The 122170-nt window shown below is 39.4% G+C and overlaps 7 protein-coding genes across 10 annotated transcripts; 4 read left to right on the forward strand and 3 right to left on the reverse strand.

Annotated features, from left to right (window-relative positions):
• Positions 1–2728: 2728 nt before the first annotated feature.
• On the reverse strand, positions 2729–8455 carry LOC114471038 (homeobox protein CDX-1-like). The gene is made up of 3 exons (XM_028459561.1): positions 7962–8455; positions 5853–6001; positions 2729–4398 (listed from the first exon to the last, which is right to left on the reverse strand). The coding sequence occupies exons 1-3, from the start codon at positions 8284–8286 to the stop codon at positions 4213–4215; spliced, it is 660 nt and encodes a 219-aa protein (XP_028315362.1). The 5' UTR covers positions 8287–8455; the 3' UTR covers positions 2729–4212.
• Positions 8456–16987: 8532 nt separating this feature from the next.
• Positions 16988–55295, forward strand: pdgfrb (platelet-derived growth factor receptor, beta polypeptide). Its single transcript, XM_028459559.1, has 23 exons — positions 16988–17445; positions 30575–30649; positions 31165–31476; positions 31768–32025; positions 32681–32811; positions 33237–33402; positions 35481–35661; positions 38116–38231; positions 38409–38532; positions 38616–38827; positions 40066–40160; positions 40275–40407; positions 41210–41314; positions 41579–41689; positions 43610–43766; positions 43902–44068; positions 44475–44587; positions 47243–47365; positions 47484–47595; positions 49167–49266; positions 49352–49457; positions 50559–50842; positions 52548–55295. The coding sequence occupies exons 2-23, from the start codon at positions 30601–30603 to the stop codon at positions 52693–52695; spliced, it is 3303 nt and encodes a 1100-aa protein (XP_028315360.1). The 5' UTR covers positions 16988–17445; positions 30575–30600; the 3' UTR covers positions 52696–55295.
• Positions 55296–56344: 1049 nt separating this feature from the next.
• Positions 56345–76316, forward strand: csf1ra (colony stimulating factor 1 receptor, a). Its single transcript, XM_028459261.1, has 22 exons — positions 56345–56428; positions 56832–56901; positions 60289–60576; positions 60727–61014; positions 61088–61224; positions 61299–61464; positions 61549–61750; positions 62099–62214; positions 62349–62460; positions 62598–62797; positions 62894–62985; positions 63055–63181; positions 63297–63401; positions 67932–68042; positions 68133–68295; positions 68391–68473; positions 68575–68678; positions 69708–69830; positions 69905–70016; positions 70118–70217; positions 73298–73409; positions 75364–76316. The coding sequence occupies exons 2-22, from the start codon at positions 56850–56852 to the stop codon at positions 75508–75510; spliced, it is 2940 nt and encodes a 979-aa protein (XP_028315062.1). The 5' UTR covers positions 56345–56428; positions 56832–56849; the 3' UTR covers positions 75511–76316.
• Positions 76317–78319: 2003 nt separating this feature from the next.
• On the reverse strand, positions 78320–104745 carry hmgxb3 (HMG box domain containing 3). 4 transcript variants are annotated; one of them, XM_028460238.1, is made up of 24 exons: positions 104522–104745; positions 102050–102199; positions 101792–101966; positions 100449–100907; positions 100239–100346; positions 99373–99507; positions 98584–98813; positions 98139–98436; positions 96463–96597; positions 95466–95545; positions 95137–95177; positions 94965–95042; positions 94710–94792; positions 94314–94418; positions 94084–94224; positions 92575–92867; positions 92334–92461; positions 90689–90820; positions 90408–90592; positions 90101–90323; positions 88165–88298; positions 87959–88078; positions 79472–79681; positions 78320–78825 (listed from the first exon to the last, which is right to left on the reverse strand). In XM_028460238.1, the coding sequence occupies exons 2-24, from the start codon at positions 102139–102141 to the stop codon at positions 78331–78333; spliced, it is 4080 nt and encodes a 1359-aa protein (XP_028316039.1). In that variant the 5' UTR covers positions 102142–102199; positions 104522–104745; the 3' UTR covers positions 78320–78330. The 4 variants fall into 4 exon arrangements, with proteins under 4 accessions (XP_028316039.1, XP_028316037.1, XP_028316036.1 ...); XM_028460236.1 differs by having other exon boundaries at positions 95137–95216; XM_028460235.1 differs by having other exon boundaries at positions 95137–95216; positions 95466–95548.
• Positions 104746–106074: 1329 nt separating this feature from the next.
• On the forward strand, positions 106075–108007 carry LOC114471212 (SLC35A4 upstream open reading frame protein-like). The gene is made up of 3 exons (XM_028459857.1): positions 106075–106106; positions 106337–106435; positions 107794–108007. The coding sequence occupies exons 1-3, from the start codon at positions 106092–106094 to the stop codon at positions 107986–107988; spliced, it is 309 nt and encodes a 102-aa protein (XP_028315658.1). The 5' UTR covers positions 106075–106091; the 3' UTR covers positions 107989–108007.
• A 355-nt stretch (positions 108008–108362) lies between these two features.
• Positions 108363–109526, forward strand: LOC114471211 (probable UDP-sugar transporter protein SLC35A4). The gene has a single exon (XM_028459856.1). It carries the CDS (start codon positions 108387–108389, stop codon positions 109362–109364), a length of 978 nt encoding a protein of 325 aa, XP_028315657.1. The 5' UTR covers positions 108363–108386; the 3' UTR covers positions 109365–109526.
• A 1133-nt stretch (positions 109527–110659) lies between these two features.
• Positions 110660–121020, reverse strand: LOC114471368 (kinesin-like protein KIF17). Its single transcript, XM_028460123.1, has 16 exons — positions 120970–121020; positions 120732–120887; positions 120596–120646; positions 120403–120531; positions 120242–120316; positions 120076–120158; positions 119885–119992; positions 119346–119474; positions 118019–118158; positions 117743–117942; positions 117595–117660; positions 117381–117504; positions 117183–117305; positions 115692–115811; positions 115367–115534; positions 110660–110791 (listed from the first exon to the last, which is right to left on the reverse strand). Exons 1-15 carry the CDS (start codon positions 120994–120996, stop codon positions 115467–115469), a joined length of 1599 nt encoding a protein of 532 aa, XP_028315924.1. The 5' UTR covers positions 120997–121020; the 3' UTR covers positions 110660–110791; positions 115367–115466.
• Between the last annotated feature and the right edge of the window lie 1150 nt (positions 121021–122170).

Consider the following 122170-nt stretch of genomic DNA (forward strand, 5'->3'; position numbering starts at 1 on the left):
GTCATCCAAATACACAGTTCATTAGCCGCTGAAAAGTGGCTGGAGCATTCTTCAAACCAAAGGTCATAACTGTGTACGAGTAGAGGCCAGAAGGAGTGATAAACGCAGAGATTTATTTTTGCCCGTTGTGACAAAGAGACCTGCCAATACCTTTTAAGAAGATCAAATTTAGACACAAATTTAGCAGATCCAACCTGGTCTATACAATCATCCATATGTGGCAATGGAAATGAACCAGACTTAGTCACAGCGTTGACCTTCCTCATGTCTGTGCAAAACCACCAGGTGTTATCTGGTTTTGGTACGAGCACACAGGGAGAAGCCCAACTGGATGCAGATGGTACTGCAATACAAATTTTCAACATGTAAACAACATGTGTCAATGTCTAGATGTTTACGCTTTTCAGGTCCTATGCCACAAAATTGCTGTTTGATGGGTTGCACGTCCCCCACATTGACATCGTGCTCAATCCAGGGGGCGCGGGATGGAACATCACCAAAAAGCTCAGGGAAGTTTCTGTTCAGCTCTGTTAACTGTAAACGCTGCATCTCTGGCAAATGTGCTAATGCAGACTGAAGAGTATTCAAAGACTCTTTAACCGACCACTGAGTAAACAATCATCTGGTTTAGGAACGCCGTGTGACTCTGAGGTCCCTGTGCATGTGTCTACAGCCAGCACAGGAAACACATCCGCCCGGATGTCCCTCTTCCCAATCTCTATCCAATTGAACACAATGAGCACGTAGCAACGACTTTAGTGTTTGATGGAATCGCTCTAATGCACGTTGGCTTTGTGCATGGTATGCAGTGGACTGGTTGTGTTTCACTCCAAACATTTTTAATACCTGGGCAAATATATGCGAGGTGAAATTACACCCTCTATCGCTCTGTATAACCCTGTGTATACCAAACATTGAAATGAATTGTGACAGCTCCTTAACCACAGCTTTGGAGGATCGAAGCAGATAAGCTGCAGGGTACCGGGTGCTTTGACGCATTACAGTCGGAAGGTATTTACACCCTGATTTTGCACTAGGCAGTGGCCCCACGCTTGCGCAACCAACACTAGCTGCTTTCCCACAACACTACAAAAATAACAATTCGGCACAATCCCAAAGGAGAAAGTGCCCTACAGCCTCACAGCAACCTCTGGAAAAAAATGTGCCCAGTCAGAGCCAGGCTGCATTGAACACATTGAAAATGTTCAATGTGTACGATTATTTCACACAAATTCGATTAATTTCACATAGCTGTCTTTAATTTCATTCTTCTCCTGTTGGCATCGGAGTTTCCCGTTTCTCATGATTTTGTGCGTACGGCAGGGTCAGAGCTGCCGTGGAGGTGAGCGCATTATCTCGCCAGGTTTTTTAATAAATGTAAAAAACTTTGCTTATATGTGGCGTATGCTTTCTTTTTTACGTACGCGGCATTTATAAATGAGGCCCCTGGACTTAAGTGCTTTTTTATTTTTGATTGAAAATGTGTTTTGATTGAAAATGTGTTTTTTGATTGAATAATAAAGACACAAATCTACTTCCATAATGAACACGGAAGACCAAAGCGTCTCAATCTAGTAGAGTTTCACGTTCAACGTGCGACCACAGTGGTGTCAAGCAGCTCAGTGATCAGAAAATCTGCGCACCGGAAATACCGTTTGCGTATTTCTTTTGTCATTTTCATGCCAACATTTTTACTCAGTAACGAATGCAAATTTAAATAACACTTAAAAAAAAAATACTCAAATAAAAGTCCTGATTTGGAAAAAATACATGAGAAATTTACTCAATTACAGTAATGTGAGTAAATGTAATCCATTGCTTTCCACCTCTGACATTCAACTGTCTAAATCTGCACCTCTGACTTGTATAGTAGATCTATGCAGTGACTAGGCTACAACATTCCCAGTAACTAACGTTGCAAGGTTGTACTTTTTGTTTGCCGAACTCACTCACAAAAACACTTATCAGACAGAAGCAAATCTGTTGTCAGCTCGAAGCTTAATTTGATGACCTGGCAGTTAGTGTCTTGGCATGGACATTTCAAACCTTTGATCTTTTGACTGAACTTGAACTTTCATTTCTTTAAATAATCACATTTACCACATTGTCAGACAAATGTCAGTTTGATCGACTGAGGACAATTAGATGGGCTTTCTTCTGCATGTTGGTTACCTAAAGATGCTCTTCTCTTGTCTAACTAACAATAATAATTAAAAAAAAAAAAAAAGTCCAACAAGGCATGTGGTCCTCAGCAAAGTTTACCAGAACATGATCAGGAGGGATGGGAACCTTCTGAATGGGAAATTCAGTTTATTATTTACTATTATAAATTTATTTCTTCTTTTCAGGTTTCATTTTCCTTGTCTTTCTGAGAACTAGTTTATCTTTACATGATATTTATACGATGTTTCCAATACTCTGACTTCTTTATTTTAAATGAAAACAACTGGAAGCCCTTTGTTCTGCTTGGATTGTTTAAATATTCACCTGCTGTGTGGTTAATCGAAGACAGGAGGAGTTTGATTTGTTTGATGGTTGGAGTTCGAAGGTCGACCACTGATCATTTGATTCCTTGAACCATAAAGCTGCTGTTTATTATCCAGATTACCATGCAACAATCACGAGATATCTTTTTTTTTTATCATATGACCAGTCGCCCACAGTTCCTTAGTGTTTAATCACTACAAAAACGCTGTGTCTAGTGTTAGCTAAAGAAAACCCACATACGTGAAACAGATGAAACATTTATTTGTAATTCTTCAAGCTTTAAAACCAAGACCATTACTCAGTTCTTTGTGCACCACTTTCACATTTGTTCCCAATTCACAATTCAGTTGTCACAATCCTAAGTATTATTGTCATTAGACTTTAACCAAACATTATGAATCAGGTGGAGCTGAATAAACTTGTGGCATTAGTTCATACATGTGAATTTAGGTAAATACAGTGTAGGCAGGTACAGTAAGTGCCCTGCAGCCAACAGTCCATGCAACACATACACAAACTATGAACTTATCATTGAAACTACTGTGTTTGGTTAGGATTTTATACACAATGTGAAGGAGAGTGTAATTTACAAACAGCAAAACCAAATATTAATATGATTAAAAGACATTATGAGACAGAATAGGAAAATTATTTAACTCGCACAAAAATGAAAAGTCCTTAAAAGACTGGAGCTCTACATCTATTAACCTTTGCTCTTTAATATATAGTATATATAGCTAAGCTTGGAAACAGAAGGCATGTCCAAGCATGTTTAATTTACTTTTAGTGCATGGGGTTAAAAGCAAGTCCAATGTCTACATTTTGTAAAACAGTGATGGAATATCACATGTTTATTTGTCCTCTGGTGGTTTTTAAAGTGTTATTTTGATGTATTTATTTGTGCAACAAGCCAAAAAAAAGCTTCTATCTCCGACTAATAATTATTTCATTTCTCCATTTTATTAATGCTCACTACCTCTTTTCTCTGAAGTTACCAAACAGGCACAGTTTCTAAGCTATTTTGGTCAAACTCAAAACGGAAATCACACTGTTGCAAATTTTTGTCCTCTGTTGGCCTTTCTCATGACTGTAGCAGCACAATGTGAAAAATCAATATGTCATATACATTATTTCAATAGAATAAAAGTTATGTACGGTATAGACAATTCATTAACACAACATGTCTCCTTAACAACTAAAAAGCCACCACCAATGTGGCCCTGAACTTAACATTGTAAGTTCAAAAAACAAAACCTGGCACTCCAGGATTAAAACACAACTTTACGACATTTATTATATACTTGTGAAGAACAACTAACCAAAAATTTAATGAAATCAAATACTTGGCATCCGCGATGAACACCATAGTGTGAAAATGTGCACCATAAGTGAAGTTTTGGGTCTGAATTTTAACAAGCTAGAACCACCAACTTAGGAAATATTATCCAACATTCAAACACATGTATGTGTGGTTTCCTGTTTCATGAAAACTGTTCCATTGCAGACACATGTTTGAGAAATGTCGTCGGTGTATTTTGAAGCTGATAATGATCTGTTAGTGCAGAAAAAAATAGCGTGTAGTTACATGGTGATGTAAAAAAGGAGAAGTGTGGCTCAAAAACGTCACTTAAATCATCTTCATTATTTTCTGTTGTTCACGTACTAAAACTAAAAACTATTTACACACAAAGACCTGCACAGTTCATCCTCATTGCATGCATTAGCTCAGTACTCCTCAGAGACTGTGTCTGACAAAATGTTGCTGCCTGGGCTGTGGGTGACCTGGGTGTCAGTAGGCCCCCCCCGGGCAGGTGGGGTAGGGGTGGTTGTGGAAGCCTGCTGGGAATGCTGCAGCTTCTTTCTGGTGATCTTCCTCTCTTTGGCACGTCTGTTTTGGAACCAAATTTTCACCTGGAAAAGCACAAACATGAATTGTGTATGAGAAGCCTATTGCTTTAACACTACACATTACAATACAGTATTTTTCATACAATTATTAGCAAAGTATGCAGAAATCAGCAAACACTCTTTAAGCTACTGGAGATAACTAACATGTTTTATAACACAGATAAAGACATAAAAGCCTCATAGATCAATAAATTGAAGGTATTTCTTCTGAAAACGGGAGAATTTACTTAACTGATGCTTGCAAGTTTGTTTTTGACTTCATCACAAACAATGGGTTTGTTGACAAATGGCCATGTGACTTGAAATGCGGAAAAGTTTCGTATATCGCAATGTGGGATTTGGAATCTCGTAGACTCTTTTACGTTGCTATTCTGGTATTTAAAGCTGATATCCGGAGTTTCTGAGAAATCTATGTTCATGTATGATTTTTTTAAAATGCAAAAAAAATACCTTTTCTAGCCTTTTCCTATGGTTTACTGTCAGTGGTCATTCATATACATGAATGTATATGAAGTCCCTCCTTCGTCCTATAGACCCCTATACAAATGGAAATGATCGCGCACTGCGCCCAGCCAATAGACTTTGACTTCCTGTTTTTGAGTCTGTCAATTAAAGTGAATGTGGAACTGTGCACGGAAACAAGGCCACGCGTCACAACATTAAACAGGTAAATATGATTTTTGCTCTCACCTGACCCATAGACCTATATCAATGTGACCCAATGCGACCTTGTTTTGTTCCGCGATGCGCATGCAGAAAAGTAGAGGCGTGGCTTCTGGTAGATTGGCAGACGCAGTGGCAGGAAGTGAGGCTGTTTAGGGCGGGACATCGAGACGTTTCTCAGAAATTCCGGATAGCAGCTTTAAGAAGTGTTTTTATTACATTCTTACTTTGTTTCTTGGCCAGACAAGAAAGATTAGCTTGATGACGTGATATGAAGTCACTCAACGGGACATTCAATTTCGGCAGTACTCGGAGGATATGAGGAAATACGCGATAGCAACATCTGCCATTATTTTTGGCACAACTTTCAATCTGTGAAAACACTAAAAATGTCTGGCATCAGTAGAGGATGAGAATGAAACACTGTTTAAACAATGTTAGGGATGGTATCCAGCAGCTTAAATAACATTTAAAGTGTAGTAGCTCTCAACACACTGTCATCCAAAAATTAGGCCATTCTCAGAAAAAAGCATGCAGGTTAAATCTGTTTTGTTTTTCTGTGAACTTCTTTCACTGTGCAAACTACAGATGTAACACCATAATAAGAGATCATCACCACTAATATCAGTCAATGATACAGTAATAGATGCATAAAAATCAATGTAAATGTTGCTTTCTAAAACCAACAAGGATTTTGGGGATGTTTTCTTGTGTTTTTTTTTAAACTTTTTTAGTCTTCTTTTGAGGCCTATTTTATGCTGACTGGTGCATTTCATTGGCTCCTGTGGTTTCACCTGTCTCTCAGAGAGGCTGAGGGACACCGAAAGCTCCGACTTCCTCCTCATGGTGATGTAGCGGTTAAACTGAAACTCTTTCTCCAGCTCCAGCCGCTGGTGGTCCGAGTACACCACTCTGTACTTGTCTTTGGTGCGAGTCTTTCCACCTGAATCACAAAAAAAAGCCATCATGTGTCAGCAGAAGAAATATCCCAAACAACGATCTATAGCTGACAGCGTGATAGTAAGGTGGGTGCGTTCTGCTTCTTTTCTGTTGGACTGACATGTATTGGTTTGTCAGTGAGTCACATGTCGTTGCCAAACATGTCTGGTGCCATGTTCAAGTTCAGGCGCCACTTAAAGCCTCATCAGTTCTATTAATCACACTAACTATAACGAATGTAAAGAGAGCCCACAGCATTGCATCACTGGGACCCCTTATCGTCACGAGGTGTTTTAAAAAGGTGTTTACACAGCCAGCTATTCATTGACACGCATGTTTACACACACGCACGCACACACACACACACACTTGAGAAGCTGTGGTTGCTATCTATTGATTTAAAGTGACGGTATCGACTGGGGCAGACCCAGCGTCGAGCACACATGCAGAGTGAGGAACGTCAGGTTGGGTTGGACTTGTGCAGACTTCCTGTCCTCCCACTGTTATCTTTCCAGTTTGTCACCATTTCGCACCCACCCAGTGGACAGAAGGTGGGGATAACGCTGCAAAGTCTCCACTTTAAGCTTAACACTGACATTTCCCATCAAGCTGGTGGGAGGGAGAGGGTCATGATTGCACATGTGAGCACATTTTGAAACACTTCCTCTCAGACAAAATGTCCTGCTCTATGTTTTGTTGACCGACGATTGAGGTTTAGTTAGTCATGGCGCTTCTTTCTAAATGACCTCAGCTTCTCTGAACATTTTGATTTGTGGTAAGTCTTATCAGAACAAAGCTTTTTTTCCTCCGTTGGTTGTTGATATGCAAGATATCGGAGGAGTTACGATAAAGCAACAACTCCAGATAACAGCTTTGTGCACATTAGTCCAGACAGATGGGAATTATGTTTAATCTTCATTCTAATTTTCACTTACCATTATAATTCTGCTTATAGTATGTGTAACATAGTGTCAAACTATGTTATTTTAGTTCAGGGGCCAAATACGCACCAGTTTGATCTCAAGTGGGCCACAGATTACAGATGGGAAAACAAGACATTTCAACAATAATCTGCCCTAGTATGCATTTCCACATTTAAATGATATGTAAAGTAAATAAGGCATCGACAAAAGATGTTTTTTTTAACAATTTGCTTTTAAAAATGACTGCCATCATGTGATATAAGCACGGGAACACTCTGAGCACTGGCAAATATTGTAAAGTTTCATTGAATTTGTGTATTTGGAGGGACTGCAATATATACAACTGAGTTACAGTAGTTAGTCATTTACACATGTTTCGTTTCATGTTTTCTCATTTTTTAAGCCCCCGCATCCTTGAGTTTATCACGTGTGTATTACAGTTTTATATGGGATGGACTAGGAAAAGGAAACCAAAACCAAAAAAAATACTACATTTACCAAAACTACAAAGATAAATAATTGTAAATATAAATACATTCTATATATATATATATATATATATATATATATATATATATATATATATATATATATATATATATATATATATATATATATATATAATATTTAACACAAATATATATATTGTGTTTTTGTTGTTTATTTTGCATTAACAATATTGAAGCTTTTGTTTTATTTAAGGGGCAGGAAAAACAAATAACCTAATTGAATTATTTTTTATTTTTTTCAACTAAAAGTTTATATTAAAATAAATAAAACTTATGAATAAATAACAAATCTCAGAAAACATTTACCAAATAGCCTCTATATATCTTGGATTTTCAGAATATTTATTTGTTTGTATTTTGAGGCTTTTTCTTTTAGCCATCTCTGAATTATTAATAGTGTAAATATAAGACAAATATTATAATTATAATTGATTAATTAATGTTTGATTATGTAACATTAAAACATGAACTACGATGTAACCAGCTCATGGTCCATTGTGTGGCCCCCAGGATGCTGTAGGTGAGGTCCCACCTGAGATGGTTTGCCTGGTGGTCTCATGAGACCTCCTCCTGGGGATGAAGGACTCCGGTCCAGGGACGATGTTGTATTGGGAGAAGGAGCCTCCGGGAGTCCCACTCAGGTCCGGGGCGGAGAAGCTGAACTGCCCTGCCCCGGGGCTTGACCCTGGGAAGCTGTACGGAAACTCTTCACGGGCCGCGTAGACCGGGTTCCAGGAACCGGACGTGGAGTCACTGAGTCCGGGGACGTGATGGTGGTACCCGGGAAAGTCATACGAAGGCGGAATGTACTGACTGCTGAGTGACAGCGTCTGTGCCGGTGGTGCGTTGCTGTACATACCGCAGTCCAGGTAGGACAGGTGGGCTGAACAGGTAGACCTGGTACTTCAAACCTCCTGGTGCATATTAGGCCTCCGGGTTTCACCCAGCGGGCTCCTTAGCGCCGTGCTCTCCTTAGTCTAAGGTCCAGACTGATTAGTGACTACCTGAGCGGCTACCTGACACACACACACACACACACACACACACACACACACACACACACACACACACACACACACACACACACCTTCATATTTACTGCCAGGGTTCAAAAGTGCCAACATGACGTCACGGTTTACCTGAGCCCTACCTGCCTGCTGCTCGCAGTGGTAACGACAGGGAGTTTCACCACCTGACCCGGTGTGACCTGTGTGTCTGTGTGATGGCTCTCATAAACACAATGAAGGAAACTGTAACACTGATATCACAATTTATATGAATCATGGTTTCTGATGATTTCTAGAGCTTCATTAAACAGATGTTTTAACTTGGTCCTCAATCTGACCTAACCTCAGACTTTAGTCTGGGTGAACTTTACTAAACCAAACATGATAAACACATGTCTGCTATAAAATCAAGGTCCAGATTATTGCCCAAATTATTTTAACCAGTGGAAATATCCAATAAGGCCATAAATTGGCAACATTTATCACCGTGGGGGCCACAAAAGTGTTATTGTCCAATCCAAAGGGCCACATTATCAACATCGAGCAGTTAGAATAGCGATCACATAACATTAATAAAGGAGAGAAAGGGTTTAGTGGGTGCACGGTGGATTAGAGGTTAACTTGTCTGCCTCACACAGCAAAAAGGTCCTGGGTTCAAGCCCTGGAGTGGACACTCGGTTCCCTTCTGTGTGGAGTTTGCATGTTCTCCCCATGCTGCGTGAGTTCCTCCCACAATCCAAAAACATGACTGTGTGGTTGATTGGACTCTCTAGATTGCCTGTAGGAGTGAATGTGAGTGTGAGCTGTTGCTTGTCTGTGTGTTGCCCTGCGATGGACTGGCGCCCTGTCCAAAGTGTACCCCCGCCTATAGAGAGCTGGTGTTAGGGTTACCCCTGTGACCCTGAAAAAAGGAGGAAGCGGGTCAGAAAATGGATGGATGGATAGATGGGCGACCGTGGCTCAGGTGGTATGTATGGTGGAGGGTGCTGCATGATGGGGTCTATCTCTGTTTGTGTAGGGGTGCATGGCAGGGTTCACCAGTTAATCTTAAATATAACATGGTGGTAGAGGGGTCATCTTCTGATCGGGAGGTTGGGGGTTCAATCCCAGTCTATACCTGTCCATGCGTTGAAGTGTCCTTGGGCAAGACCTGGCGCCCCCGTGACACGTATGGGGTATTGGACCCCATTTACTGTATATATTGGTATGTGCCAATGATTCGGTACCACCAACCGTCGTAATATTTGACTCGCAAATAAATGAGAAATTGACCCTGGGTCATAAATTGAGAATCGTGCTCCGGTAGCCCAGCCTAAAAACTAAATACACCAACCTAACGTCCCATTTGTCAAAAATACAATGTGATGGTCAAATGCTAAATAAGTAAGTTTAAATCTAAAAGGTAGCACCACATCTTTTTCAGAACCTATTAAGTGACCCGTTGAAAACAAGTTTGTGACCCACTTTTTTATTTCGACCCACTAGTTGAAAACCCCAGAAATGACAGTAGTATTCCTTTAATCACCTAATTAGCAAATTGTTTTAATTTCTTTCAATAATTTGATTTAAACCGAACAGAATAAGTAAATCAGTCATGTTGGCAATCAAAAAATGTAGTGGGGAGGGACAAAGTCCTTTCAAATCTATAATTTATAGATCATTATGTTGTCTAAAAAAATCCCCTCATGTGAAAGTATTAGTTGGATTCAGTGGGTTTGGTATAATAACACAGATATGTTATACTTCCATTATTTTTCTAATACCGTTTCTGTTTCTACTTCACGATTGGACACGAACACACACTGAGTGTGAGTTTGTAAAATGAACGCAAACACAAAATGAAAGTGAATTCTTTTCCATTTTATCATGATTTCCTAAAGCATCCACACGAGGGCAGCAAACATATAACTATTTCCAGAGACTTAATTCCTGTGTGAGCATAATGGAGATTTGAGATTAGGGCTGAACGATCTTGGAAAATAATCTAATTGTGATTTTTTTTTCCCTCAATATTGCGATTGCAATTTAATATCCATTTTTTTCCCCTTGTCATGTGTTTTTCAATGAACACAAGCAATAAATCAATCTGTTTCATAATAAACAATTTGAGATTTATTTAAACTTTAAATAAATAAGAAATATACATTTTAAAGCACAGATTGCAACAATAAAACAAACAAATCTGTGGCTTTACCTCTTCCACATTAGGGATGGGTATACTACTGTACTACTACTCTTATCGATCCGGTACTTTATCAATACCCTTATGGATACCTTTTTTTTTTAAATCAATGGAAAAACACAAAATAACAAAAAAAGAAAAATAATAATGAACATCAATCTGTTTATTTTTCAACATTTTGAACAATATGGCACACAAAATAAATGAAAAATACAAAATAAATAGTTCTAAATAAAACTCTATAAATTTTTAAATATTTTTTTTATTTATTAACAAAACACAAATCCAACTATCTCAACAATACAAATATTCAAATCAAGCATATCAAACAACTTAACAATTAGAAATTGTGCAAATGGTGAATTAGTGAGCTGTGCCTCTGATGGATGCTGCTGCACTGGCTCGTGACAACAAGGCGAACTATGTTGATTTACCCCTGTTTTGCCATATTAACTTGTAACGTTTTAGCTGTAAGATAATATATGATCGCAAGTCACTACTCAAAATAAACGTTGCCGGCAGCCGAGGCATGGTAGTGACCGATGTGTAGGACTGCTACGCCGAGACGACCTAGCGGCCCACAAAGCAGAGGCCCTGTCTGCCAGCACTCACTGCCCCTGGAGCAGACGGAGGCGGCGTGACAGACGGCAGAGGCGTGGCTGCTGTGGTGGACCATCGGCTAGGCTAAAGGCTAACAACAACTCATCTGCGTCTGCTGTTCTCATTCTGCAGCGACACACACTTTTCTGACTCAAAATCACAATAGCCGCTTAAATAGCCATGTGTTTAATGTAATGTGCAGCTTTTTGGCTGAAAACATTAATAAATGAGTAGATAGCGTCTACAGACACGTCTACTCATGAAGCGAGGCGAAGAGGCGAGCACTGTCTACAGTAGCCCCTCCCATCAGTCAGCTCCATATGTGGTTTCTTTAGGAGGACTGACAGGCAGCACGGCAGTATCAATGCTTGTCTGAGGCTTGAGGATTAACGCAACCTTAAAAATACCGATACTGTAACAAGACCGATAAGGACGAAGCTTGTCGGTCCCAAAAAAAAAAAAAAAAATGCAGTCATGGCGATTAGAAAATTGTGTTTTATGATATTGCGAGAAAATCGCTAATGCGATTAATTGTTCAGCCTTATTTGAGATGTAATGTATGTATGCATGTACGTATGTATGTTGAAGGGTGCTGCATGATGGGGTCTATCTCTGTTTGTGCAGGGGTGCATGGCAGGGTTCACCATAAATTACCAGTTAATCTTAAATATAACATTATTCCAGGCATGCATTCAAATGCATTTAAATAATTTGTTTAAGCAACCATTTGCTATGTGTTTGTGTGAATTCGTTTTGAACACAACCTAACTTGTAATAATCAACATGTATGAAGGGCTGTGGTCCTACACGTGATGTTGCCCTCCTTCAACACATTAGAATAAGATGAAAGTGTCCCGCACAAAGCCTATTAAGCCCTAAATCAGATGTGTTGGAGCAAGGAAACATCAGACACTTACTCACATGTGAATATTTACTAATGTGTGTAAAAGATTCAAATTTGGCTGAGTTGCATTTAAATGTCAATGATGGAGAACAAATATTAAATGTATTTTCAGTAAAAGTTTACACATGTTGAGGATTTGTCATGGCAAATTTGCGGTTGACCTCATTTGGAGACATGATTAATTGCTCTGGTTGAATGATGGAGTCCAGGCGAGGCATTGATGATTTTATAAAAAAGGTTTATTATAAAACTAAATAAAAAGGAGTACAAAGATGGACAAAAATAGTGACCGCCTCGGGCGGACGTCCGATGACAGAGTGGCACAGTTCTAACTCATCACGTATATTCCCCCTCAGTCCCCCTTTCTCCTCCCCCCAGGAGATAAAGAGGACAGGGTGGAGGTGAAAGAAGAGGGTGAAAAGAGACAGTTTCTTCTTTAGGTCAAAACAACCAGTTCTCTGGTATCTCCTGATTGTCGTGAGTGTTGGATGTGTGTGCGTGTATGGTGTTTGTGTGTATGAATGGATGTGTATTGGGTGTGTATGTGTGACTATGTGAGTGTGTGTAGGCATGTGAGTGTGTGATGCCTCTGTGTCTGAGGGATAAGATGTGTTTTGGGAAGCTGACCTCGAGAAAAGAGCAGAAATGAAAAGTCTCAACTTAAAGCCTTAAAAAGAATAAGGTCTATGAGTAAATATGTTAATAAACATAACTAACAATTTTACCCTGACAGGGTCATTTATTCACCTGACCTTTATTCTACCACAGAGTCCCTTAAAATAAAATTGCTTTTTCATGGGAGACCAGGCCGAGAGGCCCAGTGGAATTACACAAAACAATAATTCAAATAAAATAGAAAGGAAGTTATAAACAAAATCATTATAACAACATTAATCTTTCATTTTAAGTCATGGAACAATTTAGCAAAATTACACTTCAGGATGGGAGTACACAGAAGTGAAGGAGGTCATCTAATGCTGGATTCAAACCAGGAACTCTACCAGATCATCTTTTCTATTTCCCCATTTTTCCCCAGTTCAAGCTTTCAATCTTATCTTCAATCTTTTTTTTTAACGTTTGGGGAGCACCAACAACCAAAAGCCACATACTAAATAAAATATCAATAGTGACAGAATGAATATCACATTCCTACATATACTTTCTCCTAGGGCTGGGCGATATGGCCTTTTATAAATACCGCGATATTTTTAGGCCATGTCACGATACACGATATATATCTCGATATTTTGCATTACCCTTGAATTAACACTTTGATGCACAAAATCACACCAGTATGATGATTCTATATGTCTACATTAAAACATTCTTGATCATACTGCATTAATATATGCCAATTTTAAACTTTCATGCAAAAAAGGGGATATCACAACTAAGTCAAAGTTGACATAACTGTATTTATTAAACAGTGAGTGGCTCAAACATAAAATTGTCAACAGAAAGTGCACGTTCTGTGCAAAATTGTCACAGAGACATTTCAAAACAAGACATTAGTGCAGGATGCAACTCACATGGCATTTCAAAACACAAAATTAAAGTGCACTTTTTGTACATAATGCCACTACAATATTTTAAAAACAAATAGTGCCCTTTTGTGAATGTTGTCATTAAGATGACATTTCAAAACAACACTAAATTTAAGTGCACCTTTTGTGCATAATGCCACTAAGATATTTAAAAAAAAAAAAAAAATCAAAAAAAAAAAAAAAAAAGTCCGCGAGTTTAACGGTATGGTCATTTTCAACACCGCACAGACTACAAGCTGCGATATATCGAGTATATTCGATATATCGCCCAGCCCTACTTTCTCCTTTGAAAAATATAATATTTGTTGTCTTCAATGGTCATAAGTGTGATTAAACGGCCTTTACAGAATAAATTAATTCTGTTTCAATACATTTCAAGAAAAGACATTATTCCCAAATGTTCCTATTATTTTGAAACATATTGAAAAATGTTTGCGAGTACCCCTTGGCGTATGTGTATGTGCTAATGCAGCAAGGGATGGTTTAGTAATAAAGGCTACAGTATATATAAATATCTGAAAAATATGTCTTTTTCATCTCCTGTAAAAATAACACCTGATAATGTAGCTTGGTTAGCTTTGAAAAACAGTTTCTGCTAAATGAAAAGTTAGCTGAACCTTATCGTAGCAACAAGTTTAACTGCACTGTTTCTGCAAAGAGGGCATAACAACAATAGTTGCTGTTGTTGTTTTGTGCCTTTCGTTATTTTAGTGTCAAGTGACGTCTTTCTCTCCTGTGACTCACCTTTTCCTATTATATATAGCATATGTGTACCTTAAATGGATGTGAGGGGAGCTCAGTGGCTTCATCCATCTTCATCTTTCAGAGGTTCATTAGGTTCAGATTCATGCCTCTGCTCTGCTGTTTCCTGCCTCTGACTCCATGATCCCACCCCCACCCCCACCCCCTCACCGAGGAGACCTTCTTAGGCCACAACCTTTCAATCAGTCAATCTGACATAAGTTAAGGCTTTATCTGAAACGTACTCCAACCATAACCTATAGCTGTACTCCCTAGGCACGAATTCATCCCATTATTGAGAAACGATTCCTGTATATGTGTAGAAAGGCTGAACAGTATAATTTGTAGGGAACTTGGTGAATTGTAGTTCAAACCCAGCTCATATTGGGCCCACTGTGGGTAAATCACCTTTCATCTGGTCTACTACACCTGTTTTCTTTCCCGTACAGGGTCACGGCCTCGCCTGTGCCTGCAGATATAGGGTGTGCCCATGGATAGGATGCCAGTCTATCACAGGGATTGACAAAGACAAGTTGGGGACCACCAGCAGTACTTGAACCCATAACCCCTGCACTGAGAGGCAAGGATGCTCACTAGTGTGCCACAGAGTGACCCCTGAGAATGAATATTTGTTTTAAATTAAAATCAGAAAAAAAAACTTAGTTTATCAAGTGAAACACCATAATTTAATCTCTTTGCAGACCAGACACTATATAGAAGAGTACAACACAAAATACAACAACTTAATCACTTTCAAACCATATTCTAACTACTTACCTTAACTAGTTTATTTTCTTTTAGTCAAGGCCTTTTGTTGTGTACTTCACTCAAAACGGGGGGGGGGTTTAAAAGTTACATGTGGAAGTGTTAAAACACGGGCACAACTATGTTAAAATCGCACTTTTATCCTTACAAAAAATGCCTACAGGGTCCAAACTACTTGAGATCAAACCACCTGGATGTATGTGGTGCCTGACATGAAATGAGTTTGACACCCTGAAATAGAGGAAACAACGAGGCCTGCTGCCAAATATAAACCGACACACACCTCCCTGTGGTTTCTCTACAGTGTAACAAGATGTATAGCAGGGATGGGCCACTTTATCACAGTTTGAGCCACAAAAATGTGATTGTATCTGATCTGAGGGCCACATTATTGACATGTTCGTCAGCATTTAGAATTTGTTGTTATTTTTTTGTGATCTTGTTGTAATTTTATGCATTGTTCTGTAGGTTTATGCATTTATGTTGTTGATTTCTGCATGTTTGTGGTCACTTTTATGTTTTTTTGTTGTTGTTGCTTTCTGTATTTTCCTGTCATTTTGTATAATTTTGTCAACAGTTTGTGTGTCTTTGGAGCTATTCTGTAATGTGTTGTTTTTTATGTGTTTTCGTCATTTTGTTTGTTTAAATGGTTGTTGTGTCTGTCTTTGTTGTCATTCTGTGTATTTTTTGATGCGTTATTGTGTATACTTTGTGCATTTTTCTGTCGATTTGTGCGCTTTGGGAGTTATTGTCTGTATTATGTTGGGCTTTATATTCCTTCCAACTTCTTGAAATACAATTTGGGGATTTGTTTTGGGGGCTGCACAAAATTAGACCAGTTGCCTATGTCTGATGTGTAGAATACAAACTCACACCAGTCCCAAGTGCTTCCACCTTTTCTTCAGGATGTGTCCCAGCTGAGGCCAAATTTATTTACATGATATATTTGTTGTTATTCACAAACTCAATACAGTCCATATGAAGTGTTGATGATTACACAAGTTAGTAAGGTCCTGTGTGGCTTTGCCTCCCCCTGACCACTAACTGGGGCTTCACTGGCTTTCTAATTACTGCTGGCAAGGCTTTTAGATTTACCCTCACAATTACAGGAGAGCATGTAAGGGTCCAATTTAGCCCCTGCCCCCACCCCTCTCCTCCCCTCTGACTGTCCTGGCCCCATGTTAGAGGTAGAAAGGCCCTCGTCAGCTGCTCGGCGACATTATTAACCCTCATGAGACAAACTCCAATACGCTGGGAAACTATGAGAATAGGACCAGCAGCAATACACACAGAGCAGATAAACATTGTGTGGATAGACGAAAGGAGGACAGGGAGGGAGGAGACGGGAAGTTTTAATAGAATAAATAGGAGCAAATAATTTAAAATGCAGTCAGTGTAGGTTTTTTAATGCGTTTGGTGGTTTTTGTACTTAAATATAGTGGCGGGATTATGTATGCATCTGTTTCCATTAGAAAAAGATCTCAGCGTTTGTTTTCAAAGCTGGCTGCTGTACGGCTGCCAAACCTCTCTCTCTCTCTTCCTTGATCCCTCACTCATTCTCTCACTCTTTCTCTTCCTTTTATTGTGTTTGTTGTTTTATGGAGGGGTTAGATGTGGTCCAGATTGCTGTTGCCATTAGAGACAGTCTCCATTCACCTCCACTCCATTCATAAACAAATCGCTCCTCTGAACCGCCACCCCAACAACAACAAGCAGAACTTGATCCGTATTTTGACGCTTCCCCCCCCCCCGTTTGTCCTCTTTGCTCACTCTTTTTGGAAACCAGCCTCTCTTTTGCTTTCTGCTGAACTCCGTTTGACTATTCCCTCCTCTCCTCTCCTCTCCTCTCCTCTCCTCTCTGTTCCCACTCAGCCTCTGCAGGGCCGGACCACTGACACTGTTCTGTGTGAATCTGTCAGAGAAGGTGTGTCTGTGTGTGTGTGTGTGTGTGTGTGTGTGTGTGTTTGTGTGCATGCCTCCAATGGGAAAACCTTTTTTCAAAACTTACAGCACTCTTTCTGAGTGCTGGTCGGGCTTTTTTCATAGTGTGAGAGAGGAGCGGGACCCCCTCACTGTGCTGTAATTTGACTAAACAAACAGCCGGCTCAGACGAAGACCTCCTCCATCAGACTCCTGGGACAGCTGAGATTAACCTTTGCCTCTGAACATCTGAGGGATCTATACATTGTAGAGAACTCCATCTCTGTGGTTTCATCGTGGTGGTTGGAGGCAGAGGGTGAGGACACATCCACACCTCTGGGATCAGTCTGAAGGTAGGAAACGTTACTTTTCTGTCACTTCAAGGATAAGGATGTTAGTCACAGCTGCAGCTGGAGTGTAGAAGTGAACGCTCACTTTACTACAATGGGGGTAAACTTCATCACACACAGAGATATCACTCCTTTATCTCTGGACCTCACATCATCCCCGACATCTTCTCGGGAACAAGAGAAGCATGGGAACAATTCTCAGTCCTGTTTTGTTGCTAGCTGACAGTTATGTCTCCCTGTTGGAGGTATGCGTTACTCACACACTTAATTGTGTACACCCATTGGCCGTAACAATGTGTGTGAGTGTGAGAAACCTGTTCAAACATCAACACAGTGAGGCGTTGCATCTCTGTACATAGACACCATCTCAGTCTTCACACAGGACAACTTTAACACTGTTTGTTTTCTCATTCCGAGAATACGTTTGACAAGCTATCCCAGGGTCTGATACACATAGAGACACACACACACAGTGAGCTTTATAGTGCAACCTGTTTGTATGCGCTCCACTTGGTGCTTTGCTGCTAAAGGGTTTGTTTATAGAGCCCTCTTCAGTCACCCTGAGTGAACCGACCGTGCTCACAGCTCAACCATCCATCTCCTCACTGAATGGCCCTAATGCTCTTTATCCTGGAGTTTATTGAAAAGCCATGTCTGTGTATTTGAAACAGACCTCATCCACTGACACAAGCTTCCTCTTTAGCTCTGGGTTCATGCTCAGTCATACCTCACAAGCATTTCAACCCGTTCTCCTATCTTTTCATACTAAACCAATGACCTTTTACCATGTAAGGACCGCAGACCCAAGCAGACATAAACAGTCCGGTGTATCATTGCATCCCATTCATTAAAGAAGGAGGGTTTACGGCTCAGAATGAGTTACATGACGGGCACGGCTGAGACACATGTGGCATGCCCGTCTGAAAGTCTGCCATATGTTTTGCACCTGAAAGCCTTCCCACTTCCCCTTTGCGCTCGGCTGCTGTGGTACTTAACTTGTTGGGTTGGTTACCTACAGATGTTCTGTGTTCACATTTTCTGACATGAAGGAAGTAACACTGGGAGGGATGTAACCAAAGTTGTCAACAGTTTTGCGTAGCTCTGAAGAACTTTTTGATCTTCTCTGGCTCTGTGGCTGTTTTGGTCTGAGCATTGTCTTTGTCTTGTACTTTTGTTACAAATGAGGCGCTGAAAAGCTGCATACACATCATGCTTCTGTCATCAGCGGTGTTAGACTGTGCGCTGCATACATTTCATAGTTGTACCACCAGCTGAAAGTCTCCCCCAGATGGTTTTACAACACCAGCTCCAGAGAACAAGCTTTGTTTAATGTTCCTTGAAAATACTAAGAGGTTTCATTTCTCTTCTGTCCTGTGGGGATTTTCTTCCTGGTGCGTCAGGCTGCTGGTATGTAACTGCAGCAGAGATCTTCTCCTCAGACCTGACTCTCTGCAGTCCAGCCGGGTCCAATCCCTGGGCACAGGCCTAATCCTTTGTCGTCAGCTGTTTCCTGACTTTTTAGACTCTCCGCATGCCAGTCGCTATGAGAAAATGTGCTTCACATTATGACCATGCAGAAAACATGCCAGAAGTCTGATTCAGCTCACACATGCTCGTGTAACAGTTTGAGCTCGGCCGCAAGTTTTGAAACAGCCTAATCTCATTCAGTCATCTCTAATATTACCATGAAATAAGCATTTAGAGACTGAATGATCACAAACCTAATCAAATTGTCTAACTTAAGAGTCTTATTGGACTTCTAAAACATGAATATGAAGTGTGTCTCTTCCTGAATAAATTATCCAAGCTTCTTGACTCAACCCAGTGATAGTCAATTTTCTGATTCATGATTTTTCATTAATACTTTTCATATGAGCTGTTGTCTTCCATTTTGTGCCTCACATCCCTGCTCTGAGTTATAGTTGAGTCATTGATGATGAGCACCATGTGGTGCTAGAGCACAACATCTCCTTCATCTGGCCTTCCCCTCGTTCCCTTATCACTCCTTACCGCCCACTCACACAGAGCAGACAGGCAGCTGCATCTCATCTTCAGGAGGAAGCACCAGCCCTCCTGCACCAGGAGAGGAGATTTGATTTGATTTTTTTTTGGCTTTTACAACAAATTGATTCCTGTATGGGGCACACGGTGGCTTAGTGGTTAGCACGTCCGCCTCACAGCAAGAACGTTTGCATGTTCTCCCCGTGCTGCGGGGGTTTCCTCCGGGTACTCCGGTTTCCTCCCATAGGAGTGAATGAGAGTGAGTGGTTGTTTGTCTGTGTTGCCCTGCGATGGACTGGTGGCCTGTCCAGGGTGTACCGCCGCCCAGCGCCCAATGACAGCCGGATATTGGCACCGGCAGACCCCCACGACCCTGTAAAACAGGAGAGGGTGGGTTTGAAAATGGATGGATGGATGATTCCTGTATCAAAGTAGTAACAAACTACATACAACTCACCAATAGATCTCTTATTATTACAACCCCTGTACAGAAGCTACCAGAAAATGCAGTTTTTCTGATATTACATAATTTCTTATTGAATTCATAGATTTGATCTCATTCTCATTTACACTAAGTGCAAACTTTTGCATGAGCAAAAAATAAATACTGGCTAATGAAAATGCAATCAACTTGAAAATATTTTCACATGGGTATTCATCAAAGATATTGAATAAATAATTATTTAAAGTAAAGTAAATTTAGATTCTCCTTGATACGTTATTTACAATGTAGTTGAGTTTAGGTGATTTACAAATCTCATTTACAGTAATTTGATCCAAAGGCTTGACATCAGTTTTATAGTGTAGCTGTGAATATTTTTTCAATGACATTTCAGAAGTTTTTTTTGTTTTGCTTTTTCACATCACTAACTGCCACAAGTAGTTTGGAAAACAACAGATGAAATCATTGTAACATTTGAAAACCCAGTAACATTTGCAGTGAAACAAGCGAGCCTCAACACTTGAGAAATGTCCATGATGGAAGTATGTACAGCTGTACAGTGGACTGTGAGAAAGTCATAGAGCATTAAAGAAAAGGGAAAAATACAACAGTGCAAATTCACCATCCTTGACAATCACATGTACATTTAGTCCTACAGTTTCACTGGACTCAACACACAGTGGGAGAAAACCAGAGTCCCCCCAATAAACACATGCTCCATGACCTGGTGCACTGCCCAGTCCTGTTCTGGGGAGCTCCCATCCATCATGTTTTAAATGCAAACTCAGCACAGAGAGACCTGGATCACTAATGCTCCACCTTTTCTGAGATAACTCATTGCCATTAATTACTCTCTAAACTCTCTAAAGTAACTGCTGAGGGACAGTACTGGTTTCCAACAGGAAGTTATGGTCTCCATTACACTGGGATTTCTAACTGGAGTTACTGTCCAATGTCCAACATAAACATGCTGGAATTAGTGATATAGTGCAGTGGGAATGGACAACAAAGAAAAACACTCTGCTGCTTGTATAAGATAAGGATATTCTGCAATGTTGAGGAAAAACATTATTTTCTAAAATGTCAACCTTTTGTTATTGAAATGCACCTGTTTGTTTCACACGTACTTGTTTTATAGAGGTGTGCCAAATCCCCATTCAGTGTTGTTGCATAAATCAGTGTTTCTCAAATGGGGGTTTGTGTACCCCTAGGGGTATGCAATTGTACTACGGAGGGTACTTGAGAGAGAGAGAGAGAGAGAGAGAGAGAGAGAGAGAGAGAGAGAGAGAGAGAGAGGGGAAAATTAACAAATGAAAACATTAAAATATAAGCAGTGGCTATCCGTACGGTTGCCATATCAATATACCAACATTCTATTTGTACGCAACTCCCCTCATTGGCCAGTTTTGGTCACGTGACTAAGACCAAACCTAACCCTAACCCTAAAAACAGTTGCCATATAGGCTTATAATCTAACCCTAACCCTAAGACGCTATGTACGTGTACTTCCGTGGGGCGACCGTGGCTCAGGTGGTAGTCTTCTGATCGAGAGGTTGGGGGTTCGATCCCAGTACCTGACTATGTGTCGAAGTGTCCTTGGGCAAGACACTGAACCCTAAGTTGCTCCCAGTGGTCGACTAGCGCCTTACATGGCAGTCCTGTCCCACTGGTGTGTGAATGTGAGAGTGATTGGGTGAATGAGCTGATGTGTAAAGCGCTTTGAGACTGCTTCAGTGTGGTGATAAAGCGCTATATAAAATCAAGTCCATTTACCATTTTACTTCGGTCAACGCACCAAAAGCACCGGGGCTTGTCCGTACGACAACCGCACGAATAGACACTTTCTAAAATATATGGGGTTTCATTTTTAGTTAAAAATGATAATCATAATAATGAATGTGGATTGGATAATAATTAGAACATGAACTGCAAATACAAGGTCAGTCTAGGTCTCACACCCGGCGGGAGTGACTGGAAATGATAAAAAACTATTCTTTATAACATGTTTTATCAGTTGTTTATTCCATCATTATGCTCCATAGTTGTTTTTTCATAGCATTCTGAGCAAATGTTGTAGTCAGACAAAGGGGGCATTTGAATTCAGAAAAAAGAGAAAAGGGGTACTTGGGTCAAAAAAGTTTGAGCGCCACTGTCATAGATGATCTTCTTCAACTGCAAATTGCACTTGTATGAAACTTTTATTAGAAAATACTTGCTTCTTATACTTTTTTGTTTAATATAATTAAATATGCATAGATGATTTCAAGCTACATTACAGAGTAGCCACATCCAGGACTGTCAGAAGTTTTATATTTGTCCCAGGAGCTCCAAACATCCCCCACTGTCACTTACACAAACAGTATTTACAGCTCAGCATGGTTGACAGTAAAGTAAAATCAGCAGTTCTCCACACGCACTGCCACAATATTGGAGCAAAGTTACCTTAGAAGTGAAAGAGGAAGTGTTTCAAGTGCTGATAATGCAAACTGGAGGTATCTTCTGTGTAGCCTGAGCCCCTTAAATTACAGTGCAAACAATTTTTGTCCAGAACAGGATTTTTAGAAGTTTAACCTCCTGCTGTGCCACAGTGACATCCAGTCTGGGTCAGTGCAAGCGAGACAAAATATTTGACTAAAAACTGCTGTGACTCAGATATTGCCTCAACACATTAACAACTCATTGCAGCCATAAAAGGCATGGCAAAAATATTTTAAATAAGCCGAAAACATGACACTTAACATTCACATCGATATAAATTAGTGTAAAATGTCCCAAATATTTGAACTCACTTAATAAAAACTTCTGAATAAATTCACCTGGCTCAGATTCCTGATTATGTTATATGATTATGGCTTTGATTAGTGTTGTTTAAGATCTCCGGACATGGCAGTTTGCACCATGAGTGAGAAAATCAATGTTCTAACTTTACAATAGAACAAAACAAGTGACCACCACATAATGGTGCCATAATCCTAGGGGCCAAACTTCCCCCTGAGGTGACGGTAGAGTAAAAAAAATAGTGCTAAGAGAGAACTAGTACCAGACTAACCAACACAGAGTGGACAGAACCAAAATTTTAGATGAATTTTGCAATAAAGTAAACATGTTTTGAAAGTAATTGTGGTGTATTGGTTAGCAGTCCTTCCAGCAGTGGAACTAAGGCAACTTCTCTGTGTTTTTGCATGTTGTCCATCCCAGCTCCCATTGGGTGCAAAACAGAGGTGGACTGGGACAAACATTCTGGCATTTTCCGTCCACACCACTCCACTACATTATCAGAGGACACCATGTAGAAGCCGTTATTAAGTCAGTGAACTCAACATATGGCTATGTCTTAATTTTAACCTTAAAAGGGGGAAACTTTTTAAGATAATTTTTTGGCCATTTTGCAACTTCCTTTGTCCCATTTTGCCCCTTTTTTCAGACTTTATTTACGTTTTGCCCATAAATATCTCTTTTTTCCTATTTCCAATTTTCCAAGTTATTTTTGACACTTTTATCTAATTTTTGCCCTTTCTTTTATTTCTTTTGGTCACTTTTCATCCAAATACGCTAACTTTTGCCTAAGAAATACCACTTGTTTCCTTTTTACCCTATATTTAGCCTCTTTTTGTTGCACATATTTGCCCTTTGTCACTAGTGTTTGCCACATTTTCATTTTTCACTATTGTTTGCTCATTTAAGCTACCTTTTGCCATTCCATAACACTGTTTTTGGCCCATTTTAGTCACTTTTCACTCTTGTTTTGCGACATTTTTGCCTCTTTTGGACCTTTTTTGGCCACCTGTTGCCATGTCTGCCTCCACTCGCTCATCAAAAAAACTAAAACGTAGCGGACCGGACCTGCCCACTTTGGGTCAACGGCCCATCAGGACAATGTCCGGTATGCCAGATGGCCAGTCCACCCCTGGGTGCAAAGCAGGGAGACACCCTAGTATTCACCTCTATCCACAGTTTGGACCCTCTAATCTAACTAGCAAACCACTGCATTGCCCCGAAACAGATAAGATAAATAACAACTATCCAAAAAAAAAAGTAAACTCTAACCCTAGTTTTATCAAATCAATAGCTTTATAGGACGGGCACTTTAGTGTCAAAGGTTGCTACCAAAACAATGGCAGAGGTTGATATTGCAGCTTCCACGGAAACACCCAAATACGGCCCAAATTGAATGTCTTGCGTAGTGACATCATATTACGGGGATCACCATTAACAAACAAGGACAAAAATTACGTCAAGCGAATCACTTTCATCCTTGTCTGGTAAAGAAACACAAGAAATCACAGTAAGAATGAAGTAAAAACACATCCTAAATCTATTTATTCTTCTACAGGATTTCCAATCCACCAATGCAACATACCCATTGTTTGTGATGGAGTCAAAACCAGTCTTGCTTATACAGTATTTGGCGCAGCAGATGGAGATGTAAATTTAACCATCCCCCAAGCAAATTTTGCGGCATTTGTCTCACTTCAGGCTCGGAGGCTTATTCTACGTAACTGGAAATTGGACAAGCCCCCATCATTCATATCTTGGGCAAAAGAAATGTTGTCTCTAATTCCACTGGAAAAGCTTAGATACAATAAATCCAAATCGAGACAAACATGTATTGATACATGGTCACCATTTCTAGAATTCACCATCACTTTTTCTTTTCCTCCAGTTGTATGAATATAATTTCCTCCTTTTGCAATTTCGATGTTATATCAAGATCCGTGGGGACTTATGTATGAACCTGTGCACAATCCGTAGTCAATGTATGTTTTCATATCAGTGTGTCAAATGCAAACAATTGCCACTCCTTTTGTTTGGAATATATTCATGTTTTTTTTGGGGCGGTTTTCTTTTTTTTTCTTTCTATTTTTCTCCTCTCTTTTTCTTTCTGTCTTTTGTTTGTCCCAGGTGTCGGGGTGAAGGGTGGGCTTTGTGTTGTATATATATATATATATATATATATATATATGTTTCTACACACTGTTGCTCTGTAAAATGTGAAAAACTACAAAAAAGTTGGAAAACAAATAAATACAAAAAATCTTGATTTAGCCGTCAATTTTATTAAATCATTTTAATTAAATCGTCTCATTTTGCAGGTGCAGGCACAAGTTTCAACCTTAGTAAATGTTCCTGTTTTTTTTTAAGAAATACTGTAACTTTGATGCACTGATCCATGAGGCCTACATACACCGTTTTTATCTGTGTTGTAATAAAATGTCAGCTATCATCCCTTGCAGCTTTAAAAATGACTAAATGGTGCCAGCAGACTGTGTTCAAAGTTAAAGTGGATATAAAATATAAATGAATGAAAAACATTTCAACTTTTTGCTTACTAGGCATGATAATTAATGAGAGAATCACCCTTTGATGTTCCCATCTTATGAGAGGTGAACAAAGTGAGCTTATGTTTCTGTAATTTAAACCAGTCAAACAGACTGCTTCGTAATTAGCTGGATCCTTCAGTAAATCTTGATTTCTGACTGTTTCGTTACACAAATGTGGCCATAGCTCTATTTAATTACCGCACACAATCAGTATTATTACAGCACTGTCATTTCTTACTAGTGCATTAATAAAGCGCTACTAGACGTTCCCGGGATGAAAACAGTGTATCATGATTTTACTGCTGAGGGACTACAAGGTTTTCCTCAGGGACGGGGGGTGGGGGGGTCAACCCAAGACGAGTGATAAAAATGGAAGTTTGTTTTCACAGTGACACCCTGGGTCATTTATTTCCCACAGTGCGTGCCAAAAGCCCTGCTGTTCAAGAACCCCTTCAAATAAAAATTAAATAAAGAGCAAAATGTGCTAAAAAAAGATTTGGTAATGTGACTGTTAAGAATGGTGCATGTCATGAAAAAGCATTTAATGTCAGATATAAATCAGAATGTCTCTAAATGTGTCATACATGAGCTATAATGGTTTGTATTGGAAACTAGTGCGCACTACCAGGATGTTTGTTTTGAAGATTACAGTTTCCTGGATTTTTTTGCCAAATAAATATTTTCACTGTGATGGAAGAGCGTGTGTGTGTGTGTGTGTGTGTGTCCATATGTTCTTTGATGTGGCCAAATTCCCACATTTTCTCAGCCTCTGTGCTCCTTGTGCTCTTTTTCCATGTCACTGCTGTGCAGCACTGTTGAGATGTGTTGATGGTTCATCACTGATCAAAGTGGTTTATTTGTTTCTTTTTTGGGGGGGTTTGTTTTTGTTTTTTGTTTTTGTCCTCATCTTTTGTATTTTGGACTGTGAGTTTAAAGATTTAAAAAAAAAAAAAAAAAGAAATTTGGTAGCATTGACTTGTCTCATTGTGGCATTTATTGCTGTGTGTATTGGTTAGTGGTCATGATGGTCTGCAGCATCACATCTTTACACCCACACTAGGCCTGGAACATTCCCTGTACAGGAAATCTAGCTGCACTTTGGGAGGTTTTTTGGAAATCATTCCCTCTTTTGTTCGAGATTACACTTTCCTCCCTTTCCACCCCCGATGAGATGCACTCACACAAACAGTAAATGTGGTTCTGACGGTGTTTGCCGCTTCATCCAACACCAATATATCACAGCCAGATGTTTAAGAGAAACATGCAGCTACAGTATATATGGATAATCCCAGGAGTATGGCTACAGGCCTCTGAAGGGATAGCGTTTACATATGGTTGTATCCTGAGGCTGAGCGTGGGCTGCATGCAACCCGCTGAGGTCAACTATTGCATTCTTCTTCATTATCTGGTGACACTTTGAGTGTAGCTGAGTTGTTTATGAAAACCGGGAGGGGTCAATCAGCCACCAACTTCCCAGCATCGATGGGAAAACTCATACTGGGTGATAGCCCTGGTGGTGATTGCAACAGTGCCATTGCAACATAAACACAGTTTGTTTTCGTCAGACCTCCAACGTTACAGTGAGACTGCAGAGCCATTTTCAAAAGCTTTGGCGCTAAGAAAACAAGTGCTCTTTATTTAGACACATTGTGCATTCTTCTGACTGTAAATGTCATTATCTCATGGGTTCAAAGAGCCGCTCATAGTGATCCAACTGTCATGAGAAGTTTTTATTCGTTTTTCCCTTCATGTTCCCACTATGTTATTTTTACAAGCAACCCAAAAAATATCCTTACAATGCAATTGACAAACTCTTGTCATAAACTTTGAAGATTCACATCTGTAATCTCTTATTGAAGACTGAAGGTTAGAAATTCACAAGGTCTGCAACCTTCTACTGGCTACCCCTACATTGTTCAGGGTTTGATTCTCTCCCAAAGGCCTCTGTTCACTATCTCCTGCTGTGCGCCGCTGAACATACAAGCTTATCAGATTGCATTAGCCAAACATTATTTTCCGTCTCTTTCAAACTCCTAAAAACAGCAAAAAATGTTGTTGAACAGAGCACATTTTTAGATGTTTGGTCTCACATGTAAATGAACATCCTGCAGAAGCCCTAACTCTGCAGTTTGGCTTGGAGCAGCAGACATACTTTCAGCAGCCAGTCATCAAGTATGATTTGTTAGAAGACCTAAAAACACCAGTCACTGGGTTTGGTTTTTGTCTCTGAAAGTCCTCCTCACTGTCACAGAGGACAGGAGGTACTTTGGAACACTGATGTTTTGCTTCCTGAATGGATGGACCCTCATGTTGGTGGGGTCTCAGGGGGACGAGGTGACCCCGACTCCGCTCATAATGTCATCGTCAGTGAGGTCCCGCGAGTATCAGCGGTCCTGGGAAAGTTCCAGAGTGATACTGTGGGAACGGGAACTGTACACAGATACCAGTAATGGGGGTCTGTTTTCCTGTGTGTGTCAGAGTGTGCTTGATTGGGGGCATGGGCACGTGTCTATGTTGAGTGCATGTGCTTGTAAGATGAATGCAAGAACTACCCAAAGTGTCTTCCCTCTCTGCTTTCTGCCTGTCTCTCTCTCTCTCTCTCTCTCTCTCTCTCTCTCGACTCTTTTTTATTAGAACCAGGAAGCGGGGGAGGAAACGGACAAGTCATGTTTGTGGACGCAAGAGCTTTGAGTTTTTCTTTCAGGGAGCGGAAGTGCCAGATGGAATTAATTTAGACAGACAACGCATAACTGGGTTTAAGAACTTGATTTGTGTTTTTAGCAGGTCTTTGTCATTACAGGTGAATAAGGGCAGGTCCAGCAAAATGCTCAACCAACATACAATAGAAATAAAAGTAAATAGGTAGTTAGTAAAGTGGTAGATAGGTAGGAGTGTGAGTAGATACGTGGATAGGTAGTTGGTTGTAAAGGTTGGTAGGTAGGTGGCAGTAACGTGCCATGAGCACTAGGGTTGGGTAGGTAGGACGTTCCAAATCTAGACCACCATTGTCAACACCAATGACAATTTCATATGTTTCTGCTGGTAAGTGTTAATTCAATTCAATTCAATTCAACTTTATTTGTATAGCGCAATTTACAACAATGTCATCTCAATGCGCTTATCAAAATATAAAATTCATAATAAGAAAGAAAAAACCCAAGATCCACATGAACAAGCATTTAGCCATCTAACAAAATCAACGCTGTAAAACACTATTAAAGAAACATTTATTTAATACAGCCTCCATACTCTCCCAACAAGATATATCTCATGACACGGCAGCACATCCGTTGTTTGTGTTGGAAACACAGAAACGCGGCGAAAATGACAACAACAACAACTCAGAACAGCCTCAGTGAGGAGCATCCACAAAGCCAATCCTTCCTTTTGTTCCATTCACTGTAGAAAATACAAACAATTTTCTGACCTTACCTTTGCTGAAGGTCTGGTAGCTCAGGTGTTGGTCTTCCATCTTTTAAAAGCTGTCGTTTTTCCTAAAAAAAAAAAAAGTGTCTTTATCGTCTCTATCGCTGTCATCCTTCCTGTAGGATTATTCCGCCCACTAGCTAGAGAACATAGCAGCAGCGGTCACGTGATATCAATTCACTAATGCACTGTGAACTTAGAGAAGCTTAGAGAGCTGCCTTTGGACGTAAATGGTTGTCATCTTGGGAAACTGACTGCGCATGCGCAAACACATAGAAACATGCTATGGGAAGAGAGGCAGAGCAGCAATGTAGTTTTGAGAAGAGGTGTGCCTTACAGCGGTTAGGAAATAGCGATGTTTAGCAATTTCGGTTATGAAAAGCGCAAAATGCTGACACTTTCAAACTTATAGGTATTGTAGGCTATTGGAAATTGAAAAATAAATCATTTATAATTATATTATAGTTAAAACAAATAATCAAAATATCAATTCACCCTTGGGTAGGCACTGCCTACCTTGCCTACCCTGACTGAATGTCACTGGTAGGTAGGTAAGTGTCTTAAATATGTTACAAGCTACTGTATATACAGTAGGTAGGTAATCTGGTAAAAAAAATAAATAAAATAAAAGTAGGTGGAATTTAGTGGAAAAACATGTTTGATAAAAGGGTGTGTAGTTGTCTAGGGGTGCAGGTGGATAGACAGGTAGTTATGTAGATGTTTTGTAGGTAGGTGTGTACATGGCATGTATAGGTTAATTAAATGAGCCCAAAGGAAGCTGAACCATGTCAAAACATTTCTGAATTTCTAAAAACAGAAGAACATATGCTCTCAAACTAATTACAGATGTTGTATTGTTCCATAGGAGACACCCATCAAGCCTATATGTTCTATATACTTTTTTCTTGCTCCCCATAAGTTTGATGACATTGAACCTTCATAAAACTGAAGCAGGCTATCACATAAAAATGTTGAATGGGACAAGATTTCCCAACATACGCACATTTCACAAGTTTTCTTCTGGCCCACACCCTCTCTTCCTCCTCCACCCTTGTTCTTCCCAAGAGTAGCTCTTTCGCCCACTCTCTCTTATTCCCACCCTTTAGTGCAAGGGCCTGTGATCCATCCTTAACTGTTTCCAGACATCTGCATGCTTCAGGCCTTTACCCCCATCCATAATAACAACAACAAACCAGCCCTCCCCTGTAACATTTTCATCTGGCCTGTACGTGGGCTGTAAAATTAGAGCGTCAAGGCCTCAGAAAACTGAGTAATGTGACTGTTTGGATAATGCGAATAAGTCCCTAGAATGTGCTGAATTAAAACTGGGCTTCTAATATCATATTCACGTACAACTTGATATCCTTTTGTTTTTTTCCAAAACATGGCAACCCTTAAAAAATCTCCTGCATCTCTTCTCGGTCAGCAGTTAATGTGATTCCTTTTCTTTTCACTTTTGTTCATACTGAAAACAATTAATGCCTCAGCATGGCCCCAGCATAACGTGAACACACAATTGTTCCCAAAGAGCGTGTTACAAAGTTTTGCACAGTGACCCGTTTGTTGGTGGGCAAGAGGCTGGTGAACTGTGAACATAAAGAGCAGCACATTGGTGCTCTGTCCTGGTGCAGCGAAGCATTAAATCCATCCCTAGTGAGTCACATGCACCTTGGATTCTGCTTGACAACTATCTGTTTTCTGTTTCATGTATAGCTCTGTGATTATCTGTCATTTGAAGTGGAGTCTATTCTTACACACACATCTCTGACCTGCTGAAGTTCATGCCAGATGAATTCAAGCCAGCCCAAAGAGTTCACTTTGGGGAAGATTCATTTATGTGAATGAAAATTAAATTTAAACAAATGTTTTAGGGACTGGAATACTGAATTGTGACAAAAGGCATTTCTGTGTGCAATATTGTTGCATTTGTGTGTGTCTGCAGAACAACGTGATTTGAAGACTGTCGCCATGGAGAGGGTGACGCTGTCAGCGCACCACCTGATGGTTACATTGGCCGGTAAGAACTCAGTTTGTATCGACAAAAAAAAAAAAAAAAGAAAGATAGAGGAACCAACATTTGTTTTTTAAGGAGTTTAATTTCAAAGTATGGATGAATTCATAGCAAATCAGAAGTATTTACCAAGAAAAGGGGAGTAGGTCTCAATATCAAAACATAGAAATGGTTTCTAATGTGAGATTAAACATATAGTTAAGTTTTAATTAGGTCCAAATTTACATTTTGTAATCATCCAACTTGTAAGATAATGTAACACTTGGTTTGCAGAAAAAAAACCGATGCTCTCATGTCAGCCCCAGTCCCTTCTGAGGCTGGTGTTAATAGACATGTCAAGAAAACCACTAAAAACCTATTACATTTGTCACTAACATGGCGTCATTATCCTCCCTCTGCTTCACCCTCACAACTCATATCTTTCAACGTTCAGAGATAACATAGGATCTGAGTTACATTGTTTATTTAACCTTTGACCTCATGCTGCCGTCTATTTGACCCCCTTCCTGACCTTTTTCCAGCTTTCCTGTATTTCTGCACTGAAGTACGCTGCCTGGAAATCAGCCCTAATAAGAAAGAGATCACTCTGACTCAGGGAGCCTCGCTCACCCTCACTTGTTCCGGCTCAGGGATGACAACCTGGGAGTTTAAGAGGGAGGACGTGCCTTATATTCAAATGGAGCAAAATGGTTGGCAGAGCTATGTAATCAAGCAGAAGGATGACGAGTCCAGTGCTTTGACCTTACTGAGCGTGAATTGGAAGCACACAGGCGTGTATCTGTGCACTGATCCATACACTGGAGAAACCAAGGAGGTGGCTGTGTTTGTCCCAGGTGAGGCTGACTTTGTTTTGATTTTTAGCAATTGTAGTAATTCCTCTCTTAAAGGTTTCCTCCCTGTATCGTACTAATAAATGGACATGTCACTACTGTTTGGCTCCACTGATTTAGTGGTATTTTCAATGAACTTCTGTTTGAATGCAACTAGAAACCCTGAATCCTTTGGCAAAAATGTGCTTCTTCTCAGTGGGAGTTCTCTTTGTCAATAAGAGTTATTTTGTTTAGACTGTTACTGTGTGATCCGTTGTGTCAACTCTAAACTGACTCGCGTATATCTTTGTCCAGACCCAGGAGTGTGGTTTATAGAGAGCTCCCATGGCATGGTAACAAAGACCAGCGATGAAAGCACCATCCCATGTGTGGTCACCAACCCCCTCATTAACGTCACACTCTATGAGAAGGACACCGATGTGCCCATCAAAGGCCTGTACTCTCCCAGTGAGGGGTACAAGGCCCCGCTGGAGGACAGGACATATGTGTGTCGCGGAGAGCTGAACGGGGAGGTGAAGGAGTCGCAGGCTTTCTACGTTTTCAGCATTGTCGGTAGGCGATGAGTTCAAGGACCTTTTTCGTTTAGTTTTTTCTTTTTTTGACCTTTAGTTAACTATGATAGTCTCAAAGAAATTAGGAACCTCTTCATCAAGAGAGTTCTATCAGCAGTTAGGTTTATGGGACTTGCTCTTGGTCCCACAGGTATGGCCTAAAGTGGAGTAAAACCGGCGATTTTATTAGTTAGTTAAAATTACCTACAGTTTATCGATCACATTTCAATACAGAACAAATCACCAAGTTTAGAAATCAAATGGATATGAGTTATTAAGAATTGAGGGTATTACATAATTACTCCAGACTTCCAACTCATCTGTTTCAGAACTAAAAAGCCTCTTAGATGAGAGGTGAAACATCTCATAGAAGCTAAACTTAAGCTCCAGCCTCAACTAAACCACTAGAATTAATCTAACCTGATTCTAAAGGAAGACTTTCTGAAAGGGCTGGACATCATATTACTTTGATGTCATGTCAAATCGAAAATGTCAAAAATAAGAGCCTTTTGTTGCTTCTTCCAAATATATTCAGTGTTAAAGAGATGGCTTTAGTTGTAGATGCGAAAAGTTATTGAGTAATACTGTTTTTACATGCTGTTTAATTAATTCTCATCATTATTCTGTTTTACCCCACACACTCTCTTCATTACCAGTCCCAGAGGCTCTCGACGCCTACATCAATGCTTCAAAGTCTGTGCTAAAGCAGGGAGAACCGCTGACAGTCAACTGCACAGTACATGGAGTGGAGCTTGTGTTTTTTTCCTGGGATATCCCCAACAGAGAGGTGAGTGGGAGCGGAGCAGGACAGACAAGCGCTTTTGTTCAGCGTTCCCTTTGTGATCCCTATCATGGCCTCATGGCAAAGCTTAAATCATAACAAGATGTAGGAACACACCTCAGTTTGAAATATAACGCACAGCGAATGGTGATAGTCATAAATCACTGGATCCGCATGGATACTATTAAGTATTGGAAGTGGTAAAAAAGGACCATCTCTTTGGTATGAGGCTGGGATAAATGAAGTATATCTGATTCTGATTCTTCTTCTAAACAGCCACAAGGATGTTGAAGTTATCCCTGATATGGAGAATCATATTCTTTTTTTCTCCAAAGAACAAGTAGTTGCTTAAAGTCTTGTCCACACTTACGTTTTTTTTGTTTTGCACAACATAAATGTCACATCCTTTCCTTTTTTAAAATTTTTTTCAGCTTGTCGAGGTTGAGCCGCTGACAGACGTCCTGTCGGCCATGAACATGCGCTCCTGCCTGATCTTCCCTCGTACCACAGTGGCCCACAGCGGAAAATACGTCTGCCAAGTCCACGAGGGCGTCCAGGACCAGACGGCCTCTGCAAGCATCAACATCACTGTGCTTGGTTAGACAAATCCCATCATAATACACACAACTAAAACAAACTAATGCATGCAGAGATCATTATTGGGTTTCGCTGACAGAGAGAAGACTGCTTATTATGCCAACCTTTGTGAGTTCAGGTGGGAAAATTGCTACTTTTAGGGTAAATTAAGCTTTTTTGGATTTATTTCTGTTCAGAAAGTGTGAAATAAACCTTCAACATGGTCAGGATGCCCTCAGGGACACCTTGATAAAAACAACTCACCGGGGGCCGCAGTAACTTTATATTTTTACTAAAAATAGAGAAGCTCTCGTACCACTGAGGTTTGCTTTAATATACAGCAGGCCAGGATCTTTCCAACAAGCTTATTTTACAAGCAGCACATCATCCTGAACCTTTCCTCCATGCTCTACTGCTGGACCATCACTGAATGCGTTCAGGGTCTACGACTGCTTACTCTGTCTGCAGTGAGGTGTGTGATGTTTACAACAAAAAAGCCTTGAATAAGTCTGACGGGTCATGTCAGATGGAGTTAGAAGGCTAAAAGCCAGTCTGTTGGTGTATGCTGAATTACCACACACTGCCTGAGTTCAAGCTGTGCCAATACTATTCATTAACTTTTACAAAACTTCCATTATTACAGCATCAATGAGGCCTTTAAAGAAATTGGCCTGTTTTGCTTCTGCTAAATGTAGTCCAGGAGCATGGACCCAGAATTGTATTTTTGTTCAGCACTCACTAGATCTATGACTTGCAGGTGGTTGACTAGACCCCCTAGAACACCACCAGGTAGTATGTAGTCTCAAATTGTGGTATCAGTTTTGTGCTAGAAGCCATTCTATAGTCCAGAGGTTCTCAACCTTTTCAAAATAAAGGTGCATTCAGTTACAATTCTATCTGTATGCCTTGTCAGGAAATGGAATAGTGAATGAATTATGCACCATCAAAGTGTACGGGTGCAGTAAAATAGGGTTCACAATATTTTACCCATTTCAAAGTCTTTTGGTATCAGGATGAACAGTTAATAGTGCTGGATTTCCTCAATAAACCCCCTAGTGTAAAACAAACATTTAAGCAGTTTTACTTTGGCAGTCATTATCATGTTTTCTTCATTTTGAGGAAAAACAAATCAATCCCATTACCTTTTGACCTGGAATAACCTCGTAGGTAGGTCAATATAATAAAAATAAAATGAAAATTATGCTAGCACAGTTTAAGGTGGTACGATTGATAACAACGTTGGTTAAAATTGACCAAGAAATGCAGAGTTATGTTTCCCCTACCCCACATTTTGAGTGGCTGTCCGTGTGACCGTTGTCTATAGCAGTGTTTCCCAACCTTTTCTGTCTCATGTACCCCCCGAGGCCTCTCTTCAGATTAGGAGAACCCCTTTGTCATTCCAATTTAGTAACCTTTGTTTTATTTACACGTTGTCAACATGTTGGCCTCTGAAATCTCCTACAGCTTGAGAATGTCAACCTGTACTGTTAATGCACACTAAATATAAATATTGTGCATTACAATTATTGTATATCAGAGAATATATTTACCTCAATTGTTAGTAATTTGCATAACATATTAGTAACAATTTAGTAGGATATTAATGCCACAATATCATTTATTCCATTAATGCCATTTATTGTCAACAGGTGGAATAGATGTTGGAAGATCATGTACAGTGTCTGAAATAGGCTTAAAAATGACTCAGCATATTGGAAATAGATTCATCAATGTTTCCAAGGACCCCATGCAATGTGCTCAAGTACCCATAGGGGTACATGTACCCCTGGTTGGAAACCACTGGTCTATACAATGGCTTCAATTGAGACTACATACTACCTGGGGGTGTTCTAGGAAGTCTAGTCAACCACCCTGGCAAGTCAAACCTTAGATGTAGTGAGTATTGAACCAATTCCATTTTTAGAGGTCATACAGGAGTTAGCTCCTGGACTAATACACCTTTTAGTGAATTTGGGGCAGAAAGCAGAGCAAGTTTATCATATTTTAGCACAGTACATCAGAAATGTTTACAGTTTATATATATATACATTTGGTTTAACACAATTTTGCTGATGAAACATTTTACTCTTTTGAATTAGAACATGGATTTGTGAAGCTGAAACCTCCTCTGGCACAAAATCTCTCAGCCCTGCTCCAGGAGAACGTGGAGCTGAGGGTGGAGATCGAGGCTTACCCTCCTCCTCAGGTTCACTGGATGAAAGACGGCCACCCCATAAAGACAGACAGAACCATCGTGATGAGACAAGAGCATGAGATAAGGTAGAGCCTTCCATTGTTATCCACACACCACAAAGTAAATGCACACGTCTGATTGATTCGGGGTGGTGACCTGAGCAGCCATAGCGCTCTCGTCGTTCATCACCGCATATGGCCTCCTCAGAGAGAAACACTATACTCTCTCAAGGGAACAACTCCATCTTTCATCACACAGCAACCATAAACACCAAATACCCGTCACAACTCATTTCAGGCAAACACCAATGGAAAGGCTGAGCGACAACACAACATTTTTCAGTGAGGAAACAAACATTATTCACGGACAACAATTAGAAAGACACTGGTGCTTTGTTTCATAGAGGAGTCTTTACAACATACGTTTAAAAAAAACACATGACTAAATGTGTTATATTGTTTGTCTTAGTGATTTAAAGATAGTTTTGTGTTCATCTGTTAAATATTTTCATGTTTTTAACAAAAATCTAAAAAATGCAGGGTTTATTACGGTGGTTGAAACATAATTTTTTTTTCCATATATAGTGTAGTTGTTTGTCTGTTTAAAAATTTGTTTTGAGACAAAATGTGCTGGAAACTCCTGTTTAACATGATACGTAGCTATAGATTAATACACTATGTAATACTAAAGAATAAATGATGGTAAAAATGTGCCACCACTTCCTGTTATCCACTGAGGATGAGGGTTTTTTTTGTAAGTGTTGACTGTCTAGAAATGATGCTGCTAAATGTCACTAATTAAAAGCAGTCAAATAATTCATCTCTAAGGTGGGGTTTGGGGATTTGGGGCAAAGCATCAATTATTCCAAATGAACTCGGCCAAACATGATCACAATACCACCCCTGCTTTACTTGTAAAGCACATCCCTCACACTTTGGTCCAAAAATATTCAGATTTTTTTTTTTTTTACCAATTGTTCCTTAATAATTCAATTGGCACACTGTACATTTTTAGTTTGAACGGATGAATACTTTTTGAAATATATACAACTTAGTGAGGGGGGTATGTGTCGATTTTCGTGCATCCTTAGTTTTCTTCCATTTTCAGCTTCCAATATCTCAAAAGTTACACCACAAAGGAAACTGAAATTTGGTATGGTAATACAGCTCCACATTCTCTCTCGGAATGAAGCGAGAAATTATGCTGCAAAATATTACTATTTAAATGTAACCAAATATTAAATCTCAAAAGTGGAATTCTGGATTTTGAGCAAAGCGTGAATTATTACAAATAAACTCAGCCAAAACCACCCCTGCTTCACTTACAAGCACACTAACGTGCAGAATACATTTCAATTCAATAGTGTGTCATTTTGACAACATTTTGAATAGAAATACCCTGTCGCAAGATGGTAGGTGCCAGTGTAGGTTGTAGGTGGAGAGTGATTGGACCCATGAGCAGAGACAAAGGACAGGCAGGAGGATTGTCCAAACCAAAACTATGAGGAACAAAAGCACTTACTGTTGAAAAGAAACAAACCACTTCTGAATAAATATTCTCAGTTCAAGCTCACGACTGTAGAGAGGCAATCAAGGTGACTCAAAACTACACATAGTGACAATAGCATAGAGACACAGAGAAAACACTGACCCATAAACAGTAACAGAACTAAAGACAAGCCAAACCAAAATCAAGAAATAAATCAAAACACAGGAACAGATGCAACATGAACCACAACTGCAGTTTAACAGAAAGCCTCCACTCATGGTGGCACACAACCCAACTCAGTGCACCACCAAGCAATAAACTCTACTCAAATACAGACCAACAAGACCCACCCCTCCCGAACACAAGAACCTGAGGGCCCCCTCCAAATCACAACCCATGAACTGATAAATGCTCAGAATGAAACCAAAAGACAGAGTTGAATATTTTAAACACATAAATAACACTTAAAAACCCCAAGTTATGACAAAATACTGAGATTTGTTAAAATGTTTGAATGTTTAAATGTATGTGAACATTTAGCAAAAGGTGGTCTTGCTTTACCTTCACAGTAAATGTAAATAAAACAAAAGCACAGTGCAAACCTCCGCCAAGTGCCAAATATCCTCTTTGCCAGATATTGGCAGGTTCCTGGTTCTTCAGTGATCTAAAGTAGGTCCGAATGTATGAGCACCACCATTATTTGGAAAAATTACAATGAAATGCGCATTGTCAATCAGATTTGGATAAATTGAATATGAATTCGTGAAACTTTGCCACTAATGAGAAATTGATCAAGAATCAGTATATCAATCCAGATCCCCTCCAAAATGTATTGTAATCTTTAATGGAGTAAGATCTATCTTTTGTTAAAAAATGTGTCTAAATGTGTTAAGTACTTTGAGGTAATCCTGCTAATAGACAAACAAACAAATGCATAAACACAGATGAAAATATTACCTCCTTGACCGAGCTAATCAATTTCAAACCTGCAGTTGGTATATGTTTTACTATATCGGATTAGTTTCACAGATAAAGATGTGATTCTTCCTCAGATACGTCACTATTCTCACCTTGGTGAGGGTGAGGACAGAGCAAAGAGGCCGCTATTCTGTCCTTGTTACCAACGGAGATGATGCCAAGCAGGTGACCTTTGACCTGGAAGTCCAAGGTGAGAGATTGTTTAAAAAAAACCTATATTTATTCAAGAACAGCAGAGAGATGTTTCATTAGGATGTGTGTGGCTCTCTCTATTTCTAAGCAACGTTTGTGGGTAAAAAAAGTTTGGACAGGTTTTGTTTCCTGTCTTTCTTTGTGATGATTAATGGCTGCTGCCCCCTGTGTGTAGTTCCTGCTCAGATTAAAGACCTGACTGACCACCACCTCCCCGGGAAGAGACACTTGGTGACCTGTGTGTCTGAAGGGGTCCCAACCCCAACAATAGAGTGGTACAGCTGTGACAGCATGCTGAAGTGAGTCCCAATAACACGTCTCACGGCCAACATTAGGGACTCAACAGTCAGCTTTGAAACCATTCTCTTACTTGTTTCTCCAGATGTAGCAATCACACTTCACTGTGGCAGCTTCTGACACCGGACCCAGAAGTGCTGAACATCCACACCAACGTGAGCTACAATCAGACACGTAAAACCAGCTGGGTGAGGAGCCAGGTAACTTTCCAGAAGCCTCAGCAGGTCACTGTCCGCTGTGAGACCCGCAACCAAGCTGGACTCATCGACAGGAGGGACGTCAAACTGGTTTCCAGTAGTAAGTATTAATAAATGTATACATTGTGACCAGTTTAGGTCAAAAGGTGCTGAAAGCTATAACCCAATGCAGGGGCCACCAACCTTTCTGAAACTGTGAGCTACTTCATAGGTACTGTATAGTCTGAAGGGCTACCAGTTTGAAAATAAGTTCTAAAATGCTACATTTTCAATATTTCACTTTATTTAGAGGGTTAGATAATAAGGAAGGCTAGCAGGCACCTAAAAAGGTCAGAAATACTTAAATTTAACACTTTATTTCTCCTAATTTATTCAATAGTTTTATTTTCTACATTAAATAGAAAATCTCCATGTTGCTATTTTACTAGATAATAACAAACAACTTTGAACTAAATGTTGCAACCTGAATATATATTTCTATTTTATTTTATTTATTACTTATTATATTTTCATTAATCCTGTAGTTTAAATGTCAGTGAGGTCATTCCCATTCTATTTTGATTTTTATTAACGAAATATTATTTATTTTCTGACTGGCCGTTAAGGAGAAGTGACGTCATTGTAGACGGTGCTATTCTTGTATTGTGAACTCCAGAATAATATAAATAAATAAGGCTGCCGAACCAATGATCAGGAGTGGTCATTCCAAGGGGGTAACATAAATGTAAAACATGTCAAATTTGTAAAATCTAAATTTCATTTAATTCATTTTATTTTATTTATATCATATTATTGTATATAGCGTACCACAACCCATACACCAAATCTGCAGCATGTTAAAACATTTGTCACAATGTGTCAGTGAAAATCAAAATGTTAAAGATGGTTAATGTAAAACTAAAACTTTGTCAGATGCAGCAGTATTTAACTACATCTGCCTTCTGTTTATATCTTATATCTATATCAGATTTTAGATGAAGCTCATTGGTGAGTAGAGCTCCTGAGGGCACCGCACATGGTCCATGTGGGCTTCCTGATGCCCACGGGCACCATGTTGGTGACCTCAGCTCTAATGGATGAATAATGCTATTTAACCTAGTATACGTGATTTTGGATTAGGATGACACCAAGACACAATCAACGGAGAGCGAGCAAACTCTACTCTTGTCCTTTTTGAATCAACAAGGACATTAGATATATGTTTCGTATGTATGTTTATTACAACTCAGTAAAAGAAGAAGGAAAAATAGGAAAGTTCAGACATGATGAAGAATGAGAGAGTGGATGAATGTTGAGTTTGTTTCTTGCTGGTATTTCATGTGTCTGTGTGTGTTGCAGCTCTGTACTCCCAGGTGGCAGTGTTGGCTGCCGTTCTGGCTTTAGTGGTCATCATTATCATGTCTGTCATCATCCTCGTTGCTGTCTGGAGGAAGGTAAGGAGAACTTATTTATGAATCTTAATGTGATCTTTTTATTCACTGGTAGAGTTTGGATGTGAACTCCTCAGCTTTAATGTGATTTGTCTCTTTTAAAATGTCTTTCTTCAGAAACCTCGTTATGAGATCAGATGGAAGGTGATTGAATCTGTCAGCCAGGATGGACATGAGTACATCTATGTGGACCCCATCCACCTGCCCTATGACCTGGCCTGGGAAATGCCTCGAGACAACCTGGTTTTGGGTGAGTGCTTGAGCAAAAAAGAAGATAGACGATCGTGTGGAGCCAGAAATTCAACACTTAGAGCAAATGAACTTACAAAAAGCTGGATAGCATACTCAAGGATTACAGATAGAAATGAGCTTTTTGCTAAATATGGTACAGCTTTGTTGTATTTGAAAATACATGTTTATGACAGTGCAAACTGGTTCACATCTAATAGATATGAAAGAGGATTCAGGCCAAAGAAAAATCCCCCAATAAACCACTAGTGGGCCTTTGTTTGTCATTTATATTTTATTTATATTTTTTGTCTTGTTTTTTGTGAGGGTATTTTTGTTTTTTCTTTGTTTTTGTCTTAATTTTTTGAGCATTTTAATGTTTTTTTCTTCTTTATTTGTAAAATCGTTATAATTCTTAGATGTCATTTCAACGAACTCATTTTCAGTAGCCAGCGTGTTCCTCCATGGACAACAACTCATTTAAAGGGAAACCATCAGTGAGTGGTGCTAGTGTGGGGTGGTTTGGATCATCAAGGAGAAGGTTTGTTAAACCTTTTTCTCTGATCCAACTTTATTTCTAAAGATCCATTTGAAACGTTTTGTCAGAGGATTTACTGTCATCAGAATCTCCGTGTGAAATGAAGCATTGGTGCGCTCACGGAGATAAACGATCCTTTGCATAGTGAGATAAAAAAGAGGCTTCTTACTACAAATAAGAAATATAGGAGAAATAAAATAGTCTTTGACTCTTTTGAGGAAAAGAGGCTTTGTCAATGGTTGCTCTATTCAGACTCCTGCACACTGAGCACTGCTTTGTGTTTCAGGTCGCACTCTTGGATCAGGAGCGTTTGGCAGAGTGGTCGAGGCAACTGCATACGGACTCACACATTCCCAGTCCAGCACAAAGGTGGCAGTAAAGATGCTGAAATGTAAGACATACCATTTGAGTTTGTGATAGAATGCCATGTGCGCACTTGGTGTAAACAATAAAGAGACCCCTGCGTAGCCGTCAAATTTTGACACATTCTTATGAGCTTAGACAGAGCACTGACCAGCTGAGCTTTAGTTAGCTTGCCAGCTCTTCAACCATTGAGCAGGTTGGCAACGTCACAGTGGGTCCTGCTTTCAAAACCACCTCACACTATCCCACTTTTATACTAATTTCTCTTCTTTTGTGTATTCCATCCTTCCAGCTACAGCTAGGAGGAGTGAGACTCAGGCCCTCATGTCAGAACTGAAGATTATGAGTCACCTGGGGCCACACTTAAACATTGTGAACCTGCTAGGAGCTTGCACCAAGCATGGTGAGTTATCTATCTATCTATCTATCTATCTATCTATCTATCTATCTATCTATCTATCTATCTATCTATCTATCTATCTATCTATCTAGCTAGCTATCTATCTATCTATCTATCTATCTATCTATCTATCTATCTATCAGATGTGAAAATAACGGATTACAAGCACTCACATTGCCATAATTAATTTGCTTTTATGGGTTCTTGTACTTTTTTGAGTATATTTCTAAATTAGTAATTTTACCTGTACTTAAGTATGTTTTAAAAGAAGTAAAGCAATGTGTTATTTTTCTACACCCAATCGTTACTGAGTGAATTATAATTTTTTTGTTTTAAAATGATCGACAAACATTGTGACACTGCAAAAAATAAAATGACCAGACAACAATCGAATGCATCGTCATAGCCGACCAACCGAGATAAACGTAACGCACGCCGCCAAAACGGCATTGAATGCCGATTGTTTTCTAAGTTTTAGAGTTAATAAATATATCTATATTTACAGCCTGAGAATTTTTTTTCTTTTGAATGTAATTAGTTGCCGTTATTTTATTTAAAAAATAATTATACATTTCGACAAACCTTTTATTTAGTACAGATGCCTTTGTGGAAAATAAATTAAGTTCCAACTGATTTGGTCTTTTCCTTTTAAAGTTTATATATGAGATGTTTACTGTATGCAAGGAACCATGACAAGATTTATTACCAAAAATAAATGTGGCGGGTGAAAGTAACTCGTAACTTTTACTTTGAGTACTACTTAACTGAGCTATATTTTACTTGTACTTGAGTATTTTATGTATGACTTACTTGTACTTGTACTTGTACTATTTCAATCAAGTAACAGTACTAAGGCTAATGCAGTAGCTAAATGAACATAGAAAAAACATCAGAACTACTGGTTTAGAGTATTACATAGTAAATCTATGATGTGAACAACAAAACTTTTAGCTGTTTTGCTCGAGCTTGAGATTTACATAAACATAGGTGTGATTTACGTAAAATGTTGAAAAAAATAAGTAAAAAGTAGCTATATATTACTCACAATTACTTTCTTTCTTACGTTGGTTCTACATTTTACAAGGTCACTATTGAATTCATGTATCTATTAAATACTCATTGTTTTCTGATATTTGCAAATTATTATTGGTGCTCAACATATTTCTCTGCACATGGCAAACTGCCTTGCATTTAGCAATATCTCATTAGCTAGTGCGGTGAACAGTGGACCACTTCAGAGTTTAAAAGTATACATTTGTCTCTTTGTATGACTTACAGTAACAACAGACATGTCCTGTTATCCCCTGTGAGTGGATGGTAGCGTTAAGTAAGCATTTCACACTGACAGATTAAAAAACATTGTAGTTACAGAGGAGCGTTGCACCACAGAGCTAAACAAACTTCATTTTACAAAGACTGTTTGTTCCTTGAGATTTATCAAAGGATCATGTGTTCCCGCTGAAACTGTACAGATATGACATATTGGATTCACTTGACTAAAATTCAATAACAATGAGAATAACAAATACTTCATTTATCCCAGGGGGAAATTACTTAAGATACAGAGGCTCAAGAAATATTACAAATAAAAAGAATAAACACTAATAAAAGAAAGACAAAGAAAAATGTACACAATTAAGTAAAATACTTTTAATTAAATAAGGATTAAATACAAGTGCATACATTACAGTAGAAAAAAAAGACAAAATAATAATAACAAATAATAACAATAAATAATAATAACAACCTTCTAAATTAGCACATCCTCACTAAGGTTATCCTTCGCGTGGAACTGTGGTATGTGTTGTTGTAAGTAAGGCAGATGCAAAAACAGCAAGTAGTAAAATGTGTCCAGTGATTAAAGTATAATTCAGTCATTTAATACAAACATTAAAGTCTTTAGTTTTTTATCTCCCATCTCAGGTCCCCTGTACCTGGTGACTGAGTACTGTCGCTATGGCGACTTAGTGGACTACCTGCACAGGAACAAGCACACCTTTCTTCAGTACTACGCTCAGAAAAACCAAGACGACTACAGCCTCATCTCCAGAGGAAGTACTCCTCTTAGTCAGAGGAAAGGGTGAGAAAATCATCAGATGCCCAGGGTTCTACTTTAATAAAAGCTGTGAATGTTTTGTATATATGGAGGAACCACAAGCAGATCAAATATGGTTGAACTCGCGGTGTCTTATTCCACTATAATGTGTTCCTCCAGCTATGTGTCATTTGGAAGTGAGAGCGATGGTGGCTACATGGACATGAGCAAAGACGAGCCCACACTCTATGTGCCCATGCAGGAACAAATGGACACCATCAAGTATGCAGACATCCAGCCTTCCCCCTATGAGTCCCCTTATCAACAGGATCTCTACCAGGAGCAAGGTTTGATCACCTCTGTCATCATTAAGGCTGTTCATTACATCTGCATTGATCACAATGTCACATGGTTCCAGTGTCAGTAAAGATGATAGGTGTGAAGAAGTTAGCGTAAGGAAGAAACACAAAAGTAATAGTCATGAACGTGTTTGCATGCAGAGTGTAAGATGAGGTCAACCACAAACCATGTGCACTTCATTCATTCAGAATGAATATAAAGCATAGCTATTCAAATAACAGATGGATACAGTTCCATATACCAGGACAGTTTGCCATACACAGCAGGAAATGTTCAGACACATAAAGAGCATGAGCTTCATCTTAGCCCGTGCAGTCACAGGGCCAGAGTAGTTTCCCCATCAGCGCACCACAATGCCTTCTTTGATGAGATGCTCATCATCTTCTTTCACAGGCGGTAACAAACTGGACCTGATGATCAGCAGCTGTCCGAGTCTTACCTACGATGACCTGTTGGGTTTTAGCTACCAAGTAGCAAAGGGGATGGAGTTCCTGGCCTCCAAGAATGTAAGATATAAAGGTTCAACTCTGGGTCACTTCATCAACACTTAAAGCACTTTCTTTATCAACTCCAGTAGAACAAGTTTGTACAATATATGGTAGCTACAGCTACATATCATTCAAATTCAATTTCACACTGAAATTAGTAACTAAATCAGTAACTAAACCCTGAAACCACTTATTTCTATGTATTTGGGTATGAAATAGTGCTGTTAATTGATCCTGGTCCAACTTTCAACATTTTAGTCAAAGTATTTCAATTTGTCATATTTAGTTGTAAAATGTCAGTGACTGTCTATGGGTTGAAACCAGGCTATTACAATTGATTTTTGCTGTTGGCTGAGAACAAGATCATGTGATTTTTTGTGACCATCATAAACATGCACTGTTAGCCCCGCCCCTTTTATTAAAACTAACATCTGTGGGCTCTTCAATCTGTGGTGAGTAGGTTGGATTGAGAGGAGAGTGAATAGAGAGGTATGATGAGTTATGAGTAGCTAGTTAGCATAGCATAGTTTGTTCAATGGAGATTTTATAGTATACTCGGCGTGTCTCCAGTAGCCCCGCCCATAATTAAGGCATAGGAAAAGACATTCTATTAATTTGTTATTACAGTAATTTTGAGTCAGTTTGGATCCCCCTTAAAATTGGTCTTAAAAAACCTTAGTATTTAGTAAGTTTAATAAACAGTTTGATAAACAATGTATTGCATTTATTTGTACTTTTTCACTTAATGAGGAACAAATCAGTCGTCAGTGTCACTATAATTAGAAAAGGCATTTTGTTTCTTAACTTAATGAGCATTTTATCATATAAATCTAGCAGTAATTAATTTAGTCCTTGCTCAGCAGAAAGTCTGCAAACAGGAGGAAACAACCAGGCTCTGTTTAAAAATCACATCAGATCTGGTTTATTCACTGACCTACGCAATAAAATTGAGCCTTGTGGTTCCACGATCACTTTCGTGTTTTTTTTGTAATCTTATTTTGACAGCTTTGCATGTTTTATTATTCCAATGAAACAAATACATGTATTCTATTGCATAACTGTGACCATCACCAGCCCTCCCGAAGGAAGGGTTAGCTAAACTTTATTAGAGGGAAATATTAAAAATGTAGTGTTACACTTTGGTGAGGGGGAAATGAACAGGTAAGATAGAGTTAGGGTGGGACACTTGAAATAGTGATTGACAGTAAGCTATTTTGCTTGCACTGAAAGTATAATGTGATGCTACTATTGTGCAAATTGTGTTTTGGTTTGTAATTTACTGAACTAGTCTGATGGAGAGATTAAAGAGGGTGACACAACACCCTGCTTAAGTATAATGATGTGAACAGAGGGAGAGGGTAGGTACTTACACCTAGAACTGATAGTTGGGGTCAACATGTCCAAAGTTAGGCCCAATACGAGCTAAGGACCCCGATTGCTTCCCTGATCCCCCTCCTTGAGCCCAAGACCTCTTCAGCCCAGACCCCAGCCCCAACCGAGCCAACCCAGCTGACACAGCACCACCAGCCTCTCAGGCAAAGGCCGAGGTATATCACCCCCCTCCACACCCCCCCAACTACCACCACCAGGGTGATAGGTTAGAGTTGATAGGCTAATTTGGGTTTTTTTTTATTCTGAGCATAGAATTTTGTAATTGTGTAATCTAATCTCTGGAACCACTGTGTTGGTGTTTCAGTAATAGAGAATAGAAACTGTTTATTTTGGATAAGATTTTAATTTTAATTAAAGCTATTCGACAAAGGAGTGAGATGGGGAGATTGTTCCATCTCCAATAGATGTTCTTTGATTTCATTCAGAAGTGTATCTAGATTTAATTTAATTAGTTTGATGATATATTTATGCCTAGATATTTAATTGTATCTGGGGGGGGAGGGGTATCGTGGGATTTGACCTGCAGGATTCCATAAATCTTTTGTCAAGGGAAGGATTGAAGATTTTGACCAGTTGACGAGTTGATAGTCTGAGAGTTTATGAGATTAAATACTTCTTCTGATAAGGATTGGCATTCTTCTAAATTAAGTAAAATATAATCTGCATAAAGATTAATTTTGTTTTCTGCTATGAATGAGTGGATTCTGACATACAGCTGTCGCCAGAGGTTGAACAAATATTGCAAAAAGTAAAGGTAATAGTGGGCATCCTCGTCTGGTTCCCCTCTGCAGTTTGAAGCTTTCAGATGATATTTTGTCTGTGGTTATTATAGCTTTAGGTTTATTGTACAGGGTGGAGACCCATTGGATAAATGATTCTCCTGATCCACATTTTCCAAGAACAGCGATGTGAAATGATCAGTTGACTCTGTCAAATGCTTCTTCTGCATCAAGTGACAGAAATGTTTTGTTTTTTTCCTTTTAGAGTTCTGTGCCATGTTAATCAAATTAAAAAGTCTTCTGACATTGTGTGTGGGGTGTCTATTTTTAATAAATAGTCTTAGTATTTAATTGATTGAACTACTGGCACTTTCTCTTACCTGGAAGTGAGTGCTTTGGAGATAAATTTATGTGTGTGTTGATAGGTAACATGGGGTTTTTGTCTGGTTTAAGTAATGATTTCATGTGCTTTATAAAGTTGAACCAAAACTAAGCTTTTTGCTACAAAACAACCTTTCACATAGGGTGAATGACTTACTGAATGACTTTTCTTTCACCACAGTGCGTTCATCGTGACTTGGCTGCCAGAAACGTGTTGATCTGCGAGGGCAAGCTGGTGAAGATATGCGACTTTGGTCTTGCCAGAGATATCATGCATGACTCCAATTATATATCAAAAGGCAGCGTAAGTACCACGGCATCGCCGAAAGCAAAAACAAAAAAAGCAATGAATTTGCTGCTGTGACCATAACAGCTTTGAAACAAATATATGACATGCAGTGTGATGTATTTCTGTGTTTTAGACCTTTTTGCCCCTGAAGTGGATGGCACCCGAAAGCATTTTCCACAACTTGTACACCACTCTGAGTGATGTATGGTCCTTTGGCATTCTACTTTGGGAGATTTTTACACTAGGTAAGTGTAAACACATCAATGTCCTCCATAAAAAAGGGGGGAAAAAAAGAAAATCCCACGCAATCTATATGTACTTCCTGTAGGATGGATTTTTTTAAATATGCTGTAGCTGATTATATTGGTCACGTTATACTGAATGAGTTACACACATTTAGGTTTTTGTCAACCGTTGAAGTCATACAAAACACTTTAGCGATTCTGTTGTGAGTTTTTGTGAGCTGCTTAATGATCAAAATGAAGTGTTTATGACGTGAGGCTTTGGCGGGGAATATCCAGAACCATAAATCCAGTTATGTCTGCAGATCCCAATGAGGTCAAACTCTCATTATCTACAGTCAAGCTTCCAATTCAGCATTACCCTGCTCAACTTATTGTGAGTTTTTTCTCTCCCTGAAAACACTCTTCCCATGACTTTTTGAGACTGCCATGAAAACAAAAGAGACAGTTTATTGCATATGAAGCATTAGGCCCGCTAAACGAGGCGTTACTGCTTAAAGACATGTACAATTCAGCCGCTGTCAGCAAAATCAAAGGTTCTCTGTGCTTTCATAACTTCTGCACAGACTGACTATATTAGAGAAGTTGGTTTTACACATCTGTGTCAGGACAAACATATTAATGTACAGCAGAGTACAGATTATGTATCTCACTGCTTCCTCCTTGTGTCTGTCTGAATACAAAAAACACTGTAGTGTGCACGCTTAAGGCTGGACACTATTCAGCTCATTTTAAATTATAGCTGCAGCGCTAGCAATAGCCAGGACCAGACAAAACTGTTATGAAGACAAAAATTCAAAAATACACAAACAAACATTTTTTCTTTTCTTTTCTTTGCTCTATAAGCGAAAAAGTGAGGTTTTAAAATGTCATTTTTGCATTGACTCCAGTTGTCCACATGAGGGTGAATTTCAAAATGCTGTATTTTCTAAACGCCATCTACCGTGATTTAAAAATGTTGTCATTTTGTATGAACAGTGAACATGTATTTAGCAAGAATTCTCAAGTATATGCTTACATTGCTGTTTGCGGTCAAACATTTTTATGTCGGCTCAAATTTTGATGAATCAAATATCATTGGGGATTGTTTGTGTAGGACAGTCTGAAGATGGTCTGTAGCAAGTTTAGTGTCAGTTAGGCTATAATTGTGGGAGGCGATTTATGAATTATACAGATTACAGTGTATGTTGCAAATTTGTAGCACATAGGGTTTATTTGTTTTGAATGTTTCAAATTTTGAACTTTAGAGGATTGTTTTTGCACCACCTTCAGGACGATTGACTGGTTTTTGCAGCGATTGCAGTCATTTTTTGTGCAGTGCAAGAAGAAAAAGAGGGAAAGAAGATTATGATGATGATGATGCAGGATAACAATAGGTTCCCGCAGTTTAGGGTACCTGGCCTCTAGTTTTTAACTTATGTTATGTAAAATTATACATTAAATTAACAAGTTGATCATCTGTTGAGTGATTTTGCATCAAATTAGATTAAATACAGATTATTTGCACATATTCTGTATGTTATAAGTATATGTTTGTAGTTTCTGTCTGTAATGATTTGAATTGCTTTCCACAGGCGGGACCCCCTACCCTGATTTACCCATGAACGAGTTATTCTACAGTGCATTGAAACGAGGATACCGAATGGCCAAACCCGCTCACGCCTCGGATGAAATGTGAATCTCACTGAAACGTCCTCCTCTGGATCATTTTCTCTTTGTTTTGAACCTTTTTAACTAACTTGCGTCTCCTATGTCGCAGTTATGAAATCATGAAGAAGTGTTGGGAGGAAAAGTATGAGAAAAGGCCTGAGTTCTGCTCGCTGGTCCACAGTGTGGGGAACCTGCTGGAGGAGAGCTTTAAAAAGGTATCTGCCATAGACCTGAGCGTTTCCAATTTGATATGCGATATTCTACTTCCTAATTTACAGCAACGGTTCACAATCATTTCTGTTTGCAACTTATTTTACACAACATAAAATACACTGCACCAAAATGCTGTGTGTGTAAAAAAATACTACTATGTTATAAGTGCAACAAAGCATGACTGAGTGGTTAGACTTAGCCTGATAGGGAACACAGCATTATAAATTCAATCTGGAATCCAAAAAAATGATTTTACTATTTTTAATAGTTAGTATCAATTGTTTAATAAATTAGTGCCAGGAATAAATCATAATCAAAACCTTTTCAAGTAAAAATAAAAAGGGAAATTCATTTTGGGATAGATAAACACACTTCTATACAGCTTTAACTGTTTATAATCATGGAAATGATTGTTGTTTACTGCCCTGAATGCAGCCCAGTACAATATAACATAACTTTGTAATTCCGTGTCATAACTATTAAAAATAAGTACTGTTTAAGCACCAGAACCGTTTAAAAAATACCGAGTAGGCACCGGTATCGGATAAAACCCAACCCGAGTCCCACACAACTCCACCTCTCGACTGCAAATGAATTGTGATGTGGATTTGCTTCTCTTTACACACAATTTATTCAATCTGTTATCACTCTCCCATCAGGGTCGAGACAATTTATATGCATAATATATATGTTCAACAGCTTATATAAAGGATCAGTGGTTCATGAATAATCAACCAAATGCACATACACACATATGTCAACATTCATCTACAGTAGTTTTAGAAGGGACAGAATGAAGCAAAGCTTATCTCGTTCTGCCTCTTTGCCACCATAGTGTCCAATATATATATATATATATATATATATATTGCTGAGGTAAACCACAATTCACAACTCAATTTTCATCTTTATGTCTGAAATCAGCTCCTTTTCTCTGCACTAAAGGATAATTTGTTCAAGTGAACCAGTCAGCCTGTATATATTGTATATGTGTAACTTTATCTGTAATGTCATTTGATGCTTAATTACCCTTTAAAACCTATAAAAACAGTTTAATCCGTCCCCACTGATTCTATGTTCATATCAATATCTCCTCACAACAGAGATACAACCAAGTCAGAGACAACTTCCAGAAGAGTGAGCACCCTGCAGTGGCTCGTACCAAACCCAGACTCACCTCACCCTTTCCCGTCACCACCAACTCTACCTTTGGCTCTCGTCCCACTTCCACTCCCTCCTTTCCTCCGGATCCCTATGAGCAGAGCCCGAGAGTCTTCAGGCACGAGGAAGACGATGTCGTAATTACGTACAATGACTACATCATTCCCATCCCTGACCCCAAACCAGAGGAAGATTTCACTGAGGTGCCGTCAGAGAGTCCTGTGAGGTGAGCCTAAGGCACAGTGTGGGACATCTATCTGTTTTAGGAGATGAACACACACACACACACACACACACACACACACACACACACACACACACACACACACACAAGTGGAGCTCAAACACGAGCTGTATCATTCAGACATTCATGTCTCACACTCTGTCAATGAACACTTAGGAATGATACACAATAGATTAGAAAAAAAACCTCCTTTATTTAAACGTGGTTTTAAATTAACATTACGTTGAACCTTAGTAGACGAGCTATAGTGAGTTCACTTTTTAGTATTTGATCGTTGACCCAAAACCAACAACTAATGATGCACTTAAAAAGAGATGTTTGTGTTCCTTTCAGCGACTTCCTTATAATAAAGTTCTGTTTTAATTTCTATATCTGTTACAAGAAAATGGGTTTATCAGATTATTTAACTAAATACAATTAAAGTAGTTTCATAAGGTGAGAATTTATTTTTTAGAGGACAAGATTGTTTAGGTTTTACATTAATTATTTTATGAATTAGTGTTGGCAACAATAACCAATCTTTTTAAATTAAATATCAGTGACTTTATGTGATTTCCTCACATGTTCTGATGCTGTATGTATTCTAAGGTTATGTTTGGACCTTCTTTAATAACTTATGTTCACAGTTCCCTCAAAGTTTAGAAACTTAAAAAAGAAAAAAAACAAACAAATGATCAGTAACAATAAAATAGAAAAAACGTGCTCATACCTTGCATACATGATATAAAACACAAACACATCAGTGTTAGATTTCATTTCTCAACATTCTCATTTCACAGGGATCATTTATTTTTCAAAACACTATTTTTATGACACTTTTAATATGTCAATGTTATGTTGCGGATTGTCCAGGTGATGCTGCTGTATTGTATTGTTTCTATTTTAATTACACACACTTCAACTGCATCCTCTGTTAACTTATAGCTTAACGCTGCAATTATATAAATGTCACAATATTCATTGTGACATTTTTATGTGTTATATTTCCTAAGCGTCCTGTTGTAATAGTTTAGCTGCAAACTAAGATACCATCAGGAATGTCAGGACAATATGGGTCAAAGTCCTATTTTTTTATATAAATATGTTTTTAAATGGCGCAATTAACTTTCAATTCAGTGTTAGACTAATGGTAATGTTTTTTCTTCGCGTTAGGTGTTTGATGCGGTTGAGGCGTTGAAACAGTTCCCATGTGTTGGCATATGATCACAAAGAAAATGAAAATTGTGATTTTGTCCACTGGGATTGTGACAGTTGGGATTTTGTCATGGATTCCCCTTCATGCTATGCCTGTTTAATAAAGAGGGAACAATTTTAAACTTCCTTCTTTAGTAAGTGGGATTTTAATCTTTTTTTAAATTAATTTATTTTGTCAACTGTATCTTTCATGGCTAAGAAAGGACCTACATGATCTTTTTCCTTGGTAGCAAAAACTTCCTCTCATGGCAAGATTTGCATTAGTTTTTTGCTAAATTTTGACTCTCATATAAAAAAAGAAGAAGAAAAAAACAGTTCCTGAACGAATTCCCTTTCAGCCACTAAATATTTGACAGTTTTAAAAATGTTCTATTTTTATGACATATCGGATTTTTGTTTGAGGATGTTTTTTGTTTTTTTTTGTTTTTTTTAAACAAAAATAGAATAGGCATGTGATAGGCCTTCATACGTCTTTCTCTTCCCCCACCATTAGCTCTTTGGCTCTGGAGGAGGAGATGGACACCTTGTCCCAGGACACTGCCGACACCCTCCCAGAGGAGGAGCGACTAGAGGAGACCAGTGAGAGCGACGCCCTGCTGGGCTCCCCTGGAACGCCCGAGGTAGAAGACAGCTTCCTGTAGCCATGCGTACACACACTGAGGAAACGGAGCAGAGCCTGAGGAAAAACATGACTGACAGACAATGTAGCAAAACTGAGACTTTTGATCCCTCAGCTCAGTGAGGTTTTTTTTTTATTTTTATTTTTATAAACACCGTCTTCCAGACAATATTAGTAAGTAGCCACAAGGTACTCACACTTTTATACAATCTAACACGTTAGCTACAACGTGTACTCACATTTCTATGTTAGAAACTTACAAGGCCTTTAAAAAAACATGTTTTTATTAAAATACATTGAACTGTTTACCTGCCTTCACGTATAATGTTTGGTTAAAAAAAAAGGGTCATTTTGGAAGATAAATGTAACAACATAACAAGACTAATTTCTAGCACAGGTGCAGATATTACTATATGTTATTATTTACCTTCAGTACAATCAACCGTGTTATAAATGCTCTGTTTTATGTGCCACAGTGTGTACATTTGTGTAATTCTACTATCTCTGTGAACTATTTTTGTTGTTTTGTGCTAAGATTGCACTTTATTTAGGACCATAAAGGTATTTACAATAATAGACGTGAGGAGTATCCAAGATGGAACTGAAACACCAGTGATAATTATAATTCTGAGGGTGTAAAATATACCAGTGTTACTGTGTACGTTACTACCCAGGCTTGGGGTCAAACACATTTTCCTATAACAGTCATGTTTTCAATTATTCATGTTTAACCACCATTCGGTTAAAATCTCAATTAATGACATTAATTAGCATTATTAAAATATATATTTTTAATAAAATATTGCACTTTATTTAGGACCATAAAGATATTTACAGTAATAAATGTGAGGAATATCCAAGATGGGACTGAAAAAAAAAAGAAATAATTTGTTTGACAGCTAAATCACCAATGTGAATTATAATTCTGATAGTGTAAAATATCAGCGTTATACCAGTGTTACTGTGTACATTACTACCCAGGCTTGGGGTCAAATACATTTTCCAAAAACAGTCACGTTTCCAATTTTTCATGTTCAACCACCATTCAGTGAAAATACAATCAATTTAAAAAAATAAAAATAAATAGTATGAAAGTAAATTACAATGAGGTCATACCTCAATTGAGTTCATTATATTAATTAGCATTACATTACAATTACCAAGCTTGAAATACATTCAATTATATTCATTATTTCCTATAGTGAAACAAACGAACAGATGTAATCTGATAATCATCATAACATTTATGTTTTAAACTAATGGGAAATTGTAAAACTACTCAGATTTTTATCCATGGGATGATATTTTTTTCTCTCTCACAATTTTTCCGATTGCATGATTGTTGGGGCTCAAGCATTCCATTCTATAACCATAATAATGGATGAAAATCCCATCCGTTGGCATCATAGTCAAATACTAAAAAGGTAGAATTTATTCAACTTTGATGTAGCTTCACTCATCTTTATTTTTTCAAATTATTAAAAATGCGTACACATTTAAGATCTCTTTCCAGGCACATCCAAAACCATGAACTTATTAGATTCATGAAACTGTTTAACTTTATAACTGTATGAGACTTTCCCCAATTTCTGTGTCTAACTGACCATTTTAATAGCATTTTGATGTCAATTACAAAGTAAAATACCTGAATGCAATTGCAATTCAATTACAGTTAATATATTGCAAACATATTTTCAATTACAATCATATTTCCTCTGTAATTGTATGAAAATATCCCACCTCAAAGTCTGTTATTAACACCATAACCTCCATTTGTTTAAAGAGAGACAAACTGAGGCAAGCATTAAGATATGAAACCATCCACTCTAACAATAACCAATATAGCATATATATATATATATATATATACTGTATATAGAAAATGAGCCCTAAAACCAGCATGTAGAGCACATGTGTCAAACTCATGGCCCGGGGGCCAAATCTGGCCCTTCATAGCATTCGATTCAGCCCAGTGGAAAAAAGTGAAAGTGACAGAGAAAACATGAATCATTGTGTAAATTACTAAATCATACAGTTGTAAATTGTTGTTGAAAGAACTCTACATTTTTCCAAAATCCTGCAATTTTTCTGAAATTATTCCACAAAATCTCCTCAAGTAAATAACAATTGGTTTAAAAGAATAAATAAATCAAAGGACATTTAAGGATCTGTCACTTATTGCTTAGATATTGTTGATGCATTCCATACTTTGTGTTTAATTTATGACTGGAAGTGCAAACTTTGGCACCTTAATGTTGAAATTGTTCGTTTTCCCTAAAACCTGCGGCCCGCTTGTGATCGAACTGATCTGCATTTGGCTCTTAAAATAAAATGAGTTTGACACCCCTGATGTAGAGAGTAACACTGGCCGTTTAATCAACATCAAACCTAAACACCCTCTAACCCCTGATTTCAAACCAGTAAAGTGTTAATGTTTAATCGACACCAGCGCGTCACATTCTCACACTACAGCGTATCACTGCCTTAACAGAAGACGGACCGAGACGAGAGGCCGTTTTTTCTGCTATGACGACACTTCCAGTCGTCTAATGTATCCGATGCTGTCGTCGTCTAGCTTTTGTAACTCATTGTAAAAATGCACAATATCACTGTATCACATGCTATGGTACCAAAGCTCTTTTTAAGATTTGTATAATTTTTTTGTGTGTTTGTAAATAAATAAATAAATGTGTACTATCGTAGTACTATACTGCTGCTCTGGTGTGTTTTGATTATTCCAGTGAATAAACCATGACATCCTCTGTTTATCCCTTCACAAATGGTGGATGAGTTCTCTCGCCCTCCAGCCGTCGTGTTTAAAAGGCCCATGTTACGCTAAATCTACTTTTTTGTGCTTTAAACATAAAAGTGTTATTTGGGCTTCATACACATGCCCAAAGTGTTTTTTTCATTGATTCCCTCAGTCGTTAGTTAGAGGGTGATTTGATCCTTTCTTACTGCAGGGTGAGCCCAAACACCTCGTTCCAATTTGATGACGAATTTGACGTGGCACTGAGCTGGAGAAGCCACGCCTCCAGGAAGCTCTCTGCAGTGATTGACATGTAAACAGACACGCCCACGAAGGTGAGCATTTCAGCATCCTTCGTGCAGTGCTAAGTATGTATTTTCCCGCCCCCACGCTCTGTCTCGTGTTTATAAAGCAGCATGAGCTCGGCTACAGAGTGGGTGGGAGGAGGGCGGGCCGTCCTCTGACCCTATGTCACCGTGCGGGAAGGAGGAAGTCAGTGTCCCGTCTATAGACACGCCCATTCATGAATATGCATAAGTAGGCCACAAATCAGCCTGTTTGTGTAAAGTTGCTCAGAAAGTGACTTTTCAGAGGCTAAAACTCTGGAAAACAGACGAGTTTGGGAAAATAAACCTCAAATACTGTGTTTTTGGGGTTCTTAGAACAAATGGAGATGGATGAAAAATAGCATGACATGGAACCTTTAAGGACGGATGGAGGTGATTAGTCTCACCTCTGCATGGCTTCCACTTCTGCTCCTTTCTGAAACAAATAGGCCCTGACTCATTCATTTGCCGAGCCTGATCTAGGGACCCGCCTACCGCACGCAAACACAGAAGACTCCACCCTGTTCTGGGAGCTATCATGGATCTGCTGTGTGTCTTCTCTGGTGGAGAGAGAGAGTAAAAAACACAAATTAATAGAAGGATAGAGAGCAGAGCAGGAAAAAGGACACTACACTTTTGACCCGGGGTCGTTTTTTGTGTCCAACTGAAGACATCTGCAGGTAGGTGTAATGATTTAAAGAATAATAATAATATTAATATTATTAATAATAATAATAATAATACCAAAATAATCAACAGACATTTGCAGCTTTACTGCCTGTTGAAATATTTCAAAGTTATGATGAGTTTAGGGTCGATTCTGTTGCCAAATGTCAAGTTTTATTAAAAACAAATGTTCTGACTGCTAAACCTGCTGCTTTGGATATGCTGTTTATGTTGGTCAGAAAAGAGAAGTAAAGGAAGGCATTGACTGCTGTTCCCCTCTGTCTCACACACACACACACACACACACACACACACACACACACACACACACACACACACACACACACACACACACACACACACACACACACACACACACACACACACACACACACACACACACACACACACACACAGGTTGGGTATTGATTCAGGATGCAGTCCTTTCTCACGCTGCTGCTGGGGATTGTGGCTTCAACTGCTGCAGGTAAGTTGTGTCTGTACACAAAATGTGTCACAACCGTTCACATTTTGTTGTCTTTGTCCTTTTAATGAAATAAAACAAGCAGCAAAATGGACAAGTGCGCCAATTATCAAACTACAAAAACTGTGATAAATCATATTTTTTACCTGTTTAATCACTTACATTTTCTAAATGACACAATTTTATATTATATCTGTTTGAATGTTAACACTTTTTTAAGCCCCTTCTTTGAACACACTGATGGTTTGTGTGATCTGTTGTGCAACGCACTGTGTCTGATGAGCGGGACATTTGGGTTTTTTTTTCTTTCCTTAAAAATACCAGTTTTTTTTTCTATTTTTATGTATAATGCTACAAACATGTCAGATATAAAATACCTGTTTTAAATTGTAATTTCACATATTTGGTTAAAAGCGCATCAAATACTATTTTGTCCAATTCAGTGAATCTCTCAGCTTGGTTTTCTGGTAAGTTAGTGTTGAGGTATCATTGGGTCCATAGTGAAGGAGGATCCATGTAGGTCAGATAAACAAAGAATGTCAAGACAGCACATTACCATGAATTATTAGTTATAATCATTTTATCATATTATCTTAAAATAATTCTTCCAACTCTAGAAACAAAAAGGTAATGCCATGCATTCATGCTGCACTTTCATGGCCCAGCAGTTTAGTAATCAATGGTTTAAAGCAGACATAGGCAACTGGCGGCCCGGGGGCCACATGCGGCCCTGAGTCTAATTTTATGCAGCCCTCCAAAGTAAATGTACAAAATGACAGAAATTACAGTAAAAGACAAGAGAAAACAAATCCAAAAATACTCCAATAACACACAAAATTATTACAAAATTGACAACAAAAAAAAAATCACTCAAAAATATGACTCCGCAACAAGTAAGACAACAGATAAACACACAAAATTACTATAAAAATCTATTTGTTCTCTCCTTTATTAATGCTGAGATTGCACATTATTCTAAACGCTAACATGAATGTTGATCATGAGACCCTCCCTTTTTCTTTAGCCAGGCAAAGGCCAGAAGGGAGTAATTTATGCCCCTGAATAAGTAGACAAGAATCATCCGTATGAATAGACATTGCTTCCTTAATCACCTCTGTATTAAAATGGCCTCCATAGTGTTAAATTTAACTTCCGCCACTCTAGAGGCCACTAACAATTGACTCAAGGGAAATCTTGTCCTTGTTACTCAGGTTACCATATCAGTAAACAATGGAAAAGGAAGTGACTGACTAAATAAAAGTTTCATCACGGTGAAATCAACCTGAAATTTTACAAGCTTCTTCAAGCAAATCAATAGTTGCTGGCCTTTTTTTAACCACAGATACACAGTTTTGGTTGAATTTGAGCTTTTTGTTAGTAGCTGTGTTTCCATTACAGATTTTTGCAAAAAAAAAAAAAAAAAAAAAAGCGATATTTAAAAGTGTCGACAAAGTATAATTGCACTTTGAAAGTGTTTTCATTGAAGGTTGTTTTGGGCAGGCGCCTCATAACTCCTGTAAAATCTCATCCCGCGAGACTTTTCTGCAGGAAAATGGATTCTCCGTATTCCTTTGTTGTTTCACGTCTAATATGGCAGCAATCATTTCTAAGTCTTATGCTTACACGTGCCGTGTCATGTTTTCTCAGAGTGGTCATGGTCATGTGATCAGGTCCGTCACGTCATGTGACCATGTACGTCACGTTCTGTGACGTGTATTTGCGGAAATAGTCAACATCAAAACGACTGAAATTCATCCTCATGAAAGCGTAAAAACTTTTTAGCAATATTGCAGGTTTTTTTTTTTCAAAATTCAGGTGTTCCCATCACCAGTTTTTATTGCACTATTTAGATTTTGTGCATTTCCATGGGTCATGGGAATGACAGTGACTAAATATTTATAATCTGCTACAAGATGCTGCACTGAGGAGCTTTGTTCTATTGATAATAATCTGTAGGAAAGCTTCTCCACACCAAGTTATAAAATAATCAAGAAGCTGCCCATGTCCTACGAACTCCCCCCACCACGCTGACAGTGACAGAGTCGTCAGCATACTTTATGATAAAGCTGTCGTTTAGCGACTGAAACAATCATTTGCGTACAGAATCTATAAGACAGCTGATAACTCACAGCCTTGCCTCCGGTGGAGGAGGATAATCGACTAGACAAAGTTTTGTTCACCCTGACTTGCTGTGATCTATTTGTAAGACAATCTAGGACCAACTCACAAGCAGAGCTGTAAAGAGTACTGATATATTATACTGAAGTAGAAGTACTGATACTTGATTGATATTATACTCAAGTGCAAGTAAGTCACATAAAATACTCAAATACAAGTAAAAAGTAGCTCAGTTGAATAGTACTCAAAGTAAACGTTTCTAATTACTTTTGCCCTCAATGTTTATTTTTGGTAATAAACCTTGTCATGGTTCCCTTGCAAACAGTAAACATCTCATGTATAAACTTAAAAAAGAAGAGACCAAATCTTGCGCAATTGGAAGTTAATTTATTTTCCACAAAGGCATCTATATAAAATACAAGGTTTGTCAATATGTACATGTTTTTTAAAAATAAAATAACAGCTCAATTTAATTCAAAATAATAATAAAAAAATGTTTATGTTCTAAGTATAACTTAATTTATGAACTCCAGCATTTAATGCTGTTTTGGCGCTGTGCATTCCGTTAAATCTAACTGGTCGGCTATGATGTGATGCACTTGATTGTTGTTTGGTAATTATATTTTTGTAATTTCACAATGTCCGTTGATCATTTTAAAACAAAAAGTAATGGTTGAATGTAAAATTTTAAGAAATGACCGGTACTTTACTTCTTTTAAAATGTACTAACTAAGTACAAGTAGAATTACTGATTTAGAAATATACTCAAAAAAGTACACGTGCCCATAAAAGCAACTCAATAACAGGAACGTGAATACTTGTGAATCGTTACTTTCACCTCTGCTCTCAAGACATGCCTCGAGTCCAAAGAAATACATTTGTTTGTCTGCTATGACATGAGGCTGAGTCGTGTTAAGAAAAATCAACAAGAAGTCATCAGCAGACAAATACACACGTGGTTACATCCTTTCAAAGGCTTGCAAAACATATACAATAGCTTAATTTAAGTCTGAAATTTATAGATGAATTCTTGTTGAGGCTGTACCACACGTTGTGCTCAATGTCATCCAGAAAAGGCTGAATTGAAGTCAATTGAGCAACGAGAAGTTGAAATAAGAGACATTTTTAGGGCCAAGTCTTCCATCTGTTTCTTTCCTTATAAATGCCTCCAAACTGAATCAGATGCATAAAAATGAACTTAAAACGCCTTAGATTTAAATTAAAAAAAAAGAAATTTGCTGCAAGAAGTATTTTTCACAATTCCATTCACAGCACAATGGAAGCGTCCAGTGATCAAAGTCAACTCGAAGGTGATGCAGAGCTCAGAGGTGGTGGTGGCTGCTGGGACTGTTCTGGATCTGAGTTGTGAGGGTGAGAAGCCTGTGTACTGGCAGACCAGGCTGGCCAAGCACAAACGCTTCATCTCCAAGGGCAGCGGGAACATCCGGACCTTCAAGGTAGAACGTCCCTCTGCTGAGTTCACTGGAACGTACAGCTGTTTCTACGTAGCTGGACCACGATCTCAAGAACGTACCTCCTCTGTGCACGTGTATGTAAAAGGTCAGTTGGAAAAAGGGAAGTCAACTGCTTCTGGTATTTAACTTGATTACATGTGTTAGATATTACTGACAAAAAGCTCACCGTAGCCTACTTGTGTGTGAGTTTTCCTTTTTTTTCAAAAAACTATTCCTACATATGATCTCATTACAGATCCAAATCGTGTGTTCTGGACCAGTAGCACGTCCCTTCGCGTGGTGAGAAAAGAGAGTGAGGACTACCTTCTGCCCTGCCTGCTGACTGACCCATCAGCCACAAACCTGGGCCTGCGCATGGACAATGGCACAGCAGTGCCTCCGGGAATGAACTACACTGTTTACAGGCACCGTGGTATCCTGATCCGCAGCCTTCACCATAGCTTTAATGCCGACTACGTCTGCACAGCCACAGTCAGCGGTGTGGAGAGGACATCCAAGGCCTTCTCCATCAATGTCATTCAGAGTGAGGCCCAAGTCAGCCAAAATGATCCTTGGTTTTGCATTGACACATCAACGATTGACTTTTTGTGTCCCAGAGCTTCGCTTCCCACCTTACGTCTTCTTGGAGACAGACGAATATGTGCGCATCGTCGGGGAAGAACTCAAGATTCCCTGCACAACACACAATCCAAACTTCAACTACAACGTCACCTGGAAATACACCACCAAGTCGGTCCGTGCAAGTTAGTCGATGGATTCTGACTGTGGGGATATCTTCATGTTAATGCATTTTTGTCTTTTCTTCAGAGACCCACCATAGAGGAGAGGGTTCGCTCCAGTGGGGAGAATCGCCTGGACATTAACAGCATCCTGACCATCTCTGCTGTGGACCTCACCGACACAGGAAACCTCACCTGCATCGGTACTAATGAAGCCGGGAGCAACAGTTCAACCACTTACCTGCTAGTTGTGGGTAAGCTACAAATAACAGCCAAACCCAAAGACTATACATGAATAAAAAGAAGCATCATTCAAGTTTGCTTCTCTGCTGTTGCAGATAAGCCCTACATCCGGCTGTCACCCCAGCTATCACCTAAACTCACCTACAAAGGTCTCTCAGTGGAAGTAAATGAGGGAGAAGATCTGGAACTCACTGTGTTCATTGAGGCCTATCCTCAAATCAAAGAGCACAAATGGCACATGCCTATTTCTCCAAGGACATCCACGCAGGAGCAGAAGTTCATCCAATACAACAACAGGTACACAAACAATACCAAAATCCACTAATTTATGTGAGAAAACACTTTTACATTGCCCAAATTTTCCATAATGACTCGTGTACTAGAAGAAGAGGAAGTTACTCTGAAATCTAAACATGCTGTCAGTGCACTTTGTGTAAATTTTAACAGGGAACAACAAGGTCATGAGAGTTTCAATGTCGTGAAATGGCAAAAAGAAAGAGTTGGGTTGTCGTTTCACGATGTTGATCTACACAACCAGATGAAACATTGGAAATTTCTGAATTTAAATAACTCAATGAGTCACTGCTGAGTCTGCAGACATTCCTCTTTTTCTCTGAAGAAAAATCCCTTTTGGTTTGTTGTCAGATACCATGCCATCCTGCAGCTGAGGAGAATGAACGTGCAGGAACAGGGCCAGTACACATTCTATGCTAGAAGTGACTTGACCAATGCATCCATCACATTTCAAGTCCAAATGTATCGTGAGTGGCAGAATCATCAGAATTCAAAACGCTTTTTCAGGATAGTTAATAAAACCTTTAGGTCTATGTGATCTAGTGTGGATTTGTGGTAATCTCCTAAAGTAATGAGTTGTTTTTCACTCTTTGACTGGCAGAAAGACCTGTGGCTGTGGTGAGATGGGAAAATGTAACCACACTTACCTGCACCTCATTTGGTTATCCTGCTCCCAGAATCATCTGGTATCAGTGTCTAGGGATTCGACCCACGTACGTGTAATTCCACAGGGATGAAGCTGCAGTATTTTAAGCTACATTCCTAATGGCAGAACATGGGCCAGATGCTTATGTTTTGATGTGTCTTTGAATGTATCGCTAATTTCTCTTTCTGACTGTGTTCGAGGCAGGTGCAACGAAAACAACACAGGCCTACAGCTGGCCATCCCCCTCCAGGCTCCCACCGTGGAGGTGCAGAGGGAGGAGTATGGGGCGGTGGGAGTGGAGAGCGTGCTCACTGTGGGGCCGTCCAGTCGGAGGATGACGGTGGAGTGTGTGGCCTTCAATGTTGCAGGAGTCAGCAGTGACACGTTTGCCATGGAGGTTTCTGGTGAGGATTATGAATTCCACATGGGAAATAAGATAAGACAAAATGTGAATGTATGTAAGAATAATTATTCATAAATCAAATGTTAATCCATCATAGACACGCTCTTCACTTCCACTCTGACTGGAGCAGCAGGGATTCTGGCCATCCTACTGGTGCTGCTGGTTTTTCTGTTGTATAAATACAAACAGGTGAGATAAATGTGTAAGCATGGTGCAACATTTAGGAGCCCTGTCCTTACTTTCGTTTGCTTCCTTTAGAAACCTCGATATGAGATTCGCTGGAAGATCATTGAAGCTAGAGACGGGAACAACTACACCTTCATCGACCCCACACAGCTTCCCTACAGTGAGAAGTGGGAGTTCCCTCGTGACAAGCTCAAACTGGGTGTGCAACATATTTTTCCAAGTTAACACTGGGGTGGTGGATGTCTTCGTGATTGACTTCTAATTCATAGCATGTTCCCTATAATCATGGACTGTATGGTTTGTCCAACTAACAGGAAAGATCCTTGGAGCGGGTGCATTTGGAAAAGTTGTTGAAGCCACAGCCTACGGTCTGGATAAAGAAGATAACGCCCTGCGTGTGGCTGTGAAAATGTTAAAAGGTTAGTTTTTATAATTCCTTCCTTCATCCTCTATACCTACTTATCCTGGCATTTAGGGTGCTGTAGCCCATCCAAGCTTACAGTACCTACCATGTAATGTAAGGTACAGCCAGGGGTGGACTGGGACAAAAATTCAGCCCTGGCATTTTCGGTTCAGACCAGTCCACTACATTATCAGCGACACCATCTAGAAGCTGTTAAGTCAGTAATACTCAACACGCAGAATGCAGGCATAGCATTCTTGGAACTAGTCCTTGTTTATTGCTGCGTTTACACCAAACGCGGTTTCTGCGGGACCGTTCGCGTCTGCCGCGCGAAACCTTCCGCAGGATTCACAGGATCAAAAAATGTTTCCCTATTTGCTTCATATTCGCGTCTGAAGCGAAGCTCCGCCCACCAGACTCCCAAAAGGCGACAACCAGGCTCTGTTTGTTTCCACCATCAACTATGGAGGACCCCCGTCAATTCACTGCTCCTTACCCTCGGAAGGGGAAGAAACGTCGGCTTTCCTGGCTTCACCAGGTGAACCAGTGCCACATCCAACTCGGTGAGCTTCACTACCTGCTTCAGGAGCTACACCTGGATGATGAGTGCTTCCAGCGGTACCTGTGGATGACCAGCGCCCAATTCGATGACCTACTGGGTCGGATTGGCCCACGGATGTCCCGGCAGGATACCAACTACCGGAGCTCCATCTCTGCAGCCGAACGACTGTCTGTCTGTCTCCGGTAAGTTTCATAAGCAACTGAAGATGCCATGATTCATCAGACACATCTCTCAAATACACAATAAAGATAGATACTATATTAATCCCAAGGGAATTTAAAAAGCAGAATTATTAAAATTATTGTTTTCTTGAGATACCTATTCTGGGAGATGAGGCCTGCTTTATTATCGTCTTTATCATAAATATATTACTATTAAAATAAAAGTTAATTATAATAAATTATTTACTATTGTTATATTTGTCCTCTGGAAACCTATTCTGGAAGATGAGGCTTGTTTCATTAATATTTATTGTTTTTAACTCTTATTAATAAATCATTATTTATTTACTACTGTTAATTGTCATCTGGCAACACATTCTGGGAGATAAGGCCTGTTCTCTCTCTAATCTCTCCACCTTTTATGCACACGTACACACACCCATATTATATATATCTGATTATCAATGATCTGAGCTTTTCTATGTTGTTCACTGTGCAGGTATCTGGCCACAGGTGACTCCTTCAGGACCACAGCTAACAGCTATGGACGAGAGGTCTTCACATCGTACTTGTCTGCAGGAGCTGTTCCATGGCTAGACATATTGCACCAGCACACCCAAAACGACTATTTTAAGAGCCAACCACCTACCTCTATAGAGCAAACTTCCTACTGTATTAACATGTGTATAATAAATATGGAAGAATCGGGAGAGAAACGTCTGTCAGCTTCATTTTTAACCAGAAAGAAATAATCCAAGAAACCTCACCTCTGAAATTAATTTAAGGCATTAAAGGTCTCACAGAGAATCAACATGAGGAAACTATATATTCTTGTATGAACAAAATATGTAACCTTGACGTGGTGTACACATTGCTGTTAAGATGCATTTAAAAAGAAAGCAAAAGTACGCTTCAAAATGTGTTTTTAATCAACAATTCTGAAAGAACACCATGAACATTAACATAATACCTCAAATTTAAACAAACTATTTACTTCAATATTATAATACTTACATAATAAACAAACTAGTATAAACAACTATTCACAATGTGGTTCCTGCCATGCAAAGAGTGCCGCCCACCCCAGCCCAATCAAAAACCTCATTAAAATTTTCCAAATTTAACGTTCCCTAAATTCTGGTGGCACTCTTTGCAGGGTAGGAAGCAGGTCTCTCAAAAACATCTCATCCTCAGTCAGAGCTGGTGGTGAGGAGGAGGTCTCCTGAAGGTCTGTAGGATAAGCTGCTCCACCTCTCTTGGAGAGCCTTGGCTGGGCCTCTTCTTTGCTCTTTTTCCTTAAAAATAAACAAACACCACATTATATATATAAATAGCTTATCAAGTCACTGTTACTTAAGATCATAGATATATTTTAATTAAACATTAAATGACGTAATGATCAACATTGTCATCACTGATATACCAAGCATTTATAGATACATTTTATTTATAACAGAATGCAAAACAACTTCTGTCATGTTCATATCAGATGGTTTGGCTGCACTTGTTTCTGCAGGAGATGCTGCTGCAGCACCATCAGCATCTTCTCCTGCTCCCTGAGCACCATCTGTTCCCCCTCCCTGTCCTTCTCCATCACTCATCTGATTGTTTACCTCTGAGTGACAGCAAACAATATTTAACACATTACTACACATTTTAAATCATTATACTAGATTTAGATCCCCCACTAGAAGAAGCCCTGTGATGCATAAAGGCCTGAATATTAACCTGGTATAAATTTCTATATGTCTGCACTGATAAACAAACCTCCAGTCTCTGATGGTTGACCATACTTTGGAGTCCTGTCTTCCTCAACCCCCTGGGCCATGTTGCTGCTCGTCTCTCGCGGTGAAACAAAGGACATGACAATAGGGCATTTCCACCGTTTGGAAATAGCTGGTGTTAGCGGCTAATGTTATCATTAGCTAATGCTATCCTCGCTCACTGCCGACTTTCAAAGATGAAAACTACAGAGAGAACATTTACCTGCTGCTCCACCTCCTCGCTGATTCTCCTCCACGCCAAATCCTTCCTGGTCCTGGTTAAAATAACAGGCCGTGTCATACAGCTCCCGGTGGTCACACACCGCTACGATTAGCCTAAACAGTCCGCGCCGCCCCACCGGCTAATAATTCGCCTCCCAGCGCGTCTAAACCATTGACTTTGCATGTAATCTGTTCACTTGTGCCGCAGAAACCGCGTTTGGTGTAAACGCGGTGTAAACGCAGCATAACAACCAAAAAACCATAATCCAACAGGTTACAAGGAAGCAAGGAACAAATACAGCAGGACATGAGGAGGGTAGACATTACAATCAACCAGCAAACATTTAATGTTCAAGCACTAAATAGTGGAGGAGGCCTGATTGGGAACTGGCCACACCTGGGAGGAAACATGAGGGAGCTAATCAGTCACAAACCAAGCACACAGACATCACTGGGGGGTGGAGCCACAAGCAGGAATCCCTGGAAACACAGAGACAAGAGTTAACACAAGAAAACATACTCGGAAATAGAATAACCAAAGACTCACAGAAAAACTAAAAGACCACAAGGGTTAAACACAAACTAAACTAAACAGAACCTAACATGTTTGCCAATAAATATCCTTTTTTTCATATTTTTTGTCCATTTTTGCAAGTTCTTTTTAATACTTTTATCCATTTTTTGTCCTTTAATTTTTTGGCCACTTTTCATCCAAATAAGCTAACTTTTGCTTAATAACTTATTATTGCCTTTTTTTCAAGACATTTTGCCTCTTTTTTGTTCCACATTTTGCCCTTTTTCACTATTGTTTGCCACATTTTGTCCATTTAAGCTACCCTTTGCCATTATATAGCACCTGATTCCTCTTTATTTGCCCAGTTTTTGGCCACTCTTGACTGCTTTTCGCCCATTTTACTCACTTTTCAGTCATTTCTTGTTTCGTTTTTTTCCACTTTTGGACCATTTTTGGCTACCTGTTACCATGTCTGCTTACACTCGCTCATCAAAAAAAAAAAGTAGCGGACCGGACGTCCCACTTCCGGTCGACGGCCCACTGGGACGACGCCAGGTATGCCAGATGGCCAGTCCACCCCTGGTTACAGTCTAGAACCAACACCAGTCTATCAGAGGCAACACCCAGAAAGACAAGAGGCACACACCCCTTAGCTTTTATGATCATATTTATGGCAATTATTATATTAATCATCATATCATGAAATGTGTGTTCATGTGTACAATTTTGCATGTGTTTATACACAATGACTACATTATATCGTTGTACTTTTGAACAGGGACGTTGCTTTTTTGCTGAGTCATGTTAGATTAGATTACCCGCAGTACAGACAGATTGTGCTGTATTCACAGTGCCAGCAAAAAAACAGTTTCTGCTCAAGGTCTCATACCAAAGTTCTGATAAGCAGAGCTCTGTAACAGTGATTCACCATCTAACTCCTTCCTCCCTTCACACCCTCCTTCCCTCTCATCTTTGGGTGGGCTCTTCCTATCTGTAAAAGTTGGTGCTCAGAAAACTTTCTGTTAGTTACATGTCTCCTTCCCTGCAGGGAAGATGCCCTTTTTGTACTTCTTTTCATTTACTGTATAATAAATCCTTTTTTTTTATAAAAATCATTATGCTCTCGTCTGGACCCCATCATTCAACCAGAGCACAAATCATGTTTCCAAACGAGGACAATCGTAAATTTGCCATGACACCATTTAGTTAAAATACGTGTTTTTGGACTGTTTGGTGGAAACTTGATTAGCTGCTCCCATCTACACAGGCAAAAGTGTTTGTTTCTTATGGATAAAGCCTCTCTGATAATAGTTTGGTTTTGTAGCCAGTGCCCATTCAGATGAGAGGGAGGCTTTAATGTCTGAACTGAAGATCATGAGTCATCTGGGACACCACAAGAACATTGTCAACCTACTGGGAGCCTGCACTTATGGAGGTCAGACATCATGCTATTGTTTGATGATGATATTGATGACAATGAAGTTTGGAGTCTTTTGAATCACTTGTTTCTGTGTTTCCCCATCAGGACCAGTGCTTGTGATCACTGAATACTGCAGCCTCGGCGATCTCCTCAACTTCCTCCGTCACAAGGCCGAAACCTTTGAAAACTTTGTTATGAACATTCCTGAAATGACGGAGGTTCCCAGTGACTACAAGAACATTTTCTCTCAGAAGCAGTTCATTAGAAGGTACCTGATGACACACATAGAAACACATGTATTTCCTTTAGTGATTCTTCCAGTCCATGCTAATGCCTACCTTCATGCTTCTCCTCTCCTCATAGTGACAGTGGGATCTCCAGTTCATCTTCCAGCAGTTACTTAGAGATGAGACCCAGCCAGCTGCCTACCATGAAAACAATAGAGGGTGAATTTATCTGTGGACTCATTAAAGCAGTGTCTCTTGGTGAATAAGGACGAGTCTTGTCTTTTCCCCAACTTAAAATACAATTTTGATTTTTTGCCCAGACTGTGCATGTGAAGAGACAGGTGACTGGCCGCTGGACATGGATGACCTGCTTAAGTTTTCTTTTCAAGTAGCTCAAGGGCTAGACTTCTTGGCAACAAAAAACGTGAGTGATTTTATTAATTAAAGTGATCTAAGACTGAGATTGTACACAAAGACAACTGCTGTGTGTATCTTGGAAGCCAAACCCAGGGTAGAGTTTGATTGGTCTCACTGTGCTCCTCTCGAACATGATTCTACACCTAAGGCGCCGGTCTAGGCTGTTCGACTTAATGGTCTTATATCCTAATTAGAAATCATAGTCTAATCAGTTTAAAACCTAATATTCATCTCACATGTTCAACACAGTTATTCTTCTTTGTAAATACTTTAAAGAGTAACGAAACCCCTGCTTTCTCCTGACCTGCCACGTGGAGGGAAATTCAAAAAATGCCTTGATTATGGGCGTGGCTCCTGGAGCAGTGAAGACACGCCCAGTCTATACTATAAAATCTCCAATGAACAATCAATGCTATGCAAACTAGCTACTCATAACTCAATATACCTCTATTCATTCTTCTTTCAATTCAACCTACTCACCACAGATTGTAGAGCCCACGGGTGGTAGTTTTTATAAAAGGGGCGGGGCTAACAGTGCTTGGTTGTGATGCAAGATGGTCCCAAAAAATCACATGATCTTGTTCTCCGCCAATAGCAAAAATAATTGTAATAGCCAAGTTTCAACCCATAGAGGACAGTCACGCTGACATTTTACAATAAAATATGCCACTACTAACCCTAACACTACTACTTTTTGGGGTTTAGTTACTCTTTAATGATGAAATATGTGAAGTTTATGGAAAGCTAAAACCTACATTAGCTTGAAGCTTTAAAACATTAACAATGTCTTCATTAGCTTCTTATTTAGGGCAGTTTATTCAATGTTGTCGTGGAAATCTTCACAGTAAAAGAAAGACACAGAATTCCATTTTAGAATTGTGATGGTTTTGTTTGTGTTGATTTTGATTTATGCTACTCCTCATTGCTGTTTAACTTTCCAGATCTTTCATACCACAATGAGAAGAAAAGGACATCATTCACTAATCTGGTTTTGACAAGCGAAACATTGATAGGGTGTGTTTGTGTGTGCGTGTAGTGTATTCACAGAGACGTTGCTGCCAGGAACGTCCTCTTGACCAATCACAGAGAAGCAAAGATTTGTGACTTTGGCTTGGCGAGGGACATCATGAATGACTCCAACTATGTGGTGAAGGGCAATGTAAGCAGATGCCAATAAAAATGAGGTCACTGATCAATGTAAAGTCTGTAATTACTTCTACCCTTTGTGTTAAGGCCCGTCTGCCAGTGAAGTGGATGGCTCCAGAGAGCATCTTTGATTGTATCTACACAGTTCAGAGTGACGTTTGGTCCTACGGGATCCTCCTGTGGGAAATATTCTCTTTGGGTAGGATTTCTTTGGCATGATGTCTACATTTCGAGACACTTGTTCGAAAGTTTTTTTTTTTGTTTTTTTGGCAAACCATGCATTGTGTTGATCTCTATTAGGGAAAAGCCCCTACCCCAGCATGGCTGTTGACTCCAGGTTCTACAAGATGTTGAAACATGGCTACCAGATGGCACAACCAGACTTTGCTCCACCTAAGATGTAAGTACACTGTCTGCTAATCTGATAATTGTTTTTTGCACAAATATTCACCCTGCCACTTTTTTTTACTTTTGTATTTGGATCATTCGATTGTAATTCTTCATTTGATGTCATCTAATCATCAGCTGAGATTTACTAGGGCAGGGGTCTGCAACCTTTACTCTCCAAGGAGCCATTTTGCCTAATCTCGTCTGGATTAAAGTCCTTCTCAAAGACAATACAGCGTATACATTTCTATACAGTTAAAATAATATCAAATCATTTTACGAGTTAATGTTTTTGAAGGGCTACAAAAAATAACTTGAAATTGATAACACATGATCATGTTGGTCAACACATGCTAACTGCTAATTTCTTGCAATATATCAAGCATGCACATTAAGCCGGCATGTTGGCATTTAAATAAATCTTTCCCCACACAAATAAAATATCTGTTTTGTTCCAAAATACTCTTTGTAAACTTTGAAAGTTAATGGTCTGTAGAGGTTGCAGTACAATGTGATTTATTTTTAGGTTAACCAATTGTTTTCTCATAATCTTTTTTGAAGGTAATGCCATTAATCATCAATCCCCTTTGTATTGATGATTAATGGCATTTAAAGCTACAAGGAGCCACTGCAAAAGAGTCAAAGAGCCACATGAGGCTCCAGAGCCGCAGGTTGCAGACCCCTGTACTAGGGGATCAAGTGACTATCAGCAGTGTTTTTTGTTTTTTTTTATAGTGGTGCTAATCACAATAGCTTCAGTAAATATTTCATAGTAATTCAGTTTTACTGTGACTACAAACATTAGTAATGCAGTACTTATGCTCGTGATCTCTCCAACATTGTTACAAATCTAGTAATGGGATCATATTTTAGAAAATCTCTACATGACAACCTTTCACTCAGCTGAATAAATATCTAGATATCTTTTTTCAGTATGCAGCTCATTAAACAGCTGCTGTAATTGACTCATGAAGTTAACCAACACTGAAAAACTAAATATTTTGACCAATTAATTACATTTTTTCTATTCTTAACACCTACATGAGTTCAGTTGTTTGACATTAACTCAATAATTTACATAAACACAATTGATTTAATTGCCATGGACCTACCCTTAGCAAAAATTAGTAAACTTGAAGTTCATTTTATTAGCTATGCTTGAGTATAAGTATACCAAGTATATTATGGACCATGTACTTGTTGCGTACTAAAAAGTATAATTATAAATAAGTACTAATTTAATACTTCTTCGGACTAAATTGGAACCTTTTGAGTTTATAAAAGTATACTTTAAGTATACTTTATAAGGTCATTTTAAGTTTACAAAAGTACACTTTCAAGTATACAAGTATACTCATCTATATACTACTAGTGTACTAAGTCATACTTCTAGTCCACGTTTTAGTTTATTAAAGTATACTTAGAGTATACTTTTATGAACTAAGAATAAGTATGAGGTTTAGTATTAAAGTCTAAGTATTAATGTAGACTATTCTTTATGCTCTTCAGTATGATCTAAGTATACTTCACTATGCTGTTCTTAAGTATATAAAATATAGTATTTAAAAAGTAAACTTCAAGTATACTGCCTCAGTTTTAGTATAAAATAAGTATAATTGTAGTACACTTGAATAAACTACTTTTTATAAGGGTAATCATTGAATTGTTCTCAAATCAATGTTTCCCACTAATCCAATTTAAGATGAAGGCACGTCAACTTCAAGTTTTCAGTTTTTCAAACACAATAATATTTATAACCCCAAAAGTGAATTACTGCTATTTTCTAACCTGATAGCATAGTTCAATGAAAACGACTTAGAGTAGTAACATTAAAATACAATTTTAGTTTGTTTGATAACTAGCACAGCATCATGGGAAACCTAATAAATGCAGGTTCATTTAACTGAGAAAAGCAGGTTGTTTGCTGCCTTAGCTAAAGCAGAAATCTGAATGAAACAGAACTTTGAGTTTCTTCAACTACTGCTATAAATACAATTTTTAGAGTGCATAAAGCTACTCCTTGATTTCTATTTGCATATACTCCAAGCATCACTAACAAAACCCTAAATTAACAAGCCAAAATTTAAATTCAGTATCGCCAAACTTTTAATTTAACAGACCAAAGTCTAATAATCATCAAGCAAAAACCAAATTCAACAAGCCCAAACTTTAAATTCAACATATTCAATTCAATCCAATTCAACTTTATTTATATAGCGCAAAATACAACAAAGTTATCTCAAAGTGCTGAACAAAATATAAAGTCCATAGTAAGAAAGAAAGAACCCAACAAGATCCACATGAACAAGCATTTAGCGACAGTGGGAAGAAAACACTCCCTCTCCCTAAATCTAAACTATGAACTTAAATTGTCCAAACTCTAACTACAACAAGCCCAAACATTAAATTAACAATCCTAATAAAGCCAAAAATCAACAAACCCAACCTTTAAATTTAATAAGCCCTAACTCTGAAATCAAGTTCTCTAAACTAACTTTCAAAAGCCCAAAATCTAAAATCACAAGCCTAAACCCTAAATGAACAAAGGCCAAACTTTAAAATCCTAAAGGCCCATAGACTTATTTCAACCAGTCCACATTTTAATTTGAACAAGCTCAAACTCTAGATTTACTTCACCTAAAATCAAAATTCAACTAATCCCAACAATAAAATCTAAAACATTCCAAAATGGGAAAACAAAGCCTTTTTTCCTTAACATCTCAGATAGCGCTGACATCTGTGTTGGACTGATTAATCGTGGAAGTCACACCACAGAAAAACTGTGCTGGGGAAGGGACTGAATGTGAGTCAGGGTGCAATCATCAGTTGTTGTGAGTCAGGCCTCATTTCTGCCTGTTAGCCACATGATCTGAAAGTCAGGAAGCCATGGAACTGTTTTTTCACGGTGGCCAAATGGAACTGGAGGAACAGGGTCTGTTGATGAATGAGTCTCTCTGATCAAACTGCGTCACTGCCTCCGATGGACTTTTTTTTTTTGTAACACACAACAGCAAAACAAGACGTTTTGATGTAAAGTCTTTAAAAAGAAGCTTGTAAACTCATCATCTAAACAGATTTTAACTTCTGTTGTAGTTACATGATAATGAAGATGTGTTGGAACCTCGAACCCACCATGCGTCCAACATTTAGCGCTATCTGTGAGATGATAGAAAGGCTTATTGGAGAACAACCTGAAGAGAAACCGGTGAGTGTATGCAAAACCCAAATAAAGATCACCATATGTGATGCTGCATGTATGTATTTTTGCTGAAGGCCCAACCACAGGATTGGTAGATTAGCCATTGCATTGAGCTGTTATAACTCAGAGGTCGGCAATTTTTATCAGTCAAAGAGCCGTTTGGACCTGTTTCCACACAGAAACAAAAGCATTAGCAGCCATCAACCCTTTTGACTAATTGAAAATTAAAAATCAATTAAATTAATTGAATTTTAATTTTGAAAATTCATATATAAAACAAAGGTTACAGAAGGAAAACAATACAAAGTTGCCACTCAAAAGGAGAAGGTGGAAGTTCAAAGAACTTGTAAAAAATCCTACCCCTCTTTCTTCATTTTATAGTGCTGTATTTACACAATTCATATCCACAAAACAAAAACAAAAAACTCAAAAAACAAACAAACAAACAAAAATATTTAGAAGCACAACACATAAATATATTATTGTTTGTGGTCTTTACAAAATAAAATATATAAAAGGAAACTGGAGAACTAGAGTATAATGTATTGCCTTCATGTTGTACATCAACAAACTACAGTGTGTTGCATTAATGAAATGAGTTAACGGCTACAGAGAAAACAAATTTACATTTGTGCATGGAACAAAAATATTTTAAACTCCGAGAAGAAAGACGCTGGGTTGAAGGTTCATCTTTAATTAAAATTTGTCTTGTAATTAAGGACAAAAAGGACGGCGGGTGTCACACGTTGGCAATTGTGACGCACATGATGAGCGACAAAAATTCAACACATTATTGGATACTCTTACAATGTTCACATTACATTTTAAAAACAAATTCAATAAAATAAGATAAATTCGAACGCATTTATTTTTAAAAAAAATCAGTGGCTCAACTCTGTGCTTTCTAAATCGCTGAGCAAAAATTCATGGATTTGAACTTTTCTTCAAAAGTTTATGACAAAAAGCAGTCTAAGCTCTTTCATAGGGTATGACCAGGATAATCCAAAAAAGGTGGTTGAAAGAGGTTTTTGAAAGTGTTCAAATCCTACACAATATAGATTCCTTTTCATGTTAAAATCTGATTTCCCCTTGATGAATAAATACACACACTTGATTTTCTTTCCCACAAAGCCACAGGGAGCCAAAGAAGAGAGATAAAAGAGCCACATGTGGCTCCAGAGCCATGGGTTGCAGACCAATGATGTGTTCCAGTCAAATTGGATCAATTCAAAAGTTTTATCTCTATAAATTAATTTAACTTAGCCAGTGATAAGCAGTATACAACTACACGTTATTGTCAAAATAATGCAGAAATGCATATTTCTATTAGGCGTGCAGATACCAAAGAAAAGAGTGTGATGAGCATTCATGATACAGTCAACGTTTAACACAAAATGAGGGTTAAAAAGCTATGTTGCCAAATCATTGGAATAAACTAGATTGAACATGAGCAACTGGCAGCCACATGTGGTCCCCAGACTGATTTAATGAGTAAATGACTCCAAAAACATACAAATATACAGAAGAAAAAAAACCCACCATATGATAAGAAAAAAAACATTATACAATTAAAATATTGATAATATATCCAAAAACACACAAAGATGACAACAAAAATTACAGACAAATATGCAAAACAACAAAAATAAATTTAAAAAGTACAGAAATACACAAAATGACAACAAAATGCACAAAAGCCTTTGTTCTTTCCTGTAGTAATGCTCTGATTGGTTATTATTTCAAATGCTGACATGAATGTTGATCATGTGGCCCTCAGATCAGCCAATCACATTTACGTGGCCCCTGCTGTGAGTGATAAAAGTTGCGTACCTCTGAAGTAGATCATGTGTGATTTTTGTAAACCTGACTGACGAATGTTGGACACTTCTCACCCATAACCAGATTAAAAATGTGGTTTTCATGGCCTAAACGTCAGCACGTTAACGATGCTCCTCCACAGCTAATCTACCAGAACGTGCAGCAGCTGGTGGCAGAAGGTGAAGTGTGTGACGAGCCCAAATGCTGCACCGGCCCCTGTGATCAGTCTTGTGACCATGAGGAAGAGGAGCAGCCTCTGATGAAGACCAACAACTACCAGTTTTGTTAAATCTCCCCCTCCCACTAGACCCCAAACCAGTCCAGTAAAATTGAGCAATCAGCAGCAGCAGCAGCAGCCCGAGGGGCCACAGCTGCACAGCCTGGTCCAAGAGTTGCTTTCTCAGCTATTTCTGCTCCCCAGACAGACAGACAGACAGACAGACAGACAGACACACGCAGCTAGAGTGAACTTATGACTCGTCTCTTTGCAGACCATGACAAGAAATTGCCACGTCTGACTCTGCGTGCAGACATGAAAGGAGGAAACATGTAAAGGAACTACACAGAGCATCTAAACCTTACGTTAAGATCACATCCGCCTCATCTTTGCCATGGCGATTTACAAATTCCCTCATACATACTGTCTCGTGAGATTTTGTGATCAATTTTTTATTTGGCCTATTTTGTTTTATGTTACAAGGGCAGAGGAGAAAAATAAATAAAACATCCTGGTGAGTAGTATGGAAAGATATGACAAGTAATAAAAGAGAGAGAACGAAAGAGAAAAAATAATAACAATAAAATAATAAATAAATATACATATCTATATACAGTGTTGGCTTGTAAGTGAACACGTGTATTCAGAAAACGTATTTAGAACACTCATTCAGGGCAATTGCATTCAGGTAGAGTTACTCTTTCGTTTGAGTGCATTCAGAATACAGCCACTTTCTCGATATCAAAGGAACACATCAAAGCACTCAGTCATCAAATTTCAGTTTCAAAACCGTAACATCAAAAAAGAAAAAAAAAAAGCCCTGCCATTTTATGTCCAGACCAGCCCACTAAATTATCAGTGACACCATGTAGAAGCTGTTAAAAGTCAGTGATGCTCAACATGTGGCTCTTTATGTCTGAATTTGAATTATTTTTCCCCCTGAAAACCTTAAAAGGGGGAACTTTTTTAACCCCTTTTTACCATTTTTCTTTGGTCATTTTGTTACTTCTTTTGTCACATTTTTGCGCCTTTTCAAAACTTTATCTACCGTTTTCCACTAAATATCCTTTTTTTTTTCCTATTTGTTGTCTATTTTTGCAAGTTCTTTTAGACACTTTTATCCAATTTTGGTCATTTCTATAATTTTTTTGACTACTTTTTTTCCCAATAAGATAACTTCTGCCCAATAAATACAACTTCTTTTCTTTTTTTCTGACATTTTGCATCTTTTTGTTCCACATTTTTGCCATTTTTAACTATTGTTTGACACATTTTGCCCATTTAAGCTACCTTTTGCATTTACACACCACCTTGTTCCTCTTTAATTGTCCATTTTTTGGCTACTCTTGACTGCTTTTGTCCCACTTTGGCCAACTTTTTCTGCCACTTTTGGACCATTTTTGGCCACGTGTTAATATGTCTGCCTCCACATGCTCGTCAAAATAACCCAAAAGAAACACGTAGCGGACCGGCCCACTTTGGGTCAACGACCCACTGGGGCGATGGCCGTTATGCCAGATGGCCAGTCCACCTCTGGTCTCAGATCAAACTCCTTTCAGACTATGTGTTTTTGTAACTTCCTGATCGACCTAATTCCAGGCTTCAATTATAAATGTTTTTTTCTTTAAACAGGCCAGAGAAGTCAAAGAATGACTGCATTGTTGTCCTATTTTAGCTTCGGTCACAGCTTGAAGAAGCTGTCAGTCGGGAGCAACATGTGATTGTTCCACTTATGATTGAATTAAAGCCCCAGTGAGATTGGGAGCAGGGAAAATGTGTGTGGAACCATTTGGGCTCAGGTTTTGATAATGTGAAAGTCTGTGTTGAGTGTTTCGTTTCAATGTAAACTTCTGCATGGAGCCGTTATAGCTACACTGCCAACATTATGATGATTTTGAAATTCCATGTAAGCTGTAAATGTACAAAAAAAAAAAAAAAAAAAAAAAAAAAAAAATACACATTTAGTGAAATCTCATTTTGTACATATGGCATAAAAGAAGGGTTTTCTCTATTTTAGTAGATAGTTGTGCATCAGTGTGTGTTTAAGTTTGATTTTGTGTAAATGAGAAAATTGATGCAAAAGCGAACCCATGTAATTGTGTTAAATAAAGCTGGAAAAACCCTGTTTCACGCAAAAATGATGATTTGATTTCTTTTAATGGGAGACCTTTCTGTTCTCTTCACTTCCTGTTTTCTCTGAAGTTCATCCAGTCTGCATTTCCTTTGGAACACTTCCCAAACTATTTGTTTAAATCACGCAACTCCAAACTTTTGTTGGTGAAGTCCTGATCGAAGGCTAAACAAGCTGAGAACGCTTCTTCTGTTGCTCATTTTCAGCATCAGATTTCTGACATTAGGTGCAATCTCTTGTTTCTGATTCTTCTTGAACATAAATCCACCCGTCCTTTATTGAACCATTAATGGAAGCACCTTGTCCCGTATTTAATTGAAAATCTAAAGGCAGTGAAGTCTGTACGGATTACTATAAATTCATTGAAATCTGGATTCCTCACCAAAGTCACGTCAAACAGTCTGTGGTGTGTAGACTATGTATGTGTATAAGAATATGTCATGATCATATATTAGTTGTGGGGTTCTAGCAGTCTTATTTTCTTATATATGATATTCAGTTAGAAACATGTAAAGCTCAAAGTCAAACAAATTCTAGATTTAATAAATATAATATAATGTTTTGTTTTTCTCTTGTTTTTTGCGCGACTGCTGCATTTATTGAATGATGACGTATTTCAGCACAACTCAAATCAAATCAATTTCTAGTCATTTCCTGGTTTCTGCACACAGCTTTTTATTGATACATTCAAGACAGTCCTTTACAGCAAGTATAAATACTTGATAAATAATAATAAACCAAACATGTGTCTTTACCAAATGCTATTTCCTCACGTCCTCCTCTTCCTCGGTTTTGATCTGTGCCACTCCAAGTCTGTACAAAGCGTCCCTGATTACCACCTCACCCATCTGGCACGTGTCCACCAGCTGGCTGATCTGCTGGTTCACAATGTCTCTGCTTGTGAGAAAATCCACCAGGCGGTTGTACAGGTAGTAATACGCTGCATTGCTGAACACGGTCGGCTGATTCTGTGCATGGTCCTCACATTCTTCTCTGTGGCCATTGTGATCCACATGTTCTGTCCCCCAGCTGTTCTTCTCTCTCTGCAGCTGCTTCACCTGACTGACGTAGGGCTCCAGGTCTCTGCAGAGCAGCATGGAGTGGTGCTCTGCAGGCGGAGGCTGCTGGGCGGCTGATGGAGGACGAACCATCCAACAAGAAGAAGATTTGGTGATGGGATGAACCTGTTGGTTCTCTGTTACCAGTGACAGGTCAGCGCTGTACGGCTGCTCCCGCAGCTCAGCACATGAGACCACCTGAGGAGGAGGGATGGGCGTTAGAGTGCACACTGGTTAATAATAATAATCAATAATGAAACTTTTTCCACAGCGGTCTAAAACACGTGTCAAACTCACGGCCCAGGGGCCAAATCCGGCCCTTTAGGTCATTCCTTTCGGCCCGTAGGAGAAAGAAAAAAAAAAAACGACATGAAATATTGTGTAAAATACAAAATAATGCAGTAGTAGATCTCTCAGCCATTCTAAACACACAAATTCAATGAAACTCCACAATATTTGGAGGATCTCAATTTTCCCACACTTTTATCACGACTTCAGTCATTTCAATTCTCCAATTGCTCAATTCTCCTGAAATTGTTTCTCATAATTTTGTGAAAGTAAATAAAAGAATTGTCACAAAATCAATGAAATATAAAAGATAAAATCCTGCAGGGACTGATATCTGTCACTTATTGCTTGGATATTGTTGGCACCTTATATTCTTTATGTATCATTTATACGTCAAATTGCAAACTAGGGGAAATTGTTGTTGAAAGTGCTCATTTACCTGCCTAAAATCTGTGGCCCACTTAAGATCTAACTACTTCCTATTTGGCCCCTGAACTAGGATGAGTTTGACACCCTTGGTCTAAAAAGAGTCAGTGAATAAATGTGAATCACAGACCTTGGGCTTCTCCAAGGGGTCAGAGAAGCAGCCCTGGTTCCTGCCCCACATCTGGGTCGCAAGTTCAGGGTACTGCATGTCAGCACACAGCGCCACTTGGTGGGCGGAGTCACAAACATACACGGGAGGCCAATACCGAGAGGACAGCAGCAGGTCGACGTGGTCACGGGCAGTCTCTCCTCTGACCAAATACTTAGAGGCACAAACCACCTGAGGGAGGGTAAACAAGGAACGTTTATTTTGCTCTCAAATTATTAATTACCAATATTTTTCCTTCAGGCTTTAATCATCTTTTCTATTTAAGAAAAAAGTAAAATAAAAATAAAGGCAAATAAAATCAGATAAAGTAAAATCCCCACATGGAAAAGAGTGGAAATAAACAGGCTTCCTAATGGTCAAATGTACAGCATTTTTATAACTGAGGAAACAAAAGAGAACTACACTTTGTTCATAGAGCACTTTTTTCACATTCAATACATATATAGAATATATATATATATATATATATATAAGTAGCAAAGCAATCATCGAGAACATTGTTTCTCAAATGGTGGTGGGGACGTGATGGCACTACAGGGGGTACTTGAGAAACAGATTGTGTGGAAAATTAACTGTCAGCATGAAAAATGTGGGTTTTATAATGTTAATTGTTAGTGAAAAATGATAATCATAATAATGATGGTAAAAATGATCGTGATTACTACATAAAATGACAATTCAAAGGTCAGTCTTGGTCCCACACCAGGCGGGAGATCACCAAAAATGATAAAAACTATAGAAATAAATCTATTCTTGAGGCACTAAATAAGTGTTTTTTAGAATTGTCTGAAATTTAAACGGGGTCGCCTGAATTGTCTAGAATTGATAAAAAAATGTAAAAAAAATTATTGAAAAAATATATTTTTAAACCTAAAACAACACACAATCTTAACTGTATTCTGTACTTTCACTTTCTCAAATATATATCTATTTAAAATAAAATGCACTACAATTATGTCTCAGCTGGCGCAACTTTGGAGTAAAAAATAAGAAAAAGGGGGTACTTGAGCTAAAAACATTTGTGAACCAGTGATCCAGCAGATATAAAGACTCTAAATGAAACAATGTCAGTATCCAAACCAGAGGGGTACTCCATAAAGGAGGTTCAACAAACTCTGAGTGTATCCATAAACTCTGGGTCAACATACCCCCCAATGGGAAACTCTGGGTATCTGATTCCATTACAGCTGGTATGAAGTGAGTCAATCAACCCTGAGTATGTAAACCTTAGGTTACTTACGTGCACAAGTGCGATAAAAAGCCAACATAAATTGAGTAAAGAAAACACGAATTACCATGGCAACCACACGGAAGAGAGTGATTTATTCACCCCAATGGGTGAAATAAGTCGGCGTTTGTGGAATATGAGCCTGTTCTGAAGGTGCGTTCACACAGAATGCCGCTTCAGAGACAATAGTCACTTAAATCGCCCGTGATTAGCCACGCTTTTTGGTTGCTTCATCACTTCATTGTGCCAGTGGCATGACAACCGGGGAATTTTATGAATAAAATGTATCTGAGTAGCTGGGGCAGCATCGCTGGGAGGGCGTATCACTTCTTCTACAGCTGTACGTTTACAGCACTTTTTATACACAGCTCCACTTGTACTTACGGTTTAAATGCTCAACTTACGGAATTTCTAAAGGATGAGTTCACTCAAAATTTTATTATAATTAAAAAGGTGTATTCAAGGAGTATTCCACTTTCATTTGGCCCCAGTAAGTTGGGGAAGTGCACAGCCCTCCCACTGCAGTGCCACGAAGACAGTGACGGCCGCTTCATGTTTCATCATTTATATTGATTTTTTTTTTTTTTTTTTTTTTTTTTTTTTTTTTTTTTTTTTTTTTTTTTTTTTTCTTTTTACCTTGTCTGCACATGCTGTCGAAGGTTAACACTACAAGAAGTGCAATCTTTTAACAGCAATGCATATTTTATTATTGCAATTAAATAAATTTATTTATTTCATTGCATAATTGTGACCATCACCAGCCCTCCCTAGGGAAGGGTAAGAAATACTTTATTAAAGGGAGGATGTAAAAAAAGAGAGGGCAGTGTTTACACCAAGGTGAGGGGTTGGAGGGGGGTGGGGAAGTTAACAGGGAAGAGGGATACAAGATAGGATATGGAATGAGTGGGGAATAGTTGTTAGGTTCCAAGTGATGCGATGTGAAATTGTGGTTGTGTATATTGTGCAGTTTGGTGACCAGTGTGCGGTTTAGGAATAATAGTGGTGGCTGTGAACAGAGGAAGAGGTGAGTGGAAATTCCATAAAACAGGTATTTGGGAACAAGGTGTCTAAGGTTGAGCCCAGTATGAGTGTTATCCCACAGCCCAAGGCCAGTGCATACATGACAAATGTATTTCCAAGAACCGCCACTGCAAAACCCACGAGCCGCCCCCGGGCCCGAAGAAGCAGTCAGGCCAGCAGCGAGAGCGGGCAGCCTAAGGGCCCCCGGCGACCACCCCACGGCCAAGCAGCCCCCCCGCACGCCCCCAAGGTCCCAAGCCGAGAGGCAGCCATCGCCCCCCCCATACACACCCGAGAAAGCCCCAAGGAGCCAAGGACCCAGCGCACCACGCCACCGATCCCACCCCCAACCCCCAGACCCCCCACCCCACCGACCCCCCCCCCCCACACACACCCCCGCGCCCAACCCCCCGAGGGGAGGGCCCAGAGAACGCCCTGCCCGAGGCCCCAGCGGAGGAACCGAAGCCCACGCCCAGCAGACGACCAGAGCCGCGCCGAACGGGCAGCCGGCGGGCACCCGCCGGCGAGCCCAGAGCCAGCAGGGGCCCGACCCCAGGCCAGAAGGACCCGGAATGGATGCAGCACCAGGAGCAGCCCGCCCAGGGAGGACGACCACACCCCAAGCCGCATAAGGCACCAGGGGGCCGCTGGGAGTCCCCCCCCCGGCCCCCAGGCACCCCAACCTAGCCCCCCATGGCGCCCCAGATCACCCCCTGCTGATGCCGCCCGCGCCACGAGCTTCAGTTTTTTTTAAAGCCAGGGCCCCCCCCAAGGGCCAAGCCAGACCGCCCCGCCGGGATGTGGCCCCCTGTTCGGGCCCCGACACCCTGCCTCACGGGGCACTGCCCAAGCAGGGGCCGTACCAGTAGGTACGCAAGGGCGCGGCACGCGCCACCCGCCCCGAAAGACCCCCGCCACGACCGGCCAGGCCAGCAGGCCAAGCACCCCGGGCCCCAGGAGCACCCCCCGGGAACAGGACCCCCCAAGGGCAAGCCCCCGGGCCAAGCCCCCCGGGACGCGCCCCCCACCCCGGCCCAGGACCCGGCCACAGCCCAGCAGAACCGCACAGCCCCAGACGGCACAAGGCCAGCAGCCCAGGGCCCGCCGCCCCCCGGACGGCGCAAGCCACGGGGCAGCGCCCCCCGCCGGCCCGCGAGCAACCGGCGACCCCCACCGCGGGGACGGAGGCACCCCAACGGCACACATCAAGTAAGGGACAGCAGCCCCCAGCCAAAGATGCCCCGGACCCACCCACCAGTCCGCAGATGGCAGGACGTACCCACCAGGCGGCCGAAAGCAACCTCAACCACCGGAACAGCTAGCGCCGCCCCCCCAGTAAACAGCATCATCCCGAGGCGCCAAACAACCCCGCCCCAACCCCGGTGAGGACACCAGCACCCCCCCAGCACACCCACCCCCCAAACCGGCGAGGCAGGCCGCCCCGGGCCCGCACACCGCGGGGCCCGCCCCCAAGGCCACCAGGAGACGAAACAAGCACCAAGCCACACCCAAGGGGGAGAGGCACCCCCGCGCCCCACCAGGCCGACACCGCCCGGAAAGACCCCGCAAGGAGAGACCCCGGCAAAGCCCCTCCGAGACCCACCGCCACGCCCGACCGCACCATCGTGATGTATTTTTACTCTATGCAGTGGCCCAGCCACCAACAGAGGGGCCAGGCCCCCACCGGAGAGGCCCAAATGTGTGTACCAACCCACCACCCTGTTATGGTGCCTCTCCATTCCCCAATGGAGAGGCACTTCCCGATCCCCTGTGTGAATGTGTGTGTTTGGTGAATGTATGGGGTTGTGATTAAAAGAAGGGGGATGGAGGGGAGCGGTGCTCCCCATCCAGCCTCTGTGGATTTATGTGTATGTGGTGTAATAGGCCGGAGGGTGTAAGTGATAATACACCCTCCGGGGGGTGGCATGTTGAGATGTGATTAAAATTGGAGGGATTAGTAGGGCAACTAGGGTGGGAGTGCCGCCCCCACGCCACTACATAGTAACACAGGTGGCGGCCCCCTCCACCCCCAGCCCCACCATCCAGCCCCCCAAGGGTTGGGTATGGGTGTGTGGTGCATTTTGTGAGTGAGCCAGACCAGCTGGGAGTGTGGTGAAGTGAACATGTAGGAGGCCTGTCCGGTGTGAGCCGGGCCCGTCCGCATGGCGGGCCACGCGAGAGGGTAGATGGCGCAGACGGGCAAGTGGCACTGTGGGCCCCGGAGCAGCACAGCCAGAGACCCCCCCCCACGGCACCCCCCAGACCGCGCCGGCCCCGCGGAGCACGGCGACAACCCCCACCCCCGGGCACAGCCAGGCACCAACCCCATCCCCCGGCGCCCCAGGGGGCGACCCCCCCCCCCCGCCGGCCCGGAGCAACGCCCCCCCCGCCGCCAAGGGGAGCGGCCGAGCAGGGGGGAGGCCCGCGCCCGCACCAGGGCCAGCACAGGCCCACCCGGCGCCACGATACAACACTCTCCACCGGGAGGCGGCCCCGGCCCCCCCGACTAGAGAGGACGCCATCCACCGCCAAGCAGGGCCATCCCGCCAGCCACGGACCGGCAAGCCGGAGTACCGAAGCACCCCCAGCCCGGAACCGCCCCCCCACACCAACGGCGCCAATGGAGCCCCCCCCCCCCACGGAGGCGATCCCCGACGACCCACGCACCGGCACGAGACACCCCCCCGACGCCAGCCCACCCCGGACGACAGCGGGCCCGAGGCCACCAGCCCCGCCCCGCCCAAGGCTGCGCAGCGCCGCCACGAGCCGCGGCCGGTCCCCGGGCAGATGGCAGGAGAGCACTCCCCCGGAAACGTAGACCAAGGATCCGCCCCCGGGGCACCCCCGCCCCGGAATCGCGCCCACGGCGCCCGGTGCACCCAGCCAGCAGACCAGCCAATCCCGACAAGGATCCACCAGGCCAAGAACCACGCGCCGCGCCCCCCGCACACCCACCCAATACGACCCCGGGGAGACCCCATAGCACCCCCCCACCCCACCCCTCTAGCCGTAACAGCCACACCCCGGCCATTGCGGTCAAACAAAAAGCCCCGGAGGGGGCCCCGCCTGGCTCGCCGCGCAAGCGACATCCCTGGCAAAGGCGCGCCCCAGGGAGCCAAGCCTAGGACCCGCAAGGGCCGACGGAGCAACCCACAGCCACACCCCGCCACCCAGCGACCCAGGAGGCAATCGCCGACCCCGGGCAGCCGCCCCCCCCCAAACCCACCCCCACCCCGGATCCCCCCGGACCGGAGCCAAGGCCCCCACCACCCCAGGCCCCCTAACGAGACCACCCCCCAGCCAACCCACCCGGCACGGCACCGCCCGTCCCCCAGGCGGGAGCCACAGCCCCCCCACCAGCGCCCCAGGCCAACGGGAGCCCCCCAAACCCAACCCAACAGGATGGCGGGCGCAAGAGCAAAGGAGGAGGGGGGGGGGGAGGACGAGACAGGGGGACAGGGAGCAAGGGGAAGGAGCGGCAGGGGAGCACGCAGGGCCCCAGCCCCAGAGACCAACCAGATGTGCACGCGAGGGGCAAACAGCGCCAAATCAAACAGCCCCGGGACCTCGTGAACACCCAGAAGGAATGCACACCCGTGTCGAGGCAACAAGAGACCCCGGCAACCCACCCCAGCCACCCCGGCCAAGACCACCCCAGAGGCCCAAGGTGGCCCAAGCTTACAGTTGGGCTAGTGCGTTAGTAAAGAGTGGTGCTGGCAGTCGCTTGCAGGCTAGATCATCAGGGTTTTAAAAATTTAGATTTAATGCAATTAAAAAAGGAGTCCAACGCTCCTCAAAGCACGTTATTTTTTTTTGTTTTCTGAGAGCAGACATCTTTTCCATGGAAATAAATTCTGTGAGGAGATTTTGCCATTGGTTTATGTTTAAGGATTTTTTGTCTTTCCAATTTAGTAATATTGTTTTTTTTGCTATGGCTAGTGCCGCAAGGATTGATTGTGATTGGTTTGCTGGAAGTTGAAGCATTGTCAGGTCTCCAATCAAACAAAGATTTGGAGATAAAGGAATCCTGCAGTCCAAAATGGAGGACAGTTTTTCAGTGATTAGAATCCAAAAGTGTTGAACTGGGGAGCAAAGCCATAAGGCATGTAGATAGGAATCCGCTGTATTCTGGGTGCACTGAGAGCAGATGTCTGTTGCTAAGAAGCCCATTTTATGCATTTTCTGTTGGGTAGTGTGGATCTGTGGAGGACCTTGTATTGAATTAGCTGAAGGTTTGTGTTTTTTGTCATCTTAAAGTATTACAACAAATTTCTGTCCAGAAATCAGTGCTCGGGGTGATTGAGAGTTCGGCCTCCCACTTCGCGATTGGTAAGTAATTACAGTTAGTGTTCGAGAGCGCTCTGTATATTTTTGAGAGTTTTTTTGATTTTGTTGAGATTTTTTTCATATATATAGCCAGTTCTGGAGGTTGTAAAGTAGTTAAGTCTAGTGGAGTATTTTTCTTTATTGTCTCTGTTACTTGTAAGTACTGTAGAAAGTTACTTTTATTTATATCGAATGCTTGGGTTAGATTGTTATATGGCCTGATCTTGTCATTTTCAAAAAGGTCTTGGAGATGAGTGATTCCACTCTCTTCCCATGTTTTCAGATAGAGTGGTGTTTTTTTATTTTTAAAGTCAGGGTTGTGCCAGATTGGAGACAGTATACTAATTTTAATGGACATTTGTGATGTCCAGGGCTTTCCACCATGCAGTCAGTGTGGAGGCAATTAGTGGGTTTTTAAAGCAGTTGTGATGTTTGAGGGTCGCAGTGATAAAAGGGAGATCAGAGAGTTTAATGTGTTTGCAGTCTAACTGTTCTATTTCTAGCCAGGTGTTGTAGTATTCTTTTGGTTTTAGCCACTCTGTTAAATATAATATTTGGTTTGCTAAGTAATAATGCATGAAATTAGGGGCTTCTAAACCACCCTCGTCTTTGTTTTTTTGAAGGGTTGTGAAAGGCTTATTTTAGGTTTTTTATTTCTAGTATAGAATTTTGTAGTTGCAGAATCTAATCTTTGAAACCATTGTTTTGGTGGTTTCAGTGGTATCATTGAGAACAGGTAGTTTATTTTAGGTAAGATTTTCATTTTAACTGAAGCTATCCTGCCAAGTAGTGAGATGGGGAGATTGTTCCATCTCCGCAGATCTTCTGTGACTTGTCCAACATCGGATCATGATTTAGTTTAATTAATTCATTTAAGTTTGGTGATATATTTAAGCCTAGATATTTAATTGTATTTGTGGTGGAGGGGTGTTGTGGATTTTGGTTTGCAGGATTCCATGAGTTTTTTGTCAAAGGGAGGATTGATGATTTTGTCCAGTTAATGGAATAGTCTGATAATTTAGAGAAGCTGTTTATTAGATTAAATACTTCCTCTAAAGAGGATTGCGGTTCTTCCAAATAGAGTAAGATGTCATCCGCGTAAAGATTAATTTTGTGTTCTGAGATGGATGAGTGGATTCCTTTAATAACAGAGTTCTGACGTACAGCTGCTGCGAGAGGTTCAACGAATATTGCAAAAAGCAAAGGTGAGAGTGGGCAGCCTTGTCTGGTTCCCCTCTGCAGTGTGAAGCTTTGGGATGTTATTTGGTTTGTGGTTACTGAGGCCTTAGGTTTATTGTACAGGGTGGAGATCCATTGTATGAATGATTCTCCGAAGCCAAATTTGCCAAGGACAGTTAGGAGGAATGACCAGTTTACTCTATCAAATGCTTTTTCTGCATCGAGTGATAAGATTATTTTTTTCTTTTTAGAGTTCTGTGCCATGTTGATCACATTAAACAGTCTTCTCACATTGTCTGTGGAGTGTCTATTTTTAATAAATCCTGTCTGGTCTTGGTGTATAATTGACTGTACTACTTTCTCTAACCTGGATGTGAGTGCTTTGGAAATAATTTTTAAGTCTGTGTTAATAAGTGAGATGGGACGATAGCTTGAGGGTAACATGGGGTTCTTGTCTGGTTTAAGTAACAATTTAATGTTCGCTGTATTCATGTGACCTCCTACATAACCTTTATTTTTGATCTCTGATCTTGATTTTTAATGTAACGTAGTCGCCAGAGCTGTCTGGACGTCCAAAAAAGATGTCACAAAAAATATGACTGAGCTTGGATTCGAACCTCTGACCCTACGCTCCTACAGGTTTGTACCCAGGGAAATTTACAACAGACGTCAGTTGGCTTTGTTGTGTCTTGTACCTTGTGAGGACACAGCTTGGACAGCTTGCCAGCAGTACGGTGTGGGGGAGGTTGTGGGCCAGTGGGGAGACCACATTGAACGAGTGTGCAGAAGGAGAGCAGAGAGGCCAGCAAATCAGTCTGACGCACAGAGAGGGAGAGCAGCTTACTGAGTAACATCAACACACACTCAACAGAATTAACACAAACGGAATCTATATACAGACCTTTTTAGAGCCGGGGATGATGGTCATGCCGCAGTGGTTCAGCATTGTTGTTAATTCGTCCTCTGTGTGCTCTTCAATCTTACTAAGTCTTAGCTCACCGTCATGAATGAGACGAACTAACACTGACGGATCACCTGAAACACATGATGGAAGTTATCATGGTTCACACAGGCGACTCTGGGCCAATCACAGTGGAATCAGTCAAATTAAATTCAAGACTTTTTAAGACTTTTCAATGCCATTTGCCTGTTTGTCATTTTCCAGGGTCGAGTGCAAATGTGCAACTGGTAGCCCCCAAAGTGAACACAAAAATACACAAAATGTCAGTAGAATACACCAAAAAACCAGACTGCAATAAACAAAATCCCTCCAAAAACGTACAAGATGATTAAAAAACTAGCCAAAAATCTTTAAACAACAAAAAAAATTAAAATAAAAGCCATTAAGAAAAATCTTTATTTACATTTCCCCATGTTGTTGAAAGTTGCTGCAAGCATGACGCGCATCTGCATAAAGTCCCGCAGCAACCACCTCAGTGTTTTGTAGTTAGTTCCGCTGTCGTGATTTCACAATGTTACGGTAAATTACACATCTTAAAAAAACCTAATGTTACCTTTTATTTTGAAATATGAGACTAATTACAATCATAAAATCATACTCATTAGGTGTTAAAATTTAAGACTTTGAAAAATTGATTTTAAAGAGTAACGTAGGAGTGGGTATGACGTAGTGCTGTTAATTGATCCTGGTTCAACTCTCCACATTTTAGTCAAAGCATTTAAACTTGGCATATTTAGTTGAGATTTTATCTGTGAAAAGTGCAATAGAAATAAAATGTACCTACTTACTTAAAATGTAGTGACTGCCCTCTATGGGTTGAAACCTGGCTATTACAATTGATTTTTGGGACCATCTTGCATCACAAACAAGCACTGCTAGCCCCGCCCCTTTTATTAAAACTAGCACCTGTGGGCTCTACAATCTGTGGTGAGTAGGTTGGATTGAGAGAAGAGTGAATAGAGAGGTATACTGAGTAATGAGTAGCTAGTGTTATGGCAATTTTTATATTCATCATAATATCGTCAAATGTGTGTTCATGTGTACAATTTGTCATGTTTTAATACATGATGACTGCATTACTCTTCGCACTTTTGAACAGCTGAGTCATGTTAGATTAAACAGTACAGATCGTATTGTACTCAGTGCAACACAGAGTCTCTGCTGAAGGCCATACACACGAACACACACACTATCAAGGATAGATAAGAGTGGCGCCCAATCTTCCTCATAATATACACGTCTTCATCATCCTCAAATGTTTCCACTGTTGGGCATCTGACTCCCTCCTTCTCCTCACCTCAGGGTGGAACTTTTTCTGTTATCTGTATAAAAGCTTAAGCGGTGAACTGTTAGTTAGAGTGGGTCTTGCCTTTTTGCTCTGCCAGGAGCCTTTTGCCTTTCATTCTTTCAGGATGGAAGCTTCTTTTTTACTCCATTTTTATTTAATTTTATAATAAATCTTTTTTATAAAATCATCAATGCCTCGCCTGGACTCCATCACTCAACCAGAGCAATAAATCATGTCTCCAAATGAGGTCAACCGCAAATTTGCTGTGACACTAGTTAGCATAGCATAGCATAGCATAGCATAGCATAGCATAGCATAGCATAGCATCTTCATTGGAGATTTTATAGTATAGACTGGGCGTGTCTTAACTGCTCCGCCCATAATCAAGGTATTTTTTTAATTTCCCCCCTAGTGGCAGGTCAGGAGAAAGCAGGGGTTTAATTTCTTTTTTAAGACATTTTAATGACAATTAAGGCCTTATTTTTAGATTCATAAATTTAATGCCTTTTAAAAAAAAAAAAATCCAGGATTTGAGGGAACCCTGTTTTAGCTGCTGATACATATGAAGAACAAAACAAGTGTTTGTACCTGAAAGCTGCTCTGTATGAGACAGAACTTTATCCTTCTCCGTGTTGATGACCGTGCCACTCCTCATCAGAGGTGGTGTGAAAGGAGCGATGATGGATGCGTCCACCCGTGTGATGGGGATGTCTGTGGGGAAGGCTGCTTGTTCGATGGCCTCGTTCTCCATCGTCAGCCAGAAGTCGTCCACGTGCACCTCGTCTGACACCGGAACCTCAGGCCAGGTGAACTGCAGAGGTCACAGAGGTGTGTGTGGTGAGTGAATGACTGCTGCAAAACAGCTGAGAGCAATGCTGTATGCACGCCTGCTTGCCTCCACATTTTTCAGTTCCAGCACGTTGTCCGTATATCGCTGTCCAATCTCTATCTTTGGAGAAATGCCGCAAACGCCACAAATCATGTCGTTGTAATCTCGCACAGTCAGACTCTCAAAGGCCCAGTAGCCACTCAAGAGGAGATCTTGAATTTGAGAGGATTCAACCAGACTGAGCGCATGCACTGATGAAGAGACACAGGAATAGACAATATGAAAGAAATGAGGTAGAACAAGCCATGCAGAGTAAAGAATAGACTATAATCCACTACTGTATCTACCAGGGTGGTTGGGGTTGTGGTCAAATAACGTCCTGGCTGCCTCAAAGGGAGACTGGCCCAGTTTGATGCTGGCCTGAATCTTCAGGAAAAGGTCCAACGTCACCAGCAGTTTGTTCCCAACATTGAACAACCCTGTCCAATCAGAAAGTGAAGAAGCTGTCAAGAAGAATCCAAGGCAAGGCAAGGCAAGACAAATGTATTTGTATAGCGCATTTCATACACAAGGCAACACAATGTGCTTTACATGATCAAAAAGTGCAACAGAAAGCATTCAACAGCTTAAAATCAATAAGAACATTAAAATCGGGAGCAAAAACATTTAAAATCATCAATAAAAACATTTAAAATCATCAACAGAGTTTAATCATACGCAGAGTTTGCAGGGGGAGAGTAGGGGATGCAGGGGGAGCATTGTTCCCCTACTAGTCAAAAGTTCAGTACAATTTTCCAATCATTAATTCAATGTACATAATATACAACTATTTTAAGTGCCATTAAACACGGTGACTGTACAAAATACATTGTTGTAGATGGTGTAATGTATTTGTTGTAGAATAAGTTTTCAGTTAAATAGTCCCAAACTTTAGAATTTAGGGGGCGGATTTACTAAGATCTGAAATAAAGGGTGGTAAACCAGTTGAACCAGCAAAAATCCTTTCCGGATGCAGTTTCCTCACCTGCAAGATTGCAGCAATGATTAGCGTACATGCAGAAGTGGTGGAGACCGCCCTTATTTAAATGAGTGTTTTGCACGTTCAATGTGGAGAGGTGAATGCACAGAAGCACACAATGATATTTGAGGAAGTTAAATTGGAGGCAGATGGACTTCTCTGTCTGCTGCACAAACATTTAAAACATTCAGTGCAAGCCTTTTCTTAAATTTCTACCCCCTCAATTACCCCCTGTAATCAGCAGTTGAATAGAAGCAAGTTTCACACAAATCGCCAGTTTGTGATAAAAAGCTGAGAAAAACGGCCGATTTTTCGGGCCGATATATGGACTTTTTTCAATATTGGCCATCGGCCGATTTTCTTTTTTTTTATTTAGCACTTTAGAGTAGCAATTAAAGGAAAAAAGAAAGAACATAAAAAAAAAAACATCCATTCAGATGTAAGAATATAAAACAACAAAAAAGTAATAATAATAATAGCATGTGCATGGGAGAGGTAGAAGCCAATAGGCTTACAAATAAAAAGCCGATATAAAAGGATAAGGATATAATATAATAAAGATATAACATAATAGTGCCTGATCAAATATCCTATCCTATTATATCCTTAATGGGACAAGGATTTTTGTTTTACTTGGTTGTCTACGGGTATATTTAAAGTTCAATAAATGTTAAGAGTTCTATTGGTGTATTTAATTTAATTTCTAATATATACATTTACATCACGAGTGTTTCAATTGTCTTTCATAATCAATGTGTTTTAAAAAAAAAAGTATATCGGCCTAAAAATATCGGCTTCCAAATTTGGCTTCAGATATCGGCCATCGGCTGAATTTTTTTTTTTAATTTTTAAAATCGGTATCTGCATCGACCTTTGAAAATCCCATATCGGCCAAACTCTACAATTTTGTTGTACTTTGTGCAATGACAATAAAATGATTCTATTCTATTCTCATTAGCCTTTCCTGAGTTCACCTGGGTGCAGGTCAGTGAAGCTGTGCAGGGCGAGACACTCAGCATTAAGGCACACTTTGAGCTGCAGAGAGACTCTTTGCATCAGTGTTTCAGTCAGAAGCTTGCAGTCCTCTAGTCCTGCAACAGTACTAAAAGGTAGAAAAACACACATTAGCAAAACAGCATGAGAGAGTCACAGCAAAAAAATAAATAAATAAGGGAGTCAAAGGTTCAATGGTGAAATGACAGCAGAATCCCTCACCTCTGACCTCCTTTGAACAGAGGGTAGTTACACAGGCCACAGTAAGTAGCTGCTGACTCATAAACCAGAGGCCAGCCGGACTCAGTGACAGTGTGAGTCGTGTTGTCGTCTCCTGCTTCAACCAGGACTATCTGCAGTTGGTTGACCTCGTGGATAAAGTTTAACATGTCCTGAAGCTCAGCCTCACTCTCAGGCATCTGCAGAGTGCTCCGCAGCAACTGCAGGGTGTTCTGCCTCTGGATGTCCTTCTGAGCAGGACTCAGAGCCTGGAGCGGATCCAATAAAGTCTCAGACTAATAAAAAAAGGAACAAACCAACATACAATGAGTTCAATCTGAGACATTTCTCCCTAGAATGACACAGGTGAAACTTTATAAACAAAGTCTGATGTTGAAATTTGATTAATATTTCGATTATTACACTGACGATCACAATAAGAACAATCGAGGAAAAAAACAATATATAAAACAAAATTGTAATAATTCTTTTTTACATTTATTTTTTCAATTACACATGTTATTATTAATTATTAATACTAACTTTGAGTTGTTTAATGCACCCGCCTCTCTCAAGCTAACGCTAAAGCTAGCCTAGCCTGCAGGCCAACATGAAATAAAAGTTGTGGTCTTACAACATGGCAGGAGAAACGCAGCAAAAACACTTGATAAACTAAACAAGCAAGGAAAGTCAAATTTTCTTATATGGAAACACTTTGGGTTTGATGATGAAATAGAGCAGACCTCGTCAACTGGCGGCACGGGGGCCACATGCGCCCCTCTGTCTAATTATAGGCGGCCCCCAAAGTAAACGCACAAAATTATATTCACAAAAACAACAGCAAGAATACTCTAAGAAATACATTATCAAAAATACAGTAAAAGTAAAGTAAAACATAGAAAATACTCCAAAAACACACAAAAATACTACAAAAATTCCCAAAATGACAACAGCAATACACAAATGACACAAAGAACATACTAAAGTACACAAAGAGAAGAAAAAAACAAAAAAATTACTGCGTAAACCCACAGTCCCACAAACAAACAAAAATGACAACCAAGATACACAATATGACTCCAAATGAGATACATTTTACATGAAAAATACACAAAACGACAACATAAATGCACATAATAAACAAATATACACAGTATGACGGAAAAACACACAAAATTACACATTGTTCTTTCCAGTGTTAATTCTCTGATTGGTCAATATTCTAAATGCTGACATGAATGTACATAACATGGCCCTTCAATCAGACACACATTTTTGTAGCCCCCGTTCTGATAAGAGTTGCCCACCTCGGACCTAGAGCAAAGACACATCACGTGCAAGATGTGTTTTTTTGTTTTGTGCAAAAGTCTTTGAAGGACTTTATTCATGTTTAAAGAATACATTTTACATCATTTTGTGCAAAAAATAAATCACTTTTTTCTATAATAGAGCAGCTCTACGCTGTTGTACGGTCATTTCAGAAGATCCTGAAGGATGGTGGGTGGTCTTTACCTTCCTGGCCTTGAAGTTCTTCAGAGTCAACCCACAGCCACATTTGGGACATACTGCAGGTTTGTGCCTGTTCTTATACATGTATTTACACGATGGGTTTTTACAGCAACCTCTGCCACGTGCAGTGGACAGTCCCAAGTCCTACAGTGAAGAGAAATGTGTTACCTAAAGTGGACTGACAGCAATGTGACAGAAAGAGAAATTAAGCAGTGTAAATAAAATAAACTCACAAATGTGGAAACGGTGTGTTGTTTGTAAGGCACGACGGGCAGAATATTCACACTCTTATCAGTCAGTGACAACACACGCTGGCTTCTGTCTGCAGATACGGATTCCTATGGAAAAGTCAGGAGATGTCAATAATTGTTTTATTTGAATCTTATTTCGACAGTCATCAAAAAAAAAAATATATATATATATATATATAATAATTAGGAAACTAATGTCATTAGTTTTACAATACATATTCTGCACAAAGTTATACATAGTTATGTATACAGTTTATACATGCACATTCAACATATATACATATATGTCCACACATTTACACACATACATACACACACTCATGCATGTACATAATGTGCTATTCAATATTCTGTGTGTATGTGTGTGTGTGTGTTAACCTGGGTGGCTGCGGTCGCTGGAACCGCCTGCCCGAGCTGCCTCAGAGTGCTGGGTTTAAGGCCGGGGAACTTCCCTTTCAGCGCTGTGGTTACAACAACAACAACAACCACATCAGCTGAGAGCACAAACCACAGGACGCTCACATTTACAAGTACAACTTTGTCTCTCCATAGTAACGATAAAAAATACAGAGAATAGGTTAAAAATAATCAGGTTGGAAAAAAAAAAAAAAAATGAAATTAAGAATACACTACCTGCAGATGGTTGATTGTTTGATTGGTGGAGTTTGCTTTTTTCTGGAGGGACAGTTATTATGTGAAAAACAGCAAGACCTAAAATACAAGCGTAGAAGAAGAGGAAGCTAATGAGTAATAGATCAACAGTAATGTATCCTCTGTGCTCGCTGTAACTAGCTTTAGTTCTCACCTGAGTTAGAGCACGCAGGGAGGATTGGTCTTACTGGGTTCCTGTGGACAGAGGTATGGTACACATGGTCTTTCCCGTGTCTAAAACGGTCATTCAAAACAACAAATCACAAAATAAAAAAAAAACTTATTGGACACCTTGTCGCTGCGTGTGTTTTTAATCTTCTAGTTCAGTGAAAAAATAAATAAAAAATGGGAGTCTTTATTGTCTTTATTGACGGTTTGTCCTAAACAAACATGTCATACATGGATGCTAGCAATGCCATTCTACGATGAGGTGTGAATGTATAAAGAAAGATGAAGTTCTCTGACAACTTGCTCAGGACTCACTTTGTTTGGAGTGATTTCTTGGTGCTGGTGCCCTCTGGTGGCCTTTGAACTGAAGCCGCCTGCTTGGATGCGGCTTTATTCTGCTGGGAAATCAAACACACTTTTTTACTGTATGAAGTACACCAATATTCAGTATGCTCTCTAAGGAATTATCATTAAAAATCTAATTTTAGAATTGGACGTCAGCAAAAACAATCATGTCCTCCAGTTTGAATGAGCCAATAGATCTGCAGAGGTTTGTCTGTTTAAAATGTCTTAAAGTGAAACGTTTTGCAATCAAGGTCGAAGGGTAAAATTAGATAAATATGCACTAATACCTTGGTTTTTTAAGTTAATGCAAAAGGTTTTTCTAAAAGCAAAACAATCTCTCCCACAGTGAAATCCATTAATCTATACTCACCTCAGCAATTTGACTTGTAATCTGTCCTCACAAATGTGCATAAATATAAACAAATATGGTGAAAAGACTAAAACTGTCCCTTTTCCTTTCTTTGGAAACAGGGAAAAGAGGACTGTTGTCATGGAGTACCTTGAGTCCAAACCTTGGTGTTCTGATTGACTCAGATCTGACATTCAACAGTCACATTAAATAAATATTTTTTTTTAAAAAACCACCTTCTGCTAAAGAACAACTCCAGAGTTCACAGTAAACATGGTGATGCTGCTTTTAGTTGTTATGCTGCAAAGAAGTGGCACAAACTGCCAGCAGAGCTGAAGTCAGCATCCAATGTGAACATTTTTAAATCCAAGTTAAAACCATTATTTTTCTCTACCGCGTATGATTGGGAGGGATAATTTTAATCATATTATTGTTGATTTAATGTTTTTCTCATTGATTTCAAACTTGATTTCTTGCTTTTTAAACTCTTTTTAATGTTTTCTGTTGCACATTGAATTGCCTTGAGTATGAAATGCACCATACAGTACAATACATTACATTACCTTATATTTGCCTTGCCTTGCCTTCAGGTGTGTTAATACATGCATTGACACTCACTGAGGAAGTCCTATTTCCACCCAAGTAGCTCCCACAGTCAGGACATGCTGTTGGCTTGTGACGACTAACGTATATAAAGGAACAGTCTGGATTGTGGCACCTTCCACGACCTCTCCTGGTGTACGTCGTCACAGGCTGCAGAGCACAGGTGAGTATACACATTTATTTAATTTAGGTCAAATTTCAACCAATGCATAACTTATTTTAATCTATCTATAGAGCTAGCACCTGCATTATCCAGTTTTATTTATAAAGCACTTTAAAAACTCGGGAAGAGGGGGACAAAGTGCTGTACAAGGTGACAACAGATCAGATGTATAAAATACATACACTATAAGGCAAACAATTTAAACACAACAAAATATGGAGAAAATTATTTTCTCAGCTAAAGACAATAAAGAACAATTTGATATAAAATGGGGCCCCTTTTTGGACTACTGCAAATCCTTGCAATCTCTGCCTGCCTGACACTGTCCAACCCCCCCCCCATTTTTCTTTTTCTTTATATGTATATATGGCTACATGAGTATAACATTAAATATATGTCAAAACATGTGTGCGAGTGTCTCTGTGGAGTGTATCATATGGAATCCATCCATCCATCCATTTTCATACCCGCTTATTCCCGTTTAACAGGGTCGCGGGGGTCTGCCGGTGCCAATTTCCGGCTCTCATAGGGCGCTTGGCGGGGGTACACCCTGGACAGGGCGCCAGTCCATCACAGGGCAATCATATGGAATCAGAACAGTATAATAATGAATGAACTCTTGCAGGGTTTTTCACGAATGCACATGCTTTGTTTGACAAATATATATTTTATGCTAACTTGTAATATAAATTCTGAAATGCACACACTCTACTTCACAAATATTATTTTGAGGCACACTTTTTATATAAATCCACAGATAATGCAAATTGCTGAATGTGCATTTATAAACTGCTTCTGTGCTGTGAAACCTCTGCGCATCTGTGAGAGAAATGTGTGCGGTGAATTTTGAGTCACCATTGGCTGATAAAACTGACTGACAGATTCATCAGCCAATCAGGTGTGTTTGATTTCAGCCAATCATATGGCTTCTTACATTGTCTCCACACTGTTGTTTGAACACTGCGTAGGCGCGCACATATCAGTAGCTCTGCAATTGGTTTCAAATATTTTATTTTGCACGTTTTAATACCGTTAGCCACTAACAGCAGCCGTCAACACAGACGGAAGTTGAGAAACGTGGAGCACCAGTAGTCATTACACCACATCGCGTTCCTATAACCATGTGCATGCTTTTTGTCATCTGTAATGTGACTTGTTATACGTTGCTCCTTTTTTTGTCTGATAGTAAAAGTCCCCATCCCGTCTGTGGGTCCCCTCTGTGTGGTGAGCTTAAAACATGAAGCTCTTGTCCATTGTTTCCCCGCAAACATCCAAATATCACACAAACAGAAGAAGATTTAAATTTAAAACAGAAAAACGCTGCTTACCACACCGTTTATTTGTTATTTTGATTTGCTTTTAAAACAAAATAACAGAAGAATGAAGGGTACACGGACTCTCTGTAAACTGTAAGAGATGTGCACTGAAAGTGATAAATGAGTCAGCTACACAGACCTTTAATTCTGCTTTAGCTGAAAATAAAAAAACGACTGCATATAAAATAAGGACTTAAGTGAGTTGTGATTACCTGAGTGGGTGTGTTGACAACACAAGTTGCCGTTTTCCCACATGTCTGCTGCACCGTTGACTCAGAACTGAGTGTTTCATCTGTTTTCAAGGTCACTGTATTCGAGGTAAAGTCAGCAGAAGTCCATGAAATGTTTGAGTCCGTTGAAGCTGCTGCTTTGAATCTGTCAGCGAAGGATGAAGAGGACGAAGTTCCTTGGAGGCACACAGAAGGAGAGATGCCTTCCTTTCCTTCTGCCATGTTCTCAGTAAGCTCCACCTCTCCATCCAACCCCAGTGGATTAAACTGGGACTCAGGCCTGAGACAGATGGAAGAAAAAGAGCTTCTTCAGAGTAGAACACCATTGTGGGCACACACAGAGGAAAAGGACACACACTGCTCCATGCAGTTTGGTGACCGAGGTAAACCACCAAACCATCAGCAGTACCATAACAATAGGACTCACTTTGTTTGGACTGCTCTCTGTGAGCTGCTGACATGTGAGGAAGGTGTGGGCTCCACATTACAAACTGGCTGACTTTCCTCCTTTATCTTGCTTAGAGTGTCCTTAGTTAAACCTTTGTTAGTGTTACTGTGCTGAACAGGTGATGGTGAAGCTTTAGAGTCACTGGGCCTGGATTCAGGCGGCTGTGGAGATTGTTGGGAAGCAGCCGCTTTCTGATGGATCCTCTTTGCCTGAATTGAATACAAATATCAGTGTTTTCTCTTTGTGATCAAAACAAGGGCAAACTATTTTCAGGTTCCATTACAGTCGCCAAAAACAGGTAATTCAGTAAAATAAAGAAAATAACTGTGCAATATTATAACAACAATAAGGAAAAGGGAGAGCTACAACAGGGGGTCCCCTCTTTAAATCAGAATGTGTCCTTGTGTCGATTTTCTTGACTCATGCTATCCAACAGTTAACTAAAAAACAATAAGAAAACCATCTCCTGGGGATGGTTTTTCCCCATCCCCTGTAAACCAATGGTAAGACAAAGGTTGTGTAATACTGTGTGCTATGGTGTGAGCATTTCTAACTTATTTTGAACTGTGCTGTACAAAGGACTTCTAATGCATCTTCTGATTTGATCAAGGTTAACGTAAAGTAGGCTAAAGTTATCGCGCACAACAATACAGCAAGGAAACTTTGGGTTAAGCTAACATTTTCCACTTGCTTTGCTGTTTTTTTAGAGTCCAAAATACTTTTGTTTAAAAAAAAAGAAACGTTTGATTTAGGTTATTTATAGCTTACAGCAGGAACCCACTTCCCACCCAAGTGGCTCCCACATTCAGGACATGTGGTTGGCTTGTGACGGCTCAGATAAACAAAGGAACAGCCTGGGTTTTGGCACCTTCCACGACCTCTCCTGGTGTACGTCTTCACAGGCTGCAGAGCACAAGCAAATACTCAGTTATATTATCAAAGTCATGTTTGAACCTTTTAATCTTTTGTTGTTGTTGTTGTTGTTGTTGTTGTTGTTGTTGTTGTTGTTGAAATCAGTGCTGGCATGCAGGGTTGGGGTCAATTACATTTTCAATTACCCGTGTTCAATTACAATTCAAATACAGACCAGTATTTTTTCCAATTACAATTATACTACAAGCATTTTTTCAGCTGTAAAATACAAAAAAACAAATATCTATCATCTAATTTCTTACCAATCTATTGGCTACCTAGTTAGGCTTCCTAATCAATGAAAATATAGGTTTTAATATTTTTGGTGTGGGCATATGGGCCTTTTTTCTGTCAGTATACCCCTCAATTTTTTTTAATATAGTAAACTGTGGGAAAGCTTGATTTCAAACATATTTTAATAATTGATAACTACATATGTGTAGAACTGTACATAGAACTGTAACATGGTTCACCAGTTTTGCGTTATATTATCATTGACAATTTTTAAAGAATTTTCATGCCACTTACAATCACAAAGTTAATTATTTAAACTCAAATACAATTTCATTGCAATTACGACAGCAACATATTTTTCACATAATCAGAATTATGCGATAATTGTAATTAATTATCTATTGCACGATTACAACTACAATTGACCCCAACCCTGCTGGCATGTTTAGAATGATTTTGAAAAATAAAATTATATTGAGTGTATTCACCATTTTATATGAAGGTTTGGGGTTTTGCTTTATGCCAGCTCCCACAGACACTACCATCACTGGACCTACAGAGCAGGAACCCACCAATGACTTGGCCTTCAGCAGGTCCTGCAAAGCATCAATAACTGATTTGGATACAAATAATTTCCCAATACAATAAAATAATGATAATCTTGCTTCTAAATGGAGAATATGTTGAGTATGTGTTACCTGAGAGGGTATAAAGGCAACCATTTGTCCAGGTTCACCCAATGTCTGCAGCACATTAGGCAGACTACAGGCACCTCTCGTCTCGTTTGTGTTTTGGTTGAAGTCGGCAGAGTTCTGCGAGTCGGTGGAAGCCACTTGTGTGAACGTTTCAGAGGAGGAAGATGAGGACGGGAGTCCGTGGAGGTCCAGGGGAGGAGAGACGACGCCTGTTTCCAGCTCCATGTCCTGAACAATAATTGGAGACTCGGAGGGCTCCAACTCTCCAGCCAACGCTAACAATGAAAAGTGGGACTCCTGGGCGAGATCTCCTTCAGATGGACTGTGCAGAGGCTCAATGCTCACTTCTGATTCAACTTCAGACTTGGAAATTGAAGAAGAGCCTTTGGACATAATGTAATAACTGGTTCTGGGTAATATTTTGCGGAATCCTGGAGGGTCTTTGGAAGGGCTGAGTGATGACTGAAAAAAAACATAATCAGGATGTGCATTAATACCAAACAAGACATTTGAAGCATTTGTATATTTCACTCAGGCTTTATTACAATACCAGTAAGTAAAATATATTAGATTCAATTAAATCAGGGGCTTTTGCCTTCATTTATTGTCATATATGTTTACACATATATGACATTTGTTTTCTGCATTGAACCAATCCCTGACGGGCACTTGCTCAACATCCCACAGTGATGGCCCGGGTGAGATTCAAACCAGTGACCTCCAATTACAAGCCTGCATCCTTAACCACTAGGCAAGGCAAGCCTAATTTATTTTGTATAGCTCATTTCATACACAAGACAACTCATTGTGCTTTACATGATCAAAAAGTGCAACAGAAAACATTCAACAGCTTAAAATCTATAAGAACATTAAGGTCGGCCAAAAAAAAAAAAAAACATTCAAAATCATCAGTAAATTGTTAAATTCATCACCAAACACATTACATCAACAACATGACCAAAAATCTCCCTCTCAATCATATGCAGTAGAGAAATAGAGTCTTTAACTTAGATTTAAAAATGTTCACATTGGATGCTGACTTCAGCTCTGCTGGCAGTTTGTTCCACTTCTTTGCAGCATAACAACTAAACGCAGCATCATCATGTTTACTGTGAGCTCTGGGCTCCACTATCTGACCTAGGTCACCACTCCCCAAATATCCCTGATATTAAAACAAAATGAATAACATTGATAGCTTTAAGAATAACGGAGAGTAGTTTCACTAAAACATGCTGTTTAAACTCTCAATAAGTACCTGAAAATCCGGTATTTACTGTAATTTGAATACAGACCAAGTATATTAGCTATGATGCAGCTGACACAGTGTTTTGATATAAACAGCTTACTGTATCTACGCCCTCCTTCTCCAGCTTGGCTTTTTCCAGATAGTGGCTTTTTTCAGCTACACTGAGTCTTTTCCAGCTCTCGCTAATACGCTTGTTGATCTCCGATTGAGGCAAAGTCGGCGCTGCCATTTGCATAACCTGATAAACATCAAAGTAGTAGAGCAGGTAGGCAGACCTGAGACAGACAACACAGTTATTAGGATGTGTTTTGCTTACTTGTTTATTACTTGAAAAACATTAGCTATTTATTTATATTACCTCGGCTTCTTGGACTTCTCAACATTCTCCTCTTGAGCTTTGCTCTTCCTTTTCTTTGGAGTTGTGTCTGTTTTTCTGTAGCTCCTCTCCATATCGTCAGTCACTTCCACAATCTCACACACCTCCACTGTATCAAGGTTTTACAAAAAGCTGGGAATAGTGAGACGTAGAATTAACAAAATAAACTTCCGATCATAATCATGGATGAAAAAAAAAAACACTAAACCATAAAAGACATATACTGTACTTAGGGCTGGGCGATTTTGCCTAAAAAAAAAACTTTTACATTTTTTTTTCTGAGCAGCTAAAAAATTTGAGTTTCGATTTTATTTTATTTTTTAATGCACTTAAAAATGATTGCAGACATCAGATATATTGTCAAAAGTGCAACTTTATTGCTGTGAATGTCCTCAAGAGTTAAAATGCATAGAACAATCCCAAATTAAAAAAATGAATGAGACTGTCATTCAACAATTTCAAGCTTTAACCCAGGTTAAAAGAAAAGTGCAACAGCTACTTCACAGTAGCTTAAATTTTCTGATTAAGAAATCATGTAACTACATATTTTATAACATATAACATTACAATTAATAAAAAATTAGACATGCCTGTAGCACACATATAGCCTACCCAAAGGGTAAACACATGTAAACAAAGAGGGGGCTGGCTCACATTGCGCTACGGTAACCCACAAGGACGGAACGCGAAAAAGTCAGAAAAAAACTGTGGTGGGAAAAAAAATAAATTTTCAAAATAAAAATCGTTTTTATCTACAAATTCGATTAATTGATTTATCGACAGTATAGTTTAGGTCAGCCATGTACATATGTAAGATCAAAAAATCCTTTCAGAAATAAAATAAATAAATAACTAATGACAGTGTATATGATGCATTTAGTTATTTCTAAATTTATTGACTACGTATTAATATTCCAACTCTTTGTTTTCAAACAAGCATTGACTCTTTATTATTATTATTATTATTATTATTATTATTATTATAGTCAGCTGTATAATCAATTGATGACTTTATCCTACGGGTAGTAATGATGTATTTTGTACTGTATAAGGGGTAAAGTGTAGTCATCAAGTGAAATACAAACATGACAAGCTTGAGAAAGGTAGTTTAATGTCACAGCTCATATGCCACTAAAAAACACTTTTATACTTTTTATAACACAATTATACTGCATCAGCAATAAATCTCCCAGTTGAAGCATGTTGGTATTTCAAAACAGGCTATGATAATCCCGACGGATGCATAAATAAATGCTCCTTTTGACAATAGTCATCAATGCAAACTCTAGTTTTATATTGTACAACTTATTTCCTTTAAACATCAGGGGAAAAGGCAAATATTAAGGGGACCCACAACATTAGTAGAGGTTCCAGGCAAATTTAAACTCCATTGGTGCAAATTTAGTAAAAGCTTTGTTTAGGATCAAAGATATCTTTGAGCATCCTTCATAAATAGAGTTTGAGCCACTATGCTATCTGAACCAGAATCATGGCCTTATTGGATTTAACTTCAAATTAACTTCTGCACTACTGTAATATACCATAGTTTTATTTATATATGCTTATTTTCATATTCATATCCACACTTTCACTGTACATGTTGTAAAAATACGTATTGTGTTGTTGTTCTTCTGTTCTTATAATTTATATATTCTACATTGCCGTGTTTTTGTGTTTGTAAATGTTTCGGGCAAAGAGAACAGTCATTTCAAATTCTCTACATGTCTTATAGTGGAAATTGTCAATAAAGATGACTTTTGATGGCTTCCACTGAGTCCTTATACTGTATGTATGTCTGACTGTGGACATGAAAAGACTGGATGTGAAAAGGCCTTCATCCCCTGATGTTCTGTATCATATTTGTATTATTAGTATTATCTGTCTTCTTTATTTTTTACTACTGTAATGTGTGTGTATCTAATCCGTATTTTTCTAAAGACTCTAATACTTAATTATACACTTATTTAACATTTATTCTTTATTTCCTCTTTGTTTAAGTTTTTTTTTAGTATTATTGTTCGTGATACTTTGAGTGGCTGTAACAAAAGAATCCCCCTGGGATTAATAAAATAATTCTTATTCTGATTCTGATTAAACAAAATAAAAAACACTAAATTTCTAGAGTAAAAAACAGAAGAAGAAAAAAAAACTAAATTGTGAATAAACACATTTACATTAGGGTTAGAGTAGTAATACAACCATTTCCATCAATACGTAATTAATGATTTAAAGATGTATTACTAACGACACAATAACAGTAGGCCTGCAGATAATGTTACAGACAAACACACACATGACATCTACTAATACGATGTGTCTCTGATAACATGACTATAACACTAGTCTCTGTTCAGACGTTAAAAACTCCTTCTTTTCCTGTTTTAACAGCGTGTGATAATACTGCCGTACACTCACCCCCTTGGCCAATGAAATGCCGTCTTATTGAAACCTTACCTACGATGACCCGAGAATCGGCCGACTGTGCAAAACGGTGCTAACAGAGTCACTGGAAGAGTCGCACATTCCCCCAACGATAAGTAATACTAAAATATACAATAATTAAAGGTTATATCATTAACACTGGCCTTGGAAAAGCTGTTGAGGAGCGGCTTCTTTTCTCGTCCTCTCACAGAAAACATGGCGGCTTGTTGCCAAGTCCACCAGCCAATAGCGGCACGGAATAAAAATGTAACGACCAATCATGTTAGACGTGTTTAACACGTGAAAATATTGTGCGCGTCCCTCACACAAACGCAGTAAATACCGAGGTATGACCAGAGGAGGCGGTGTTTCACTACATTATCGATATTTTAAAGGTTTCTTTAAAACTGTTAACTTTAAAAAAAATAAAATGCTATGAAAAAAAAAGAGTTCCAAACTGTGACTAATACTTGGAAAAAACCAGGAAAAACTACTTAGTTAAGTAATTCCACTGTAAATTATGAAGATCAACAATGCAAAGAAATATTATATTTATTAAGCCATACACCCTAATATAACGCAACAAGCAGATTTAACAACAACAACAGTTAACTTTAAAAAATAAAATACTATGAAAAAAAAAGAGTTCAAAACTGTGATTAATACTAGGAAAAACTACTTAGTAAAGTAATTCGACTGTAAATTACGAAGATCAACAATGCAAAGAAATATTATATTTATTAAGCTATACACCCTAATATAATACAACAAGCAGAGTGGAAACAACTAATTTGAAGTTGATATTTGTTCACCTTTAAACTTACATTTGTTGATCAACATCATATAGTTAATATAGATGACCCAATCTTACTTCTTTTTCTCACATATCTACATTATAAATATGACCAACTCATAATTATTATGTGCCCTTATTTATTTATTCTAAACAGCTAATCTAATGTTGCTTGATATAATTAATATCTTGTGAGTTTGGAGGCTAAATATTATTTATAAAGTCGAATAGAAAAGATTATGTGTAAAGCTCAATATGATGGTTTTATGGTCAACTAATTTCAGACCCAAAAAAAAGGATATTATTTGAATAAAATGTAAGAAAAATCAAGAGAGAGAATCAGCATATAATAGAAACACTTTAGCTGCTATATTTAGAGAAAGAAAACAAGCCAGGAGCTTCATGTCGTAGATTTATATTTAAGATTTAAATGAAGTAATTATTCTTAATCTGTAACCTAGCAGAAATGTTTTGGGGGTTTTGAGATACTTACAAATACAATCTATTAATTCATGACTGCAAGCCAACCTGCAGCCTCAACTCTGTCTGTCAGTCCAGAGCAATCGAGCAAGATCGGTGCAGAGCATCGTTAGATATGGCGGAGAAATTCCCACCCTTTACTCTTGAAAATGTTAATAAAGCTAAAAAACAAACACACAATTTAGTTAATCAAACTATAAAAGCAGTTTACCCGTCGTTAAAGTTTGTCCACAACACGGAATCCCGCCCCCCAAGGACGGTAATAAAACCAACCTGGCAACGCAAGATTCAGGACATGTAAATCGAAGGCAGATTGAAACAAAGCGAAAAATGGCGAATGACAAGGTTTGTGTTTTGACTGTGTCTGAAGTGTAAAGAACATAAGTTTTGTTTGTTGACAGCGACCGCCGTTAAAGGGTGAAAATGTGTTTTTTCATTTGCGGTTGTGTTGAATTCATATAGACTAACACTGAGCAGCCAGTGAAAATACCTGTACTGTGTAGATAGCAATATATCAGATATAAACAAACGTGATGTAACTTTTTTTTTTTTTTTTTAACCTGCTTTTACTTCAGGATACTGTGAAACAGCTTAAAAATCTCTCTAAGCTCAAACTTCAGTTGGAGGAGATCCAGAGTCTAGTGGAGAGCGAGGTGTCTGCTGGACTACCACAGGTACGATCATTATCACAGGACAACAACAACATAGTGACCACTGACAGGTGTCGACTGTGTAAACAAAACTGTGCTTTATCTTTATGTGACTTGACATTATCAGTTAAAATTATAGTTGCTGCGTAGCATTTGTTGGGGCCAGGCAAATTTAGGCAAAACAAGACAGCAGCTGTTAGCGTTGGTTCGGTAAGTGAAAAACTGATGTGTGAAAATGCCATTTTGCATTGAATTGTTAGCTTCAGTTTTAGAGCGAATTTCAAAATGCTCCATAAAATGTCGTTTTTTTTCCTGAACATTGAAAACGTAATGAACAAATGCTATGTTATGTAAGTATGTAGCCTCAACTTTTAACATTATGTATATGTTTTATAATTGTTGTTGGCATTATACACCTTGCCCAGGGACAACAGTTGAAAACTAACTGTGCAGCTAATACTGACACATATACAGAAATGTTCATTAATGTGCACTGTCCCTGTCAAATAATGTAATAAATAAATAAACAAATAATTATCCAGAATTTGCAAGTATGTTTAAGACTGTTTACATTCAAACATTTTGCTTAACTGTTGGCTCAGTTTTTGATTAATAAAAAAATCTGAGTGAATCATTTGTATAGGATAGTCTGACAATGTGCTGTAGCAAAAATTGTGTGAGGAAAAAAAAAAAAAATAGTAATGGACTTCATAATTTGCAATAGGTTTAAATGTACAAAGATTTTCTTCAGTAACGGGGCTACATTCTGGTGGAAGTTACACATCTGTGGCACATGTGGTCCATTTTGTTGTGCAGTTTAGGTTAGGAAAGCTAGAAAAAAAAATAAAGGGTTGAGACTAGAAACGTTTATATTTGCTCATTTTCGTCCATGTAACTTGAGATGCGTAAGAATTTGAAGATGCAAGATACTGTTTTGTTGTTATTTCTTGATGTTGATTTCTTTGATTTTATTTTAATGTATTTTTAAGTTGTCATTTACATGATGGAAATAATTAAAGAAATCAAATCAAATTTTTAAAAAATGTCTAACCTTAGAAGCTTGCTGTGTCACCACCTTTAGGACTAATGACCTGCTTTTGCAGCTGATGCAATCTGGCATGGGACCGGATCATTGTGGAAAATTTGGTGATCGTTCATGCATGGAAAGTATGTTTTCATCAGAAGAAAATAGAAAGAAGAACAAGCAGGATAACAATAGGTTCCCAGCAGCTTAGGCTGCCTGGCCCCTAGTTAGAGCCCCCAAAGCTGTAAAAACTGGTTAAAAAAATGCCCAAATTGTGATGTTTAGAACATGTCATTTTATCATGATGTTTTTCTTTCACCCACTGCTAATGTTTGTGTGTTTATTATTACCCTGACAGGGAGGCTCCGTGCTGGGATCACCCTTTCTGAAGGGCGTTTTGGCCGGCTATGTGTTAGCGAGGTTGCGCTCTTCTGCCTTACTGGGAGGAGTTATGCTGGGAACAGTCACTGGCATGTACGCGGCACAGAACTATCAAGTGCCCAACGTTGAAAGGACTGTTAAAGAGTACATGAACAGCATGAAGAAGAAGTGAACAAAGCTCCATTGCTGCAGCTGATGCACAAAACCTTTAAGATCTCTGTGTAAACTGGATCATTTATGGACTTTTGACCTGGAATTTTACCAGGAATGTAAAGACCAAGAGAAAGAGACTCTCTATGCATTTATTTGGGCAAAACCTCTCAGGACTTTACGTTCAGTATTTCACACTTGTTTTTGGGCCGTCTTAAGCTAACAGTGAGAAGAACTGTGAAAATAGAGGTCGTATTCCATGGGATTTCTAAGCAAATGTTACGTTTTGAGCAGAAAAAAGTTATTTTTTTAAAGAAAACAATGTATCAAAAATATTTTAGAGAGTGAAAGGTGTTGGTGTAAAAGTAGCATCATTTGTGGGTTTTTTGCACTATAGTTAGAAATAGTGTGTTATTCAGAATGATTGTAATAGATAATGTGGGGCCCAGCAGCCCAGAGACGAGGAAAACACAGTGGTTGCATAACATTTTGTGGGCAATCCTTTTAGGACTGATGGTCTTTATCTACGGCTCTCACGCCCCCCTCATCTCTCTCACCAAGGTGGATGGTCGAGTCCCCTTTAACCCCTCCTCATGTGTGGTTTTGATTGAGCTAGTCAAGTTGCTCGTCTCTCTGACGGCTCTTTCTCTAACTGGAACCACATCAGATCTACGTGCTCCTCCACGCCCTCTCCTCGTGGCTCCATATGCAGTCCCTGCCATCCTTTACGCTCTCAATAACAACCTGGTTGTCCTCATGCAGGCCTACATGGACCCAAGCTCGTTTCAAGTGCTATCTAATTTAAAAGTGGCCTGCACTGCTGTGCTGTACTCGCTGTGCCTGGGGAAGAGGCTCCGCCCTCTTCAGTGGTTGGCCCTGCTGCTCCTCATGTTGGCAGGAGTGTGTCACAGCTACAGCAGCCTGGAGCTGGAGGATGCACACGGAGCCGAGGCCGACAGAGCCCCCAGGCTGCGGATCACGGCCTGGGGTCTTTTCCTGGTGCTGGTGTACTGCTGTGTTTCAGGGCTGGCAGCGGTTTACACTGAGATGATGCTGAAGACCCAGAGGCTGCCGCTGAGCCTGCAGAACATTTACCTGTATGTGTTTGGAGTGGCCCTCAATGGGCTGTCTGCACTGTTCTCTCTGTCCAGTGACAAGAGCTTCCTGGAAGGTTACTCAGCACTGGTTTGGTTGATCATCGCAGGGCAGGCCACCAATGGCCTCCTGATGTCTGTGGTTCTGAAGCACGGTAGTGGGATCATCAGACTGTTTGTCATCTCCTGCTCCATGCTGGTTAATGCTCTGCTGTCCTGGATGTTTATAGGTTTACAGCTCAGCCTCTTGTTCTTTCTGCCTGTTGTTATGATTGTAGTGGCAGCTTTTCTGTATTACAGATAAATACTCTGTTTAACACAAACAGCTTGTTTACCTCTGGTTGAGTGGGAGTTTAATATTATTTTAGCTTTTCATCTGCTTTTTAATTCATTAAAAAGTTGTTTTTGATTAAAAGTGTTAAAGTCTGTAATGGCTAAACAACTTCAGATTTGAATACAAAAATTGTGTGACACTGTTGAACCACATTTTTATAATAATAAAGTTTTTTTTTTTTTTTTTAAATTCTGCAATTTTTTTTATTCTACTTCCTACTATATTTTCTGACAACCTTGAAGTGATGGACAAGTTTTTATGTATTAAAGCACACATAGTTGTACTATTATCAACCCACAGCTTTAATGTCAGTCAGCTGTTAAAACATTCAGTGATACTGTTTAAAAATTAGGATTAGAACGACAGTGTGATTGTCCTTGACTGAAATAAGGTGAAACAAGCCAGTCCTTATACTGCCTGTCTTTAGTAAATATACACGACTTAGTGTAACTTAAGCCACTGTTTCTCAAATGGGGGTACATGTATCCATAGGGGTACAGAATTGCACTACAGGGGGTACTTGAGAGAGAGAGAGAGAAAAAATGGAAAATTAACAAATAAAAGCATTAAAATATATATATATATATATATTAGGGATGTAACGATTAATCGTAAGGCAGTTAAAAATCGATTCATAGGTATCACGATTGACATCGATGCTTTGTAAATTGAATCACATTTTATCAAACTGATCCAGAATCAGATCCATGGCTGAAAATCTGTTCAGTACTTTTGATGTAATCCTGCTAAAATTACATCGACACCGTCAAACAACAGTGAAAATATTACCTCCTTAGCAGAGGTGAATATTGAGTTTTTTTCATTTTATATGCTTTTATTGGATATTCCTTTTACTTTAACATTTAGAACAATTGTGGAAAATGGGGAAAATAATCCATTGACAAACTACTATCAAATCAAACCACAATATCTGTAATGATGTAATTTACCAACTCCGTACTCCTTAAAACAATAGAAATCGTCTCATTAGCATTTATGTCAACTCTTTTCTATAGATATATTTCCATAAATGAATGCGTACACAGCTGAATATATATTTACTTGCATATGCATACACAATATCAACATTCATCACTGTTGGGTGGATTTCAGATCAACCATAGGCTCACCGCTCACAGTTACAGCATCCTTCAGCTCACCCAGTGCTGCAATAAAAACAACAAAGTCCAAAATGATTAACGTCACCATGCACCGTCTGTTGGGGCCTAACAGACCAAGCACTGACCTTTACGGAGTTGTTTATTGTCAGCTTGGAGTTGCTGGTTTTGTGCAGACAGGTAGATGGCATCCTGCACAGCTTCCAGCAGCACACCTCTGTGTCGGCTCTCTGAAACCTTCCTCCGCTCCTGGCTCGCCTGACGAAAAACTCTGAACACCTGCAGAACCGACAGAACATGGAGAACACAGGGGTAGAGGCACTTATTGTAGATGAACACTTCAAGTAGCAAAATAATACCAAGAACTAGGGATGCACCGAAAATTCGGCCACCGAATATATATATTGCAAAAAAAGCAACATCCGGCATTCGGTTTAGTGAGTTAAAAGTAAGGCCGAATAGTAACGTGCGACACAATGACGTAATCAAACAATGTGCAGTGATTTTGAGTCGGAAAAGTGTGTGTGCGTTGCTGCAGGAGCAGCAGCAGCAGCTCCTCCTTTCCACACACAAATACAGCCAGACTCTCTCCTTTCCGCTAACCGCGCTCCGTCACAGCGTAAAAGTTGGAAACCGTCCAATTCCACAACCGAGTTTGTTGTTAGCGCTTTGAGCCACGAATCCGTAAACATTCCCATCGTTTCCTCCTTACACTACATCGGGTGTCGCTGCATAGACTGGTGTAGCATTAGCACGGAGTGCTAACGGCTGATGCGTGTAAACAATGGGTCCGTGGCTCCAAGCAGTGACTCCCAACACAAGCGGCAGCAGAAAAAGTAGTGCAGTTTGTATTTACATATATAGCAGTAAAGTATAAAATATATTCTATTTTAAACAGCAGTGTTGTTTTAGCTGTTAGATAGTTGGAGAGGGAGGAGCTCACATTCAAGGAGGCGTGTTAGGTGACGTCACCTGCCAACGTGGGCAAAATCCAACTCGCCCATTTAAAGCTGACTTTTTACAAAATGTGGAATAACAAGGGAGGAGGAAACAGAACTTTTTCAACTTTGTCTCTCTGAATGAGGCTAATGGGATGTATATCACTGTAGCAAAACCAGTATAAAGTTATTTTTTCATCATACCTCCCTTTTAATGCACTTTAGCTTTTCTTTTGGATTGCATGTTTTGTTTTATTTTAAGGGCTAATATAAATGAAAAACTTTGTTGTGCTTTTTTTGAAACGCAAAGACTACTGGAATATTTAAAAAATGTCATAATATTCAATAAACATTTACTTTCTTTAAAAAACATGTTTAAAAATGTAATATCGGCTATTTATGCACTGTTTAAAAAAAATAGTGAAAAACTTAACAACCGCATTTGATATTTGGTCAAGCGTTTATATTTATTTGGCTTCAGCCTCAAATTTTCATTTAGGTGTAAGAATGGAATGTTGGGACCTTTCTGTTCTATAAAGCCAAACATATCATATTTGATGCATGAGTTTTGGAACTCTCTGCATGATCATTGTGATGTTTATTTTCTTGAAAAACCAGATGTATATGATTATATTCATGCAATACAAGCAGGGGGGGACTGGGACAAAGAAACATTCCTGGCATTTTCTGTCCAGATAGTCCACTAAATCATCAGCGAACGCCACAAACAAGCTGTTATTAAGTCAGTGATTCTCAACATGTGGCTTTTTATGTCTTAATTTTAATTATTATTCCCCCAGAAAACCTTAAAAGGGGGAACTTTTTAACCCCTTAACTTTTTCCTTTGGCCATTTTGCAACTTCCTTTGTCCCATTTTTGCCTTTTTTCAATAAGTTCTGACACTTTTTTCAGACCATAGCTAACTTTTGCCAATAAATATCCATTTCCCATATTTTATGTCCTTTGTTAAAAAAAATTCTGGCCACTTTTCATCCAAATGAGCTAACTTTTGCTTAATGTTTCCTTTTTAAGCAATAATTTGTCTCTTTTTGTTAAACTTTTTTGCCCTTTTTCATCAATGTTTGCCACATTTTGCTCATTAAAGCTATTCTCTTTAATTACCCATTACATCCCACCTGGTTCCTCCATATTTGCCAATGTTTTGGCCATTCTCGACCAGCTTTTGGCAGATTTGAGTTATTTCACACTTTTGGACCATGTCTGCTTCGACTCGCTCTTTAAAAAATTTAAATCTTAGCGGACCAGAGCGGACCACAGGGACGGTGCCCGGTATACCAGATGGCTAGTCCATCCCTGAATATAAGGGTAATCCACCATGGGGCAGTAATTAGTTCAGCAGAGGCCTTCTCAATAACTCTACAAGATTGTTATTTATGAGGAAAGATGCACATGTGGTTTTAGAAGAAGAACTTTTCCAATTTTAAAAAGATTAAGGTATGAAAAACACTCAAATTTTTACTGAAACATCAATAGGAAAAATTACTGGGTTGATGCAGTGTGATATTAGTTAATATTTCATAATCTCTGTTTTAGTAAAACCGTGTTAAAATGGTGTACAGTATCAGATTTGATACAGCAGATATCTGAGGTCATGGAACTCTAAATCAGTCTATTGTCATTTTATTCCATAACATCAAGCAACATATAATTTTTTTTTTTAAGTAAACAAAATACATGTTTAAATTGAATAATTTGGTAACCAAAATGAGAAACAGATAGAGATGTAAGCACTGCCGACCACCATGCAAAATAAAAAGTTTGTGAACCACAAAATGAGGAAAAATAAGTGAAATGTTATACTGTATGTTATAGACTTCACTGTACCAGTTCCATTGGTGGATTTGTCATTGTTGCATGAAAGTAGCACTAAAAAATGTTCTTATGTACGGAATCACCAATTTGTTGACAGGTTGGTTATTTATTGTGCTTTTGTTGGTTAAATAAACGACATTTAAGTATTGTATCAAATATGATACAAATTAAAAGTCACAAATGGAAATTGACATTTGAGAAAAACATTTTTGGTTGTTCATAGGGACCAATAAAGGCTCCAGTTTCAAAACATTGAATTTTCTGTGAATTATTTAATGATTCAGGCTTTACAGGATTAAGTTTGCATGTTTTCCTTGTGCATGTTTGTTATGTTCTGTAACATCTGCTAATCTGGAACTGCTGCAACAATAATTCATGCAAAACCATCATTCTTAAGTCCACTTATTTATATTCTCCTGCTGTCTGTTGCACATTATGTTTCTGAATGCGAGGAGTCGCAGTGGGAGCAGCAGTCCCTCTGTAGTAAATATCAATAGGAAATAATGACTATGGGAAGTGAATTCATTACATTTTATGACATGCAGCAATACGATTCAATTCAATTCAGTTTAACTTTATTCCGAACTCGTAGTCCATTAAAAATAATATTAAAAGACTAGACAAACAATTAAGTTGACATTTTAAAAAGACAATCATGCCAATGTCTCCACAAGTCAGACTGATAACGTGTCGCATGACAGAATGAAATGACTAACAATGTGTTTTTTGAATTATAATCATGCTCATGAATCATTTACAGCACACATATATTACATTTACATTATCGGTGTCATAGACCTTGTTCTATAAGCACAAATATTATTCATGCACTTCAAATAAACACCAATGTGCTCTGATGATGAGCACATTTATTGAGCTTTTTCAGTGCAGATAAGGAGGATAATGGCAGAACAAAAATGCACATATTTATCCCATTAATTGTGATGTAAATAGAGCAAAATCAACTAAAGCTCAGAGAAAACCTGCAAACTCTACACAGAAATGCCTGAGCCTGGGAGCCAAGAAGCAAAAAGATGGTATCATTGATCTGCTCAATTGAGTGATCCATAAATAATATAAGATCATAATTTATAAATTAATGAAATGGGAAAAATATGTAGCTGCTTACTGTTTGTTTCCACATTTACTGCATTCAAGGTCCCTTGGATCTCAACCACTAGTACCTCCTAAATAACAAGCGGTGCCCCAAATACAACAAAAAATATCATTTTTCATTTTTTTAACAAAAAAATTATTTGGGGTTTTAATTAAAGAATGATAACACATAATGTCACGAATTGGCATTGTTTACAAAATGTATTGATTAAATCAAAAGGTCAAGGCAGCCATTCTTATCAACAAGCTGGAGAAATTAAATTTAAGAAGAAATAATGGAAAAAAATATAAATATTATATTTTTCTCCTCTGATTACTTAAATGAGTTTGTAAAAAAATGTCAAAAGCCCATGACCCAGAGAAAACAAACCCATGACCTCTTTTTAAGCCCAGACTCACGAGTTGAGAACATCTGCCGTAATAAATGTTCACTCCTTTTATTAAACTTCTTACATACGATGGTATTTCTACGTAAAACATTCTGTGCCCCTAAGGGTACTCGTACCCCCATTTGAGAAACCGTGGCTTAGAGCATCAAATTCGGCCCGCAGGAGGAGACAGTAAAAATGACAGAGAAAACATGAATTATGTAAAATTACCATATAATAACAATATTTTTTTGGGCTTGCATATAATGTCACGTGTTATTTTTAATTGCAAATTGTAAAAAGAAAACTCTGTTTTTCCCAAATTACAGAAAATTCCTTTACATTACACAAAAATTGGTTATAAAATCAATCATTTTTAAGCAAAGATCCGGCAGGGACTGATATTGAAATCTAGAAAACAATGATGTTAAAATTGCTCGTTTTCCTCAACCTAAAATTTGCTGCTTACTTGAGTCAAAATTGATCTGTATTTGGCCCCTGGACTAAAATGAGTTTGACACCCCTGTTTTAGCTGATCTTATCCTGTGGTAGCAGTGATTTGACCTTCATTTGTGGTTTCCATGACCTTCATCACCCACCTGCAGGCTCTCCTCCCTCAGACTGTGCAGCTCTGCTTGGTGTCTGAGCTGCTGATCCTGCAGGTCTCTCTCAGCCAGCTGAGCCTCATCATGCAGGGCTTCAATCTGCAGAACCAGAGCCTGCCTTTCCCTGCTGAGCAGCAGCAGCTCCCTGTGAACACCCTCCATCTAACAAATAAACACACGGAACCACAGAGTAAGAATAGATGACCCTGATCGTTCACACCGCTGTAAATCCATCTTCACTTTATTTCCATCTAACTCAGCTGTTTACGTTAGAGATGAATCACAAAGTAATATTAAACTGTGTTTCTCATTAACTCACTGGGAGCTGCTCTCGTGCCAAGTCTTTCTCCATCTTCTCCACCTCCTCCTGCAGTAATCTCCCATGATCCTCCTTCAGTTGCCTTCTTCGCTCCTGTGCTTGGTTGTAATCCAGCTGTGGCTAAATATTGAATTGTCAACATTAAAGGTGTTTTTTAATGCACATAAACCTTTTCTGAGTATTCCACAAAATATACACATAATGGAACCAGTGACAATATCACTTTCCCAGCTGGACTTTATATCTGAACCCTGCCCCTGGAGGGTTGCTGTCCTGGATGTGAATCAGAGCTGGATGATGTCATCCGTCAGATCTACAGAAGTCCTGATAACAAGCCGCTGTTTGTTCCAGGCAAAATACATGCAGAACCTCAGCCATGCAGGATCAAGGTTGGACAAGTCTGGCCTTTATGAAAGCTGCTGGGAAGTTTTACATTTCAAAACCTATGAGAAGGCCAAGAAATGTTGGGAATGTGCTTTCATTTATACCGTGTTACAATTCCTCCTCATGCAATAGGGACATTTGCAATAAAACACATAGAAAAAACTGTTGAGCAACATTTGGCTCCAACAAACTGAACATAAATGGATTCCAGATCTCCACAACAACTCAAGGCCATGTAGTACCACCCACTACACCACAATTATTAGGGACCAGGCATCTTATTGATATCCTGCATTCTTCTTCTTCTTCTTCTTCTTCTTCTTCTTCTTCTTCTTCTTCTTCTCTTCTTCTTCTTCTTTTCTTCTTCTTCTTCTTCTTCTTCTTCTTCTTCTTTCTTCTCTTTCTTCTTCTTCTTCTTCTTCTTCTTCGTCTTCTTCTTCTTCTTCTTCTTTCTTCTTCTTCTTTCTTCTTCTTCTTCTTCTTCTTCTTCTTCTTCTTCTCTTCTTCTTCTTCTTCTTCTTCTTCTTCTTCTTCTTCTTCTCTTTCCTCTCGTCCTCTTCTTTCTTCTGTCCTTTCTTTCCTCTTCTCTTCTCTGCTTTCTTTCTTTGCTTTTTCTTCTCTTCTTCTCTTCTTCTCTTCTTCTTCTCTCTTCTTCTTTCTCTCTCTTCTTCGTCTATTCTTCTCCCCATGTGGCAACAATCACCAAATTTTGCACAAAAGTCAAGTCCTATACCAATTGCCTCAGCTGCAAAAACAGGGCAATCGTCCTAAGGTGACCTACAGGAAACAGGAAGTTACAAATTTGGAAAATGAACAACAGATCAACCAATGTGCGACAGACTTTCAACTCTGACCATCAAACTGTTGTTGTCAAAATGTATTAAACTTGCAACGGCACGTCTTCAGACTGTCCAACAAAAACCATACAAAGATTTTTGATCAAAAGTTGAACCTACAGTGCTGCAAAATGTTTGACTGTAAACGGTAATGTGAGAAAATTCTTGCTAAATACAATTTTAATGTTCAGTTAAAGACAAAATATTACAGTCATTGTTGATGATGTTTGGAAATGATCAGAATTGTATCTCATCAATCAGCATCAGTTACCTGTTGAGAGGCTGGAGACATCCCCGTGGACGCCCCATTCTTCAGCGTCTCCACCCTCAGAGTCTCCCTCAGCTGCTGGATTTTCTGATCCTGCTCGGACTTTTTCCACATTGCCTTTGCCTTCTGAAAGTACGAGAACATTCCAGATATACAGGTATTGCATCACATATGTGTCTATTTATGGATCTCGGGTGTTACCTTTAATGTGCTCTTCCATTTCCTGTCTGAGCTGATCCTGTAGATATCTTATTGTATCTGTCTCACTTTGGTCTTTGTGAGGACCTTCAGAAAACTGCTGGTTTCCATTTACGGATGTCAAGTTCTGTCAAATTAATGGAAGCGACTTTAGTTTGTTTGAATATGCTAATAAAGAAATACAAATGCATGTTCACATTTGCACTTTTATGATGACCTTCATTTTGTCTTTGATCTTCTCAGACTCCTCCCTCCTCTTCTCCCATGAGTGATTTTTCACAATCTGTGGCAGATTGATGTTTGTCCCCCATGTAACATCATATCAAAGCTTTTTCCTCATGCTATTTGTTCCGTGTGACATTTACCTGCAGGTATTGAGTCAGTTCACTGAGTCTGTAAACAAAGTTCTCATCTCCACCCTGTGACATCATTTCGCTCCTTAAGTCTCTGATCCTGTCGCGGATCTCTCGCTCGGCCACTCCAGGACTCCAACGTCCAACAGAGGCTTTGGTCGTCAAAGCTCTCACCCTTTGGGTCAGCTCTAATGCACATAGCGTCTCATCATCTGCAGGAAAAGATGCTCCAATAATTCACGTGTTGGTTGTGACTCTGGTTACAAGCTTTGGTTGAATGACTCCTACCTTGTGGGTCAATGCAATAGATGAGGACAGTCTTGCTATTTCCTGTTAGCGCCTCTTTAAGGAGAGACTGATGCAGGTTAAGGCAGGAAGTGCCTGCAGGTTTTGGTTTTTGATCAAGAAGTTTCACCAGTGGGTTAACGCTGAAAGAGACACATTAAGGAAATATCTTTAAAATCTTAAATCTTAAAAATAAGCCCATAGATAAAGCATTCCTATGACAGGAGATTTTGAATGACTTTGATCATTAATATTTTAGGGAGAAAAGACATGTGCATTGTAGGGCTGGGATTTTGCCTAAAAAAAAAAAAAAATCTCAGATTTTTTTAAAGAACAATTTGAGTTTCGATTCGATTTTTTCAGTGCACTTAAAAAATGACTGCAGACATCAGATTATTGTCAAAAGTGTATCTTTATTGCTGTGATTGTCCTCAAGTTAAATTGCATAGAACAATCCCAAAATAAAAAAATAAATAGGTTCCGTCATTCAACAATTTCAAACTTTAAACCAGTTTTAAGCAAAAGTGCAACAGCAACTTCACAGTAGCTTACATTTCTGATTAAGAAATCAGGTAACTACATATTTTAAAACAATAATATATATAGATATATATATCTATAATATATATATATATAGATATATATATATATATATATATATTACAGTTAAAAAAATAATAAACTCTTGCTTTAGTATCTCAGCATAGGTGAAAAATAAACATGCCTGTGGCACACAAACAAAGAGGGGGCTGGCTCACATCACGCTATGGTAACTCACAAGGACGGAATGTGAAAAAGTCAGAAAAAATTTAAATTTAAATTTTTTTAAATGTTTAAAATTTAAAATTTTATATATATATATATTTTGCAAAACGAAAATCGTTTTTATCTGCAAATTCAATAAATCGATTAAATCATTACATTCTTGTAATTAGTGAGGATGCAGGAGGCAAACGTCTTCCAGTCATTACAACCATGGTACCATGATCAGGATCACTGTCCAGATAACTGACAATATAAAGAGGAGATTTGGAGCGTTGTGTTCTGTCGTGCTCATGTTTTTTCTTATTTCACTTACTTCAGCATTCATTTCTTTTTTCATAATATACATGATTGGATCAAAATGCATACAACATGGATAAACCATTTTTTCTTTGTATATAATCCTCCCAGTTGCAACTTCCTCCTCTCTGCTCATGTTATTCCATGTTGACAGGTTGAAATCTAAACAGATGTTCACACAGTTTTCCCAATACTGAAACTTGATCTTTACAGATGGTAGAAAAAATGCTGTATCAGCTACAGTGGTGTGATGTGGTGTGTGACTGACCCTGTGAGGTCAGCCCTGCTGGCTCCTCCTGCCAGGTTAAACAGCTGCAGAGTGCTGCGACACACAACCGACTCCGGCTCAGGAGGATTGAGTTTCCGCTCCACGTTTATAGAGAAGAGAGAGTTCCATCTGAGAGGAAACAACCATGTTCACACGCTCAGCCTGAGGAAATCATGGCTCAGGGCGTTTGTTGATATTAAAGGTAATAGTTTAGGTCCTGACATAATGCCATCACATTATTTTTGGTGACAAGGGTTGGGGTCAATTATAATAGTAACTGCGTTATTGATAATTAATACCAAATATAGCTTAATTATTATTGTATATATAATTCTAAAAACATGTTGCTGTGTTATTTGGAAAGTGCACAAAGTCAAAAATCACTTACCATTCACATATACAAAATCAACAAATGCATGTGTACAAACGTCTATGCAAACATGTAGAAAAGCAGGGAAGAACTTAAATAATTGAGGACATAATTGTAACGTAATTGTAACTGAAAAATGTAATTAACTCCAACCCTGACTGTGACTGACCTGTAAATACAGCCTGCAGGGTTCTTCATGGTCTTCCAACATGTTTCATACACAGTATAAGCTTCCTCAGCTGAACACACTGACACCTCACACAACCCAGCCACAATACTGCAAAAACAAAACAAAAAAATAAAAACAGACAAATGTCCTGTTTCACATCAGGGTTCACTGCAAGACTGTTTCAGACCCACCAGCCTAGAGCTGGGTGTTTCACCAGCTGTAGAGGCTGTTTGTTCAGGCTCAGGACATCCACCTCAATGTCATCAGGATGAAACTGGCATCAGAAAAAAAAGAAGAGGGGAAAATTTGATTTTCGCTCTTCATTTACGGCAAAAAGACGAAGACACAAGCACATACCTGAAGACATGAAACCGAGGTGAATAACTCCTCTTTTTCTTGGGACTTCACACAGGAGAACAGACTCCTTAAAAGCTAAAATTGTTGGAATTACGATGTATTTGGGCGAGAGGAAAGTATAACACTGGCAAATTGAATTGTTGCTTGGTTTTGAGCTCTACCTGTCTGATGAGACTGTGGTCAGTCAGAGATGAGATTGGCTCTGAAGAGGCTCCACATAGAAGTAATGCCACATTGTAGCCAGTAGAAATGAACTCAGTGAGCGGCTGGAGGAGTTTCTGGTAGAGAATCTGCAGAAATGATGTATACATTATGTAAAGAAGTTAAACTTTGGGATTAAAAGCTATTGTGTACCTCAATGTCATCCACGACCGCAGCATAGTCGAATGAGAAAGACTTTATACCCTGATAAAAAATAATAAATAATAAATTAAAAAAGGTGATCAGGTGAATATGTGTTACCTACTTTGAGTGAGTTATAAAGTGTCACCTCATCCTTTCCTGCTGTGTAGTCCAGTCTGTATCCTCCCTCACAAATGACTGCACACTGACCGTCCACAGCCTCACACACACATTTTGTCTGGGCTTCACCTGTAGGTGTAGTAAGAACCACGCCCACTTTCACCGTTTCCACACCCTGACACATCTGTACAAACACAAGCAGCCATTCCTGACACGCCACATTCCAATATAGATATCATTTTAAAGTGGAAATGAGACGTACTCACCACTGGATTCATTTTCACTGTGGTCATTGGATGCACACGTCTAAAACAGCCACAGGCTCATGTGGATCTCATTACAGAGGGTCTGAATAATGAACAGGCTTGAATCGACTTTCCCTGGTCCATGATCGGGGTACGGTTTCAGACATGGACACAAAAGCAGCTGTATGTTTGGAGGAATTTAAAATCGTATTAAGCTTAGTTTAGTATTTTCTTTAAGCTGGAAGACTGAAGTTGGACTTGTGTCTGTAGGAGTTCTCCATCTCACATGCATTTAGGTTCAGGTTTAGGATCATTTGACAAGAAGCATGGGCAACAGGAACAGCAACCTTTAAGATTGAGCACTCTATTAAAGGAATCCTCCACTGTTTTTACAAATTTGGCCAAAAACCTTTGAAATGTCCTTATTAGAAGATCTATGCCTAACAAAACGCATTATTTTGCACCATATTTGTTTTATTAACTTTTGAAACTGAGACTACTTTACCCTGTGCACCGCCATGTTGAAATGACATCATTGGTGACGTGATTAGCCCCTTTTTAGTCCATATTCAGTTTTACCGATTTTTAGGGCAACCCAAAAGCAGCACAAATGATCCTGAATGCTTAAAACTCCTATTGAACTTAATGGACTAAAAGGGGCACAAATGATGTCATTTCAACATGGCAGTGCGCAGGGTAAAGTAGTCCCAGTTTTAAAAGTTAATAAAACAAATATGGTGCAAAGTAAGGCATTCTGTTAGGCATAAATGTTGTAATAAGGACATTTCAAAGGTTTTAGGCCACATTTGTAAAAACAGTAGAAGATCACTTTAAAGGGTACGGTTAGAAAAGTATTAAGGTTAAATTGTGAATTTGTTCCAGGCAGCACGACAAAAAAGAGGAAATCATGTTGGCAAATAAGAAACATTGGAATTATTTTTGTGACAGTTTCACGATCCCCGATAAAACTTGGTTGGGGTTTGAAATCATTTCCATGTGCTGTTGTTGTCCCTGCGTGTTATACTAGCTTTTAAAAAGACTGAGTCCGTACCCATATCGTCTAAAGCAGCGATTCTCAACTGATGGGTTGCGGACAGCTGGTCAAAAATAAAAGGCAGTGGCTATCCGTACAGTTGCCGTATCAATGTACCGACATTCTAGCCGTACCCCTATTTAACCGGTTTAGGTCACGTGATAGGTCAGTCATTGGCCAGTTTAGGTC

This window comes from Gouania willdenowi, chromosome 10 (genome assembly GCF_900634775.1).
Source record: "Gouania willdenowi chromosome 10, fGouWil2.1, whole genome shotgun sequence".
Lineage (NCBI taxonomy): Eukaryota > Metazoa > Chordata > Actinopteri > Blenniiformes > Gobiesocidae > Gouania > Gouania willdenowi.

What these genes read in the sequence shown, in the direction of transcription:
- LOC114471038 (XM_028459561.1), bottom strand. Translation starts at nt 8,286, where the DNA reads ATGTACAGCAACGCACCACCGGCACAGACGCTGTCACTCAGCAGTCAG. An exon ending in CACCAGGCAAACCATCTCAG is followed by an intron (nt 6,002 to 7,961) that starts GTGGGACCTCAC and finishes TTTGTGATTCAG; the next exon opens with GTGGAAAGACTCGCACCAAA. An exon ending in TCAGCCTCTCTGAGAGACAG is followed by an intron (nt 4,399 to 5,852) that starts GTGAAACCACAG and finishes GTGCTTTTCCAG; the next exon opens with GTGAAAATTTGGTTCCAAAA.
- pdgfrb (XM_028459559.1), top strand. Translation starts at nt 30,601, where the DNA reads ATGGAGAGGGTGACGCTGTCAGCGCACCACCTGATGGTTACATTGGCC. An exon ending in GGTGGCTGTGTTTGTCCCAG is followed by an intron (nt 31,477 to 31,767) that starts GTGAGGCTGACT and finishes ATCTTTGTCCAG; the next exon opens with ACCCAGGAGTGTGGTTTATA. An exon ending in AGACAAGAGCATGAGATAAG is followed by an intron (nt 35,662 to 38,115) that starts GTAGAGCCTTCC and finishes ATTCTTCCTCAG; the next exon opens with ATACGTCACTATTCTCACCT.
- csf1ra (XM_028459261.1), top strand. Translation starts at nt 56,850, where the DNA reads ATGCAGTCCTTTCTCACGCTGCTGCTGGGGATTGTGGCTTCAACTGCT. An exon ending in TGTGGCTTCAACTGCTGCAG is followed by an intron (nt 56,902 to 60,288) that starts GTAAGTTGTGTC and finishes TTCCATTCACAG; the next exon opens with CACAATGGAAGCGTCCAGTG. An exon ending in TACCATGAAAACAATAGAGG is followed by an intron (nt 68,474 to 68,574) that starts GTGAATTTATCT and finishes TTTTTTGCCCAG; the next exon opens with ACTGTGCATGTGAAGAGACA.
- hmgxb3 (XM_028460235.1), bottom strand. Translation starts at nt 102,141, where the DNA reads ATGGAGAGGAGCTACAGAAAAACAGACACAACTCCAAAGAAAAGGAAG. An exon ending in GAGAAGTCCAAGAAGCCGAG is followed by an intron (nt 101,967 to 102,049) that starts GTAATATAAATA and finishes TGTCTGTCTCAG; the next exon opens with GTCTGCCTACCTGCTCTACT. An exon ending in TCATCCCCGGCTCTAAAAAG is followed by an intron (nt 88,079 to 88,164) that starts GTCTGTATATAG and finishes TCTGTGCGTCAG; the next exon opens with ACTGATTTGCTGGCCTCTCT.
- LOC114471212 (XM_028459857.1), top strand. An exon ending in TGTCTGCTGGACTACCACAG is followed by an intron (nt 106,436 to 107,793) that starts GTACGATCATTA and finishes TTACCCTGACAG; the next exon opens with GGAGGCTCCGTGCTGGGATC.
- LOC114471211 (XM_028459856.1), top strand. Translation starts at nt 108,387, where the DNA reads ATGATTGTAATAGATAATGTGGGGCCCAGCAGCCCAGAGACGAGGAAA.
- LOC114471368 (XM_028460123.1), bottom strand. Translation starts at nt 120,996, where the DNA reads ATGACCACAGTGAAAATGAATCCAGTG. An exon ending in AGCAGGGCTGACCTCACAGG is followed by an intron (nt 118,159 to 119,345) that starts GTCAGTCACACA and finishes TGTCTCTTTCAG; the next exon opens with CGTTAACCCACTGGTGAAAC. An exon ending in TGGCACGAGAGCAGCTCCCA is followed by an intron (nt 115,535 to 115,691) that starts GTGAGTTAATGA and finishes TTTATTTGTTAG; the next exon opens with ATGGAGGGTGTTCACAGGGA.